This window comes from Schistocerca cancellata, chromosome 5 (assembly GCF_023864275.1).
Source record: "Schistocerca cancellata isolate TAMUIC-IGC-003103 chromosome 5, iqSchCanc2.1, whole genome shotgun sequence".
Lineage (NCBI taxonomy): Eukaryota > Metazoa > Arthropoda > Insecta > Orthoptera > Acrididae > Schistocerca > Schistocerca cancellata.
The window spans coordinates 672,436,484-672,580,662 of NC_064630.1; positions in this window are offsets into that span (position 1 = coordinate 672,436,484).

Here is a 144,179-nt window from a genome sequence, read left to right on the forward strand (position 1 = left end):
CTACCAACTGAGCTGCCCAAGAACTACTCCCGACGCGTCTTCACAGCTTTAATTCTGCCAGTAATTCGTCTTCTACCTTCCAAACTTCACAGAAGCTCTCCTGCAAGTTCCGCAGAAAGTTTCGCAGGAAGGAGACGAATTACTGGCGGAATTAAAGCTGTGATGACGGGTAGGGGTTCGTGCTTGGGTAGCGCAGTTGGTAGAGCACTTGCCTGCCAAAAGTAAAGGTCCCGAGTTCTAGTGTCGGTCCGACACACAGTTTTAATCTGGCCGGTAGTTTCATAGTTTACAGTTTCACGTTTCTCTTCGACACCTGGACGAATATCAATTTGTAACAAATCTTCGTAACTCCTTCGTGGTGCGTCGCTTTTCTGACTTAGAGTGTAATTTGCATAATTCGAAATACTTGGGATTAGCGCAAGAAAACGGAAGATTAGTAAACAGGCTAAAAAGCAGTTACAAAACGCAGATCTAATTATCACTCTGGAGTGTGCGCAGATTTGAAAATTTCTGGTGGGTTAAAACTGCTTCACTGGAACTCGAAACTGGGAATTTTCGTGTGTCCTGGGAATGTGCATTACCGACTCAGATATCCAAGCACAACTGACGATCCGCCTTCATGGTTTCCAATATCTCATCTCCTACCTCCAAACTTAACAGAAATTCTCTTTTCACAACTTGTGGGACAAGCACTCTGGGAAGAAAGACTGATATTAAACTGCCAGGAAGTTTGAAATCAGCCACACTCTGGAAGTGAAAATTAATTCTACTAATCCCTCAGCCTATGCCTAAGGTGTGTCTCCACAATATCGTTTCTTCCAGGAACGCTAATTGCACGAAGTATGGAGGAGAATTTCTGTGAAGTTTGGGTGGCAGGAGATGAGGTACTGACGGAAATAGAGTTAAGAGTTCGGGTCGTGAGTCGTGGTTGGACAGCGCAGTCGTCAGAGTATATCCCCGCAAAAGGTAAAGCTTTCATCTTCGAGTCTCGGTCCTACACACTCTACTATCTATCTATCGCTTGCGCCTTGTCCCGCGGTTACGCAGGGTCGGCCATGGTTAAACGAATTTGGCATGGTAATGGGTGGCCGGATGCCCTTCCTGCCGCCACACTGTACCCCCCAATAAGGAATTAGTGTACCCCAACTGTCTGTCTCTAGTGCAAATCGTGAAATAGTGCGAACGTGGTTTCAAATGTCTGCAACGCGTGTAACTGAGGCGGAATGTGGGGACCAGCATGGTATTCACCTAGTGGGATGTGGAAAACCGCCTAAAAAGCACATCCAGGCTGGCCAGCACACCGGCCCTCGTCGTCAATCCGCCGGGCGGATTCGATCCGGGGCCGGCGCGCCTACCCGAGTCCAGAAAGCAGCGCGTTAGCGCGCTCGGCTACCCTGGCGGGGCAGTGTGCACTCTACTGCAGAGAGCAAATTCATTCAGGGAGCAATCCCCCAGGCTGTGACTATCCCATGCCTCCGCAAAATACTCTCTTCCAGCACTGCTATTCCCGCAAGATATACAGCAGAACGTCTATGAAGTTTGGAAGGCAGGAAATGAGGCACTGGGTGAGGTAAAGTTGGATGTCGCGTCGTGAGTCGTGCTTGCATTGCTAAGAAAATGCACGCGAAAGGAAAAGTTCGAGATGCAATACGGAACAAAATTTTTATCTGGCATGAAGTTTCAACAGGCAAAATGTTGCTCTGTGGGTCTCTATGCGGCAACAAAGGCGAAGAGCCACTATGTTAATGTAAGTAGCTGAAAAGTGTCGTATAATTGTAAAAAATCCATCCTCAAGGAATTTAAACATCACTAATGTCTGATGGACTCTTTCGGAATCTAGGCTCTTCGGTTTATTGATATAAAAAAATATAAAAGATGGATGGACAAGTATAGACTACGAAGAAGAGAAAGTTATGCATGGACAATGAACTTCAGTAGTGGAGATATGCTGGTACCACGAGAAAGACCCCATTATCATCTTTGTGAACACAAGCTGCTCAAGTCTATAGCGCCCTTATGTGAAGAAACCATTGACTTGGATAATTACTAGTTGTCCATTAGGTATGTCCTACATAAACAAGGCATAGGCTCAAGTGAGCGGTTTACTTGCATTTGGACACTAGGAAAACTAAGAGTTTCTGTACACAAATTGCAATAAATTAATGATCTACAACTGTAATTATAATTACCATAATTTAAAAGGATGATGTCCACCAAGTAGGACACTTGTAACCAGATCCACCCAGGTATTAGTTGGTGGTCATATGCTTTTAACCTGAAGTGATAAGTCATCATAAAGACAATTTATGACACAAAGACGTCGTCCCACTTTGGTGTAGAGTGTACATATTGTTCGAACGCCCACCAACTCCCACTTTAGCGTAGCCACCTTCGTGAGAGGGAACTTGGCATTTGTTGTCTGTACCTCCGTCGACTAATAGGAGCAGCACCAAACTCAGGTGATACTAGTAAATTTCAAGAATGGTGTAGCATCCAACGGTTTTAGCTTCGTTTTCACAAATTTCCGGCAGATTACCACATCCAATTCTATTTTCTGCAACGTATGGAGCTATTTACGATTTTGGAGTAATTTTACCGATTTTTCCAGAATATTCACATAAATGGTGGACTGTGAATGTTTGAAAATTTACGCAGTGCATTAGTTAGCGACAAATAAACTACAGCTATTTACCTTATATACGCACGCTACTGCTGTTTATGGTTTACCGATATTTTTCCAGTAATCTACAGATAGCCTCTTTTTCAGGAAAATACATGTAAAAATATCTGTGAAACAATCACCACAACACGGTAATTCAACAAATTACTGATCTTCAGCGTTGTTCAATTTTCATTGAACAACAAATTTGCACCAGGTTTACGGTTCGCTTTAAGGCACTAACCCTCGCAATATCAGTGTTTGACGTCACTATCACGTCCTTAAGTGCATAAGATTACATAGTGTAAACGCTGCTACAGGAAAAGGTCTATACATCGATAATATCCAGCACCAATGGCGATAGCCTGCATCAGCCTCAGGTGGTTGAGAGCTCTACCGTATTGAAAGCTAGTCTTAATAATGTACTATTCTCGCATAGCAAAGCATTTGTTACCCAATGATATGGAAACGTGAAGCAGAGCTCTTAACAACAGTACTTTGTTAGATTTAAAATGACATTTTCTAACCCCGTGGAATATTAAATGCGCTGACAAACAATGATAGTGTCTCGGCAGTTTTATGTTCCGAGATGAAAATCACGGCTGTTTAATCCAGACCAGTGCTATCTCTTTCAGAGAAAGTGTTAAAATGATGGTGCAAGCACACCTATCACACCAAGAGTAGGCCTAAATGCAGCTGATGCAGGAAAAAGAAAGGAGATGAATATATTTTAACAATAGTAGTTTTCCACAATGAGTGTTAGTAATGTGTAAAAATATATGATAAAATAATAGTACAGAATCGTTGTTTCCATCAAATATGCTCTTACGTAAGGTGAAACAGGTCTCTGACACATCACACGAGGGAAGGGAAGCAAAATATCTGCATGGAAGTTATAGCACTCACCGTGGAAGCGGATTTTAGACAGGCGAGATTTGTCGGAAGCTCTCAGTCACACAGGGGTCTGATGCTGCTTGCAGAAAATTTGATGGCGGTTTAAGATTTGGCGCATCCTTTGTAGTAATTGTCGCACCGATTTCCAGACAATTATTACCCACAAAATATTTGTTGTGGATTGGCAAGAGAGCCAACCCACTATGAGAGGAAGCCAAAAGGCACGCGTTTTAGCTCACGCAGGCTGGCGTGAGGTCTGGAACAGGTCAAGGAAATTAGACTAGCAAAAAAGGACGTACCTGTGGAATATTTAACTTTAATCCACAAATGGTGAACATCGCTCTTGACGGTACATGTTTTACAGCATCAATAGTAACTGGTAATGGCGCCTTGCTAGGTCGTAGCAAATGACGTAGCTGAAGGCTATGCTAACTATCGTCTCGGCAAATGAGAGCGTAATTTGTCAGTGAACCATCGCTAGCAAAGTCGGCTGTACAACAGGGGCGAGTGCTAGGAAGACTCTCTAGACCTGCCGTGTGGCGGCGCTCGGTCTGCAATCACTGATAGTGGCGACACTCGGGTCCGACGTATACTAACGGTCCGCGGCCGATTTAAAGGCTACCACCTAGCAAGTGTGGTGTCTGGCGGTGACACCACAATATTTATGCTTTGTAAGAGTCACAAACTCAAAGAAGTTGTTTCAGTACACAAAGGAAAGTAAGAGGGGTTATCAAAGTGAAAACCTATTCATAAAAGAAAAAATCAAAATATGCTAACGCAGCTGGAAGGTATCCTAGAAAGATGGAAAGAGTATTTCTCAGAAACGTTAAATTGCACTGATCCGCACATAACCTTCAATTACGCAATGTCTGAGAGTGACAGCATTAATAATGACGAATGTAGAAACACAGAACAGGAAGTGATCCACTCCATTCAAAAGCTCAGAAACAACAAGGCAGCAGGCGAGGAGCACATATCAGCAGAGATGTTAAAAGAGGGCGGAAGCAAGCTACACAAAGAAATTTATAACCTTATCACAATGATCTGGAAAACTGAAACGCTGCCTGAAGATTGGAAAACTTCAATAATTTGTCCCATGCACAAGAAAGGAAACAGAATGGAATGTAGAAATTACAGAGGAATCAGTTTTCTGAACATAACATACAAAATCCTGTCAATGACCTTTGTGGAAAAACTTAAATCTTACGCGGAAAACATTATTCAAGATTACCAGGCTGGATTTCGAACAAACCGCTCCACAACTGATAATTTGTTTACAATACGACAGATCTTTGAGAAATACTGGGAATTTAACAAAAACGTCCACTGTCTCTTCATTCACTTCCAGCGAGCCTACGACAGCATCCACAGAAGTAGCCTCTACAACACCTTAACAGAATTTAGTATACCCAGTAAAATCATTAGGATGATACAACTGTGCATGGATGGCTCCTAGGCAGCAGTGAAGTTCAGAGGATCCGTGTCCTCCATCTTTCCAATTAATACAGGCTTACGACAGGGAGACGCTCTTCCATGTGTCCTCTTCAACCTTGCATTAGAGAAAGTGCTTCAGGAGAGTAATTTACATTTATACAATGGTCTCCGATTCGAACACAGTGAAGTAAGACTCCTGGCTTATGCAGATGGTATAGTGTTGCTGAGTGAAACTGAAGAAGAACTGAAAGACATGTACAGATATCTCAGGTACAGTGCCGGCAAAATCGGGCTTTCCATTAACCAAGAGAAAACCGAATATAGGGAAATAGGTCGAGTCGTAAACCCAAATCCTTACTTTGAAATTTACCAACATTCTAAATTCAGAAAAGTTCTCCAGTTTAAGTACCTTGGATCACGTTTCAACAGTAAAAATATCATAACAATGGATATAAATGAAACAATAGCCTCAGGGTCAAGATGTCTGTACTCACTAATCAGTCCACTCAAAAGTAAAGCTTTGTCAATCACCACAAAGATGAAGATATACAACACTATTATCTGCCCAATAGTACTGAACGGTTTAGAAACATGGACGCTTACAAAGAATGAAAGAGAGAAACTGAATGTTTTTGAAAGAAAAGTAATGAGAAAAATCTGGGGACCTGTATTGGAGAATGGCGTATGGAGAATTCGAAAGAACAATGAAATTTATCAGTTAATGAAGCAACCCAGTTACATCCAGAAATTAAAAAATGGGCTGGACATGTGGCCAGAACGGAAAACAACAGAATCACCAAGAAAGCATTTGAAGGAACTCTCCAGGCAACAAGAACATTGGGCCGACCTCGTACAAGGTGGAAAGGTGACATAGAAAAGGACATCGCAGCATTAGGAATTTCTGCAGGGTGGAGAGAGGCTGCGAGAGATAGAAGGCGGTGGAAGCAGATCGTTGATGCAGCGCGTGGTCTACAGGGCCTGTGATCGCTGAGCAGAGAGAGAGAGAGAGAGAGAGAGAGAGAGAAGAGTCACAAACACACATTTCGGAAACAACACAGCCACAAGGTTTGATCTGTTATCAGTATAAGAGCATCCAGCTTCACTGAGTTTGTGACGATGTTGTTTAATAGTTTATGATAAACCATCGAAAGATGCCAGCCTCGTATCACACGTTGTATATTGAGGATAAGAAGACCCACTGTTCCATATATGACACACTGAACTGCAAATCTTTAACATACTGCAGCGTGTCAGCAACTGTGAGGCGTATAGAAGATAAACAATTGTTTCAGCCTTCAGTTGCAAGGTAATTTTTACTCGTTTACCTAGGTTTCGATTCCAGTAATGGAATCTTCTTCAGAACCTATAAATTAAACCACATTCGGACATATATTACTCACTAAGAAGCATTATCAGTCGAATGAATGAATAATAAAGAAATCGTGATACTTACAACAAATTAAATTATTTTGAGAGCCAAACACTGGCCATGTCACAGAAATTAAAACAATAAAGACGCATAATCATAAGATTATGTCAGTCAAAATTAAAACCATTAAGGCGAACGTAGACGGCCAGAAATAAGGACCACACATGAGCGGCTCGAAAACTAGGCGTTGTGAGCAGTTGCGCGGCGAGGCTCGGCCGCGGCCAAGCGCATGCGCGAGCGCAAGCGCAAGCGCAGGCGCGAGAAGCAAACTGTCTCAAAATTACTTAGAGCAAATATACATATAAACAAAATGTGACTGAAAGCCGTCCTACAATTGGACAAACCTATCTATTCGTATAGCAACATTGAACAATTTACCCGAGAACAAAAATTAATATTGGAGAAGAACTCCGATTTATTTAGAATGATCCGAGAAGGACGCATCAATTCTTTCATTACGCCAGATCAAACTATTTTTTTACACAATGTATCCTACCCACCACAGCGTTTGATGGAGGAAGGCGGAATGGTATTAAAATCTCGTTAGGGAACTCTTCACAATTGTATTACTCATCCGACTGTGGCGCTACGGTGGCCAAACTATGATTTATGGCTCAGTATAAAGGTAGCTACAATGCGATCAGACGTCACTTCACTTTCAGATTGTGAACCGTAAACATCAACTGACGAAAGTAAATTATTCTTTAGCGAAACATGGCTCACTATCCTACAGAGACTGTTGATCCGATATTAATTTTAGGTGAATGCCATAACAATTACGCTGCAGCTGCGCAACTGTATGCGGATCGTTTCCCAAACACACGACATCCAAGCGAAAACATTATTCGAAATTGCACTCAACGAGCTCGAAATGGATAGATGCACCGTGCACCTCGTCATCTCGAATACAATGAAAATGACGCTCGTATCCTTACCGTTCTCGCTTGTGTTAAACTGGATCCCGAAGTTAGTAGTCGTGCGATTCAGAGACAAACTGGGATACCGAAATCAACTCTTTTGAGGGTTTTGAAGGCACAAAAATATCATGTGTATCATATTACAGTGACACAGGCATTAACGCCGAAAGATATGCAAATACACGTTCATTTCTGCCAATGGGCCTTGGAAATGGCAAGAGCTGACAATGATTTTTTAGATACGTTATGTTCACCGATGAAGCCACATTAAAAAACAATGCGAATTAAATCGTCATGATTGTCATTATTGGTCCCTTGTCAATCCTCACTGGCACAGACCCGCTGACAATCAACACAAATGGTCGTTAACAGTCTGGTGTAGAATTTTGAACGATCACTTGACAGGACCGTATTTTTTTGACCGAAATGTTACTGGGAAATACTATTTACAACTTCCCGCTATGATTTGTTGGAGCTAATGGAAGATGTTGATTTAGAAACTAGGCAACGAATGTGGTTCCAACAGGACGGAGCAGCTTCCCATTATGCTAAAAATGTGCAGAACGTTTTATATTTTCGGTACCCTGGTCAGTGGATAGGACGCGGAGGACCAATTCAGTAGCCTCCACGTTCACCAGACCTAACATCTCCTGATTTTTCCTTGTGGGGTTATTTAAAAAATATTGTTTATGAAAGACAGCCCACAACCAGAAACGATATGGAGCAACGCGTTCGAAGAGAGTGTGCAGCCATACCACGGGATGTGCTGCTCAAAACTGTGGACAACTTTCGCAGACGATTGACTTTATGCATTAAAGCAAATGGGGGTAATTTTGAACGATTTCTTCGTGGCTAATTTCATTAATTAAGCACCCAAAATTGTGAGAGGCAAGGGGACTCACACTAATGAAGCATCACCAACATGTGAGAGGCAAGGAGACTCACACTAATGAAGCACCCCATGCGAACATCATTGTACTACGTCTATGTCGTTGTTCCTGGGTAACGCTAAAAGTACGATACAGTACATTTTGTACAAAAATAGTTTCATTTGGCGTAACGAACGAAATGGTGCACATTTTTTTATCGATTTGATGTGTCTTTCTCGGATAGTTCTTCCTCAATTTTATTTTTTTTCGATTTCAGCGCCATCTGTCAAGGGTTTAAAAAAATGTTTCAGAGAAAACTTGATTACTTTTTTATGGAGAATCCGAATCTGCAATAAAATGGGTGTTTCCATTTAAGATTTAAAAGTTGCCCCCCCCCCCCCCCCGCCACACCCAAGTGGGCGGGGTCTGGAGGTCACGTGTAGCAAGTATCATTTGATGTCCCCCATTGAGCTTACGAACTTGACTTACCCACTATTTTTACCGGATGAACAGTTAAAAGTTGTCAGAAACATTATACATTTTTGTCCTGATGCATAGATGTGGATTAGGGTGTGTACGGATGTATCAAATCAATCGCTTTATCCGAACAGTGCGATAATGTGGTCAGTAGTAGTGGTTATCAGTAATCGTATGGTGTGCCTTCTACTATGCGCCATACTGTATCTTGCGTGACATTTTGTTTCTAGATGTAGGATGTTTGCGGGTAATGGAGTTGTCTACAAAAGTGCAGTAGTACATTACTGAAAGACCTGTGTGGCAATCAGCGATTTGTGGTATAGTTGACGTGAACGTATTGAAATGTAAGGATTGCATGTAAACAGAACCAGAAATCATCTACATCATCACTAGAAACACTACCTCCCGTACAAAAATCTAGGAGTTAGCTAAATAAGAGGAATATGTCAGGCTCAGACAAATTTGCAAGACTTAAGGTGCTTAGCAGGCGAATGGCCACAAATGCCATCGGTATGTCACAAGGACACTACAGTACAGACAGAAGTGTAGTAGGCACTAAGACGGCTGCAATTGCTGGAGGAACTTCGACACTGATTAGGTCAGTCTTGTACTTACTGTTTAAGTGACTCTCGATATACGATGGTCGGTTCATCATGCAAGTATTGCATTTTTAGATAGAGTATGATATCACAGTCGCACGGTCTAGGGCGCCTTGTCATGATCCGCGCGGCTTCCCCCGTCGGAGTTTAGAGTCCTTCCTCGGGCATGGGTGTGTGTTTTGTCCTTAGCGTAAGTTAGTTTAAGGTAGATTAAGTAGTGCGTAAGCTTAGGGACCGGTGACCTCAGCAGTTAGGTCCCATAAGATCTTACCACAAATTTCCAAAATTTGGAACCTGCGACCGTAGCGGTCGCGCGGTTCCAGACTATAGCGCCTAGAACCGCTCGGCCACCCCGGCTGGCCAGGACAATATTATGTAGGTATATCCCATCTGAAAAAAGAACAATGCAGTTTTCGCAAAACGTTATACACTCGACTATATATATATATATATATATATATATATATATATATATATATATATATATATATATATATATATATATATATATATATATATATATAATCATTTTATAGCCACGAACTATGGGTGTTATGCATTGAATTTTCTTGTTGCAGTTCTTGTACATTAAAGGTGTAGAAGTAAGGATTCTTTGGTCATTACACTGGGTAACTATTTGCTATATTCTCGCCATTAAGCAACCTTTTTCTGGCGTAGGGATCGTAAAGGATATTTGGATTCGTACAGAAGCAGAGTCACAACCATTTTTAGTCTACCAGTATGTGTGTTTGGAATAAGTGTGTGTGTGGCAATCATTAAAGTAAAGGATCATCTCATAAAAGTTCAATTTCCAAATTCCTCCTCAGAGTGTGAAAATATTTCGTTGATGTCCACCTGCCTGGGGAGGAATGATCATCATAATAAAATAAGAGCACGTGTTCTGGAAACAGTACCAATCGTAAAGTTACTGGAGTGACATACGATGTAACTCCCAGCCTGCAGTTTAGTGTGGCTTGTAGAGTATGTGTTTATATACAGGCAAACGGTAACTGCGGTTGGGTGTAGCGATTTGCAGAGGTTTTAGTGGTTTATTTTCCTCTCGACGTGATCAAAGTCTTACATTGACAGTGACAGGTTGGGCGTCGAGGCGGCTTTGTATCCAGTGGGATGTCGGTGTTGCTCGTGATAGGAATGGCTGGAAATGTTACAAAGCACTGAAAAAGAAAAATGCATTATGTGATGATAATGCGAGTGGTGGTGCTGGGTTCGAGAGGTGTGCATGGCAACACTCCGGAATAATATTTTTCACTATTTACCAGCATAAAACTAATCCCCAGTCATGAGATGGACACCCAATTACAGCTGTATTACCCCAGTCCTTCAAAAAGTAAAATTATTTAAAACGGCACATAAGACATCAGTTAGATGGCTGGTCAAAAACACTTCAGAATTTTTAAACAATGTCAAATCAAGAACGAAACAGCCGAGTACCCACATTCAAGTACTCCCAGATATTTTGAATTTCAAGGGAGCAGTTACTGCAGATAAACAACAAGTGGGTCCAACAAGTAGCGTTATAGAACAGATTCCATTCATCTTCATATATTCCGTACCGTTTACGCACACTAATTTCAGTCTCCTTCCCATCTCATAGCACAGACATCCCTAGAATCTACCCCTTCGTCCAGTTACAACCTACCGTTTTGTTCTAGTCGTCAGTATTCTGACTGGTTGGATGCAGTCGTCCACAATTCCTCCCCTGTGCCCAAATTAATCGTCTGAGAATAATTCTTGCGGTCTAGGCCCTCAGTTATTTGTTGAACGCATTTCAATTTCTATCTTGCCCCATCGTTTACGCTCTTCCAGTACCCTGGAAGTGAGCCTCTGATGTCTTAACACTTGTCCTATCAACTTGCCTTTATTCTTGTAAGTGTTTTCAATCAAAGAACCTCCTCATTCCTTAAGTGACGCGTTCATCAAATTTCAGACGCTTCTGTTATCTTCTTTACGTTTGTTCCCACAGTTCATGATTTACCATCACGCAATGTTCTCCACCGAGACGCCCATCCTCAAATTCCTCAAGTTAGTACCTATATTTGATTCTAGCAGATTTCTTCCAATCAGGAATGCCTTTTTTCCTGTGAGAGTCTCCTTTTTATGTCCTCCATGCTTCGTCTGTCATCAATTATATTGCTTTAGCAGAATTCCCTGACTGCGTCTACTTCGTGGTCACCAGTTTTAATGTTAAATTTCTCGCTGTTCTCATTTCTGCTACATCTCATTGGTTTCGTCTTTCTTCTATTTACTGTTTGTCCGTATACTGAACTCATTAGACTGTTTATTCCATTCAATAGATTCTGTAAATCTTCTTCTCATTCACTGAGGATAGGTGTGTCGTCAGCGTATCTTATCATTGATATCCTTTCTTTTAGTTTCGTCATTGATTTTATAGTGTGTAGACTGCACAATAGGGGCGAAAGACTACATCCATGTCTTACATCTTTTTTTCGATTCGAGCATCCTTTTTGAACCCTGTCCTGGTTTTTTTCTCCACTCTTATTGTATCCTCTTGGTTCTTGCACAAATTATTTATTACCCGTCCTTAACTGTAGCTTACTACTCTTTTTCTGATAATTTAGAATGTCTTGCACCATTTCCCTTTGAGTTTATAGGTCGACAAAATGCTGAAACTTGTCGTGATAACTGTTAAGTGTTGCATCCAATATTAAACAAAACTTCAGGACAGCCTCTCTGGCGACTTTTCCTTTCCGAAAGACATACTGATCGTCATCTAATAGATCTTAAATGTTTTTCCAAAAATTATTATTTTTACCAACTTGAATACACGAATAGGAGCTGTTGTGCTGATTCCGCCATAAGTCTCCGATATTAAATCTTCAGTCTCATACATTCCATACACCACCCTGAGTAGTCGTTTGTTTACCACTACCCTCCAACCCCCACCCCCCGTGATTTTAGAAATTCATTAAAAATATTCCAAGTCACTGTTAAACTCTGATTCTTAGTAGTGGACCGTGGTTCAAATGGTTCAAATCGCTCTAAGCACTATGGGACTTAACATCTGAGGTCATCAGTCCCCTAGACTTATAACTACTTGAACCTAACTAACCTAAGGAGATCACACACATCCATACCCGGGGCAGGATTCGAACCTGCGACCGTAGCAGCAGCGCAGTTTCGAACTAGTGGACCGTGGATATCTTCCATATCGTCTCCCGTATCTTCTATAAGATGCCTTATAACTAGTAGAGGCCTTCAATTTATCTCTTTCAACTTAACCGCCCTCGCCTTTGCCTTTATCAGTGAATTCCCAATGTACTGTTAATGTTGACGCTCTAGCGTTTAATTTCATTGAAGTTTGTTTCGTGTTTCCTATACGCTGAATAGGTCTTTCCGGCGATCATTTATCAATTTCCCCACATTTGTAGCGTAGTCGCTTAGCCGTGGCTTCCCTGCACTTCCTATATATTTCAGTACTAAGAGTTTTGTAGTGCTATGTTCCTATCTTACTTTGAATATTTATGTTCATTCTTCTTTCGTCGATCAACTGCACTGCCTCATCTCCCCCCAAAGATTTCTTCGCAATAACCAACATCGTATTTATGTGTCATGTTGCTTAATCGGGTTTCTGCCGGTTATCCGCGTCCTTCCTCCACGATATTTCAACTGCTTGATTAGGTGTCTTCTCCAGGTGCTGCCGATACTGATTCCAGTGTGGAACGAGTGTCATTTTCTTTCTGCCCAACTCCTGTGGTAGCCCTCTTTGGAGATACAGATTACTTTTCAAACGAACTGTATGTTGTGGTATTCATTATCGCAAGATCTATCGCCTGAGAACTTTATGATGCATATGATAATTTCTCAGTACTTAAGTATTTGATTTATTTCCACACTGATTCTTGCGGGTGATGCTCTTAACTTCTGTCTACTCTTCATCACTATTAAATAGTAACTCGGATTTATATATGATGCGCCTTAAAATTCACTATCTTATTTTGGAATCTCTGATTTTCGAACAGTATTTGCGCTAATACTTGAACTGAAATGTTAACAGTGGCTCACACTCTGCCCTACCTTCTTGTTGTGGTCTTCAGTCCTGAGACTGGTTTGATGCAGCCCTCCATGCTACTCTATCCTGTGCAAGCTTTTTCATCTCCCAGTACGTACTGTAGCGTACATCCTTCTGAATCTGCTTAGTGTATTCATCTCTTGGTCTCCCTCTACAATTTTTACCCTCCATGCTGCCCTCCAATACTAAATTGGTGACCCCTTCATGCCTCAGAACATGTCCTACCAACCCATCTCTTCTTCTAGTCAAGTTGTGCCACAAACTCCTCTTCTTCTCAATCCTATTCAATACCTCCTCATTAGTTATATGATCTACCCATCTAATCTTCAGCATTCTTCTGTAGCACCACATTTCGAAAGCTTCTATTCTCTTCTTGTCCAAACTATTTATCGTCCATGTTTCACTTCCATACAAGGCTACACTCCATACAAATACTTTCAGAAACGACTTCCTGACGCATAAATCTATACTCGATGTTAACAAATTTCTCTTCTTCAGAAAAGCTTTCCTTGCCATTTCCAGTCTACATTTTATATCCTCTCTACTTCGACCATCATCAGTTATTTTGCTCCCCAAATAGCAAAACTCCTTTACTACTTTAAGTGATCATTTCCTTATCTAATTCCCTCAGCATCACCCGACTTAATTCGACTACTTATCCTCTTGTCCTCTTATCTTCTTATTATCTTCTTCCATTATCTTCTTATTCAAAATGAATCTCACTTCCGCTATGCAGTTTTCTGCTACTGTTTATATTGCAATATGTTTTCTATCCATTTCACTTCACTGATCCCGCACCAAATCTGGATTGAGCCTTTCCGCATCTTATATGTTTCCTACGACTTTGAAACTCCTGACTCACTTTTAGACTTTTGTTGGTTATTCAATCTTTTTCTCGGGGTTACCGCCCACTTAAGTCTTCTCACAGAGATCTGCGTGGCGGAATAATCCGGAAGCTTTCGCTAATGGGGAGATGAACATGCTGCAGGTCACACACCTCCCACACGAACCCAAATTTAGTCTCTATCCTCCCTTCCCTTGACAGCTGTCATGATACTCTATTTTTAGCTTCCTTCCACCCAACAGTCTTTTCCGTGTATCATACTTCCCAAAGTACACGGATCTAGCAAGAGCTACCAGGAATCGCAATCATATCGTGCTAATAATGAACAGAATGTACATAACATCGCCGACATCTCGTCATAAATATCGTTATCTACTTTGCATTCAAATGTTTTTAATGAACACTGGAAATTGTATAATGTATTGGGCGAAGAGCGGCATTTTGTCTGTTGCCAGTCCGCTGTCAGTAGGGGTAATAGAAACATCTGCCGAAAAAAAAAATCACTAATATGTAAGACTGCACGAAATTTTCTGTTTCTTTTCAGGCCAATCATTTTCCATATGCTAAGTGCCTTTGTGATTTAAGTCTTCGCATCTGGATTCCTTTTAGAAATTTTGACTAACGTTGCTAATGTGTAATGAGTGTGTTAACTATCTTTCGTTCAGGGTGAGATAATACGTTTTTTGGAGGACAGCTTCCGTGGGGTAATACCAGTTAATCTGATATGAAACCATCTGACTAGATTTTCACTGACAGCTTACTGTTGCAATTGAGCAATCTGCATGAAAGGAGGTAGTCAAATTACCTCTATTTAGATAGGTAGACGTACATAAGACAATTTCTTTACTGATATTAATTAATTGTACTATTTAGTGCACAAACACGATACTTTCACAAAATCTCGTTCGAGATTAATATTCCCTATACACAGGTTATGGTAACGTACCGTTCAATTTATATTTTGGTAATATTATTATATTTTCTACTTTTACTACGGTGGCGAAAGAAACAGCGGGAGTTGAAAGTGGATGGGTGTGTATGGGTGTAAATCCTTAATAAGCTTTAATATGTTCATCAAGTAAAGAATCAGTGCACATGAATAAGGTCAAAATTTAATATCTATTACAACATAGCAAACAGTACTATTGTCAGCCCCTCAGAATAGGTTTAGCTTTAGAATAATAAGGAGAGCACAAAATATACATGCACTCCATCAACAATTATGCAAGATGCAAAAAATTTGCACAAAGGAAAACCATCAAATACTAGCTCGGAACACAACTTGCGAAAGATACACTAGCAGAAGACGACACACCAAATCCTGGAACTGGTATTAATACAACCAAGTAATAAGAGGAAATGTATGTAGATAAAGACTGAATGACGCGGGCTACCATCTACTGTCCACATCCACGTATAATTCAACCGACACCAGCAGTAACACACAAATCAGAAAAATCGTTGAGCACACATAATAAATAATAGTAATGATACAGACAATTTAGAGTAGAACACCTAGGCCCTGCACCGAGCTCACCGTTAAGGCGGTATAATAACTTGTACTACTCAGGGACCCAGCCGGACACAGACGTCTACCCGTTCTAAATTTTGCACAGACCGCAAGTGGCACAACCTCTTCCAACAGTGTCTTGGCCTGTCATACATCGCAGTTAATATGAGCCAGTTTTTTGTCAGCGCCGCGTCCGTACATCGAAGACACCAAGGATTTTCCGTTTTACCAGACAGGAAAGGATGCCAAGTGTAGACAGCCAGCCACTGCAAACACAGCCCTCATATTCCATCATGCTTCATCCACTCATTTTCTGTGTGAACTCACTGATACGCCTCGTCCAGCTGCCTGCCTTATCAGTCCTCGCCTGCTCTGGTGCCTTCATCATGGCCGCCTTCATACTGCAAAGTCTCCTCTGGGGCTCTACTCCCCATGATGGCAGCGGGCGCTCCGTCCTTCCTATGCATGGGACTCATATCATCGGATGCGTGTAAACAAGCGCTACTCATCCTCTCAGGTGCCTCTGTCCACTGGCAGAGACAACCACGCCGGGACGTGTTCAAGAGGAAGGCATACCAAAACACGGTCCGTTGCTACACGCAGACACTTGTGCCGCTGCTGTCCACACCCCTGGCGCTGGCTCTAAGTTGATGCCTCTTCCTTCTTCCACGACAGATTCCCTTCTTCTGTTATCCCATGCCGCTCCTACACAGAGGCGAGAAAAGTCTGGGATAGCGATATGCACATATACGGATGGCGGCAGTATCGCGTGCACAAGGCATAAAGGAGCAGTGCACTGGCGAAGCTACTATTTGCACTCAGCTGATTCATGTGAAAGGGTTTCCATCTTCATTATGGCCACACGATGAGAGTTAACAGACTTTGTACGCGGAATAGTAGTAGGAGCTAGCGGAGAGGGATTACTCTATTTCGGAATTCGTCAAAAGTCTGCCGAGAAACTCAAATTTTAGCCATTACCTCTCACCATGGACAACGAAGTGGCCTACGGCCACTTCAGTTAACGACCAAGAGCAGCACTGTACGAGTAGAGTTTTCAATGCTAACAGACAAGCAACTCTGCGTGAAATAACCGCAGAAAACAGTGTCGGGCGTACGACGAACGTATCCGTTAAGGCAGTGTGGCGGAAATTGGCGTTAATGGGCTATAGAGGCAGACGAGCGACGCAAGTGCCTTTGATGACAGCACGACATCGCTTGCGTCGTCTCTCCTGAGCTCGTTACCACATCGGTTGCATTAAAGTCGACTGGAAAACCGTGGCCCAATAGAGTGATTCCCGATTTTAATTGGCAACAGTTAAGGGAAAAGTTCGAGTGTGGCTCAGACCTCACGAAGCCATGGATCCAAGTTGTCAACAAGGGACTGTGCAAGCCGGTGGTGGTTCCGTGACTGGGAATGGTTATATTCGGCTAATTGGAGACCATTTTCAGTCATTCATGAACTTCATGTCCCCAAACAACGAAGGAATTTTTATGGATAACAATACGGCGTGTCAGAATATTGTAGACTGTTCGAGAGAATGATTCTGCCACTCAGATTGCCCGACACGAAGCCCGTCGAACGCTTATAGGGGTAATAGAGAAGCCAGTTCATGCACAAAATCCTGTACCGGCGACACTTTCGTTATTATGGACGGCTGTAGACGCAGCATGGCTCAATATTTCTGCAGGGGGCTCCCAATGTCTTGCTGGGTTCGTTCCCTATCGAGGTGCCGCCATAGACCAGGCAAAAGGATGTCCGACAAGATACTAGGAGCAATCCCACGATTTTTCTCACCTCAGTGTAGTCTCGGCGTGGCTCTATGTTTGGCAGTTTTGCAGATGCGGACACACTTTGCTGTGGTGGGAATGCAACAGAAGCATTTGCACAAACTGCCAGACGGGGCAGGGCTTCAGGTCTGCCTGAATCGCTAATTCATTTGATTTGTTCGTAGGACTCATGAGAAAGAAATAAACTCCAGTGCCTGAAGAAGCGCTATGGATCTGTATCTGAAAATTTTGCAACGAGGCAGAAGAATATAAGATAAGGTGGTATTCCTGTCATTAAAGGGGTTCACTATCTACGTATTTATTTGCATGAGCGCTCCAGGAAAATAATAATAAACAACAAATAAAGCTACGTTGTTGACATACTCAAGAAAAACGGAAAGTTGAAGAAAAAGGAGAGCGACCAAGGCAAATGCCTATCAAGGTTGTAAGAGGTCCATGACTAAGGAATTTATTACTAGCGCACTCGAGCAGATGTAACTTCGATGGATTGCTCACGCGCTGCCTGCGATATGTAAGCTACAACAGAATCGCAGACCAGAGAGCAGTGTCGGCAGTAGTAGTTCAAATGGTTCAAATTGCTCTGAGCACTATGGGACTTAACATCTGAGGTCATCAGTCCCCTAGAACGTAGAACTACTCAAACCAACCTAACGTAAGGACATCACACACAATCATGCCCGAGGCAGGATTCGAACCTGCGATCGTAGCAGTCGTGCGGTTCCGAACTGAAGCGCCTAGAACCGCTCGGCCACACAGACCGGCCCAGTATTAGTAGTAGTAGTGTAGTAGTAGTAGCTTGCAGTCGGGCGGTTGGGTCAGGTCGCTCTTAGGGAGTAGTTGTCGAGTTGTACAGCTTACAGCTAGCAGTAGAGTTATGGAATTACCAAGGCTGGTCGTGGAGAACGATGGCGCTGCCTGAGCGATGTAGTATAAGGTAAAAGCAAAATATTTTTATTGTTTATTGCCGTGCGAATATGTTAATTGTTACAACTGATTTTTGTACTATTGTTATATCAAAATCCTATGCAAATGTTTAAAAAAATCCTTGAATAATTATCTTTCTTAAAAAGATAACTTTTGACAGTCATTCATCTGAATTTAAAGCTTTTACTACCTTTACCCATCCAAAGTTATGCCAATTTTCATACATAACAAAATCTAGTGGCCAGCATTGCACTGGGCTGTGCCAGAAAACTTTCTTGTAGGAGCAGATATATACGCGTTATCCGGCGACAACATTAAGGTAAAAATTTTCAGTTTATTCAGAATGAGTTTTCAGGGCCATGACGCAGCACCGCTCACGTCCAGATTTCACAGTCAGTTAATTATTGAAAGGTTGTATGTGAGTCACATTTTAATTGGGAGGTTAGTCACATTTTTATTGGGAGGTTACGAATATATTTATCTGTTGGGAGGTTACAAGATCTCCCGACGAAAATTAGTAGTAATGACGTATATATCGCAAATTTTAGTGGGTGGGGCAACTAAAAGTAGCCTGGACGACTGGATACGACTGGACTTTAATGTAGGCATATAACCACATCCCGTGACGCGCACACCACATGTACGCCCGCCACGTGACTCAAACTAGTTCAGAGGGTAGTGCAGGCTGTGACAGTGTGAGTGGGGCAGTACAAAGGGGACGATGATATTCACAGTGGAGCAGTGGGTGATTGTTGTGGAAAGTATCGTGACAATAAAGTTATGGGAACAGTGTGGTCAGTTGTTTGCTGAGAAGTATAAAGATTCAAAGCGTCAACAAAGAGCGCCATGCAACGCTTAGTCCGAAAATAGCGTAAGGTAGGATCTGTTTTGATCGAATCAAAAAAACATTCCGAAACGTGCCTTCACACCAGAAAATGTATCGGCAGTTAATTAGAAAATACTTCAGAGTTCTACCAAGTCGCGCGACCGCTGCGGTCGCAGGTTCAAATTCTGCCTCGGGCATGGATGTGTGTGATGTCCTTAGGTTAGTTAGGTTTAAGTAGTTCTAAGTTCTAGGGGACTGATGACCTCAGAAGTTAAGTCCCATAGTGCTCAGAGCCATTTGAACCAATCTACCAAGTCAACCCAACGCCTGTCGCTACAGACCGGCATAACGTGTCGATCATGCGGCCGAATACTCCACCTGAACTTGTTCTCCGCACCACTGTTATTTGCTACACCCTGTGTAAGTGTTGACACAAGTCAACGACAACGAAATGCAATCCGTTAATTCCATAATGGATCAGTCGCGTATATACTTTGTGTCAGAAGAGAATAGTCTCTTCATAATTTACAGTGTCATCCCGCAAAGACCTTGCCTTGAAGCACTGAATGTGCCAAAAAGTATCATTTGAAAACTAAAGGCTTTCGGAACGATGCAGAAATACGGAAAATGATCTCTGTGGACGTCTACAGAATCATAGCAATGCATTTCCAATGGGTATAAGTTCTGAGGAGCTTACATGTGCCGAAGTAGTAATAGTAGTAGTAGTAGTAGTTTCCAATTGTCGGAAGAACGGAGAAATTAATTACCGATCATGACGTGGTCATATTGTACTACTGTAAAGTGAAATTTATTAGTTATTGATACAGGAAAGTTTGTCACTCGTTTTCCTGAGATATGCATGGTGTAACTATTGAGAAGATCAATGAAGGCTGAAAAACTATTAACTGTAGCTGACCACAGATCTATGCTCCAGTAAAGTCCAACAAAGTGCTCATCAAATCCACTTTAAGTGTACCGGACCATATGTCTATAATACAGTAAACTCAAACAAAATCTTCATCAAATCCACTTCATCAAGCCCTGCCACATCACATCATGACTTTAAAACCTTCAGTTAACGTTCAGCCACAAAATGAAATGATAAAATCCCTTTAATTATGTCAAAGAAGATTCTCAGCTTCAATTTAAGCACAAGAATAGCAGAGAAGTCTTTCACTATACTCCAGTCATTGCAAAAACGTCATCCACCAACTTGACTTCATTAAACACTTCCACATATGAACAATATATTCTCGCCAGTAGGAAAAGCAAATAGTACACGTCCAGAAATAGGTTGCATGAAAAGTGTACAGCACAGCACCCGAAATACACTCTAAGCTTAATAAGAATAAGGAAGCAGAATAAACATACGTAACTAATGCAATCACTGTTCATTAATGTATGAGCTTAATGTGCAACAGTTCTCTTAAACCAGTCCGTAATCATTCACGAAATGTACTTTCAACATCATAATAGCAACACAGACATTCAGCATGATTATAGACACAAGAATTTCTACATATTCAACTACGTGCCTAAGGTTACCCACTCTTATTTGCAAACGAATGGAACAGTATCTTATTTTTTTTTTTGGGTAACATACAGAGAAAAAGCTTGCAAACAGTAAAGTAACACAAACAAATAAAGGAAATTTCAGTACACAGTAGGCAAAGGTATAAAACTACATCTAAGGCCATAAGAGCTTTATCTGCATAAAAGGTGTGTATCCATATAGTTTATTACGCTGTCCTGACAGCATAGAAGACTGTAAGCTGTAGCGCTTACTGAATAGTGGATCTCCCAGAAGATACGCCAACAGGGAATTGATCAAGGTAATTACGGCCTTTTGACAATACCAACTTAGTAATCATAAGCACCGTAATTTCTAATCACACTAACGGGGAAAGATATGAATAAAGAGATTCACATGCTATAAATCAGATGTAAGACAAGATTTCAGAAAGCTAATGAAACAATCAGAAAACTGCTGGTAAGAGATCATGACAGGATAAGCCAGATATAAGATTACCTATTTACAGTAAATTCAAGTAGGCCCTAATTTAAGAAACAGGTCCTCCTGTATTCAACATTTCGACCAGAAATCCAGTTTAGTAACGGGAAATGACTAAGTCGAAACTAGGCCCCGGGAGTAGACAACATTTCATTAGAACTACTGATAGCCTTGGGAGGACCAGCCCTGACAAAACTCTACCATCCGGTGAGGAAGGTGTATGAGACAGGCGAAATACCCTCAGATTCAAGAAGAATATAATAATCTTAATTCCAAAGAAAGCAAGTGCTGACAGGTGTGAAAATGACCGAAATAACAGTTTAATAAGACACGATTGCAAAACACTAAAACGAATTCTTTACAGACGAATTGAAACATTGGTAGGAGCCGACGTCGGGGAAGATCGGTTTGGATTCCGTAGAAATCTTGGAACACGTGAGGCAATACTGACCGTACGATCTACCATACTCTCCTTCAAATTATGAAGGTGGCAGGTGTCAAATACAGGGAGCGAAAGGCTATTTACAATTTGTACAGAAACCAGATGGTAGTTATGAGTCGAGGGCTATGAGAGGGAAGCAGTGGTTGGGAAGGGAGTGAGACAGGGTTGTAGCCTATCCCGATGTTTTCTGTATATCGAGCAAGCAGTAAAGGAAACAAAAGGAAATTTGGAGTAGGAATTAAAATCCATAGAGAAGGAATAAAAACTTTGTTGTGTGCCGACGACACAGCAATTGTGTCAGAGACAGCAAAGGACCTGGAAGAGCAGTAGAACGGAATGGACAGTGTCTCGAAAGGGGGATATGAGATGAACATCAACAAAGAAAAACGAGGATAATGCAGTGTAGTCGAACTAATCAGGTGATGCTGAGGAGATTCCATTAGGAAATGAGACACTTAAAGTAGTAGACGAGTTTTTCTATTAGGGGAGCAAAATAACTGATTATGGTCGAAGTAGAGAGGATAAAAAGTAGACTGGCAATGGCAAGGAAAGCCTTTCTGAAGAAGAGAAATTTGTTAACATTGTGCATAGAGTTAAGTCTCAGAAAGTCTTTTCTGAAAGTGTGTGTATGGGGTATAGTCATGTATGAAAGTGAAACATAGTTTCGACAAGAAGAGAATAGAAGCTTTCGAAATGTGGTGCTACAGAAGAATGCTGAAGATTGGATGGGTAGATCGCGTAACTAACGAGGAGGTACTGAATTTAATTGGGGAGAAGAGGAATTTGTGGCATAACTTGACTAGACGGAGGGATCGTTTGGTAGGACCCGTTCTGAGGCGTCAGTGGGTCAACAACGTAGAACTGGGGGGAAGCGTGGAGGGTAAAAGCCGTAGAGGGAGGCCATGAGATGAATACACCAAGCAGATTCAGAAAGATGTAGGTTGTAGGATGTACTGGGAGATGAAGAAGGTTGAACAGGATAGAGTAGCATTGAGAACTGCATGAAGCCAGTCTCTGGAGTGAAGACAACAACAACGCGAAATGGCTGCAAAGCGTTTGTAGAACATTATCTGGACATTGGAGACTCACATTGTTAGCGCAACGATTTATAATGGGCACAGAAACGGAAAACTGAATTTAAGCAGGTATCATCCATTATTCCTCATATCTCACTAAGCATAAAAGTGTTCAGGCAGTGTGGCTTATAGCCACATGCGGAGCAGTTGGGCATGCGGACCCAATCTATTGTAATGATATACAAATGTAAGTCATCGAATAAACACACTTCCTGTAGAACGTAGTATTGCGATTCTGCCGCCTGCGTCAGCACCAAAACTTAACTTTCGTGTTGAAAAGCATGCAAATAAATGTGTAGTATTTGCAATGATTACTATTGTTGTTGATGTAAATTGCAGTAAGAAAATCATGTTTCACCAACTGCGGTAGGCAAGACAAGCAAATTGCACTTTTGTATCAAGTTTTTGTATATCAGCTGCAAGTTGGCTAATCCGTTTCAATAGGAAAATTAGTATCAAAGAAAACTGACTGAAAAGAACATATTAATGTTAATTCATTTAACTGACATAGTAAAGAATAAATCACAATGACACATGTGTAACTAGTATCCAGGATACACATGGCACACATTGTTCCAACTGTAAGAAAATCAAGTGCACTGTATAAACACTTACAAAGTTAGATTGACACGGACTGTGACAAAACTGACTTTACTGCTGTTCTGATCAATGGACAGCAAACAGTTGCTCTACCGAGTGTCGAAGCATACTTGCCTCAAAAATACCCAAACACTCCATATCCACATGTAAGACGCATGTAAAAGTGGTCGATGGTGCTGAGTCACTGTCACACAGTATTTATTGAAAGAATACACCGACATTTGACTGTATATTACTCTGTTATTCTTCTGTACAAGGTAGATTTCCACTTTTACGCCACTATCGAAAACAATGTTCTGAGATCATTAATACCTCATATCTGGTAAAGGCAGACCAAAGCAGGTAAACATGAGAGGCCTTTTTTTGGTACGTTTCTCACAGTTCATGCCTGGTTGTACCTTAACATTGGCACACTACACCGATGGCTACGAAATCGCTATTCCAGAATGGCCACAGAGGAAGATTATTTGGTGGAAACGTAACCTGCAAGACTGTCCTATTGGATGTCACCAGAGATTGACTTTCAACCTTCACTTATTGCTATTCACCATGTACACGTTTAACTATTTTGTTCTTCAGTATCATTTACTACATCTTTATTATTGCGTTATCTGTCCTATTTTACTACAAACTTTTTATTAATGCTATATTGAATACAGGAGTTTCAAAGTAGAATAGAACACACAACCATAACTATCTCTGTTTTCAACCCTTGGATGTGTTGTAGGATGATCGGAGCAGGTGACATGGCTGGGGTTGTAGGGCGTGGCTGCGTAGAAGAAGGTGGCTGTTTTTAGCAATCTTCCACTTTATTGTTGGTTCTTCCAATACATTTTCCAGCAGCTCAGCCCCACTGCTCGTGTCGTGGTGGAGACGTGCTGATGCACGCATTCTGGGGAACGTGACGCCGTGCTCGGTCAGCAGCTGCGAAGGCGGTAGGAGGTTAGCAGTGCGAGGCCCAGCCCAGCGCGCCTCCTGCAGACGCTGCAGCTCGTAACGACGCCGGGAGTCGCCGGTGCAGCAGCGGGCAATGCCCTCCGCCGGCCAGTCCTCGGGGAGAGCGTCACTAATGACGACGACGTGACGGCGACCAAACGCCCAATCGGCCAAACCGAATACTGACGCCCACCTCTGTTGCCCTTAAATAGTGCAGACCGCTGCTGAATCCGCTGGTTACGCGGCGGCGTGTTTATTAGAAGGTTTTCATTGAGTGGGCTAACGCAACCGCGACACACGCGGCCCGCGCCTGCGTAATTCTGCGAATGCTGCATTCTGATGGCTGCCGAGCACGTACACACATACCGACGCTCGTTGCAAAACTGTGTCACCTGCATAACGCGCTGGCCAGCCTTCGTCGAGCGTCTGCTGTGAGGCTGGCGCATTGCGCACTGAAACACACTAAATCACAATTTCCTAAAAATAGCCCCTTGTCCTCTACAGATGCATGAGTAGCCGGACTATTAGACCCGTATCTTAAGTCTGCTTCAAAATGTATCTCCAAATGACAACATGTAAACTTAAGTAGAACCAGTGAACAACATATAAGGCCGGCCAGTGTGGCCGAGCGGTTCTAGGCGCTTCAGTCCGGAACCACGTGACTGCTATGGTCGCAGGATCGAATCCTGCCTTGGGCATGGATGTGTGTGATGTCCTTAGGTTAGTTAGGTTTAAGTAGTTCGAAGTTCTAGGGGACTGATGACCTCAGATGTTAAGTTCCATAGTGCTCAGAGCCATTTTGAACAACATATAAAAATGACAATCAATAATAAACTCATAGCAACCGGAATACCGAAATGTAAAACAAAAAAGCTAAGTACTTACGCATCAACCTAATAAGTAAGGCTGGTAGCTATAGTGAGGTAACTGATTGCCACATCCTAGTTTCCTCTAACACCACCTACACTCAGGAATCCAAAAATGCATTCATTTCCTGAGAGGTAATACCGAAGATTTTTTTTTCTTTGTCCTATCAACGCACTGACTTGCTACATTGTTACAATACACGGTATCTACGTGATATCTTTAGTGAGAGATGAAGTGACCCTATTGCAGTACTTCTTACTGGATTATCCGGAATTCAAATAACCAGTTGACTGGAAATCTGCTGAATGATGGTCGTTCCATCACGACCGATAAAGAGCTCAGGAGTTGTAGTCTGTCTCACCTGATTCTCCACCACATTCTACACGTCAAATCGCAGAAGATGACGATTTTTTATCCCAGGGACCATCAATGTCTGCCTCGCTGTCATCTTCCGGATCTAAGAGAGATTCAAGCCATTTAGAAATTGTTTCAAAATTTTGATAACTTGTGAAGACTTCATATAATGTTCCCTTTTTTTCAGGAAGTATCGTAGTTATGATGTAAATAAAGGATAAATGTGTCTTACATGGGTATTCTGCTCATGGAACTAGCTTTTACTTGCCTTGATCTGTTTTTTTCAACAAAGAAATACAGTTACCTTTCAAAATATATTCGGTTTATAACACTACCATCTGCTACAGCTATACCATAACAGCGATTCTAGAGGCAGGTTATGAAATAAAACTAGCTTATTAAAGCAATTATGGTATAACGCAACAGAACAGTGTTACCCTCTGAGAGGAATTTTGCTAGGTTGACCGTGTTGTACCTAACGGAAATGGCTTATCGGAAATGAAAGTGACAGTTACGTAAATATTCGAAAAGTAACAACCAATATTTTTGTCTAGCTATACTGTTTAAAGAAAAAGGAAAATTGTCACCAGCCTAATTAGGCAAGAGAAAGATTAACTTTCTCGTTCAAGAAAGTAGGTACGAGTAACCTTAACGGACAAACACAACCTATACTTTGTCACACGCGAGTACAATGAACTCTGACACATACATATGTTTACGGTAAGATTGAAGCTAACAGCTAGAGCAGCGCAAACTACTGGCAAAAATATAACATATACCGAAACACACTATTACTTTCAGGGCTTGTTGAAACTGAATGGTCTTCATAACACTACTATTAACATTCACTGCAGGATCATAAACTGGACATAGGTCAAGTCTCTCTCACTTAAATACTTTACTATTTAAAATGAGAATTAATTGGAATCCACTAACAGGTTGCTTCTCACTATTTTTTGAATAAAGAAATTATGGTTTTCATAAATAGTGGTCTTCCGATTACTTGTTACCTAGCATTAGCATAATAGACAAGCTGTGGAGCCTGTTATACTATTAAAATGCACTTCCAATACACAATAGAGACAAACATTTAGCAATCATGAACATATAATTATCTACTATTGCAGTTTTCCACTTTTACTACAGTGAAACACAATGTTGGCAAAATTGCAAGAAACTGACTCACCTTTTAGAATTTACTACTGGCAGCAATGTGATCATTTACCAAGCAAAACTTTATAAGCCTCAGTTTAAAGAGCTTTTAATCTTTAAAAGAAACTGCAAATTGTCTTTATTACCACAGCCATCTACTTTCAAGTAAATGATTAAATAGGTGACTTTGAAACTTCACAAAACTACATTTACTGCCTCCCACAATTTCACTAAATCCACAGTAAATCTGAATATTCCCTTCTCATCAAAGGTCAAACAACATTATGTAATTAACTGTCCAACTTTGAGGCTTTCATTTTTTTCCACAAAATAGGACACTCGGTAATCATAATTCAAATGGAGAGGAACCTGAAAGGTGTTGTGATAGGGAAAAATCAAGGTAGGTACATGAATTCAATTAGAAGTTACCTTATATTTGTGCACACTAAAACATCCAATAAGCTGATCCTTCACTGTACATTATTATAGCATTCGGATATAGTGATTGCGCAATGTGGTGGCAACTGCATGTTGGTAGGTGGATTTGCAGGCACAATTGCTAGACTCTGTCCCTTCGTGGTGGCTATGATGGATACCAATTCGAGAATCGTTTCAGCTATTTATCCATCCATCCGAGGCATTGGAAAGTGGCAGAAAACGCCTCTCTCGGAACAAGCACAATATACAATTTTAACATGGCAGTGCACAGTTTGGTAGCTCGTCCCCGACTGACTGTTGTTCCACCTTTTCCACCTAGGCCAACCACAATTTGCGCGCGCTACACAGTTCCGTTCCCGAGGGGAACCTCTTATACACACAATAACTAAGAACCCTAAGCGAGGATCAGCAGTTTACATAACAGTAACCAAATACATTAAATAAAACAGAACATTTACACATATTGACATTTCTACAAAAAATTATTCGCACAGAAATTACAATTATATACAGTAAGTTTTGTTCCCTCCAAATGGGACAAAGAATTTAAATGACAGATATACTACATTGCATAGAATCAAGCCACGACATCAAATTTTTAAACAAAGAAAAGAGTATACAATTTTGTGTTACCTATTCAATCAAACAATATTTACAGAAGCTCAACGATGTAACATTAAATAAAACAAAAGCAAAATAAATCCATACAGCATAAGAGCTATGGTGTTACAGGTTGTACCTTTGACTGTATACTGACGAACATAGAACAATGAGCGAATTTTTTCCCATCTGGTAATTATTCACAGAGGTTTAGCAGATGTAATGTGGTATTTAAGTTAATGGTTAGGAATCTATTCGCTAGCCCGCTAATAATGTTTCTCCTGTAGATCACCAATTGAGCTTCCTACTAGTACTCAGAACATAAAATAAATAAACGTATCTTAGTCAGTATTAGCACTGGTACTATTCAAGTTGACAAAGACCATCTTTCCGTCCGGTACACTGCGCTGTCTGTGACGTATTCGTGACGCACGGCTGTGCGCTGCCGCTCTTCTGTGTCGGAATTCCGTGTTCCGAGTGGCGGCCTGCTTCTGATTGGCCCTCACGTCGCTGCCGAGACGTCGACGCTCGGCCCCGGTGGCCAAACCGCAGGCCGTGCGATATATTTAATGGGCGCGCCCATTCGCCACCAAATCAGGGTTAGGGTGCATTAGCGGCCCAAATGGCCGCTCAAACATTAAGCGAGGGCTAATCACTGTCAATATCCTGCAGCTTAGGCCTCACTCTCAGCCACTGGCAGCCGCGCTGCACTGGCCCCAGCAGGAAGACTAACTGTACCTCCACCCTTCTATCCGGCACTGTGCTGATATCCTCTAGTGACCACTTGTTTCAGATGAAGAGCACAGAGACAAAGGAGGTAAATGCTCTTTTCTTTTCTGTCTGTCTCTTCGGTACAAATTTTGTAGTCGTATGTAAACAAACTTTCTGATGAGCTGGGGATTTGTAAGCTTAAAGGTAGCCCAGAGTTGGATGGCAATGCAACATTAACGCACTTTGTAATCTGGTGCGTGGCAGAAGTTACTTTGTTTACCACTGCCATTTCCCGATGAGCTAGAGGCTTGAGACTTTCAGCATAGCTCAGAACTGAATGACAATATACTACACTGAAGCGTCAGAGAAGCTGGTATAGGCATGTGTATTCGAATATAGATATATGTAATGCGGCTCTGCGGTCGGCAACTCCTTTATAAGACAGAAATTGTCTGGCGCAGTTGTTAGATCGGTTGCTTCTGCTACAATGGAAAGTTATCAAGATTTAAGGGAGTTTGAACGCGGTTTTACAGTCGGCGCACAAGCGATGGGACAGAGCATCTACGAAATAGCGATAAAGTGGGGATTTTCCCGTACGACCATTTCACGAGCGTACCGTGAATCCGGTAGAACATTAAATCTCCGACATTGCTGAAAACTGAAACAACGACGACTGAAGAGAATCGTTCAATGTGACAGGAGTTCAACCCTTCCGCAAACTGCTGCAGATTTCAAAGCTGGTCCATCAACAAGTGTCAGCGTGCGAACCATTCAACGAAACATCATCGATATGGGCTTTCGAAGCCGAAGGTCTACTCGTGTGCCCTTGACGACAGCACGAAACAAACCTTTACGCCTCGCCTGTGTCCGTCAACACCGTCATTGGGCTGTTTGGAAACATGTTGCGTGGTCGGACGAGTCTCCTTTCAAATTGTATCGAGTGGATGGACGTGTAAGGGTATGGAGAGAATCTGATTCATCCAAGGACCCTGCATGTCAGCAGAAGACCGGTCAAGCTGGTGGAGGCTCTGTGATGGTGTGGAGCGTGTGCAGTTGGAGTAGTATGGGACCCCTGATGCGTCTAGATACGACTGAGACAGGTGACACCCGTCTGTGCGTTCTGACGGACTTGGCAATTCCAGCATGACAATGTTCACGCTCCACATGTCCAGAATTGTTGCAGAGTGTCTCCAGGAACACTCTTCTCAGTTTAGACACTTCCGCTGGCTACCAAACTTCCCTGACATGGGCCGCGTGTGGTAGCCGCGTCGTCTGAGGCGTCCTGCCACGGTTCGTGTGGCTCCTCCCGTCGGAGGTTCGTGTCCTCCCTCGGGCATGGGTGTGTGTGTTGTCCTTAGCGTAAATTAGTTTAAGTTAGATTAAGTCGTGTGTAAGTTTGGGGACCGATGGACTCAGCTGTTTGGTCCCGTAAGATCTTACCACAAATTTCCAATTTATTCCTCCTGACATGAATAATATCGATCATATCTGGGATGCCTTGCAAAGTGCTATTCAGAAGAGATCTCCATCCACTCGTACTCTTACGGATTTATGTACAGCCCTGTAGGATTCATGATGTCAGTTCCCTCACTACTTCAGATATTAGGCGAGTCCAAGCTGTTCGTTTTGCGGCACTACTGCGTGTCGGCAGGGGCCCTGCACGATATTACGCAGGTGTATCAGTTTCTTTGGCTCTTCAGCGTATTAACACGCTTTCTTGTCATGTGTATGACGGAGGGTACTTTGCGTGTCACTGTTTTTTACCGCTTTTTCTGTTCCAGTTGTAGCTGTTAGTGGTCTGCTACAGACGATAGCACGATAATTAACGAACTTTAATTAAGGTGATTACTGGAGTCGATCAGTTCTCCGTTCCCCGCAAGCGGTGAGATCTGTCATGCATCTACCTGTCGGCTGCAGTCCAGATCGCGGCTGACACCGAACTTCGAATTGTACACCCTGATATACACTACATGTATACTCTTATTATGCAGCGGCCTGAAGATACCATGGTGGAATGCTGAAACAGGTAATCAATAAAATAACATCTCAGTTACACCGCTGTTGGTGAATTTCGTTGATATTGACAATTACTTAACCAGATGATGTCCCCTGTCAATGATGGATCAACAGAGATTGAACTTCTTTTCTTCTAGGAGTTCAATTGATTATTAATTGAAGTAATGAACGGGACAAAAGGGGAAGCTACAGATCAGAGAAATTGGATCTGTTCTGGTAAAATCAAATTCTATTGTATTTCCAATATGACACGGAAGGAAGGTGAGGTAGCCTGTCTCTTCTTGCTGCAGGTCAAGAATACTTCACACAAAATGTTCAATCGATAGTAAAGCCTTGAATTAGCTTGATCCAGCTCCTGAACTATGACAGAATGCGAGGAGAGAAATCACGAAGGCCGTTGATTATCGGAAAGGAAGGTAATAGAAGCGCGGGCAGGGCATGTTATATAGTTATTCAATAATCATCTTACATACTAGGCGTGCCCCATGATTATCAGTATAACTGCGAACGCCGCTGAATGTAGGACCTGACAGAACTTACTATGATCTTGCGAATGGAAAGACCAGGGCGGAAAATGGTGTACTAAAATTACTTAGTGTGACGGGAATTCGGCGGAAACGACGTATGTCATTCCGCGGCGAGTAGCCGTGGTCTGAATTTGCAGTTAACGACTGGCTAGACTCTGCCGATAATCGCCACCTTGCGGTATTGTGGAATTAATTGAATCTGCACTCCGAAAATTCGTCCGCCCCTACAAGCCCCTAGTCCGCTGGTTAGGCAAGCCGGCGGTGGTCTCCTGTGGTCGATGGAAATTAATTTGAGATCGTATAATCAAACATTAATTACACCGGTTTTACAGGTAACTGTTTTATCAGCTGGAGCAGCATATCAAATGGAAGGTGATTTAACGAAGAATCCGAATCTTGAGTCAAAATTGTTGATATAATTTAGTGTGCACTCTCCTGTTGTCACTGAGCTGTACCACTTGGCGGTATAGGCTGGTGAAAGGCACTGCGGCCAGTCCACGGAAAGTCTGCACTCTACACAATAGTAAATGGCTCACGAGAAGGACGGTTGTTGTTAAGCCTCTGTATGCTCTCGAATCTAATTTTTACCTTCATCATCTTTCCATGAGATATACATAGAGAAAGCAACATATTGGTCCGTCCAAGTGAAGACAATCTGAAATAAATCTGAATTTTTTCACATGACTACTGTAATCTTATCAAAAAGTTCGAAATCGATTAAAAAATTCCGCACACACAAGATATGAAGCGCGAAAATAATTATTTAAATAAAATGTATTTTAATATACCATGTTTCGAAACCAGATTTCAAAGTAAAATGTTATTTCTCTAAGCCCCTTAAGGACTCATGATCCTACATAAATATTTCTGAAATTTATGATTGGAATTTTTAATAGCTATTAAAATACTTGTATGATTCAGAACGAAAGGTCTGGGGACGTACAATACATAACTTAAGCACGAATAGTTCACCTCCTTATTACCACACTAATGCATGGCCTCCAGACTTATCTACTGCATGTGGTTCACTTTTCGTTTCAAGTCTCAGAAGTACTTTTATTATTATTGCAAATTCACAATCACAAATTTTCTGGGCTATTTATATGGGTTTACAAATATATTTTCGAATACGAGAAATTATATTATACGCTAGAGTCTGATTTAAAACACAGAGGTATGTCAAAATTTATTTTTATTTAAATAATTATTTTTTTGTCAAACTGATTTTGTACCCGATTGTGTAGCTTGAGCTCTGTACATGAATTGCACAAATGCTTTATGGAAGGAAGAGGTTAATAAAATGTTTTCTGTTTTAATATATACACATGTACAAGGCAAAAGGAATTCTAGCACTTTTTTGAGAAATTTCCCACTGGAGCATACTACCAACGGAAAATTTAAAATTTGTAGCAGACAGCATAATGATTCTTATGTCGACAGTGTACATTTCCTGTTAGGGCCGCGAAGATAAGATAAGAGAAATTAGGGCTCGCATGAAGCCATGTGGGCTGTCGTTTTACCCTCGCTCTATTTGCGAATGAACAGGGCAGGAAATGACCGGTAGTGGTACAAGATACCGTCCACCATGGACCATACAATGTCGTGGATGGGATGTATGTAGATGTAGATTTTATTTGGAGCAAGCCAACCTGTACTTAGTTAAAAATTCAGTTTTTTATTATGTAGATTATTGTCACGTTAGATCCCTTTGATACAACTGAATAAAGCGAATTTTATGGCATACCCTTTCTTCTTTTGTTTTTTAGAATGCATCGTCATTATCACGTTTTGAACATAACGTAAAGAAAGCAAGTGTACATGGCCTTAGTATCCCAGCAATGAAAATTCGAATGACACAAAGTGAAGAACAGCTCTAGAACTGAAGCAAGGACTCACACATAGTACCATTGCAAAGATTGCCACTGACAATCGTAAAGGTGAAAAGTGTATGGGATGATCCATTCAGTTGTATACAGACACAATTAAACTGAAAATTATTTATATAATATTGCTCCCACCTCAGGGTGACGATGTAACAAAAGTTAAAGATGTAACTATTGAATTCTTCATTTCTGTTCTAACCTTATACTATATGCCCATTTGCATTATGTTTGTTGTTGTTTATGGAGCAATTTGTTTGTTGCAGCAAGCGGAATATTTTCCTTCTACTCCTATTTCCCTACACGATGTTGGAGGAGAACAGATTTTCTCTAACCAATGAACATGTTGACATACCTACTGCTACAAATCGCATGACAAGGCGAAAGTAATATGGAAGGTTAAGAGATGCAAACAGTGGTCTCTGGGCGCAGTCACATAAGAGAAGTAATCCTTGCAGTTGTAAGCTGAATTTTTTGAGAATATTCGGGCAACAGGAAGGTAGCAGATAATTAAAGATCACAATACGTTTGCTCTGCGAAACCCAAAGACTGTTATGTTAGTGACATATATTTTCAAAGTAGTGAATAGTTTATTACTTTTTACAGTACATTTCTGCTGTTGTCCTTAGTAACATTTAAAACGAGAGAATTACCAAATTACTTTTTGTTCATGTAATTTGGCACTACTTCTTCGTCTCCTGACCAGACTTACGTCACACTAGCATAGATTGTGTTTCCTGTTATTACAAAAAAATTAGTACACCCACTAAAATATGTGTGACACATATTACATTTTTTACATGTGATTTGGTATTATTTCTTTGTCTCGTGACCAGGTTGATGTCAAACTAGTATCTATTACAAAAATGTTAGTACACCGACTAAAACACGTGCGATTTCTCCAACGTGTATGTACTAATAAAGATAAATGAAAGCTTATGGAACAGGATGTTGTATTATGAATCATTTTGTTCCATCTATGAGCTATTTGCAATTCTCAGAATAATCGATAATGTGAGTTGTAATCACTAACAAGAGACTTACGAGTTCACGATAAAATGCTTTGTACGGCAGATTTTGCTGTATTTTCTTCTAAAATACTGTTGAGAATTGTTAAAATTTACTTGACAGAAAAAAGAAAAAAATTAAGAAAGCGGATTTTAGTCACTCAATTTTTGTTCCTTATTTGTATCAAATGCGTTGGCTCACACACCTACGAGCAACTAGCTGTTGATTCCACCTGCCTCTGTTCGGTCCCAGTTGCAACAATATTTTATAGCCCTATGAACACATATGTCTACTTTAATAGTTATCGTACCATTTCTTGATTCCCCCAGCGTTTGTATGAGTGGGTACAGGGAAACAACATCACTGAAACATGCGTTGGATATAAAGATGCGGTACTCGAAGGAATGCAGTAAAAGAAACAAACAATGTGGTTTTATTTCTTGAAGATAAAACTAATAATTGGAAACCCAGAAACTGAGGAAAAGGAAAGTCATGAAGGAGAATAATGCTATTACAAAATCAATTTAACCCATCGCCTTCACTGGCGAAGGGAATTAATTAGGTCTTGCATATACCAAAATATTTTCTGAAGGAGGACGTAATTGTGCAGAGGACTGTGCTGATCAAATCATCAAATCAGACAAATATGAGGTGTCCTGAAAGGAACTAGTGTTTAGGCTTCATTAAGTAAGAAATTACTTTATGGCATGTCACATTATAAAATAATATTATAATGTATAATTTCTTACTTGTAAACTAAGGTTTTGCAAATTTTATAATTTACAACTTTTGGTAATGCTGACTGTCTTAATAAATCATGTGTACAGTATAGTATGAAAAGAGGTTTGTATTATGCTTGTAAAGTTAAATAATTTAATATTTATTTCTCCCAGTATGCGACTTTGCCTAGTTGGCAACTTGGTGTGAGACTTTTGTTACATAATCCGTAAAAACGTGTAATATACAGAAAAACATTGATTAACACAGAACCCTTAGCTGTGCCATACAACTCGTTATAGGTTGCTAGCATAGTTTAATGTATACAATTTGCTTCGAGTCTCTAGAAATCGAGAATCAATGTCTTGATATGATATTGTTTGGCTAGGATAAAACTTTTTATTTCCACACATGCGGCCTCTAATCAAACTGCTTGTCTATGGAGTATCCTCTCAGTAGTGCTACTGAATTTGCGGTTTCCTGTCAGAAAAGTCACAGTTCGTAGTAACTGACAGGAAATCATTTAGTGACGTTTGTAATTGCACCAAGGAAGTGTTATAGGTGATTTGTTGTTTTAATCTATAGAAACGCCGTAGGAGGAAATCTGAGGAGCTCTCTTAGAATGTCTGCAAATGGTGCTGTCGTACATCGCCTAATAAAGTCATCTGAAGAGCAAAAAGAATTTCAAAATGATTTAGACAAGATATCTGCATGGTACGAGAAATATAAGTGGAGATGTACCCTTAACAATAAAAAAGGGATCATCCACAAGAACAGGGAAAAATTACAGATACACGTTAAATAACACAAATTTATAGATTGTAGCTTCAGCTAAATGCCTACGGATAGCAATTACAAAGACCTTGAATTGCAACCATCACACAGGAAGTGTTGTGGGGAAGACTAACTGAAGACTGCGTACCATATGGAGTCCTTACGAGTTCGGAGTCACGCAGCACATCGACAAAATTCAAAGAAGAGCAGCTCTTTTTGTGATATCACAAAACAGGGGACAGAGTGACACGGATGTTAGAAGCAAACTGGAGGTAGAAACCGTTAAAACAAAGGCGTCGTTCGTTGTGGCGACATCTTTCCACGAAATTTCAACCAGTAACTTACTCTTCCGAATACAAAAACATTTTTTGACTTCTTTCTATATGTGGTGGAATGACTACCGTAATAAAATGAAATCAGAACCCTCACAGAAAGACAGAGGTGTTCGTTTCTCCACATGCTATTCAGCACGGAAACGATCGAGAAACAGTAGGAAAGTGGTCCTATGAACAATCTACCAAGAACACTATGCCAAGTGTATCAGAGTAGTTATGTAGATGCAGAGATAATCAGCGTACAGCCTCGTGAGAATAAAAAATAAAACTAAAAGGAATGCAGAACTCATCGCCATCATTCACATTAGATTGAAGGAAAAACTCTCAGAGGGCATAAAATGTTAACTGATTGGTTGAGACTTAAAATTTAGATAATCTGTCGACAAAATTGGCCAGTTTTATATATTACAAACACTTCCTTTTTTGTTTCCTGCTATTGTATACCCCCACTCCGCAAATGGGAAGGGGATGGGCTCTCAGTGGTATAGCCAACGCGCTCTTCAGCCGATTGATAATATAAAATTAAACGAGACGAAAAATAAGAAACACATAGTCGAGATATTTACGTTGAATTTAAAACTGTTTAAAGGTGAAAAATAAAACGGATGTTTATAGATATAAGATAGGTGACTTCTTGCACCGGTAGTTAACAACAATAATAATAAAAGGTAATATGAAACACAGTAAGCGCAGATTTAAAAGTTTAAAACATGTTGCCGAAGGAGTGACACTTAAAAAAAAAGCACTTTCCGGCTTCCAGAAACTGGAAGGACCTGCCATGGGATAGGGAGTGATATGGGAAGAGGAAAAGGTTGGCCAGTGAGGAGGGTAGGAATGTGGTAGTGTAAGGATGGAGAACTGGTGCATAGCAGCGGATGGGTTAGAATTGGCTGTTGGGACAGAAGAGGGTGGAGTTGTGGGGTAATAGCTGGCACTAAAATTTGTTGAGAAGAGGCAGGTGAGGTAAAAAGGGCAGATAGGGAAAAAAGGAGTTAAGAGAATGTGAGGAGTGAAGTACAAGAAGCCTTCAGAAGGTGAAATGGGTAGGGTAGACCCATGACTGGTAGGACGGGTAAACGTCAGGGCGGAGTTCATGATCTGGGAGGGGTGAGATTGTTCAAGTTTTCGTAGGGTGTGTAAGACGAGGGTTGGAGGGATGCTTTGGTAAGCATTGCAGCATATGAGGACTGGAAAGAACACAGGAAACGATAGGAACACTGAAGTCGATTTTTCAAATGAAGATTGTTTGGAGGTGTTCAGTGTGAGTGAGGAGAGACGTGTTGAGTAGCTGGTAAAGAACCCTTGAGCGGGAGGTAAATGGATATGGAAAGCGAGGCGGAGTGTACGGTATTCCAGAATCAGGAGGGACTGTTAGATCTTGAGTAGGGTGGAATCCATGCGACATTTTCAGCGCAAAAAGATGGGACCGAACAAGGATTTATAGGTGTGGAAGAGGGTGGATGGTGCGATTCCCAAATTGGACAGTTAGTAGATTTATTAGTTTCTGTTGGATGGTTAATAGGTGAGGTTTCCACGTTAGCTGCCGGTCGACTGATAGTCCAGGACACTTTAGTGTATTAGTTTGCTGCATAGGACGGTCATAAATCATGGAGACGGAAGGTGCAAGTTGTGCATCATATAATAATATGGCCCGAAGAAGGTGCTTCACACTGACCTAATCGTTATTTCTTTTATGTCAATACAGACACTCTAAAGTCATTTATTTATCGGGAAATTGAATACAGAAAGCCTTACCAATATCAAAGATAAAATTATCTGTCCGTGGAATTAAGTTTTAGCGTAGCCTCCTATGATCTTATGATGTGTTCTTAACAACACAAGTGTACTTACACCTGATGTTCAATGACGCGTACACACACACTACACACACGCACGTAAAATCCAACACAATTACGCTACAACAAATCTACCTTACAACAACCTTACAAAGGGTAATGGAATGTAGTCACATTAAATCAGCTGGCGCTGGAAAAATTAAATTATGGAATGAGATACTAACAGATGAGATATAGACTACTGTTAGTTTTGCTATTTCGGCTGCAAAATAGTTGACGATGGCCGAAGTAGAGAGGTATAACATGCAGACTGGGTATAGCACGAAAAACTTTCCGAAAAGAGGACTTTAACATCTAGTGTAACAAAGATTTTTCTGAAGCTATTTGTCTGGAGGGTAGCCTTGAATGGGTGTGAAACATGGACGATAAGGTTCACCAAGAAGAGAATAGAAGCTTCAGACATGTAGTCCTCCAGAACAATGCTGAATAATAGTTGGGTGGCATGAAAGGATAATTAAATTGATAGAGAAGGGAAGGGTGACGTAGGGCTTGAGGGATAAATCTTTCACAGTACTCGTCCGGAACGCAGAATGGTATGGGACTGAATCATGGAGTAAGGCAATAGTTAAAATTAAGAAATGATAGCTTTTGATAGGTCGTGGTTGCTGTAGGAGAATCCTGAAATTTGTTGGACAACACATTCTGAGCTTCTGCACAGAACTGACGAGTAAAGTACCTGGAAAATGCACTGAGGTGACAAACGTCATGGGGCACCTCCTAATATCCTGTCGGACCTCCTTTTTCCCGACGTAGTGTAGCATCTCGATGTGGCATGGTCTTAACAAGTCGTTGCAAGCCTCCTGCAGAAATATCGAGCAATGCTGCCTGTAATAATTGAGAAACTGCTGCCGCTGCAGGATTTTGTGCACAAACTGAAATCTCAATTACATCTCATAACTGACTGATGGGATTCATGTCGGATGATCTGGGTGGCCAAATTATTATCATTCGCTCGAAGTGTTCATATGTTCTTCAAACCAAACACAAACAATTGTGGCCCAGTGACATGGTGCATTGTCATCGTAAAAATTTCATTGTTGTTTGGGGACACGAAGTCCATGAACGATTACAAAAGGTCTCCAAGTAGTTTAGTTGGACCAGAGTGCCCAGTTCATTCCATGTAAACACAGCCGACACCATTATGGAACCAACGCCAGCTTACACAGTACCTTATTCACTACTTGCGTCCATCGGTTCGTGGAGTCTGTGCCACACTCGAACCCTGCCATCAGCTCTTACAAACTGAATTCGGAACTCCTCTGATCAGACCACGATTTTCCAGTCGTCTAGGGTCCAACCGATACAGTCATGAGTCCAGGAGAGTCGCTGCAGGCGATGTTGTGCTGTAAGCAGAGGCACTCCAGTCGATCGTTTGATACTTGACCCATTAACGCCAAACTTCGCCACACTCTCCTAACTGACACGTTCATCGTACGTCCCGCATTGATTTCTGATTTAACGCAGTGTTGCTTCTCTTTTAGTACTGACAACGCTATGCAAATGCCGCTGCTCTCGCTCGTTAAGTGAAGGCCGTCGGCCACTGCGTTGTCCGTGCTGAGAGGTAATACCTGAAATTTAGTATTCTCGGCACTCCCTTGACACTCTGGAACCCAGAATAGCGAATTCCCTAATGATTTCCGAAATATAATGTCCGGTGCGTCTAGCTCCTACTAACACTCTGAGTTCAAAGTCTGTTAGTTCCCGTTGGGCCGGTCGCTGTGGCCGAGCGGTTCTAGGCCCTTCAGTCCGGAACCACGCGGCTGCTACGGTCGCAGGCTCGAATCCCGCCTAGGGCATTGATGTGTCTCATGTTCTTAGGTTAGTTAGGTTTACGCAGTTTTCAGTCGAGGGGACTGATGACCTAAGATGTTAAGTCCCATAGTGCTTAGAGCCATTTGATCCTTGCTTTTTTTTTTTAAATTCCCGTTGGGGGACCATAACCAGGTCGGCAACCTTTCCACATCACTCACCTGAATACAAATGACAGCTCCCCAATGCATTGCCGTTTTATACCTTGTTTACGCGATACAGCGTAATACAGATGCCCGACGGGATCGTCGTATTGCAAGGGCAGCAGTGACAGATCGTTCAGCTACTACAGCACAGAAAATACAGCACAGGAAAGAGGGCTTCTCACCCAAATGTATCAACACGAACTGTTAGGAACCGGTTATTAGGTACGGACATGCACACCTCTAGCTTGTCTTCAACTCACGTCCCAGCATCGACGTGCACGGCTAGACCTGTCCGTCGAAGAATCACTTTGGAAGACGGAATGGCGCGCCAGCGATGAAAGCATTTTCTGCCTGCACTCAAGTGAAGGTGGTGGGAGCTGTCTCGTAGAGTGCATTCGTCCATGGTCTGGGGTGCGGTAACCTACCACCCTCGTTTCCTTTTGGTGTTTCTGGACGAGACGATAACCTGCATTCGATACGTGCAGAATGTTGTTAGACCAGTTTTTTGCCGTTCTTGCAACGGCAAGGTGATGTGCTGTTCCAACAGGATAATGCTCAGACACACATTATTCTCGTACGTGAATCCTAACATGGCCTAGTTCAATAACTTCCCTGGCCACCATGACTTGCCTCTAATCGAGCACGTGTGGGTTATGATGGGACGAGAAGTGACTCGTCCGACTTATCAAAATCCCCAAGATTGGCAAAGCTTGAAGAAGTTCGAAATATAGCGGGTACTTCAATGCCAGATGCTTTTCATAATTTCCACAACGAAACTCTGTCTCGGAATCTGGCAGAAAACCCAAAGGGATTCTGGTCATACATGGAACACACCAGTGGCAAGACGCAATCAATACCTTCACTACGCGATAATAACGTTGAAGTTCTGATGACAGTGCCACTAAAGCAGAGTTATTAAACACGGTATTCCGAAAATTCTTCGCTAAAGAAGACGAAGTAAATATTCCTGAATTTCAATCAAGAATAACTGCCAAGACGAGAAAAATGGAAGTAGATATCCTCACTTAATAAAAGCAAGGCTTCCAGCCCAGATTGTATACCAGTTAGGTTCCTTTCAGAGTATGCTAATACAATAGCTCCATATTCAGCAATTATATACGAACGCTCGCTCACTGAAAGATCCGTACCTAAAGACTAGAAAATTGCTCAAGTCACACCAGTACCCAAAAAGGGAAGTAGGAGTAGTCCGCTGAATTACAGGTCCATATCACTAACGTCGATTTGCAGTCGGGTTTTCGAACGTATACTATGTTCGAACATTAAAACGAGTTGTTGACATAGTCAGCACGGATGCAGAAAATAGTGTTCTTGTGAAACACAATTAGCTTTCTATGCTCATCAAGTAATGAGTGCTATCGGCAGGGGACGTCTATCTGATTCCATATTTTTGGATTTTCAGAAGGCTTTAGACACCGTTCATCAACCAAGCGTCTTCTAATCAGAATGCATACCTATGGAATATCGCCACAGTAGTGCGACTGGATTCATGGTTTCCTGTCAGAAAGGTCACAGTTCATAGTAATAGAAGAAAAGTCACCAAGTAAAACAGAAGTAATATCCGCCGTTCCCCAAGGAAGTGTTATAGGGCCTCCATTGTTTCTGATCTATATTAACGATAGAGAAGACAATCTGAGTAGACCTCTTCAATTGTTTGCAGAAGAATCTGTCATTTACCTCTTGTAAAGTCATCAGATGACCAAAACGAACTGAAAAATGATTCAGATAAGATATCTGTATGGCGCGAAAAGTGGCAATTGACCCTGAATAAAGAAAGGTATGAAGTTATTCACATGAGTACTAAAAGAAATCCGCTAAATTTCGATTACGCGATAAGTCGCAGAAATCTGAAGACTGTAAATTATCTAAATACTTACGGACTAGAATTACGAATAACCTAAACTGAAACGATCACATAGATAAAGTTGTGGGTAAAGCAAACCAAAGACTGAGATTCACTGATAGTACACTTAGAAGGTGCTACAGGTCTACTGAAGAGACTGCTTACACCACGATTGTCCGCCTTATTCTGGAGTATTGCTGTGCTTTGTGGGATCCGCATCTGGTGCGACTGACGGATGACATCGAAAATGTTCAAAGAAGGACAGTTCGCTCTGTATTATCGCGAAAAAGGGGAGATAGTGCCACAGACATGATAGGTGAATTGGAGGGGCAATCATTAAAACTAAGGCGTTTTTCGTTGCGAACGGATCTTCTCATGAAATTTCAATCACCAGTTTTCTCCTCCGATTGCGAGAACATCTGTTGGCACCCACCTACATAGGGAGAAATAATCATCACGATGAAATAAGAGAAATCAGGGCTCGCACCTAAAAATTTAAGTGATCGTTTTTCCCGCGCACCGTTCGAGAGTGGAACGGTAGAGAGACAGATTGGAGGTGGTTCATTCAGCCATCTGCCAGGAACTTTATTGTGAGTAACAGAGTAATCATATAGAAGTACGAGTAGATGTAGATGTACATCATTTCTGTGATCTTTCTGTCATCACCGAATCTGTGTATAACGTTATCGACATAGTCACATCTTGACATTTTAAACAGCTACTGTGTGCGAGGTAGAGTAACAGTTCATCTTTAAATGCAATGTGAATGTTTCATGTATCGTTTTTCTTATAACCTTGTTCGCTATCAGCCTAACTGTTTTGATCGGAATGACAGTTTGGAAACCCATGCCCTTTTACATAGTCTTGGGGGAATTTCCGTTATCCTGGAGTTGATTCCAACTGCTATGGCGTTATCCTCGTATCTTTCCATCATTTGTATTTGCCGTAACTCGAGAAATATCAGTCCTCTGAGAGGCATTCAAGATCAGATATCCAAATTCTAGCTTGTTGGAAGGACCGTTATTGGAGATGTTTACAAAGAACGCGCCAGAGATTCGTTTAAGAAAATATGGTTGAATCTATCGGCTTCGACTCATTCTCAGGCTGAGTCTACAAGGTTGAATACTCTAACTAAAAACTCTTGGTGATGAGAAATAATTATTCCATTTTTGATCATAATATTTCTTTTCTTAGGTAAACAGCCACATGATGTAGTGTGAAAATGCCAGTTGTCTTCAATTTTAAATAAAAGGTATCATAGATTCTTTGACAATATTCGATGATTCTTTCATGTAATGTGTATAGTACTACAGTGGTTGTGTATTTATTTTCTTTGAGAATTTGCGTACTGAATTTTACCATCAAAATTTTAATGTGGTGGTGTTCTATATTTGAAACCCTCCACTATTTGTGCGTTTCTTCACTGAAATTATTTGTATTTACATGGGCACTGATTAGTGGATGTTGAATTAGTCTAATGGGTTTGGTATTTGCATCAGTTTGCCGGTCCTAAGAAGCGTATTGTTTTTTCGAAGTGCCAATAGTATATTTGTATTTTGGGTGACGGTATTTGGGAGACTCCCATACATTCGTGCATTATTGTGTCGCCACCGCAGAATCCGATGAGAGACAAAACCTAGTGCATTTATTAAGAAAGTAGAAGATAGTGAGGAATGAATCCGAGTCGACCCCATCATTTTTGTACTCCAGCTATTCCCCTCTAAGTGGGCTTTGTACTGGTAATAGAAACTACTGAGATTCGCAGTACCACCAATAATTACTGCAGTATGCTCAGTAACTCCAGTATTTGACGAGCGTGTATTTTCTTTATTTTCAAGACACAGTTCTGCTGAATTTACAACTCTTTTTTTAAGATCATTTCATCTGTTTTCAACACCAGTAACTCGTTGGAGCGTTATTATTCAGCTACATGTTATAGCTCAGCAGTCAGAGCCTTCCCTTCAATTTGCCTATTTTCCAATATGTTTTTTCCAATTTTCTTTATTACAAATGGCATTTCATTTAAAAGCATGTTATGGTCACAGTCAGGATTAGTATCTTTACAAGTTTTTCACTCTTTAATATGATTCAAGAATGTTTGTTTTACTAACGTAGCCATACTAGTATTAATACTTTTCTTACGAAATCTTTCAGGTCTACTTTCCTCGGTAAGGAGTCTCGGAAATAACATTCGCATCGAGCAACTCGTATATAGCGCCTGAGTTTCGCATGATGGAATTCACCTATTACTTATCACACTCATTATGATTACATCAGTAAAATTTCAAACAATATACAAACATGTTGACGTAAGTGATTTCAGTGGAAGTTGACGTAGCTTACCGGAAGATTAAATGAGAACATGGAGAAGTAAAATGAGGTTCTTCTATTTATGATGTAAAATTAGAAGAATCAAAACAGTGGCTGAAGAAGTGAAACAACTCCTTTCTTTATGAAGCAAAACTACAAGAATTAGTAGTTGAAGAAGTGAAACAATTCTTCTATTTACGTGGGTTTCCCAAAAAGTAATGCACTGCATTTTTATTCTTCAACAGTTCTTTATTGAATATAAGGAGAATTACATACACAAAAGGATGGTGTTTTATCTACACACCCTATTTTCCCACGTAATATACATCCCGTTCTACGGCCTTTCTCCAACGTGAAGATAGGACGTATATGCCCTGTCGGTAACAATCCTTGTCGATGGCGGAGCCAGTGCTTCATTGTGTGAATCACCTGCTCATCGTCCTCAAAATGTCTTCCAGTAATGGCATCCTTTAATGGCCTAAACAAGTGGAACTCCAAGGGGGCTAAGTCAGGTGTGACAGCCGTGGGTGGTCTCCCCAAACGCTGCAAATGGTGGAGCTCCGCCGTACCACCTTCTGATGACCTCACCCTGCGTGCCCAGCGAGTAACTGTACTTCTGTCGACAGCAGGTGCTCCTTAGACTTTGTACAAGCGTTTGTGAATAATCCGCACAGTTTCCCTCTCTGTAGTGAGAAATTCAATGACGGCACATTGCTTGTAACGTACATCAACTACAACGCCATTTTGAAAGCGTCCTGCAGCTACGCTATCTGTCGGAAGTGACGGAAACTTGGCACGCTCATTCAGGAGATTTCAAATAGTACATACGTAACGTTTCGCATTCGTAGCATTGCTTTCGGCTGAGAAAAAAATGCGGTACCTTACTTTCTGGGCAACCCTCGTAGAAAATAAAATTAGAGACAATTACAGGTTCATGGAATGTATCAAAAGTAGACTGGTACAGGGCAAGGAAGCATCTAAAATTAAATTTCTGCTGGTATCATGTAATGATATTGAAGACGTCCTTTAAAGTGTGCGTTGGATCACACCACTGGAAGACCAATAGACTATGTGAAACAGGTTGTGGAGTCTGCTGGTCATAGAAATTAAATAATTAGCGCAAAATACGAAATGGTGGAAGGCAGCACCAAAAGACTAATGTCTTAACAGGAATCACAAGTCTCAATAATTAAGAACTGCATTTGTTATGTTGTAATGAGGCCTAACTTGTCCTGGTTGCCAAAGTTCCATTCCTGAACATGGATTAACGGACAGAATGCATTAATGGTTTTTGTTCATTATATGGGTACGACTATAGTATTGAATGTTGTTTTGATTGACATTTATGTACCTTTCCTCAGTCTGTGGCATATTTGTCAAATCAGCGATGAGTCTGACATTTTCAATGATGATAGGAAGACCTGCTGCTATATAGCTGAACGAATATCACCGATAAATACTTAATGTTGGGTCGTAATTATATTATCAAACATACATATTCAAAGAATGTTACATTACCGATGAATTCTTCAATTACAAACCTGGAAGTATGAATCTCCACGTATATTGTAAATAATGAAACATAAATCAGGTGATCGAAAATCTAGTACAAAGTCGGAAAGGAACCAAAGTGGTATCTCAGTTGGTGACAATATTAAACGAAGGTTGGCAGCAAAATAGGGACAATTACATTCTCGATTCCATCGCTCTGAGTCACAGTTAATTGAAACACATTGGTCACCTCAGTGCTAATATTATTGAGTAGCAGCTGTGGCCGATTATTCCGGAATGCCTGCTACTTCTTAATATTATTCGTATAAGTTTATTATTTGAAGGCTGATATTTGACTCTTTGCGGTACGTGGTATCACCCAGAAATCAGCATATTATGCTTCCATAAGGTATTTGTTTAATGACATATTAATGAAAACTTTCGTAGCATTCTGCTTTATTAGAGAAAAGGCTAGCAACTGCTGCTTCGCTTATGTAGATTATATGATCTGTATACATTGTTTTTGTTTTCTTTAAATCCTAGAATATTTGATTTACCGTGGCTCTTCCAGTCTGGTTTGTGAATACCAGCCAGCAGAAAAATAATAATAGATAATGATAATAGTATGTGATCAGTTTAAAATACAAACTTTGGTCGCTTGACAATGGTTTTTTGGGTAAGGTCGGTTCATGGTAAGTTTGACTGTGAGTGATTTTTCTGAAAATATTTATTTATCGGACTTCGTAGATTCAATAACTCCAAATATTTGACTTGTGCTGGACGAATTGTAACACGGAACCTTTAGCCTTGACCAGACGCCGTTTAACTGGAACAACACCTTCAACATAAAAGATACGCAGGATTAAATAATATCACTGTATTTACAAAATATTATACGAAATTAAATTACATAGACACATTAATTCTGTTGCTTTGTGCAACTGTGAGTACGAATAGTGAGATTGCCTCTCAATAATATAGAATTATGGCTGTTTGCCAAATAATTATCTGCAGCGATGGCAGATATGCGTCCGATCTGGACTGATTCATAAACAAAAAAGGTGCTGTCTTCTCGGCAAGACAACTGAACTGCGTAATTATTCTAATGTTTCAGTGGTTTTGCGCCACAATCGATACAACCCCTTATACTTATTAATATCTTAAGTAATTCTTTATTGATATTGTGATCTTATGCATCCTTTTTATGTTGTTCGCGAACTGCATCATCATCTAAACTTTCCACGGTAAGTACTCGAAAGGCCACACAAGCATGGCCTTTGCAACTGTACTTCTGACCAAAAAGCAATCCTGGTAGCTGGAGTCTGAGGCCCTTGTTAATTCTGAATTTTGAGTTTCTGTGGTGATATTTCCATAGAAGATTTGATCCACTAATACATATTTCTTTATAAGTCAAATACCAATTTTCATATACCTTTTTAACAAAATGAAATATTTTCATAAAAATGTTCATCCCGTTTTTCTCCCCTTGGGGACTAAATTTCCAAAGACGCTGAAACATTTCAAATTTTCATAGATTTAGCTTTAAAATTGCTTTTAAAATGAAATACTTTCATAAAACACTTCATACCCCTATTTCAGCCACTTAGAAGTTCAATTTCCAAAAACACTGAAACACATATGAATTTACTTTTTTATCCGGGGAACCAAATAACAATTTTCGTAGTTCTCCCTTCAAAATTACCTTTTAGCGACATATTTTCAAAAAGCTTTTCGTTCCCTTAGGAGTGGATTTTCTAAAATCTCTTCTTAAATAATGTCTACAGCATAAGATCACCATCCTTTCCGAATTTCAAGTTTCTATTCTTAGTGGTTTGTCAATCATAAAATTACCTTTTATGCACGAATTTAGAGGTGCACAAAGATTCGCGAGGCTAAGTATGGAACACTCTGCTAGGTCTAACAAATTATGCGTAAACGATGGATCAAGAAGAACAGTTTCATTACGAAATTTCTGCTGCACCCCGATGAAGGACGTAATTTATCAAGCGATCTAGTCGAATTAGGTATAAGCCAATTAGCTGACACTGAGTGAAGCCTAGTTAATTAGTTGCTCCGTAGATTATAAGAAATAAACGCTTCATTCAGCGGACGATCGAGCGAACCACCAAATAAAGAGTTCGTTGCAGATCGATCTGAGGACGTTTAAAGCAACAGTAAAATTCTTTTGTTTTCTTTCTGCAGCGTCAGGTCATGCATATTGCATCATCAACAGTTCAGACTTCTTAGGTCACCTTTTGATTATCTGTTTGAAGAGTAACTAAAAGAATGAAAGTAATTAAATTATTGATAAACTAAATTACTAGCTAACCTCAGATTCCATAGAGACCTATATGGTCGTTTAAAGCAACAGTAAAATTCTTTTATTTTCTTTCTGCAGTGTCAGGTCATGCAAATTGCATCATTAACTGCTCCGACTTCTTAGAAGGTCATCTTCTGATGATCTGTTTGAAGAAAAAGTAAAAAAAAAGTAGTTAAAATACTGATAAATTAAATTACTAGGTGATCTCAGATTCCATAGAGACCTACATGCACTTGAATGTGTTAATCATTAACTCGTCGAAATACTACTGAAAAGCCAAGTTGCAGTAAGAGGCGGGTCACTAAATTTGATGCGTATTTCATTTAAAATGTGATTCAAAAGACGTTTTGTTCCAGACACGTACAGCGTCGTTAAGTGGTGCCTTGTGAATGTCACTTTCATAATGCTTCAGGTCACTGACATCTGCTTTTGTAAGATAGTGTGTTGGACTAAGGGCAGGGTCACAAATTCCATCAGCTGGGAATATTATTCAGTTGTTCGATTTCTACAAGCAACGGTACGTTGTGCTCACGAAACGCATTGTCTATAGTGTGAAACAGAGTATAAAGCGGCTGCAGTGAATGAAAAGAAAGTGAGGCGCTGTTGTCTTGGATCTAAGGACGTGTAAGCATTCACAACTAGCAGAAAGGCTCTGCCGCCTTGGGTCTGAGCACATGCAAGCACTCACAGTTAGCATAGAGGTGGGGGTCTCTGGCCAGGCCGATTATCTTGTAGCGTGTTTGATTGCAGACGTGATAGAAAATCTTTGAATAATGACAGAAAATTTCTCTAGCATTTCCAAAATATTCTGAAACACGGCTGCTAAGAATCATGACTCAAAAATTTGTGATCCTCATGCATGATGGGTGACGCTTGTCCAAAAGAAATATTCGCAATTTCAGTACACAATTCATTAAAATTCTAAACAGCGAACTTTATGTAGCATGTGTGAAGAAATTTTCTCCAAAATATCAAGAACGGTGATTGTGTACAAAAAGGACACAAGTATGCACTTTTTTAAACCATTAACAAAACCAAAATTTTTCTAATTTCTCTCATTTCTTTAAAGGTGGAGTCCTAAATCTGAACCCCTCGTCCATATAGGGATTCTTGTTTAATTTGTGTTTAATAGTCAACGTCCAGCTGGTTGCTAGATATGGTCGTGTTTGCACCCAGTTCCATCCCAGGTCCTTAAATGGCAAAGTTTACATTCGGTTACATGTCTCATTTCCTGAAAAGTACACTGTGGAACGGTACAATAGCTAAATAATTGTTGTTACCCTGATGTGGGCACGTGACATTCTGAGCTGAAAGGAAAGTCGTGGTAATACTGAGTCAAGTCGACATTCAAACGTCTGTTCTCCAGTTTCCATGCCTTCAGTTCTTTCATTATGTGAATGTTCAACTAACATACATTCTTTACAAATATGCATTTATAAATAATAAGTTTTGTCGAGTAATGAAAATAATCGTACCCAGTCATGACTTTTTCCAACTTCTCCTTTGACAGGATTGTAACAGACAAATTACACAAGGTGCTAGCTGCGAAAAAGTAATATCTCGTATAGAGAGCGCCGTTTTCCTTCCCCATGCTGCTCCGATAGGAGGCTATGTTCCTACCATTTGGCCCTTGTCGTCGATAATCTTTTATAGACCAAAGGATTTGTGTGAACTGGAAGGAAATCCCATAAGACGCATCCATAGTTCTCTGCACACACCAGTTAGCAGTATCGTAAGTAAAAGTATTCACCTCGACCTCCCAACAGGAGTCGACACGTTCGGTGGCCAGTCTGGTAAGGGGGAGACTTACCATCGAGACATCCGTAGTGCACCAGTGAATTGCCTATCAACAACTGCAGAGGCTGTCATCCTGTCTGTGCAAGCTCTCATCAATATACTGGGAGCAGAAAAAGCCCCAGAGAGGATAAGGGAGCAGTCCACACGGTTGCGTCAACACCTCAGAAGCATTCAGAGACACCCGTCTATGGCCGCACTAGTAGCCAGAAAGTCTTGATAACAACAGGTACGGTGGAGGGAACTTTACCGATAGCGGCAAGGAGATCACTGGTTCATAATGTGAACTAAACAACAGCAAAATATATGGATCTACAGAAATAATTGGTACAAAATGGTACAAATGGCTCTGAACACTATGGGACTTAACTGCTGTGGTCATCAGTCCCCTAGAATTTAGAACAAACCTAACTAACCTAAGGACATCACACACATCCATGCCCCAGGCAGGATTCGAACCTGCGACCGTAGCGGTCGCGCGGTTCCAGACGGTAGCGCCTAGAACCGTTCGGCCACTCTGGCCGGCCCAGAAATAATTCCTGTCAGCAGTAATGTGCTGCTCATTACTTGGAATTGCGTAAAAATAGGAAAGTACTGGGATACCATGCCCGATATCCATAGTTCACCTGCTGCATATATTTGGTCCACCGATCACTAACAATACTACGGAAAAAACGTCAGCTCCTCGGTACCCTGTTAAAATAGATGTAAAGTTAGCAGCAGCCGCTAATTACCTCGTTTAAAACTCTCTTTTAACGCATGTATTACCTTGAATATACGTACCATTTCCCTTTAACGGCACCATCGAATAATAAAAAAGGTCGTTTGTTACGTCTGGTAAAAAAGCAACAAAAATGTTTTTCCTAAACAATTCACCTTACTTCTCCACATAGTCTCCAGTGTGGGATATACACTTGAGACAGTGATCATGCATCTTTTTCATCCCATCTGAAAAATTCTGCAAAATATTTGTTGACTGTAACTACCACTTCCTCATTTGATGAAATTTTCTTCCCAGCAAGCCAAGTTTTCAAGTTACGGATCAGGACAAATTCTGGTGAATAGGGTGGTTGGGGAACCAATTCAAAGCAGAAATTCATGCACTCTCGCCATTGTTTTTGCTGATCTGTGGGATGGTACACTACAAAAATTGTTCAAATGGCTCTAAGCACTATGGGACTTAACATCTGAGGTCATCAGTCCCTTAGACTTAGAACTACTTAAACCTATTTAATCTAAGGACACCACACATCCAAGCCCGAGCAGGAATCGAACCTGCGACAGTAGCAGCAGCGCGGTTTCAGACTGAAACGTTTAGAACCGCTCGGCCACAGCGGCCGGCGGGACACTACACTGGTGGAACTTTTTTCCATACCAAACTTGGCCTTTTTCAGTCAACGCGAGTTTCCAAGGATCCAATAATGAAGCATAATATGGTCCACCTAAGGTTCCGGCGTTTTTGAAGTAACCTATGAGAACTATTTTTTGGCTACTCCAAAAACAGTGGTCATCACCTTACCAGGTGAGAAAATGGTCTTTGCCTTCTTCGGTGTACTTTCACAAGCCTCATACATTATTTGGGCTGTCGTTTTCACTCTGGTGTACAATAATGGACCAGACTTCATCAGCAGGCACCCATCTCATATATAGCTTCTTCATAGCCAATTCTCCGTGCAGGCTATCATCCAATCCGTCAGTTGAGATGCGTACAGGCTCAGAAACGTCAGAAATTTTTATTTGGCGGTCTTGGATTAACATTGGAGTGTCCCAAAAGCCGTCAAGTGCCGACGCCACACGGCAACACAACGCCGTCGGATTGGTTGGCAGCTCAGCACCAGCGACTCCACGACGTTCCGACTCCGTCATTTGCAGCGTGACCTGCAGAGGGCCTTCGCGTACATCGAACGACAGTACAGAGGGCGTGTAAATCAGCAAGAGCGGTCACTCACACCACGAACCTTTTTCTGCTTCAGCCTATGTTAGGGGTACCAATGAGAAAAACATGTACCTCTCCCGCGCGTGTGCTAAGGACCACATCTACGACTTTACGGCAGTTAGACTTAGCCAGCCACAAGAGTAAGCCTTCTCCGGATCCAGCCGCCGTCGCCTCCACAAAGGGACCTCGTAACCGGCCCGCGGGCCTGTTGATATTCTGTTGGACTCACTTGGCGAGACAGTAGAAACTGTGACCTCGTACAGACCGTAACTTAAGAGTTAATATGTTCCTATGTGCTCCACTCAAGGAGAGCGAGGACTAGTTGATAGTCAGCTAGTAGTGAACGAACTCTGACTGTGAAAGCCTTCCTTTTGTTCTTCCAAGTACTTGGGTTTAGCTGTGAAATTATTTACCAGTGAAGAAAGAGTTACATATTTGGTTACTTTTTTACTCTGGCGGTCAACCAAGACAATATGTGTTGAATTTATTGTGTTCTTAAACATAGAGAATGAACTATATACTCGTGTGTTTCTTGTAGAAATGTTCAAAGTTCAGGATACTTCAGCTGGGGACGAGGATTTAATCCAACTGTCTATGCAACAGTTGCAGGTAATGCCGAATTCGGACAGCTTTGATCACGGCAACTGCCGTGGAACCTGTGGACCTGACCCACCCAGTAATCTTTCTGCTGCAGAAGATGGAACACACCAACGAACTACTGGTGGAGAGACACGCCACTCTCGCCCTGTCGATGGCTGAGGTTTCCGGACAGCAGTGCAACTTTAAGGTTCCATCAACAATGTCCGGCCACCGCCACTGCCTTTCTGGAAATTCGATTCTGCTACATTGCACGGATGGAACATATTCTGATCCATAACATTACGTGGGGCAACGGCCTTGCCGCAGTGGACACACCGGTTCCCGTGAGATCACCGAAGTTAAGGGCTGTCGGGTGTGGTCGGCTATTGGATGGGTGACCATCCGGGCCGCCATGCGCTGTTGCCATTTTTCGGGGCGCACTCAATCTCGTGATGCCAATTGAGGAGCTACTCGACCGAATAGCAGCGGCTACGGTCAAGAATACCGCCTTAAAGACCGGGAGAGCGGTGTGCTGACCCCACGCCCCTCCTATCCGCATCCTCCGCTGAGGATGACACGGCGGTCGGATGGTCCCGGTAGGCCACTCGTGGCCTCAAGACGAAGTGCTATAACATCACGTGGGAGGCACGACAACGTGTTTTCCTACTGGCCAACGCCGGTCCATCACTTTATCAACTGATACTGCAACTTCATCCCAAGGTAAAACCACATGCCCTCCCTTAGGCGACGTGTCATATTCACCTTGAGCACTTCAAGTCCCACATACACGTAGCGGTGGCGCGCCACAACGTTTTTAGTTGCCATTGACTGTCTTCTGAGTCATACAGGGAGTGTATAGTCCCCCCCTCAATAGCTCTCCAGCGACTGCCCTTTGCATTGTATCGACCCACAATGTAAGGGCTCCTATACCTCTTAATTCATACGTATCATATAACTGTACATTCCCCAGACAAGATGTTACCTCACGAACTCAAAGGCTCCGCTCTGGAGGCGCGTCTGCCTCTCATTCGAGCTTTGAGTAATCTTTGCGTACTCCACGACATTGCTAGATCCGCCTTCGGTACTTGCCTTCTGTCTCGCTCATGGCACTCCGTCTACTCGTCACTCCGCCCAGAAGCCGAATGAGGTCCCGCCGGGTAGCCTCGGCACAGATAGCTTCCTTCCTGCAGCCAATGTTTTGTCAGCCGCCATCGCCAATGATGCTGCTATAGACGGGCAAAATGCACCACCTGTGGAAAGTCGGGTGACAAAGCGGTAGTCTGCCAGTCTTAAAGGGCGATGCAGGTTTAATCATCCGATTCGGGATAGACATACGACGCTGCCGACCCCATTCTGGTCTCTTGCATTGTGCAATCCATTATTACGACCTCGAAGAAGATGATATCTTATTTCTTTCATTAATGAAGCACTGGTGGACCTGCAATTTGACACCCGTTCCTCCATTGCAGTTATCGACTAGTCTACGTTTCAGAAGCTGGGAGCACCCCCCCCCCCCCCCCCCTTGTTAAATTTTGACACCCATCTCCATAGTTTCAGTAACGACCTCATCTCCGTCACGGGAGCGTTTTCTGCCCAGATTCGGTATGCATCAAAGACACTCAGGGCTCGTATACTGGTAGTAGCCCACCCTGGCGCTTGCAAACTCCTAGGCCTGAATATCTTTCATGCTTTGGCTTTCGGATCTACAGTCGAGATCCCACTGTTAACGTCGTGAACGGTGGCCCTTACACAGAGGAGCTTTTTTAACATCGGTTTTCCTCAGGACCTTCCTCCGAGATAAATAAATCACCAGCTCCGGATGGAATCACAGTTCGATTACCTAGCTTGCATTTATCGTGAATCTCTTGCCCAGCACAAAGTCCCAAGTGACTGGAAAGAAGCGCAGGTGACTCCAGTATATAAGACAGGTGAAAGAAGGGACCCGCAAAATTACAGACCAATAACACTAACTTCTGTTTGCTGCAGAATCCTTGACCACATTCTCAGTTCAAATATAATAAACTTTCTTGAGGGTCAGCTGCTTATGTCCACAAATCAGTGTGGTTCTAGAAAGCATCACTCAGCTTGCTCTTTTCTCACGTGATATACTGAAAACTATGGATGAAGGGAATCAAGCAGATTCCATATTTCTAGAATTTGGTTCGGTGCCCTATTGCAGGCTGTTAACGAAGATACGAGCATATCGAATAAATTCGCAGATAAATGAGTAGCTCGAAGACTTCTTAAATAATAGAACCTGGTATTGTGTCTTCGACGACGAGTGTTCATCAGAGACAAGGGTATCGTCAGGAGTGCACCAGGAAGTGTGATAGGACCGCTGTTGTTCGTATATATACTTCATATATATACTTCAAAAGAAGGGTATAAAAATCCTAATTGCAACAAACAAGCTGACGCTAATAGGTTTGAATGTTATCGAATTGTGTGTCTAATAAGTGGTAGATGCGAAATACTGACACGTATTATTTGCAGTAGAAAGGAAAAACTGGTAGAGACCGACCTTTCGGATGATCAGTTTGGGTTCTAGAAAAATATAGGAACACCGAAGTTCATAATGACGCTGTAATATACTTTAGACTGTAAGGTAAGAAATGAGACAATGAAAGAATTAAATAAATTTTGCAGTCTGAGTAGCAAAATAAATTATGACGGCCGAGGCAATGCATAAAATGCTGACGCAAGTACAAAAAAAGGATAAAAAAAATGAACAATTCGTTTAAACTCAGTATTACTTTAAGTATTAGGAGGGCTTTCCTGAAATTATTTTAGTGTAGCGTTGTGCGAAATGAAGCGAGAACATTATAAAAGTCAGACAAGAAGAGAATAGAAAGTATTGAAATGCGTCGCTACACAAGAATGGTGCAGAATGGAAAATGATTTTCGAATAACTAACGGAAAGATACTGAACGAATGTGGCAAAAATGTTTGATTCAGTCTGATTAAAGGAAAGGATTGGATGATAGGACACAACACAAAGAGTAAGGGAAATAGTATTTTATACATCTTCAGCAGCTGCAGTTGTAAACATCGGAATGATCAGCAGCCAGCTGCATAAAAGAAAGTTAATTTCTTAACCGGTTTCAGGCACTTAGTGTGCTTCTTCAGATGGTTGTAAGTATCGCATTATTTGCGGCTGCCAACATTAAGATACAGCAGCTGTCGTCATGTAGTTTATAGTGCCTGTAAAAAGGTGGTATAAAGAAGTATATGTTGCATGCATCTTGTCGGTGACAACCTTCTGAAGAAGCTCACTAAATGCCTGAAACCGCTGGAGAAATTAGATTTCTTTTACGTAGCTGGCTGCTGATTATTTCGATGCGTATAGGAAATACTAATTTCATAATGGAAGGAAGTGGGGGGAGAGGGGGGGGGGGTAAAAGTTTCGAACGAAGAGGGAGACTCGAATAAAGTAGGCATGTTCAAATGTACAGGGGCTGGAGCGAAATACAGAAACATCAAACACGCAACACATTACTACGCATAATGCGGTGTAATGCACCCTTTGGTATTCCAAATAGCATCCAGTCAACTCGAAATGGATAAATACAGGTCTCGAAATGGATATATACACATCCTGTATGGGTTCAAGGGAATGATGTAACATTCTTCCTGGAAAATAGTGGCAAGTCTACCTAAGGATGGTGGAGATGAAGGGCGATAACGCATATTTCACTCGAAAGTAGACCACAAAGTCCCAGTAATGTTTAAATACGTTGGCTGTGGTGGCCGGGAGAAGTCCAACAATTTATCCTCTTGCTCACAGATCCGATCCAGGACTATGCGATCTGTTGAACAGAGGCACTGCGGTCTTGGAACACAGCGTCACCATTTCGGGTGCACCAACAATTAGCCCACGTTCGATTTCACTTAGCTCCTTTATAATGCACTCACAACTATACAGAACTCTGTTATGACTGCCATTGACACTTGCAACGTATTGAGAACATTGCTTGGGTGCCCTCCGTGGCCACATACAACAGCGCGACCTGAGGGCTTGGGTAGCATCTGCACTTACGTTCAAGCATGAATTTCTGGCTGTATTTCCACATTTTTGACTAAAGCCTTAAGTAGCGTGCAGTAGTTTTGCACTGGTGCGGAAACTTGCACAGCACAAACTGGCGTGTAGAGCTGCTACAAGACAATCATTCGGGTGAAGACCTCAGTAATAACAGAATGAAATGCTAGACCGGCATTCGAACCCAGATATTTGCCTTTTACAAGCATATTTCTTAGACCGCGGGTTCAGACTTTGTGACCGGTTTTCGCTGAACTGACATCCTGCTCGTAAATTCCATATTCATCCTCCGCTCAATTCATTTTAGCGAATCTGAATCAATTAACATTATGTAAATGTTGATAGTAAGATCTCGCTCCTTAGTTGATCCCATATTCTCTTTCAAACTTCTTCAGTGACCGACTTTTAAATCCATCTGTAATGATACCGTTTGTTACTACAATCCAGTCAGTTGGCAGTTGATGGTTGGAGTACTGACGTCACGCTTATAGGTCGCCTGCACAAATCAGTTATGTTGACCACTGATGCAGCATGTATACGGATCGTGATAACCCCTTCAGCATCAACTAAGGCCTGAAGATGACGCACTGAAGCGGCGAAACTGATAGCTACACAATAAATAAGACCACAAGGACCGATGTAGGCGTTTTATTTTCTTACACAGGATGAATCCTTTGGAAGACTGGTATAGGGGCTACATTTTTCAAGCAGTACAATATAAGAGACTTCTACCAACGTACAACGAATGTGTCTGACCGCTACCACACTGCTGGAGAATATGAAGTTCAAATGGTTCAAATGGCTCTAAGCACTATGGGACTTAACATCTGAGGTCATCAGTCCCCTAGAATTAGAACTTCTTAAACCTAACTAATCTAAGGACATCACACACATCCATGCCCGAGGCAGGATTTTAAGCTGCGACCGTAGCAGCAGCGTGGTTCCGGACTGAAGCACCTAGAACCACTCGGTCAAAAATGGCTCTGAGCACTATGGGACTCAACATCTTAGGTCATAAGTCCCCTAGAACTTAGAACTACTTAAACCTAACTAACCTAAGGACATCACACACACCCATGCCCGAGGCAGGATTCGAACCTGCGACCGTAGCAGTCCCGCGGTTCCGGACTGCAGCGCCAGAACCGCTAGACCACCGCGGCCGGCACCACTCGACCAACATGGCGAATATGAAGTGACATGTGGTTGTGGCAAAGTATATATTAGCAAAACTGAATGGACGTAAAAGAACGTCAAAAGCACGAAAGCCACATGCGTTTAAGGCAAAATGTAAAATCAGCAGTAGCGAAACACCAATATCAATGTGGTCAGGTTACGGACTTAAAGAACATGTGAGTGACAGCGAGAGAAAGAAGTGTTTATAGAAGGAAAGTCATTCAGACGGTTGAAATATCGAAGAATGGCTTGAATTTCAATATAGAAGATCGCCACAGGCTTTCGTGTTTGTGGCTACACACAATCGCGGAAGTAAACATCCAACCACGGCGAGCGGTAACAAAAACAAGTGTCACGAAGCAAGAGGGACGATAAAACAACAATAATAGAGTAGAACCTCACTAATCCGACCGCGGATGGTCCGACTCCCTGTTTAGTCCACCCATTCCATTTGTGGTGTTTGTTTGGACTAGACAATGACTCATCGTCTGTGATACAGATCAGACGGTATTTGTCGATGATGGCTGCGGTAGTTAGATCAGTTTTAGTATGAAATAATTTGTACCTAACTGAATCAATAAGTCTTATTTTCCACACATATGTTTTGTACATTAGTGACATTGTTCTTCTTACATATTCATTTATTTAAAACTAGATTGTGGCATCAACTAAACGTAAACATTTGACGTTGCCATTAGCGGAGAAACCGAAAGTTCTTCTAAGTTTAGGCAAAGGTGTCTGATGTAAGGAAATATTATTATTATTATTATTATTATTATTATTATTATTATTAAGCATCAGATTGAGAACGGGAAGCAACATATACTTGCGTGGCTCCCTTTCCCGTTTAGAAAGTGACGCGTACCATTGTGGAACAGTGAGGCTTTGTGAGAGCGATGTGCGATTAGAGAAGTAAAGTTTGCTAAGAAATTCCCGGACGTCATTCTCCTTGAAAATGTACCTAAGGGCCAGTTTAAAACTATTTTTGAAGATTATTACAAGGGGTGAATATAAGTAGTATGTTAACGTCGGCCTCGACTGTTCTGTCCGCACAATGACACGTTGGACACGGTCGGCTCTGTAAAAAAACTTGGCACATGGAAAGTAAATGATTAAGGTTGTCCAACTACCAAAGCAACACAAATTTAGAGTAATTAACACTATAATTACGAACTTGGACTTAACGTACATATAACATGTTAACACTTCGTCAACAACAATGACGGAGGTTGAGTGGTTTGAAAAGTTTAGAAATCACGTAGAAATGTCCATTCATTAAGTACTCTGCGTTTTTCACACATAATAGTCCCACATGAAACAAAATGACTATTTATCTGTAGGGTTTAACGAATTACAATGACGCCTATGTAATGGGGCGTCCGTATTATACAGGAGATAAAAAGCGAGTGATATCGTCCGGCAGTGGACGATGGGTTGACCGCTTGTTTTCCTTCTTTTTTTTTTAATATTCAAATGTCTTCAGAGTCTTTATTTAATATCGATGCTTTTACATGTGTGCTGAATTAGTCTATAGTTTCTTAGGCGCGTCAGTGGCTCTGGATTCATTTCTCCTTGTAAATCGTCAAAATACATGCGTAGTTAAATATTACACATTGGCAAATAAATGGCTCTTGGCCTCTTTCATTACTCAAATCAGTGTTTTATGTGACAGAATGTGGCGGTGTGAAAATACAACATCTCCGATGATTGTCTTGAAATCATTGCAGGTGAGACAGGAGTTGGCGTAACAACTGTTAAGGACTGGAGAAAAATTGAGAGAACACTTGAAATTCGTACTATGACAACTGATGATATAAAAAAAGTGAAAATATTCAAGAAGAACGAAAAGAGAAATTCAAGGCAATACTTTTATGGTGTGGTTTGAGCATGACAGAAGAAAAAGAACTTCATCTGGACCAATCATAAAAGAAGAAGCACTGATTTTAGATGAAAAATTAGATGGAGACAATGAAAATTAAAAGTTTACAGGGAGTGGTGGCTGGCTATATCGGAGGCACTCGAAATGTTATTAATTCCAATGAGAAGCTGTCTGGTGGAGAAACAGCTGCCAATGAATTTGTTTCGAAATTCGAAAACTTAGTTCAAGAGCTTAAGCTTTTCGCTGATCAAGTCTATAACATTCATCAGTCTGAATTAAACTACAAAATGCTCTCTACAAGAACTTCTGCTGCACGAAGTGAGTCAGTTGTGTGTCAATGCAGTACTATAATGGAGTGTGTATAGTTGTTAAAATTTCACACACAAGAACAATATCGTACTGTACAACACAGACGTATTTTACAGTACAGGCACTACTGTACATTACACTTTTGTGTAAGTTTTTTTTAGTGTGTCGACAAAATCTTTTCGTTTTGCTGCTGTTTTAACATGTAAATATATTTCAAACGGTATTTCCAGTGGATTAGCGAGGTTATGCTATATTTTGGACTACTTTTCTCTTCAGGTATGTACCGTCAGCATTTATCAAACGCCGGCGGCTCTCCAGTAGTAGCCTGAAGATTCCTCCGGAAATGGGTGAAATAAATAGCCTTTCATAAGTGAACCAAACGCTGTCTTTCGACAGCGTCTAGCCATCCAGATGCACCAATGGAATTCTGATGAAGATCACAGCGGAGGGATCGAAACATGGAGCAGTGAAGGAATTAGAAAGAGAACAATACGCGGCCTAACGACCCAGAACATTTTATGATCAATGACAACGGTGACAAACTTTATTTAAATGTGTTTTACGCCGTAACTTCAAGTTCAATCTAAAGTCTGCACTGTGCCATCTTTACAGCGGGATTGGGGTCGCCACAAGATACAGGTGTTGCAGACGCCGTGCACTCGGTAGAAATCTGCTTACATTACGGAGTTACTGTGTCTGTGAGCTTTTAAGCACCTCGTGCCAATTACCACCTGCGCCGACGCAGAAAGGCAGCCTCGCTATCACTCACCCACCCCCAGCTGCGGCGGAGAAAGCGCTTCACTCTGCGCATTGTCCGCGCCACCCTGTCTGTCTCCGCCATTTGCAATTCTTGCACCTGCCGCAGGGCGAGCAATGGGCCAAAGTGGCTTGTTGGGCCGGCGCGCTTTAATCAAAGGAGGGAAACTTGTGAATGGCACGGCGCGGCTTTGAAAGTCTCAGACTCGGCATGATGAGGTCTTTGGTTTACTTCTGTCTTCATTTGTCCCTAAAGAGTCTTTGAAACCGCCGCCCGCGCTAATGCCTCCTGATCCCCCCCCCCCCCCCCCCAGGGCCAACTAATTAGCGAAGTTACGGCACGTCTCTTCGGCTGCGCTGTTTTTGCTGCCAACCTCTAAAGGTTCCTACTCAGTTTCCCTTCCAGCGATCCGATACCGAGTACAAACGAGGAAATCTCTCGGTCGCCGATAACGTTCTCTGCGTTTCCGCAACTCCCGAGGTACAAAACAAGAACAGTGTATTGGGGGATCCAGAACGCTTCAATGTCATCCTATCGTTGGAATAGTCGTGTTCATTTATTTGTAAGAGCTCGATATACAGGTATTAAACACTTCTAAGTTCACGGACTATAAAGTCGTCACCTTCACTTAGAAGAATGCTACCTTACACGATGGAGAAAAACAACATTATATCAAACTTTATAAATGGACACAAACTGTTCAAATGGTTCAAATGGCTCTGAGCACTATGGGACTTAACATCTGTGGTGATCAGTCCCCTAGAACTTAGAACTACTTAAACCTAACTAACCTAAGGATATTACACACAAACATGCCCGAGGCAGTATTCGAACCTGCGACCGTAGCGGTCACGCGATTCCACACTGAAACGCCTAGAAGCGCACGGCCGGGGGGCACTAACTGTCTTGACATTTATTTCGACGATTACCAATCGATTCTCAGATCCACATAACATTATGGTAGGTGGTGGCCGTGAATGTAGCGGGTGTTGTAACTCCATGAAAGTAAACTTTGACTATCGTGAAGTTACAACAACCGCCCCATTCACCGCCACCGCCTTCCATCATGGTTTCGACGTTCGTGGAATTAAAACACCCCTCCATTCGCCGCAATTGCCTATCATAATGGTATGGAAATGGGAATGAGCATTTGGCGTCATTGGCCGGGAGGCCTCCTAATGGGGCAGGTCCGGCCGCCTTGGTGCACGTCTTATTACATTCGACGCCACACTGGGCGACCTGCGCGCCGGATGGGGTTGAAATCAGGATGAAGACAACACCTAGTCCCTGAACGGAGAAAATCCCCGACCCATCCGGGAATCGAACCCCGGCCCGTAGGACGGCAATGAGTCACGCTGACCACTCAGCTATCGGAGCGGACATCATAATGGTATGAGGGTATGAGAATGGTCAAGAACTGACATATTAAGATAATATGCTACGTTACAGAAACAGCTTTGCTGTAAGATAGTCATATGGAACTCTAAAGTTCAATGTTAGTGCAAAGTGACCTACACTGGATCCCGCTCCCCCCCCCCTTTAAAGGGTACCGCCTAGTCTCCCGGTTTCGCATTTTCCTTAACACCAGTGGGATCAAGTGTCTAGTCTGAAGAGGGGTGCACAAGTCGACCGCTTCACTGCTTAACTTTTTGATCACCATTTCGCCATTACATGTTTTGCTAATGGTGAAAGTTACACATTGAGCTATATGTTTCGTTATTTCTACAACAAATTGCCAAGTGATCCTCAAAACCTTAAGTGTTTTTGAACAGTGAGGCCTAAGCATAAAGCTTATGATTAAACTGCTTTGTTTAAATGTTTGGTTGAAATGTATTCCGTTAACAAATTGTAGAAACTAGACTCTAGTCGCGTGTACTGGACTCTCTTCGGCGCTTAAACCATGTAACGTAACACATCGTTTTACGAACCCTCCCAAGAACGCCATGTGCAGTGACGAGCGTGTGTGCGGCCGCGCAGTGTCGGAAATAAAGGATGAGTCAAGAGTAATTATTGAATTTGAAAGTAAGTTGCAAATTCAGGACCTTTTGACGAAGAACAAATCGTTGCTCTATCCGTAATTTGCATATCAATTTTATTTGGAACTATCTAATGATTCAATCTCAAATGAAGCACCTAAATAATTACAGAAACGAAACAAACCTTGTAATAATTATTTCCTGCACACAGAGGAATCTAAATTTGTAAACAGATCCATCCTGCCGTTGTTTTGTGATGAATTAATAAACTGTTCAAAATGGTGGCGGCCGTTAAACGATTCAGGGTCAAACCGAGCTTCTTCATTGTCTTGAGACCCGCGCGAACACAGAACATCCCGCCTCCCAATGCCAGAGGCTGGCGCAGGTTAGGAAACTTCTTGGGTAAATGGAAGCGGCCAGGTCTGTGGACCGACAGGAGACAGCTAAACGCTCGAGCACCTAGCTAGTTGGAACCGGAACTACACTCCTGGAAATGGAAAAAAGAACACATTGACACCGGTGTGTCAGACCCACCATACTTGCTCCGGACATTGCGAGAGGGCTGTACAAGCAATGATCACACGCACGGCACAGCGGACACACCAGGAACCGCGGTGTCGGCCGTCGAATGGCGCTAGCTGCGCAGCATTTGTGCACCGCCGCCGTCAGTGTCAGCCAGTTTGCCGTGGCATACGGAGCTCCACGCAGTCTTTAACACTGGTAGCATGCCGCGACAGCGAGGACGTGAACCGTATGTGCAGTTGACGGACTTTGAGCGAGGGCGTATAGTGGGCATGCGGGAGGCCGGGTGGACGTACCGCCGAATTGCTCAACACGTGGGGCGTGAGGTCTCCACAGTACATCGATGTTGTCGCCAGTGGTCGGCGGAAGGTGCACGTGCCCGTCGACCTGGGACCGGACCGCAGCGACGCACGGATGCACGCCAAGACCGTAGGATCCTACGCAGTGCCGTAGGGGACCGCACCGCCACTTCCCAGCAAATTAGGGACACTGTTGCTCCTGGGGTATCGGCGAGGACCATTCGCAACCGTCTCCATGAAGCTGGGCTACGGTCCCGCACACCGTTAGGCCGTCTTCCGCTCACGCCCCAACATCGTGCAGCCCGCCTCCAGTGGTGTCGCGACAGGCGTGAATGGAGGGACGAATGGAGACGTGTCGTCTTCAGCGATGAGAGTCGCTTCTGCCTTGGTGCCAATGATGGTCGTATGCGTGTTTGGCGCCGTGCAGGTGAGCGCCACAATCAGGACTGCATACGACCGAGGCACACAGGGCCAACACCCGGCATCATGGTGTGGGGAGCGATCTCCTACACTGGCCGTACACCACTGGTGATCGTCGAGGGGACACTGAATAGTGCACGGTACATCCAAACCGTCATCGAACCCATCGTTCTACCATTCCTAGACCGGCAAGGGAACTTGCTGTTCCAACAGGACAATGCACGTCCGCATGTATCCCGTGCCACCCAACGTGCTCTAGAAGGTGTAAGTCAACTACCCTGGCCAGCAAGATCTCCGGATCTGTCCCCCATTGAGCATGTTTGGGACTGGATGAAGCGTCGTCTCACGCGGTCTGCACGTCCAGCACGAACGCTGGTCCAACTGAGGCGCCAGGTGGAAATGGCATGGCAAGCCGTTCCACAGGACTACATCCAGCATCTCTACGATCGTCTCCATGAGAGAATAGCAGCCTGCATTGCTGCGAAAGGTGGATATACACTGTACTAGTGCCGACATTGTGCATGCTCTGTTGCCTGTGTCTATGCGCCTGTGGTTCTGTCAGTGTGATCATGTGATGTATCTGACCCCAGGAATGTGTCAATAAAGTTTCCCCTTCCTGGGACAATGAATTCACGGTGTTCTTATTTCAATTTCCAGGAGTGTAGTATTTTAAGCCATAGACAACCTAGCGTGAGGTGCCGACCAGTTAACAAACGACCTGAACTTTGCCGCTCCAGCCACATTCCGGTACGTGGTCTTGGAAGGTATCGCCTGCGACCGCGTATTGCCCGAACATACGCTGCGCCATGCGATGGGAAAGCTTAACGACGGTTCTTGACTTCGGGCTAAGTCTAACAATGATGCTCGGATTCAGCAGCTGTATTTCACGATACTATGGGAGAGCAGCAGTGCCAGCCATGCGGTAAGGTTCACCGAATTGTGCCCTCCTAGGTCTCATGGTTCAGGATCCTCATTCCGAAGTGTTCTCAGTCCAACTTACATATCTGTAGGTGAATGCTATCTCTATATGTCATTCTGTGAACGTGTCTATGTCAGTGGAGGCTGCCATCAGTCGATAGTACGTTGTTCCATGCTAATTTCGGAATATATCTCTTTCAGCAAATTTCTAAATCTTTTATTTGCGAAGCGATTTCTATCACCTTCCCCCAGTATTTATTCAAATCAGTGACTCCGTGTAAGTATGGTCGATGTCCATGCCTTCCCATAGTCTATCCCGATGGCCCATCAGTATTTATTTCACCCGCTAACTGCGGCAAGCTCTTTTGATTCAGGCCGCCTGGGATCCGGAAACAGCGGCATTCAGTTTAAGCATGGTAGCGCAACTGTCCCCTTAATTTTTCCGTGTTTTAAGTCTGTTTGTATTAGTACACGTTCTTATTGTCCTGCAGATACCAAGAGCATAATGGGAAAATGTGATCAAAGTCTGTCTAAAATGCCTAGTTGCCTGATGTAGTTCACAAAAAGAAGATGGCTTGGCAGATCGCCGGTAAACAGTTTAATGTTCCAAAAGCAACACTTATGCGGTAATTCAACATGAAGTACACCTGAAGAAGCAGGAAAAACAAAAATAGGCAGACCTACAATTTTAGCCACAGATATTGAGTACGAAATGGTTTACTATTGTCTTGCTTTGAAAGCTGCTTTCTTTGGGCGTGTGAAGGAGTGCTGTACAGCTCACAGAGAGAAATAACACTGAGCACTCTCTTAAAGACGTAGTCTTTTTTGAATTCGTGAGGCATCTTCAGGTTATATTAAAATTTTCCTTTTACAACATTTTAAAAACGTTGAAATGGCTTCCTGCTAGACTGAAGCACGCGTCGAGTCAGATGAGCCTGCAGAGACCTTAATGAAGTTTTACCAGGAGACCATTCTGGTCTGCATAAGGTGGTCTGAAGATGCCATACAAAGGCCAAACATATTGTTAGGAAAGGAACGAATTACAATACGGTTGCTATACAGGACGGCCAAAAGAAGTGGAAGATAATTTATCTTTTTTTAAACGCTACAAAAGAAAACCGTCAGAAATAGAGTCTACAGGAACATGTTATAACATGACTCTTGGGTTCAGCAAAGAAAACACTTAAAAATTCCATAACGTCAAGTGTTGATGCATTATGCTGTGGGTAGCGGCCACGCTAATACCCAGTAACCGATGGATCTCGTCCACGGTGATTCTGCGGTTGTCCAAGACTAAAACATTCACTTCCGCAATAATTTCCGGTGTGATGACACAATGAGCCTCTCCAGAATGAGCATCGTCTTCCAGTGACTCGCGCCCCTCAAGGAATCGTTTGCGCCATTCCACAACACTTGAACGACTCAGACTGTACTCACTGTACACAGCCTTCATCTGTCGATACATTTCACGGTCTGCAACTCTCTCCGCTGCCAAAAATCGAATCATTCCTCGTTGTTCCTGCTTACTTGCCTGCATGTTCGGTAGTGGACGATAACCTGTGTGACCACCTTCTCTTCGGAGTAAAACCATACTGATACTATACATCAGAAGGTTCGCACGCGTTAGTCTCTCTACCAATAGATGGTGCCACCAAGCCCGTAGTTACGTGGTGCCGCCTTATATGTAAGGCAAAGGTAGACGCACTGACCAGGTTTCATTTGAATGAACCTCATAGAATATCGCTCCTCACACCGTCACACCAGCCGGTGGGATGTGTGCTGGGGAGTCCACATACGTCTCTTCGGAGGGTGGGTGGCCTGTTGGGTTGCGACATGCGAGCCAGGCGCGGCGCTGCGGAGGTGTGAATGGAAAGTGTCGTAACAGTCGTTGTGCAGTGAAAATGGTTCAAATGGTTCTGAGCACTATGGGACTTAACTGCTGTGGTCATCAGTCCCCTAGAACTGAGAACTACTTAAACCTAACTAACCTAAGGACATCACACACATCCATGCCCGAGGCAGGATTCGAACCTGTGACCGTAGCGGTCACGCGGTTCCAGACTGTAGCGCCTAGAACCGCACGGCCACTCCGGCCGGCCGTTGTTCCGTGAGTCCTACCAGTAGCTGAAACAAGGGACTTAAGGAAGGCAGGAAAAAGTGTGGACGGGGCCTAATCAGTGACCATTGGTTGCACAGTAAACACATACACTTTAATTAAGGAAATAATTTTGTAAAAACAATCATTTTAAAGAAATTGACTGTAGCACAAGCTAGACTGATGGCTGAAGGCCTTATTAAGAAGAATTCAAATTATTTGTTGGCTGAAGGCCACGATCAGTACTTCAGAACAATTAAAGACTGAAGGCCTAAATTACAAATGAGGGAGACAATTACACATTAAAAATAGCAAAATAATTTTTAAAACAAAAAAAATTAACTGTAACACAAGCTACACTGACGGATGAAGGCCTTATTACGAAAGAATTCAAAATTGTTTGTCAGCTGAAGGCCATAAGCAATAGGAATAATATAAAGAAAATATTATTTATAAACAATTGACACAATCGGACCAAATAAAAAAGGGAGTGATCCATAGACAGTGCTCCAAGGATCGATCTGAGAAAAGTAGCTACAGCTGCGTAAGCGGTGAGACAGGCAGCCAAGAGCTATGCTCACCTATCAGGATGGCAACTCAAACTAGGGACAGTTTAAACGCCGATCAATCCTCTTACTGAATCCACCTAACGTGTGCTAACCAGTACAATGATAGAATAATTCAAGCGAGGGCGAAGTGACAGACAGCACTGCATCTTCAGAATCCAGTGTTTAAAACATTAAAGGCAGAAGGAACCACTACAAACAAGGTAGACAAAAGAAACCATAATTCATACCCCAATCAAAGAGGCTGTCGAACTACACATCATGCCAGACAGCATCGGCAAGACGAGGAGAAGAACACTGCCGCAAAAATACGCTAACCTCCAGGGCAGGTAACTCGGGCGTTAGCGGCCACTAGGCAGTAAAATTACGCTGGTTGCACTTCACCAAATAATAAAACAAAATTCCAAAACTAATAACAAGCAGTAGAAGGTGGCTAATAGATTCCACCAACTCGACACGCTCCACTTGTTGCTGTTCGTCTCACAGCGACCCTGCGAGCAGCAACGCACGAACAAACAGCGTGATCACCAAATAGTTGAGGTTTCACTACTGGATTAATGTTCACTCAACTCAACGTACTGGTCCCGGTGCACGACGAGGTTGTGGCCCTTGCAACTACAGCCCCTCGATCCGGCAATGCCTGTGTGCTGCCAGCGGTCCCAACATGTCCTCGCACTGTCGGACCTCTCTGCTGCTTCATCCAAACCGTACTACCGACACACCACAACCCGGAAAACACTTCACGTCCTTCCAAAAATAGTACCAGTACTAGATATTGATAAACACTGCTGCTGCCACTCCCAGACAGATAATGCTAGCAAACGTAGTGGCGCCAATAAACAGAAGAAGAAAACGAGACGCTACTATCTCTATTACATGCTGTGAACCTACCAACAGCACCAACGCGAGCCACACACTGCTGAGCAGCACAATGCTGCTACAGTAGTAGTACTCATAGGAGGCTGCATATAAGGCAGGGCAGCCAGCAGAATGTCCCCTCTCTTTGTGCATGCCGGACAATCCGTCGGTCTTCCCTCTTTGTGGTGTGTGCCGGATGTCCAGAACCCACATATCAAGGGTAGTTGTCAAGGACGCTTTTTTTGGACGAGACAACAATCTTATCGCATCCGGTGTCATGCTACGCATCCGGTGTCGGGTTACACACCTGGGTTCTTTGCCTCCCCGTCTCTCAGACCCCCAAGGAACCATCGGGAGTTGATCAGTCACGCAGAGAAATCACCCAGGCAATAGTGCTACTTATATTAAAAGTCATGATACATAAAAAAGACGGGAATCCCCTGCCCTATGGACATCTTTTATAACTGTGACATTTGTCTTGGAGAGGTTATCCTGAAGCTGGACAGCATAGGGAGAGGATTGGGCTCTGTCTATTTCTTAATATCACATTAATCCACTTTTCTATTTGTAATAACAATATTACGTTGCACCAGAAAACACCTCACCCTTAGTTTCACGTATTTTTCGAATTCTCCTCAATTCTACATAATTTTACTACCGGTTCTCGCACAATTTTATGTATTATGTCCAATTACGCAATACTGTTCCCGACGTCGCGTCGACATCGTGACGCTCCGAGGTAATCACAGTGCAGAATTAGACATCACTGACACTTAGGCATACCTCCTCAACTTCATGAGTTCTGAAAGAAATCAGCTAAATTTGGATTACGCGAAGAGTCACGTAATTCTGAGGGCTGTGAATTCAACTAAATACTTAGGGATTACAATTACAAATAACCTAAACTGGAACGATCACAGAGATAATATTGTGGGTAGAGCAAACCAAAGACTGCGATTCATTGAACGTGCAACAGGTCTACCAAAGAGACTGCTTACACTACGCTTGTCCGCCCTATTCTGGAGTATTGCTGTACGGTGGCAATCATTAAAAGAAAGGCGTTTTTCGTTGCTACGGGATTTTCTCATGAAATTTCAATCACCAGTTTTCTCCTCCGACTGCGAAAACATTCTGTTGGCACCCACTTACATAAAGAGAAATGATCATCAGCTAAAATAAGAGAAATCAGGGCTCGCACAGAAAAATTTAAGTGCTCGTTTTTCCCGTGTGCCGTTCGAGAGTGGAACGGTAGAGAGACAGCGTGAAGGTGGTTCATTGAACCCTCTGCCAGACACTTTATTTTAAATAGCAGAGTCAGTATGTAGACGTAGATGCAGATGTAGATGTGTTGACACTACAGTACCGCTGCTCCCACTAGTAAACAACGGTCCGCTAGCGAAGTACTGCTGTTTACTCGTGCGAATAGTGGTATTGCAGTGTCAACGAATCATTTCGACGGACAATGGCGCTTTCGTACAGAAACGCCACGATAAAATCAACGTTCCATTCCCTGTATGCGCGACCTGAGGTGTACGAAGCGCCGCTCAGAGCCCCGCGCTAGTCCGTTCCGCAGCACGGCTGATAGCCGAGGCCGCTCGGCTGCAGACTGGGTTAGTACTAACAACTGCACGAGGTACGTGTATGAGGATGCCTAAAATTTTCAAACTCGATTTTCCAGAAAACGGTTGAGAGCTGCGTCTTGCTGTTTTGCATATGCTAAAGTCTTAATCGTTCCCTAAGCACCGTGACAAAATGAATCATGGCGATGGACGGACGTTCGCACGGTCCCCTTATTAACATTAGTACATAATTTTCAAATCACGAACAGTAAGTTTACTTCGAGAGTTGCAGCGCAACTGCTATTTCGTCGCCTCGTTATTATGTTCTGTGATAACGTTAGGGTACTATGTCGCTATCAATAGTAGGTCATTTCAGATGCCAAAAGAATTTCCGTTTCGTTAAGTACGCGTGTGTATGACGAATCATTCCTGATGACAGTCAGATCATGTAATAACATTATTTTCTTAGCGAAGTCACATCCAATGTAAGAGACACCATACACGCTGACAGAGCTTCGTCGTCTTGAGCACAGCCGGCAGCTCGGTTTTGCGGCTCCCTTGACGCACCGATAGTGGTGCACCCAAGGACACTACTCAACTTACGAGTGGCACCAAGTGGTTTTTCCACATGAGTCCTGGTTCAGAATTACAATGGACGTGTTCTTTTTGGTTCCGTGGAGAATTCACGTTGACGTATTGCACTCGCCATTATCACATTGTCCCAGAACCTGGCCTGAGGGTACGGACTGCCACTGGGCACACAGAACGATCACTTCTAGGTCGCACAGTCAGTAATTTAGATAGCTGGTGTGGCTTTTCTAGCGTCTTAAGGTCTGTGACTGTGCCCTATCTTTGAAGTCTCTATGGCGTTAACTTTCAACCACACGTTGTTCCAGTTTTTTTCCAGAGCTCTCGCCCACTGAAAACTTCTGGTCATGGGTCGTCTAGACATGTGCGCTCCAACACCCACCAGCCACTACGGTTAACGAACTTTGGTAGAAGCAGCAGAGAATTAAGTACCCGCATGTGTCTGCCAAGCTCGGATAGACTCGATGCTTAGCTGGATCAGCGTCATTGTTGGTGGAAGAAAAAAATGGCTCTGAGCACTATGGGACTTAACTACTGAGGTCATCAGTCCCCTAGAACTAGTTAAACCTAACTAACCTAAGGGCAACACACACGTCCATGCCCTAGGCAGGATTAGAACCTGCGACCGTAGCGGTCGCTCAATTCTAGACTGCAGTGCCTAGAACCGCTCGGCCACCCCGGCCGGCCGTTGGTGGCAGACGTGGGAATTCTATGTACTACATTTCTCCCCCTATCTGCCCCAGATCACCTACATTCCGGGTAGTTTTAATGAAAGTGCAGCTACAGGACGGAGATCCTTTGTGGGCTGTAACTGTCATTTGACAGGAAACTTAGTACATATGCTCATGCGTTAACACGGAACCGATTTACACTGGAAAACAGAGGTTGAAAATACCGCTTCTGTTGTACATTTCTTTTATTATCACGACCGGTTTCGGGCTCTCATGAGCCCATCCTCAGGTGTCGCACTGGAAATAGCAAGAGGCGGGAGATAATTTTCACATGCCGCCACACATATAAAAACAAACAAAAAATTCATAAAACAGAGTTTTAAGAAACTTAAAAAAAAAAATTCGCAACCGCCGGTCTGGCTAGGTGCTGTGTGTGCTATCGATAGCTACGATGCCACGGCGCAGGTGCAAGTTCTTAGGTTGGCACTAAAACAGACACCGACGTCAGCGCCCTCTAGCCGGCGCTGTGCAGCTCTACGAGCGCCACTCCAGATTCAGCCCATTTGATGCCGAGCAGACGACCAAGCAACATTGTTTCTATTTCATAGTAGGCGAGCCACTACAGATTTTGCCTGTGTAACGTCTGTGAGCTTGAGACATCCGGCTTCACACCTACGTGCTCCTCAGTGCAAAGTTATGTATTCATCTTATTGCTAAAGTAAAGGTGATTTAAATTCACACTGCAGTACCGACTGTTCTACCTCACCTGCTCCTCCTACCTTCCTACATTCGGCGTACCCTTCAGTTTACAGGAGCAGACCCACGCGCCGCCTTCCAGGCGGGATACAAAATTGTGAAACCTATGTCAATGCGAAAATTCAGTTGTGGCCACCAGGTGGAAATCTGCCGCTGTACACAGTTTGTATAACGATACGACATTCGCCACTGTCAGTTGACAAGCCATAACTTGAGCGATCGGTATGGCTGTCGGGAAGAGAGACTGTAAATGAAACAGTTTTACATAAAAAGCGGGAACCGTGATGCTAAATTCAGAGAGTACTGCCTACTTAAATTTCTGAGGAGAGGCCTGAGTCTTTAAACAATTTAAAGAAGATGATAATGAAATTCGAAAACACGATTGACTTTGGTGTGGCACCTGGAAGAAGGGAAGATCATATCCCGGTGGGAGTTATTGACGAGTGGCTAGCACACTGGACTCGCATTCGGGAGGATCACGGTTCAATCCCGCGTCAGTCCATCCTGATTTAGGTTTCCCGTGATTTCCCTAAATCGCTCCAGGAAAATGCCGGGATGGTTCCGTTGAAAGGGCACGGCCGACTTCCTTCTTGGTCCTTTCCTAATCCGATGAGACCGATGACCTCGCTGTCTGGTCTCCTCCCCCAAACAACCCAACCCTGTTACTGACGAGCTTGCTGTTGCTGTAGCTGACCATGCAGCGTACGTCTCGGGTAGTGCCAGTGTTATTGCTCGTGCAGTGTCACGAGAACTGTCCATCCCATGGTCAGCAGTACGGGAAGCTATTCGGTCAGTTTGACACTGGAACCGTACAAAATTCAGACGGCGCAGCATCTGAAATCTCATGATCCGCAACAACGTTCTGGTACGGATCGAAGTCGATGACATGCAACCGGACAATATTCCACGGAGTGACGAAGCGTATTTTACACTACAGGATGCAAAGAATACACAGAACTGCCGAATTTCCGGTTCTGTTAAGCCGTCTTTGGTGTACGAAGAGCCATTGCACTTGCCGTATGTGACTGTGTGTGGTGTAGGTTCACAAGAACTCTTATTGTCGGCCTATTCTTCTTTGAAGAGAATACTTACAGGGGGTCTGTCAGGTGTAACATTACGTATGCACGTAATCCAGCATGTGATTCCTGCTTTGGAAGAGCGCAGCTCGGTAAAAACCTCAGTTTTTATGCAAGGTGGGGTGACACCTCATGTCGCTTCCACAGTGAAGGATATACTTAACGTAAACTCCCACGAACGTTTTATCTCCAAAGATTTTCCAGATGCATGGCCTGCAAGATCACCTAATCTGAAACCCTGCTACTGTGAGGATAGCTAAAAGATCGCGTTAACCAGGGACGCTTTTGGTTTGTACCTGATCTTAAGGCCTTTATACAGAACACGATGCTCGGATTCCGTCGGAACTGCTGCTAGTAACTGTTGATCACGTCGTTTTACAGACGCAGCATTTAGTCGAGTCTCCGGTGCTTATATCGAATAAACTGTGTAAGCCTCGGTTAATAATATTCCCAGAATTATCTTTCTCAATTGTTTTCCCTTCCCTACGAATGTCCCGTTCCTAACCCATTGCGTATGGACACATCTCTATACGTCTTTCTTCCATTCACAGGCCCAGATTTCTCCTTGGTGTCCAAAAAGTAGAACAAATTTCTTTTCCAGTGTAAATTGGTTGCGCATTAACACATTAGAACATCTACGAAGTTCCACTGCCATACGATTATTATGGCCCACACTGGACCTCCGGAGTTACTGCACATTATTTATAACCACTCGTTAATTAATCATCTATTCTTAACGCTGTACCATATACCCACAATAACTATAATTTCCATTTTTTAACCGGTTATTCACGTTGCAGTTTTAATTATCAGCGGTATATGAGGAATCAACCAGCATTACCTAGTGATGCGAATCCTAAAACCTCTAGTTTGTTGTAATGGAAACAAAAACTTAAAGGCAACAGTAAAAGAACTGAGCGTGGGATCACCGAACTCTGATGATGAATCCTAGGCGACAGCTTACTTCTCAGTATTTTGAAAAATAAGTAACATTGCAATAGTTCACCATATTGAAATCATGGAAGTCTTTCTGACGACCTGGCTAACAACTCTATACTAAATCACACGCCTTTAAACTACACTCCTGGAAATTGAAATAAGAACACCGTGAATTCAGTCCCAGGAAGGGGAAACTTTATTGACACATTCCTGGGGTCAGATACATCACATGATCACACTGACAGAACCACAGGCACATAGAAACAGGCAACAGAGCATGCACAATGTCGGCACTAGTACAGTGTATATCTACCTTTCGCAGCAATGCAGGCTGCTATTCTCCCATGGAGACGATCGTAGAGATGCTGGATGTAGTCCTGTGGAACGGCTTGCCATGCCATTTCCACCTGGCGCCTCAGTTGGACCAGCGTTCGTGCTGGACGTGCAGACCGCGTGAGACGACGCCTCATCCAGTCCCAAACATGCTCAATGGGGGACAGATCCGGAGATCTTGCTGGCCAGGGTAGTTGACTTACACCTTCTAGAGCACGTTGGGTGGCACGGGACACATGCGGACGTGCATTGTCCTGTTGGGACAGCAAGTTCCCTTGCCGGTCTAGGAATGGTAGAACGATGGGTTCGATGACGGTTTGGATGTACCGTGCACTATTCAGTGTCCCCTCGACGATCACCAGTGGTGTACGGCCAGTGTAGGAGATCGCTCCCCACACCATGATGCCGGGTGTTGGCCCTGTGTGCCTCGGTCGTATGCAGTCCTGATTGTGGCGCTCACCTGCACGGCGCCAAATACGCATACGACCATCATTGGCACCAAGGCAGAAGCGACTCTCATCGCTGAAGACGACACGTCTCCATTCGTCCCTCCATTCACGCCTGTCGTGACACCACTGGAGGCGGGCTGCACGATGTTGGGGCGTGAGCGGAAGACGGCCTAACGGTGTGCGGGACCGTAGCCCAGCTTCATGGAGACGGTTGCGAATGGTCCTCGCCGATACCCCAGGAGCAACAGTGTCCCTAATTTGCTGGGAAGTGGCGGTGCGGTCCCCTACGGCACTGCGTAGGATCCTACGGTCTTGGCGTGCATCCGTGCGTCGCTGCGGTCCGGTCCCAGGTCGACGGGCACGTGCACCTTCCGCCGACCACTGGCGACAACATCGATGTACTGTGGAGACCTCACGCCCCACGTGTTGAGCAATTCGGCGGTACGTCCACCCGGCCTCCCGCATGCCCACTATACGCCCTCGCTCAAAGTCCGTCAACTGCACATACGGTTCACGTCCACGCTGTCGCGGCATGCTACCAGTGTTAAAGACTGCGATGGAGCTCCGTATGCCACGGCAAACTGGCTGACACTGACGGCGGCGGTGCACAAATGCTGCGCAGCTAGCGCCATTCGACGGCCAACACCGCGGTTCCTGGTGTGTCCGCTGTGCCGTGCGTGTGATCATTGCTTGTACAGCCCTCTCGCAGTGTCCGGAGCAAGTATGGTGGGTCTGACACACCGGTGTCAATGTGTTCTTTTTTCCATTTCCAGGAGTGTATTTCGCGTTCCGTATGCCAACACATACGCCATGTAATGCAACTCAGAAAATGTCAAGAGAAACGTGCCTGTAGAATAAGCCAAGTGAAAAAACATTTGAAGCAATAATTTCTGCATACATGTATGAGAGGTAACCCCTATAGTATTATTAAACCAAACAGTAATTGTAACCCGAGTGTGCGCCTCGTCAACGGAATGAAAGCTGTCGCATACAGCTCCTGCGTTCATTACATGTAGCAGCGTTTGCCCGAGGCGCCTTGGCTCGTGAGTGTATGCACGCAAGTAATAACTGCTCGTGCGGGACAAACAAAGGAGCATTTCAAATTAAAAAGTCACTTCACTAAGCTTTTAGACACTGTGCCAGAATTAGTTATTGTTCTTGTAGCAAGTGCTTCTATCTCCACTGGCAGCTGAATAAGAGAAGCCGTTAAATAGGTCTCTGTTTTTCCTTTCCAAGCTATCATTAGTTAACTGGAATCAGAGGACGTATTAAAATAGTCCGCAGCTCGTGCTCGTGTGGTATCGTTCTCGCTTGCCGCGCCCGGGTTCCCGGGTTCGATTCCCGGCGGGGTCAGGGATTTTCTCTGCCTCGTGATGACTGGGGGTTAGGTCCCATAGTGCTCAGAGCCATCTGAACGTATTAAAATATCATGAGCACTTAATCAGTACTTTCTTAACATTCACTGGAGAAACTGAGCAAAACAGCGTAGTGGTGAAAATACTAGAACGCATTCGGGAACAGTATGATTGAAATCTCAGTGGCGCCCTCCTGATGTAAGTTATTCACGAATCCCTTAAAACACTTCAATCAAATTCTGATATGGTTCCCTTGTTAAGCCAGTTTACTGCCACTATTCACTTCCCATTCCATTTTTGTTAAAGGACTAGACGGATTGGGATAGTCTGTGAACAACGGCATCCCCACGGAGGGTCTTTGGCATAGTTCTGTATCACCATTTAATGAACAAAAGAAGCATTTGCGGACTGATGGACCAGCCTCGCCGCTATATTGAAGGCTTTGAGGTATGCACTGCGGTGACAAAAGACTTGGGATAACGATGTGTCACATACATATGAGCAGGCCGGTGCGGCAGAGCGGTTCTAGGCGCTACTACAGTCTGGAACCACGCGACCGCTACGGTCGCAGGTTCGAATCCTGCCTCGGGCATGGATGTGTGTGCTGTCCTTAGGTTAGTTAGGTTTAAGTAGTCCTAAGTTCTAGGGAACTGATGACCTCAGAAGTTAAGTCCCATAGTGCTCAGAGCCATTTTTGAACATACACATGGCGGCAGCATCGCTTACACAAGGTATAGAAGGGCAGTGCGGTGACAGAGTGTCATTTGCACTCAGGTGATTATATAGAAAGGTTTCCAAGGTGATTACGGCCGCACGACGGGAATTAATGGACTTTGAACACGGAATGGTAGGTGAAGTTAGACGTGTGGAAAAACCAGTTTTGGAAATCGTTAGAAAATTCAGTATTCCGAGATCCATTGTGTCAAGAGTGTGCCGAAAATATCAAATTTTAGACATTACCTCTGACCACAGACAACGCAATGGCCGACATCCTTCACTTAACGACCGACAGCAACGGCGTTTGCGTAGAGTTGGTTTGATTTGAGGGAAGAGACCAAACAGCGAGGTCATCGGTCTCAGGGAAGGATGGGGAAGGAAGTCGGCCGTGCCCTGTAGAAGGAGCCATCTCAGCATTTGCAAGAAGCGACTTAGGGAAATCGCGGAAAACCTAAATCAGGATGGCAGGACGCGGGATTGAACCGTCGTCCTCCCGAATGCGAGTCCAGTGTGCAACCACTGCACCCCATTTGCGTAAAGTTTCAGTTCCAACAGACAGCAGTACGTGCAATAACCGCAGAAATCAATACGAGACGTACGACGAACGTATCCTTCAGGGCAGTACGGTGAAATCTGACGTTAATGGGCTATGGCAGCAGACGACCGAAATGAGTTCCTTAATTAACAAAACGACATCGCCTGCAAACCCTCTCCTGGATTCGTAAGCATATCACTTGGACCCTTACGACTGGAAAACAGTGTCCTGGTCAGTTGAGTCCTGAGTTTAGTTTGTAAGACCTGATGGGAGGGTTCGAGTGTGGCACAGACCGCACGAAGCCGTGAAGCTGGTCGTAGGTTGTGTTTCATAAATGAGCAGCATAGAGACAGAAGTGATGACACTTTCTGTAGGACCCGACCATCATTTTACAGGACAATGCTCAAGCACGCACAGTGCAAGCCTTTACTAATTTGTTTGACTGGTGAGGCTGTTAAGTGCTGTAACACCTACTGCAATCCCTTGATTTAAGCCCTCGTAAGTTCAACTCGACTTCTAAGCTGAAGGGAACGCTTCACGGCATTCGCTCCAGAACTGGTACAAATTCGTCGAGCAAAGGACAGCGCCGCTCGAATTGTCAACACAACTGGCACTGCTAAGAGTATCCTACGACTTTCACATCGCTGGCAACATGTTATAGACAATGCAGGTGACTACTTTGAAGGTCAGTAAAACTTTGAAACGCGTATCTATTTTGTACGAGCTGTAAATAAATAGTTGCCACTGCTAAAGTTCCAACATTCGTATATTCTTGGAATTAAATAGTTGACATGAAATTTTCAACCCCCCACCCCTTTCCCTTTAGATGGGATTTGGTGAGATTTTATCGAACGCCCGCCCCCCTCTCATCCCCCCCCCCCATTTTGGGAGTCACTTAATTGATAGTAAAAGTGATCAGTGCTGTTTTAAATGACACCACCGACAGTTAAAAACATATGCCGTACGAAATGGTACAGCACTGCTGAGGCCATTATGCATCTGTCGCAATGTGACCGTGGCCTGTCAGAAGATGTCGTAGAGATTACGTGCGGTGTGCAAGTCTTGCCCTCACCTGGGCTGTACGGTAGTATTTCGCTGTCGTCCTGGAACGTCAGTTGTAATACACATTGGTACCATCCATGATTTGGAAGGATTTTACGTAGCGAGATAGCCATGAAGTACAACGTTCCGTTAAGAGTTTAGAAACCCGAGCAGGCACAACCAACTTGCGACATCATACAAGGAGAAAACATCCACTGTGCTTATAGGAGCAGAAGCTAAATTTGATTGATATTTGTATAATTTTAGTTACGTGCAATACACTTGGGATAATAAGTGAACCCTCAATACCGTGGTTGCTGCAGGGTGAAAAATTGATACCATCGAAGAGTGACGATGCAGGGAAGTCTTCAGTTTGTGACTTTCGTTCTCGCCGTCACCGTGGCCGTCTTCCTCACCTTCACAATGTTTGCTGGAGACGATGTGGCCAATTCCTGCCGCAGGTTCAATCCCATATATATCGCGATTTCCTACTCTTTCACGTTCATTAGAATTTTTAAATCTGTGTTCGAAGTCTAGGATTATTACTTGAAGTAATAGCAATAAAAAACCTAAAATCTATTATTTCAGAAACAAGGTATTTTTGAGGGGTTTTAACAGTCAGGTTAACCGGAGTAACAGAAAGTTGGTTGTTTCAACGGTAACCTCCATCCCTAGGGGAACAGGGTATCTCGTCCTGGGGACCTCCAAATCTCGAGAGCCGCAAGATTTGGAGGCCTCTCAGTGCCAGATCGTTTTTAGTAAAATCCCAAATAAGGCCAAAATATCTCCAATGAGTAAGTTGCAGTTTCTAATTTGAGGATCCATACATACGCAAAATACACTACTGGCCATTAAAATTGCTGTACCAAAAAGAAATGCAGATGATAAACGGGTATTCATTGGACAGATATATTATACTAGAACTGACATGTGATTACATTTTCACGCAATTTTGGGTGCATAGATCCTGAGAAATCAGTACCCGTAACAACCACCTCTGGCCGTAATAACGGCCGTGATACGCCTGGGTATTGAGTCAAACAGAGCTTGGATGGCGCGTACAGGTACAGCTGCCTATGCAGCTTCAACACGATACCACAGTTCATCAATAGTAGTGACTGGCGTATTGTGACGAGCCAGTTGTTTGGCCACCATTGAACAGACGTTTTCAAATGGCGAGAGACCTGGAGAATGTGCTGGCCATGGCAGCAGTCGAACATTTTCTGTATCCAGAAAGACCCGTACAGGACCTGCAACATGCGGTCGTGCATTACCCTGCTGAAATGTAGGGTTTCGCAGGGATCGAATGAAGGGTAGAGCCACGGGTCGTAACACATCTGAAATGTAACGTCCACTGTTCAAAGTGCCGTCAATGCAAAGAAGAGGTGAGGGAGACGTGTAACCCATACCATCACGCCGGGTGATACGCCAGTATGGCGATGACGAATACACGCTTCCAATGTGCGTTCACCGCGATGTCGTCAAACACGGATTCGACCACCGTGATGCTGTCAACAGAACCTGGATTTATCCGAAAAAGTGACGTTTTGCCATTCGTGCACCCACGTTCGTCGTGGACACCATCGCAGGCGCTCCTGTCTGTGATGCAGCGTCAAGGGTAACCGCAGCCATGATCTCCGAGCTGATAGTCCATGCTGCTGCAAACGTCGTCGAACTGTTCGTGGAGATGTTGTTGTCTTGCAAACGTCCCCATCTGTTGACTCAGGGATCGAGACGGGCTGCACGATCCGTTGCAGCCATGCGGATGAGATCCCTGTCGTTTCGACTGCTAGTGAAACGAGGCCGTTGGGATCCAGCACGGTGTTCCGTATTACCCTCCTGAACCCACCGATTCCATAATCTGCTAATAGTCATTCGATATCGACCAACGCGAGCAGCAATGTCGCGATATGATAAACCGCAATCGGGATAGGCTACAATCCGACCTTTATCAAAGTCGGAAACGTGATGGTGTGCATTTCTCCTCCTTACACGAGGCACCTCAACAACGTTTCACCAGGCAGCGCTGGTCAAATCGGTTGGAAACTTTCCTCATGTCAGCACGTTGTAGGTGTCGCCAGCGGCGCCAGCCTTGTGTGAATGCTCTGGAAAGCTTATCATTTGCATATCACAGCATCTTCTTCCTGTCGGTTAAATTTCGCGTCTGTAGTACGTCATCTTCGTGGTGTAGCGATTTTAATGGCCAGTAATGTATAAACGTAAGTACCTACTTACCTACAATCAAACCCTGTCATTTGTCAGTGGGTGTGTTAAATTTTTTCAGAGTTTTTGTAAAACGTTTCGTGAAGCTCAAAAACTGTAGAACTATAACCAGTCGTCTGCTAGACACAGACCTGTGACATATAAACAGGCGTAATGTAACTACTGGTTAAAAATACACGTGTAAGGGCAGAGAAGATATTACCAGTGATTCATTTATTTTTTAACTCAAGGAATACATTTCAAAAGTCACTTTTCGAAAGGTTGCACATAATTAACATATAGTTTATTTTATGAATATGAAAACCGTACTAGATGAACTAGCCATTTGATTTAAGCAAATATTTTTACCCAATGTAGACATCAAAATCAACTCTTGAGTCGTCTAGACTTTATATGCCGAAAGTGACTGTAGAAAAATGTTTTGTAATGTTTTTCTGCTGCACACAACCTATAACCCATAAATATTTACCTAGCTACAGTCAGTGCCATGAGGGAACGCACCCCGCTCGCTCTATGGCGACTTCCGCGCGAAAAATACATGAGGAATAGATCTGAACAACAGGGAAATTATCAGAGGATAGGTTTATAAGAGGTGCAACATTCGTATTAGGTAGTAGCGAGGAGGGTAATCAAATTACGTTGTAACTTGTAACCTGTTACGAGACCAATGAAGGTGGTAGCCGCTGCGGGACTTCCATTTGAAACTCTCGGGGAATACCCATCATAACGGGCAAAACGGAAACGGTCCGCTAGCACATGTACTCTAGAATACTTTGAATTTCGCGTTCATTTCATTTTATTCCTCATAAAACTCTATTAGTAGTACAAATAATTAACGCAATTTTAATTTTTGTTGTGGCGTCTTAATTCACACAATGACTGTATTATCGTGTGTCTAAATAGAGACAAAAAATGTAGTACCTACGTTTCCAACTAGTTTATTGTTACCTTGAAATATTTTGGTACGTACTGTTAGGATCAAATACGCATGGACATTTCAAGTTCTGGTTCCTTTCGAAACATTATTCTTTCTTTACACTTTTTACAGCAAATAACACCATTATGTGAAATCGAAATGAGTAACAATTAGTTGAATCATCATGTTTAACAAACCGTGAATGGTTTATCAAATAAAAGAATAAAAATAATCTTTTCATCCACTGAAAAAAAGCTTTATTGTCTGCCGTAGTGTAAAAGATACATACAACATTTATTTGAAAAAGACCACTCGTTAATGGTCATGAAGGTACCTGTCTACTCTCTATTACGAGCCTGCGAACTTTTCGTTTCTTTTTACGAAAGAATTCACGCATCTGGTTCTATGAAAAGAAAGATAAGAAAAGGAAAGACTGAAGAGGCTAAATCACATGCTGGATATTTATCTCAATACCTTTCCGCTCGTCGAGCAAATAAAGATGGTGAAGGAAAGTATAATCAAAGTCTTTAACATGGCTTCGAATCAGCAACTATACAAATATGAAGAGGTTGGAAAAACCAGCCAACCAGCTGCAGTACAAAGGTTTACCAGCCCTTGACCTAGGTTTCTATATTTCTAAAAATATCTTCTTCAGAAGGTGTGGGCCTTTTACATCACATGGTGCTACATTACATTAGCTGCAGCCGAGCGGCTCTTGCCATACATAAAATTGACTGGAAATCAAGAATTATCACATGTTCATAGGCTTAGACATCAGCCAGATTGTATTCAGCGTACTACAGAATGAATGCCACTGGTAATGCCCACTGTTAAAGGCTCCTGTCAACATAAAATTATAACAGGGGTCAAAAGATAAAATATTCGCATGAGTGAAGTACTCACCATGCCAGAGATAAAGGCCGGCATTTATTCTATAGTGCGCTGAAAGTAATCTGGTTGCTGTCTAAAGTCATGGAATGAGAATGTTCTTGTTTTATGTTAATTTTATATGTGACAAGAGCCGCTCGATTTCAACTAATGTAATGTACCACCACGTGATATAACAAAACCCACTCCTTCTGAAGAAGCTATTTTTAGAAACATCGAGACCTAGGTCAAGGGCAAATAAACTTTTTTTTTTTTTTTTTTTTTTTTTTTTTTTGCAAATAGTTGGATGATTTCTTCAACGTCTTTATAATCAAAGTGTTGAATCAAGATTCGACGTACTGATAATTATGGATGACACTACAAAGACATGTTAAAAGCCTTCTATATGTAATTTTAATTAAGACTTTGACGTAAATGGCACTGAAAAAAAGGGAAAAATGGTAATGATGAGACACTGTATAAGTTCAAGAATGCTTAGCTTTTTTTATGTCGAGAAAGGCTGCAGAAGATATGTCGAAAGATATTGAACAGCAGCTCGAAGAACGTTGACTGGATACTGCATTGTGCAGGGCTCAAAGTTATGACAATGCCGCATGAGTGTCAGGAGTAAACGGATAAGTACAACGCAACATTCGACCAGTTAGTTCAAAAGGTCTGTTCAGTCCCTGTGCTAATCATTCGTTAAATCTTTGTGGAATTCGTGCACTCTCATGTGTTCCCTCTAGTGTCACCATTTTGGTAATCTAGAGAAGTTATAATTAATTAATCTTCTCGTGTGCTACATATAGATGGGAATTACTTCCAGGAAAAAAAAGGACAGGGAAAAGTTTGAAACTGTTGTCTGGTACGCACTGGAGTGCTCATTGCAATTCAGTTAAAGTCATAAAAGAAAACTTCGAAACAATTCTGAGCACTTTGGGAAGGTGTGGAAGATTCATCCAAGACAAACATTAATACAAGTGCAGCAAGCTTGCTTCTTAGAGCTATACGTGATTTTGTCTTTCTGACCTACGTATATCAGGTTTTCGCACGCTATAATGGAGGATTTAAATTTAGTGTAACAATATCTACAGTCTCCAAAAATACCTTTGGTAAAGGATTAGGAAAAGGCCGTGCGGTTCCAGGCGCTGCAGTCTGGAACCGCGAGACCGCTATGGTCGCAGGTTTGAATCCTGCCTCGGGCATTGATGTGTGTGATGTCCTTAGGTTAGTTAGGTTTAACTAGTTCTAAGTTCTAGGGGACTAATGACCTTAGAAGTTGAGTCCCATAGTTCTCAGAGCCATTATTGACTAGCAAAATTAACATTCCTAAATGAATTTTTAGTGACGCGAGAAAATACAGTTATGGGCACTACGAAATGCAATGATATGGACATTGATATTGAGCGACGAGAAATAAGGCCAGTAAGCAGAACAATGCCGGGTTAACTAGCTCATGATGCCGGTTTATCTATTGAAGAAGAAGCTCGTCGATCAAAGTCTGGATGCACAGACGAATTTATACAAGAACTGTGCCAATGATACAAGGCCATGGAGGAAATAACCAAAATTTTCCAAATTGTTGAAACAAAATTTATGCTTGAAGCTTCCGACGACGCTGTGGCTGTAGCGTTGGGGAGTCTGGTAGAAATTTACAATGAAATTTCAGTAAAATAAAGACTCGCAGTCATATACTACGATAATACCAGTAATAACTACTACCTCGTACTAAGTATGATACCAAATAATATCGTAACTGTACCAACTTTATTTCCAGACACATAAAATAAAGAATGGTTTTATTTTGTATTCTTTATTACTTCTTTGCATTCTACGCGTTTATTGCTGTATTATATGATGATTCGTAATACAATTGACACATAAAATAAAGAATGATTTTCTTTTGTATTCTTTATTACTTCTTTGCATTCTATGCGTTTATTGCTGTATTATATGATGATTCGTAATACAATTACTAGAGCGTAGAATGCAGACTTTAAAAATACTTGTTTTTTTGTCAGCCGTTACATCTTTATTAGTTATATTTTACATATTGTTTTACGAACAAATACATCAGTTTGTAAGCAGACCGTGGGCCTCATTTAGTTTCGCCTCTCCGGGCCTTCGACGGGAGTAGTCCGCCACCGGTCACGCCTTGCACCAACGCTTGAACAACTAGCTGCATTTTCGGGGCCGGCCGGAGTGACCGAGCGATTCTAGGCGCTTCAGTCTGGAACCGCCCCTCCGCTACGGTCGCAGGTACCAATCCTGCCTCGGACATGGATATGTGTGATGTCCTTAGGTTAGTTAGGTTTAATTAGTTCTAAGTTCTAGGGGACTGATGAGCTCAGATGTTCAGTCACATAGTGCTCAGAGCCATTTGAACCATTTTCTTTTTTGGGAAAATAGAAAAAGTCTCATCTGGCAAATCAGCTTAAAATAAATGAAAAGACAATTAGCAGAACAATGATTTATTTCAGGTACACGCAGTTCAATATATTATGCAGTTAAGCAAACAGGGCAGAGCTGGGTCATCTGCAGCAGGTGGGAAACAGCTCTTGGGCCTAAACAAAGAACGTAAGAAGAAGTTCCGACCTGTATTCATTTGTAAAATTTTCATATAATTCAGTAGGTGCAATTTCAACAGGGCACAGTTTCAATGGGCGCAATTAGCAGTTGTGGTGTGATTATTTGACGAGATATTGTACTGTTGATAGCGATTCTTTGTGTTCAGTTTCATTTGCAGATAGTCAGATTCAATTTGGATGGACTGGCACCACACACATCAAAAGTAATGTACGTAATTGAAGTTCATGTTCAGAAGTAGCGCAGCAAAGGCTTTTCTCCAGCGGAGTTTTCAGGTAATTAGTTTCAAAATAAAGTTTTAACCCAAACGAAAAAAGAAATCACGTTGAAAATAATGCTTCAGAATTCCAACTGAAACGAACCTGTAACTTCCAGAGTGATCGAAGTTTCGTACCGGACCAAGACCCGGACCTGTGGCCTGTTCTTTCGTGGGCAAATGCTGTACGGACTGAGATACTTAATCACGATTCACGAACCGCCTTCACAGCTTAATACTGCTAGAATGACATCTCCCTGTCCGGTACACAGTTTTAATCAGCGGAGACTCTGCTGCAGAGTGAAAATTCCCAAGGCTGTGGCTAGACCAAGGCTCCGCAATATCATTTCTTCCAGCCGTAAGGTATGCAAGAGAACTTCTGTGAAGTTTGGAAGCCAGGAGGGGAGGTACTGGTGGATGAGAGTTGTGAAGACGGATTGTGAGTCGTGCTTAACTAGGTCAGACCGTAGAGCACTTGTGCGTGGAAGGCAGAGGTCCAAGATTCGAGAACTGGTCGGCACACACTTTTAATTTTCGAAAGAGTTTAAAATCGCTCCACAGTGAAAACTCATTTGAAAGTGAACCAATTGAAATGCAGGATGCAAAGCGCCCGTTGTTGCTGCCTTTTTATCACATCAACTCGACGCTCATTGGTTAATGACGGAGCCAGCGATCTTGAAGATCCCTACAAAAAACCACATTGACCGTAAATTGCAACTGGCACTTTGGTAAAATTTCGTTTCGATGCGCAACTGAAAATTCACTCCAAGTATCTATATTAGTTCATCTGCAAGACAGAGTCTTGTGAAAACCGATGAATCGCATTCAAGGGCTCTGAGTAAATAGAAACTGATGATATACAAATAGAAACAGGCGACTCCATCTCGTAACGTAAGAGGATCACCACACCACTGCCAGTAGGGGAAGTACGGGAAACGTGTGCTGTAGAGCCATGAGGAGTACGACAACTTGCGAAATGCACCTCCTGAAGCAGGGCAACATCAACGTCCACAGCTTGTAGAGTTTCATGGAGTAATGCCAGTTCTTGCACACGCAAATGTTATTGACATTCACCGCAGATATACGATAAGTTTGAAAAGCTGCCATCGGCAGTTGAGTGGACAATGAAAAGATGGAGGAAGCACGAAGAGCTCCCGCTAGGTCCCCATGGAAGGGAACATCACCGTGACAGGGAGGGAATCGACTCCACCAAGGGGCTTCCATCGCACTGTAAACACCCACAACGTCCATCCTCAGCATCGACGTCATCCGCCCAGGAGACTGGAGCCTGAGAGGGCCGTTCAATGGAAAACTTTTAGAGGCACTCACATGCAGCGCGTCCGACACAGAAAGGGGACCATCCGTACCAGATGCAGGCAGCAGACGGTCGGAGTCCACATGTGGATGCCGAAAAGAGGCAGTGGTGGGCACAGACGTCGTGTCGTCCAGCGTCAGAGCACCGCAGACAGCACATCATCAGAAAGAGGGTCGTCCCGTGCTCATATCCGATGGAGGTAGTCATCAAACAGGGCACGGCACTGTCTTTTCTGTTGCCTCATAGATTGTTGCTTCCTAACTTTCTGTTCTGTGTTGGATGACAGACTACTGTCTTCTGATTTGTGGAGGTCGGTACAGCTCCGTAATCAACAGCTATGAGATCGGGACAGATGACTTATTGCTGCTGTCGGCGGCACTGTAGGAGAAAGAGATACGAGGTGCATTCAAGTTCTGAGGCCTCCGATTTTTTTTCTAATTAACTACTCACCCGAAGCCCATGAAACTGGCGTTACTTCTCGACGTAATCGCCCTGCAGACGTACACATTTTTCACAACGCTGACGCCATGATTCCATGGCAGCGGCGAAGGCTTCTTTAGGAGTCTCTTTTGACCACTGGAAAATCGCTGAGGCAATAGCAGCACGGCTGGTGAATGTGCGGCCACGAATAGTGTCTTTCATTGTTGGAAAAAGCCAAAAGTCACTAGGAGCCAGGTCAGGTGAGTAGGGAGCGTGAGGAATCACTTCCAAGTTGTTATCACGGAGAAACTGTTGCGTAACGTTAGCTCGATGTGCGAGTGCGTTGTCTTGGTGAAACAGCACACGCGCAGCCCTTCCCGGACATTTTTGTTGCAGTGCAGGAAGGAATTTGTTCCTCAAACCATTTTCGTAGGATGCACCTGTTACCGTAGTGCTCTTTGGAACGTAAGCATTACGCCCGCGCTGTCCCAGAACTAGGACACCATCATTTTTTCAGCACTGGCGGTTACCCGAAATTTTTTTGGTGGCGATGAATATGTGTGCTTCCATTGAGCTGACTGCCGCTTTGTTTCTGGATTGAAAAATGGCATCCACGTCTCATCCATTGTCACAGCCGACGAAAAGAAAGTCCCATTCATGCTGTCGTTGCGCGTCAACATTGCTTGGGAACATGCCACATGGGCAGCCATGTGGTCGTTCGTCAGCATTCGTGGCACCCACCTGGATGACACTTTTCGCATTTTCAGGTCGTCATGCAGGATTGTGTGCACAGAACCCACAGAAATGCCAACTCTGGAGGCGATCTGTTCAACAGTCATTCGGCGATCCTCCAAAACAGTTATCTCCACTTTCTCGATCATGTCGTCAGACCGGCTTGTGCGAGCCCGAGGTTGTTTCGGTTTGTTGTCACACGATGTTCTGCCTTCATTAAACTGTCGCACCCACGAACGCACTTTCGACACATCCATAACGCCATCACCACATGTCTCCTTCAACTGTCGATGAATTTCAATTGGTTTCACACCACGCAAATTCAGAAAACGAATGATTGCACGCTGTTCAAGTAAGGAAAACGTCGCCATTTCAAGTATTTAAAACATTTCTCATTCTCGCCGCTGGTGGTAAAATTCCATCTGCCATACGGTGCTGCCATCTCTGGGACGTATTGACAATGAATGCGGCCTCATTTTAAAACAATACGCATGTTTCTATCTCTTTCCAGTCCGGAGAAAAAAAAATCGGAGGCCTTAGAACTTGAATGCACCTCGTAGAACGTCCATCACGTCGTCGAGAGAAGTTGACGCCAGTGATGGCTCTTCAGAGTAGGCGCAGCAGGCAGCCCAACCGCGGACGGATACAACACAAGGGCGCCGCAGGGAGAGCGACGTCTCCGATCGACATCTGAGTAAGTTTGCATTGGAGACATTCAGAATGGACACGTCATTCCTCAGCATAGTCTGAACAAGTGCGCACGTGGCCATCGTACATGATGACAGCCGCCAATAACCAAGTTGAGCCGTGCGTGGCTCATGTTCCCGCCATCGTGTATTTTACACCCTGATTTTAACATACTTCCACCTCACTACGTTAATTTAAATTACTGGTGTCACTGAGTTGCAGGTTTGCCCGACCGTGAGCAGCGCTAGCAGCGCGTATCAATATATCCCCTCTCGTAGTATCTTTGCTCGACTGCTAGTACTTCCCAGTCGTTGTCTGTCGTAAGCCAGTTCCGGTAGCGAGTTGGGGCTGCCAGTCAGTTGCAACGCCTCTGGAGCACAGTCCAGACCTGCCACTTGGGGAGTTGCAATGCAGAACTCGTGCAGTCAGGTTGGAGCAGTGAGGTCTGTGTCGACATATCTCGCCCGACCACTGCCGCCACGCATCACTTGAGCCGGGCCACTGTCTCGGTGGATCGTCGGTCAGTCGGCCTACCGGACGACACTTTTTGGCTCGCCGATCGTTCAAGAGTCGGCTGTGTGTGTGCGCGCATCGACTTCCGATTTGTCTTCATGCGTGCTTATTTACTTTTTGGTATCGTTCAGGTCTTCGTGCAAGTGTTTGTCAGGTTGTGTGTGTAGTTGGCGTTATTTTCACTGACCACTATTTCAGATGTCGGTATTCTGAGGGCAGTCGGTCGGTTGGTGCGGACCAGGGAAGACATTTCCGTGCGGTGCAGTCGGCTGGGTCCACTGGCGGTCCCTGCACAGTGCTGGAGCGTGTGTGGAGCTGTCTGATCGCTACAAGCTTCGTGGCTCACCGACCCAGGACGTCAAAGTTGAGTGGTGTGTTAAGTACCCAAGCTACGTCCATTCATATTGTGTCGTTCGTTTCAGTGGTTCGCTGTTGGGGAGCTTTTCCTGTGAGCAACACCGTGTGTTTGTAGTGGTGGAAAATGGTTCAAATGGCTCTGAGCACTATGGGACTTAACATCTGATATCATCAGTCCCCTAGAACTTAGAACTACTTAAACCTAACTAACCTAAGGACATCACACACAGCCATGCCCGAGGCAGGATTCGAACCTGCGACCGTAGCGGTCGCGCGGTTCCAGACTGAAGCGCCTAGAACCGCTGTTGTGGTGGAATTAAATATATTGGTTCACTAAAATTAAAGTGCGCCAGCGGAATTTTCTGCCTTGTGGCCGTTAGTGTTTTGGTTACCTGCCCTGGCCACTAACGTAATTTCAGGCAGCGTCCCTTCCTCACTTGTTGTCGCTGTCCAACATGGTGTGCAGTTTTGACAGCTTAATACATATTTCATTGTGGATAATCACATCCGTAACAGTTTGGTCTTTGAGTTTCTATGTACCGATTGGTGGCAAGCAAGTCCTTTGATTGGTTGGTCTTGACTGTCTCTTGGCTGGGTTACCGACGGATCAAGTGTAGTTGAGCCCACCACCTGTCTCACCTAAGTGAACGTAAATTTTTCCAGGGCAGCCCCCCCTCCCCCCCCCCCCCCCTGGAGGCGTCTGAGTGCCGTTGTCTATACTGTCCTTTTCATGGGTGTTTAATGGTCTGTTGGTAATCTATTATAGCCAATGCTTTAAAAGAAAAAAAATTGTTGTGTTTTATGTAAATCAATTTATGTAAATCAATTGTGGGCCTTCAGCCGCTTAAATCCTTTTTCTTAAATTTAGTTATTGTCGTTGCGTTGCTTTCTCATTTAGTGTGCGTTCGGCCATTGAAAACTTAAAGATTAAGGTATTTTTGCATTTTTGGAAAATCAGCTATGGGCCTTCAGCCGCTTAAAGCCTTAGTCTCAAATTTCCCCTTAAACGAAAACACTGCGGCCTTCTGCCTTAAAGGATTATGGTAATATATTTTAAAATTTTGAAATTTAATTGTGGCCTTCAGCCGTTTGTAGTTTTCCTTGTTTATGTTTGTTCTACCCTCTTTTGCCTTGAGGCATGTCTTCGGTCACTTGAAATTTATCTTCTATTTATCTTGTTACATCTTAAGATTACTTGTTTGGAGAGCTTCAGCCGTGAAAGAATTGGATTTTGAAACTCGTAGTTGTAAAAGTTCGGCTATGTACCGTTTTGGTTTAAAGGTGCTATTAAATCACAATAAATTACAGTTTTGAAGTGAAACTGCCCGCATCTCGTGGTCGTGCGGTAGCGTTCTCGCTTCCTACGCCCGGGTTCCCGGGTTCGATTCCCGGCGGGGTCAGGGATTTTCTCTGCCTCGTGATGGCTGGGTGTTGTGTGCTGTCCTTAGGTTAGTTAGGTTTAAGTAGTTCTAAGTTCTAGGGGACTGATGACCGTAGCAGTTAAGTCCCATACTGCTCAGAGCCATTTGAACCGTTTTTTTTTAAGTGAAACTGACCCTTTCCATAATCCCAATCACCTGTTCTGCCCAGCGGGTTTAGCGGGCGTCTCACAAGTAAGAGGGCTCGTATTTCCTCATTTCAATTTTAGTCTGACGGACACGGTAGGCTTCGAACGACTTCCACGTTTCTGAAACGTGATTGACAACATTTTCGTATAGTTGAAAGGCATCCGCCGCACCGCCCAACGGCAAAACAAACGAGGGTTCGAAAATCCTCAACGTCTGGAGGCCAAAACCAGCATGTTCAACAACGATAGCCTTCTTATGGAAGTGGAACTTGACATCCTGAGCTCTTCATTCTCCATCTTGATATAAGCAATGCAACTAATGATCGAAAAATGAATCCCGATACCATCTAGCGGTGAGATATGCATTTCGTCTCGTATAAACCGTCCGACTTCATCGACTTCTGGTTTTGCATGACCCAGAGGAAAATCTAGCTTAATCGTCGCTTGATCGATGAATAGGGATCGAAGACAAGCTGTTACGTGGAAGTAAACAAACGTGTTCTCGCTCGCAAACAGCAAAACAGGCGAGATGCAAACAAGACGCGTTCGCCTAAACACTACCGAAGGCAGACTGCACCATTAGGCTATCGGTGCATGACTCTCTGCCAGAACCAAATTTTCATATTTCGTCTACCATATGTGTGCAACCTGCACTCATACAATCATTATATATATTCCCGTACGATGGAAACATTTTAATAGAAAGTCGCTTGGCAGGTGTCAGCTGACATATACAGTATTGCAGTGCCCATGTTGTTCAGAAGTGCGATGCAAAGTTCTTTCAACAGTGTGGTGACTGCTGCCGTTCCTGGTTGACCACATGGGGAAATTTGGATGTGGCCATGATTCGTGCTCAGATAGCCTAATTGTTTCGGTCAGAGGGTTATCTACCCTCTGTAATTAAAAAAAAAAACTTTCATAGAACGACGAACTTGAATAAGCGTCCGCTCCGAACAAGTAGAACGAACAATCACGAACAAAATGCGATCACGAAAAAAAAAAAAATTGAAGAAGGGGGAAGACGACCTCTTGAGATAGGAGAAAGTCTGGGTTCGAGTCCCGGTTCGGCAGAACTTTTCTTTGCTGCCATTCCATTATACAGCCGATCTTCTACTTCCATATTAGCAAACGCGAATACCTTCCATGTATTTCATAACGTCTGTACTCGACGCAGTGGCTGTTCCTTCGGACACACATGCAGGTCCGAAGGAACTTTGCATCGTCCTTCGGAACAATACAGCACTGTAGTACTGTAGCAGCTTAGTAGTTCGTGCATCCAAGCCGCTGACAAGAATAATATACAGAAAAATGGTGAGAAAAATAGAGGATCAGTTAGATGACGATCAGTTTGGCTATAGGAAAGTAAAGGCACCAGAGAGGAAGTCCTCACTACCGCTTGGTAACGGAGGCAGTGTTGAAGAAAACCCAAGACGCACTCATTGCAATCGTCGGACTAGAAAAAGTGGTCGATAATGTAAAATGAACCAAGAAGGAATAATAAGAATTGAAGACAAATTATGAAGTGGCCAGTTTAAAAACGGCGTAAGACAGGGATGTAGCTTTCGCCACTACTGTGCAATCTATACATCGAAGAAGCAACGACCGAAAGAAAAGGAAGGTTCAAGAGTGGGATTAAAATTCTGGGTTACTGGATAGCAGCGATAACATTCGCTGATGATATTGCTGTCCTCAGTGAATGTGAGGAAATTTTACAGGATCTGTTGGATGGAGTGAACACTCTAATGACTACAGAACATCACATCTACATCTACATCTACGTGAATAGTGTGCTATTCACAATAAACTGCCTGGCAGAGGGTTCACTGAACCTCCTTCATGCTGTCTCTCTACCGTTCCACTCTCGAACGGCACGCGGGAAAAACGAGCACTTAAATTTTTCTGTGCGAGCCCTGATTTCGCTTATTTTATCTTGAGGATCATTTCTCCCTATGTAGGTGGGTGCCAACACAATGTTTTCGCAATCGGAGAAGAAAACTGGTGATTGAAATTTCATGACAAGATACCGTCGCAACGAAAAACGCCTGTGTTTTAATGATTGCCACTCCAATTCACGTATCATGGCTGTGACACTATCTCCTCTATTTCGCGATAATACAAAACGAGCTGCCCTTCTTCGTACTTTTTCGATGTCATCCATCAGTCCCACCTGATGCGGATCCCACACCGCACAGCAATACTCCAGAGTAGGGCGGACAAGCGTGGTGTAAGCAGTCTTTTCAGTAGACCTGTTGAACCTTCTACGTGTACTGCCAATGAATCGCAGTCGTTGGTTTGCTCTACCCACAATATTATCTATGTCATCGTTCCCATTTAGGCTATTTGTAATTGTCATCCCTAAGTATTTAGTTGAATTTACAGCCTTCAGATGTCTGCTACTTATCACGTCATCAAAATTTAGCGGATTTCTTTTAGTACTCATGTGAATGACTTCACACTTTCCTTTATTCAGGGTCAATTGCCACTTTTCACACCATACAGATATCTTATCTAAATCATTTTGCAAATGGTTTTGATCATCTGCTGACTTTACAAGACGGTAAATGACAGCATCATCTGCAAACAATCTACGACGGCTATTCAGATTGTCTCCTATGTCTTTAATATATCTCAGGCACAACGTGTTATACAACAACAACAACAACAAACCTAACGTCAAAAGTGGGGATCAAGAAGTAGACGAAGTTAAAAAATTCTGCTACCTAGGAAGCAAAATGGTCCATGACTGACGGAACTAGGAGGACATGTAAATTGAGCTGAACAGGCAAATTGGCCATTCCTGGCCACGAGAACAGCAACAGCTGCAGGGGTAGACAGAGATTTGACTACATCCAACAAACAATTGAGGAAATAGGGTGCAGTTGCTATTATGAGATGAAGACGTTAGCCACAGCAGACAAATTCGTGGCGGGCCGCATCAGACCAGTCCGAAGAGTAATGAGAAAATAAAAAAAATAAAAAATAAAAAAAATACTGCTGTCTATTGGGGAAAGTAGTCTGAGTAAACACCATTCGCTCGGGGAGCTACGTTATTTCAGTAGCAATGGAACAAATGGCGATAGAGCTTCATATGTTCGAGTACATCTTTGTCCTAAATGGTGGATCTGTCGTAGCAACACAGTCGCCAATTTGGTAGCACTGTCATAACACGATCTTACGAAGGGCAGGACATCAAGGCATATCCTTACGAAGAACTGTAAGAAGTGCGAATACCTAAAAACATCGCCATCGTGTGAGAGACAATCATCAGGGGTACGAGACGATAAGCAGGTCAACACGCATACTACTTACTGATGCGCCGTGACTCAGTGATCAAAATGATACATTCGGATTTGCAATTCGAGCTGTATAAAATTCTGGAGGTGCAGTAGATCGACGATAAAAGCTTCTGACTACGGGAAAAATTCGGTGTTGGCTATACAATTAATCTTTGAAGACGATCTAACTGTAGTAGCGTTTATGATCGAGTTTGGGCCCCTGAAAAGACTTGCTTGGTTCATGAAACAGCTCTTCGCTCCGCACACGTGACTGGATGGTGTGACATAACTACGGCAGGTGAAAATGTACGTTTTTTTTGTGCAGCCGGCCGCTGAGGCCGAGCGGTTCTAGGCGCTTCAGTCCGGAACCACGCGGCTGCTATGGTAGCAGGTTCGAATCCTGCCTCGGGCATGGATGTGTGTGATGTCCTTAGGTTATTTAGTTTTAAGTAGTTCTAAGACTGAAGACCTCAGATGTTAAGTCCCATAGTGCTTAGAGCCATTTGAACGTTTCTTTCTTTTTTTGTGCCGGCTGGCCGAGCACTGACAATGGCAATCCAGTTTATATGAGATCAAGGATAAATACGGGGAGTGTTTATTTTAAAAGGAACGGTGCGGCAGAGTACAATATAAATGCATCCACGGCATTTGTGAAGAGCATATTTCTTTGACTCGCCATGCCTCGTGTCAATGACGTGTCCACCAAGGCCAGCAGACTTATGCTCTTGCGGCTTAACATTTAGGGAGGCCGTCGACGTTGACCAGAGAGGACAATGTTCAGGCAATCGAGCAACTGATTTGCAGCAGTCACAGATTTTCCATCGATGATTACGTTCATTTCTCGAATGGCCGCATGACCAAAGATCTATAGTCGAGGAACTGAACAAGTGGTAGAACGTTCTGATTTCTGTTTACAGAGAATTTGCGACTGTGATGACACACAGTGTCATGTATCTATGTGATTTCGAAGTACAGTACAGCAGGGAAGAAAAGTTACTTTACCTGTCGTAATAATGCGTAACATACTTTTGAAGTCACCTCGTACACGACGCCAGGTCGCTATAAACAACTAGCGGAACGTTTTTCGTTCAGTTCCTTGACTACAGAAATCGTCTCCTTGGTCACCGAGTCATTCGGAAGGAAGGAAAGAAGATTGGGTTTAAGTCCCGTCGACATCGAGGTCATTAGAGACGGAGCACAAGCTCGGGTTGTGTCAAGGATGTGCAATAAAGTGGCCGTGCCGTTTGAAAGGAACCATCCCAGGATTTGCCTGGAGCTACTTTGGAACATCACGGAAAAAATAAATCTGGATGGCCGGAGGCGGGTGTGAGAGTCATGCGGGAACCACTGTGCGAACATGGGAAAGCTCTCCCCCCCCCCCCCCCCCCTCCCAGACGTTCTTTCAGACTGCATGGAAATGGCATGAAGCAAGATCTGTACACACGTCTGTGCAGCCCTGGTCGAATTGTTGACACTATTTCACTGCAGCAGGAAGCGACTTTGCGTTTGATGCATATATCGTCAGAATTCCACGGTGAATCTCTACGCAATTTAAATACTTTGTCGACAGGAATCGCATTATCCCACATACTTCAACTCTGGAGTACGTTTCCAGTCACTGCGTCATTTCACTTGCAAACTGTGTTGCCTGTGTTGTCCTTGCAGCTACGGAACTCTTGTCGGCGGGAAAAAAGGACTGAGAATGCGCGACTATTATTGTGCCGTGGTCTCGGCGTGGGACGTCGTGTACATTCGTTTCTGCAGTCCCTATTATAAAAAGTGTTGCCAACGAATATGAGTGAAAACTGGCGGTAATGGAAAGCTGAAAATATCAATCCCACCTGGAGATTCCTTCATATACTGCTCAGAGTTTATTCATACTTTTTAGGAAAAAACTTCACGATTCAGTTTGTCGTCCAAGTGGATATGTAATCATTTTAGTGTGTATTGGCGTAAAATCAACGAACTCGCACATCGTCATGGCAAAATCAGCGAATACAGAGATGGCAGCAGCAGTCGCCTTCTTCTCACAGAGATTCCCTAGTAAATAACTTTGGGCAATGGGAGACACTGTGTAGTGATACAGGGCTATTACAAATGATTGAAGCGATTTCATAAATTCACTGTAGCTCCATTCATTGACATATGGTCACGACACACTACAGATACGTAGAAAAACTCATAAAGTTTTGTTCGGCTGAAGTCGCACTTCAGGTTTCTGCCGCCAGAGCTCTCGAGAGCGCAATGAGACAAAATGGCGACAGGAGCCGAGAAAGCGTATGTCGTGCTTGTAATACACTCACATCAGTCAGTCATAACAGTGCAACGACACTTCAGGACGAAGTTCAACAAAGATCCACCAACTGCTAACTCCATTCGGCGATGGTATGCGCAGTTTAAAACTTCTGGATGCCTCTGTAAGGGGAAATCAACGAGTCGGCTTGCAGTGAGCGAAGAAACGGTTGAACGCGTGCGGGCAAGTTTCACGCGTAGCCCGCGGAAGTCGACGAATAAAGCAAGCAGGGGGCTAAACGTACCACAGCCGACGGTTTGGAAAATCTTACGGAAAAGGCTAAAGCAGAAGCCTTACCGTTTACAATTGCTACAAGCCCTGACACCCGATGACAAAGTCAAACGCTTTGACTTTTCGGTGCGGTTGGAAGCGGATGCGTTCAGTGCGAAACTTGTTTCAGTGATGAAGCAACATGTTTTCTTAATGGTGAAGTGAACAGACACAATGTGCGAATCTGGGCGGTAGAGAATCCTCACGCATTCGTGCAGCAAATTCGCAATTCACCAAAAGTTAACGTGTTTTGTGCAATCTCACGGTTTAAAGTTTACGGCCCCTTTTTCTTCTGCGAAAAAAACGTTACAGGACACGTGTATCTGGACTTGCTGGAAAATTGGCTCATGCCACAACTGAGGACCGACAGCGCCGACTTCATCTTTCAACAGGATGGTGCTCCACCGCACATCCATCATGATGTTCGGCATTTCTTAAACAGGAGATTGGAAAACCGATTGATCGGTCGTGGTGGAGATCATGATCAGCAATTCATGTCATGGCCTCCACGCTCTCCCGACTTAACCCCATGCGATTTCTCTCTGTGGGGTTATGTGAAAGATTCAGTGTTTAAACCTCGTCTACCAAGAAACGTGCCAGAACTGCGAGCTCGCATCAACGATGCTTTCGAACTCATTGATGGGGACATGCTGCGCCGAGTGTCGGAGGAACTTGATTATCGGCTTGATGTCTCCCGAATCACTAAAGGGGCACATATCGAACATTTGTGAATGCCAAAAAAAACTTTTTGAGTTTTTGTATGTGTGTGCAAAGCATTGTGAAAATATCTCAAATAATAAAGTTATTGTAGAGCTGTGAAATCGCTTCAATCATTTGTAATAACATTGTACAAAGTTTGTACTGTGCCGTCAAGAACTTTCCCGCCTAGACCATGACTAGTAGAGTACGATATATGGTATGTTATATAAGAAATTGGATTACTTTCTTATTGTAAAATTTGTTTTTGAAAAACGACTAACCAAACGTTTTTCTTTTATTGCACTTACGTCGCGGAAATCTGATCAGCGCTAAAGACTGTTCTTCGCGCGACTCAGGATTTTTCACGTCATCGGATAAAATATTCATTTGGTCGATGGCCGGCCACTGAAAAATGAAGCTTGAAGCCTTCACAACTCCCGCGGCGATTGTGATTTTTTTTACTTGGCTTTCAGAGCGTATGTTACGATGACTTCCGGTAAAGATTACGACTAAAAATATTTTTCCGAACCTGCATACCATCACAGAATTAATGATATACGGTCAAAAATAATTAAATATAAAAAAGAATTTTCGGTGAATGCCTGACAACACACGGCGAATGTATAATTTAAACTGCTTCAAGAAGCCCACGCAGCGTCACATTACTCACCTTATACAGGGTGTTCGAAATTCGCGTTACGGATTTCTAGGACGTGTAAAGGGGACTGAGAACATAATAGTTTGAAGAGGAGTCAATGTCTAGAAACGTCTTCCAACGCCGCTACAGAGCGTCACATTATAGGTGCCGGCGCCTGTAAATGTATATACAGGGTGGTCGGAAATTCCCGTTACAAACTTCTAGGAATGTAGAGGGTAGTGACTATAGAACATTTTGAATAGGATACCATGTCCGGAATCGTATCGTTTCCCTTCTACGACAGTTTCAATTCAGATGTGTACCTGGTCAACATCTGCTTAGAAGCCTTAGGGCAAGAGAAACGTCTCAGAGTTCCCTGTCCTGGTATGCAACAAGGTAGACACGATGACGTGTACTACTTCGAACGATCCCCAGATGTCACTTATTGTCCGTTTTGCTGTGAGACCGAGTCAATACCTGTGCATCATCCATAGAGGAAACATGGTGCAGTACACGTTTGCGGAATACACCGACATGCTCCTTGTGCATGGCGAAGCCGGAGGTAACGGAAGAGCTGCTAGTCGGCTGTATCACGAACACTTTCCACTCCGTCACACTCCATCGCACAAACTGTTTGCCCAAGTTACACAACGGCTACGAGAAACGGGTACCTCCACCGTGAGGAGGCAGGACTGTGGTGCTCCACGGCGATGCCGCACTCACGAATTTGAAGAAGGTGTACTGCGTAGCATTTAAGATAGCCCGTCGACGAGTTCGCTAACAATTGCGCGTGCCATGGCTGCTAGTCACAGTACCGTCTTGGACGTCCTGCATGGGCAACAATTACATCCTTACCACTTATAAATGGTACACGCTATGGGTCCAGCAGACTTTCCACAACGCGACGCTTTCTTCACATGGTTCCTGCACCGTTGCATCGACGCGGCCCTGTTTCCACGTCGAGTTCTCTTCACAGATGAATGTAGGTTCACAAGGGATTGTGTTCTGAATGCTCGAAATAGCCATATCTGGGCGGACGAAAACCCTCATGCCACGCATGTTCAGGTGTTTCAAGGCACGTTCGGAATTAACGTGTGGCCAGGTATTCTGGACAGTCATGTGACTGGACCATACCTCCTTCTGTCCAAGCTCACTGGTCCCGTATATTTAGTCTTCCTACGACACGTGCAGGACCCGTTCTTGGAAGCTGTGCCATTGAATGTCCGTCAGAAAATGTGGTTTCAGCATGATGGAGCACCACCTCACTTTTCATTGGCTGTCCGGAGTCATCTCAACAGACGGTATGGTGAAAGATGGATAGGCTGTGGTGGTCCAACCACGTGGCCGCCACGATCACCGGATTTAACCCCTATAGACTACTTCCTGTGGGTTCGCATGAAGAGCCTAATTTGTGATACACTTGTAGAGACAGAGGAAGATCTGCTGGCACGAGTTCTGGCCGCTGCACAAGACACTGAAGAGACACCAGGTGGGACGGAGAGAGTGTACCAGAACATGCGTCGAAAGTACAATGTGTGTAACAACGTTGGTGGTCGCCACATCGAGCCGATGTTGTAATGTTTCGGTAGTTAGCGGATGGTGCCGTAGATGCTGGGTTCTTCTTGTTGTCGACTAATGTAAACCATAAGGTGTAAGTTGTAACGCAAATGCGTAAGTAATAACAGAACGAGTCAGTATTCTTTTCAAATGGATTGTAACAATTGTACTGGGTCACGCCTAAGTACATTCTTCACGTGGGTGTGGATGAGATAATCATTTGCATTGAAACTGTCGTAGAACGAAAACGATACGTTTCCGGATGTGTGTTCCCATTCAATAAATACGAAACATTTATTTTTTATTAAGTGATTTGTTTATAATTGGTTAAATCAATGCATGTGCCATGTTTTTATTTTCAGTGACAAAATCATAGTTTTATTATCCGACGTCACTGAATTTACATTCGCCTCGTACGATGCTGTACACGCGTTTAAGAGAGAGTTCGACATTTCATTACGTGTGTACTGTCGTTTGCATTTGCACCAGTTAACATATTTGTAATAGTTTAATCTTGTAAGGCTACTTATATATTATTTCAAGTTGGTATACAGAAATCCGCTCATGGTCTGTCGACCGAAACTGGTTATTAAATAAAGAATTTCCTCTGCAGCTCGAAGAATTACTCCTGATATTTTTCAAATACTTACGAACTGTAGGTCTACCTCCAAAAAATGCACTCTAAAAATTATAAAAATAAGACGGCCGGACTACGAAGGGATCATCCGAATGGTCGGAAATCGATAGATGTGATGTACGTGTACAGAAAAAATAAATGATTACAGTTTCAGAGTAAGAGAAAGAGTTTCACAAACTGAGCAAGTCAATAATACGTAGATCCACCGCCAGCTCTAATGCAAGCAGTTATTAGGCCTGCCATTGATTGACAGAGTTGTTTGATGTCGTCCTTACGGATAACATCAAATTCTGTCCAATAGACGCACTGAATCATCAAAATTCCGATCTTGTTGGAGGTCCTTGACCGTAATCCTCCAAACGTTCTCAATTGGGGAGAAGTCCGGTGAAGTTGCTGGTCAACGTAACGTTCGGCAAGCACGAAGACAACCAGTAGAACCTCTCGCCGTGTGCGAGTAGGCATTATGTTGCTGCGAACGAAGTCAAGGATGGCTTGTCATGAAGGACAACAAAACGGAGAGTAGAACATCGTCGACGTACCACTGTGCTGTAAGGGTGCCGCGGATGACAAATCAAGGGGTCGTCCTGTGAAGTGAATCAGCACCGCAAACCATCAGTGGCTGTCGGGCCATATGGCAGGTGACAATGAGGTTCGTATCCCACCGCTATCTGGGGCGTCTCCAGACACATCGTCGCCCTGGAATCTCATCAGCCGAAGTAGAATTGTCTTCAGTGATGAGTGCTCTTGCGAACTGAGCCCAGCGAAGCCACGTCTGCAGGGGCCCCATACAGCAGTGGGATACCAATGTGTCTGCCGGCCACCATTCACCTCGGCAACCAGGAGTGATGATCTTCTCATGTAAGCTCAGGATGCCCTGTCATTAACGGTAAGAAAATAACGTGAAGAATATCGTCGATGTATTGCTGTGCTGTAAGAGTGGCGTGGATGACAGTAAAAAAGTCGTGCTATGAAAAGAAATGGCACCCCAGAGCATCACGCTTCGTTGTAAACCATGGCACTACCAGAGCACAGCGGCACGTCGACGATTTTCTGTGCCCCTGTTTCTTCATTTCTTGTCTTACATTTCAGGAAGAACGCCTGCCCGCACACAATACTGTCTCTATTACTTCTCTTCGTGATGCCAAACCACACCTTTGCCAGCAAAGTCGCAGGTCCTCTCTGCAACTGATAATGTTTGGGGCATTGTGGGCAGGGCCCTACAATCATCTCTGGATTTTTACGATCTAAGGGTCATTTGGACAGACTTTGGCACGACATCCTTCAGGAAGACATCTAACAACTCTTATCAATCAATGCCGAGCCAAATAATTGCTTTTCTACCTCAATTTGTGAAGGTCTTTCTCTTGAATAAATCATCCAGCTGCAATCATTCGTTTTTCTGTGCATTTATATCATATACACCGATTTCCGTCCCATTCGGATAATTCCTTCGTGGTGCATTGTGTTTCTCTCTCTCTCTCCCTCTCTCTCTCTCTCTCTCTCTCTCTCTCTCTCTCTATATATATATATATATATATATATATATATATATATATATATATATATATATATATATATGGTGTTACAAAAAGGTACGGCCAAACTTTCAGGAAACATTCCTCACACACAAATAAAGAAAAGATGTTATGTGGACATGTGTCCGGAAACGCTTAATTTCCATGTTAGAGCTCATTTTAGATTCGTCCACCTACGCTCAATGGAGCACGTTATCATGATTTCATACGGGACGCTCTACCTGTGCTGCTAGAACATGTGCCTTTACAAGTACGACACAGCATGTGGTTCATGCACGATGGAGCTCCTGCACATTTCAGTCGAAGTGTTCGTACGCTTCTCAACAACAGATTCGGTTACCGATGGATTGGTAGAGGCGGACCAATTCCATGGCCTCCACGCTCTCCTGACCTCAAGCCTCTTGACTTTCATTTATGGGGGCATTTGAAAGCTCTTGTCTACGCAACCCTGGTACCAAATGTAGAGGCTCTCCGTGCTCGAATTGTGGACGGCTGTGATACAATACGCCATTCTCCAGGGCTGCATCAGCGCATCAGGGATTCCATGCGACGGAGGGTGGATGCATGTATCCTCGCTAACGGAGGACATTTTGAAAATTTCCTGTAACAAAGTGTTTGAAGTCACGCTGGTACGTTCTGTTGCTGTGTGTTTCCATTCCATAATTAATGGGATTTGAAGAGAAGTAATAAAATGAGGTCTAACATTGAAAGTAAGCGTTTCCAGACACATGTCCACATAACATTACCGCTGGATATATTTCGTAAACCACATCAAATACTGACGAATCGATTCCACAGACCGAACGTGAGGAGAGGGGCTAGTGTAATTGGTTAATACAAACCATAAAAAATGCACGGAAGTATGTTTTTTAACACAAACCTACGTTTTTTTAAATGGAACCCCGTTAGTTTTGTTAGCACATCTGAACATATAAACAAATACGTAATCAGTGCCGTTTGTTGCATTGTAAAATGTTAATTACATCCGGAGATATTGTAACCTAAAGTTGACGCTTGAATACCACTCCTCCACTGTTCGATCGCGTGTATCGGAGAGCACCGAATTACGTAGGGATCCAAAGAGACTCGAACAGCACATTACGTCCACATGCTAACACCTTTTTATAGGTCTTTTTCACTGACGCACATGTACATTGTCCGCCGCTCGTGGTCTCGCGGTAGCGTTCGCGCTTCCCGAGCACAGGGTCCCGGGTTCGATTCCCGGCGGGGTCAGGGATTTTTCCTGCCTCGAGATGACTGGGTGTTGTTGTGTCGTCTTCATCATCATCATTCATCCCCATTACGGTCGGAGGAAGGCAATGGCAAACCACCTCCACTAGGACCTTGCCTAGTAAGGCGGCGCGGGTCTCCCGCGTCGCTCCCCTACGCTCTGTAAAGAAGTATGGGACTCATCATCATCATCATCACATGTACATTACCAATGAGGGGTGAGGTACACGTACACACGTGGTTTCCGTTTTCAATTACGGAGCGGAATAGAGTGTGTCCCGACATGTCAGGCCAATAGATGTTCAATGTGGTGGCAATCATTTGCTGCACACAATTGCAATCTCTGGCGTAATGAATGTCGTATACGCCGTAGTACATCTGGTGTAATGCTGCCGCAGGCTGCCATAATACGTTGTTTCATATCCTCTGGGATTGTAGGCACATCACGGTACACATTCTCCTTTAACGTACCCCACAGAAAGAAGTCCAGAGGTGTAAGATCAGGAGAACGGGCTGGCCAATTTATGCGTCCTCCACGTCCTATGAAACGCCCGTCGGAGGTTTCAAGCGTCAACTTTAGGTTACAATATCTCCGGATGTAATTAACATTTTACAATGCAACAAACGGCACTGATTACGTATTTGTTTATATGTTCAGATGTGCTAACAAAACTAACGGGGTTTCATTTAAAAAAACGTAGGTTTGTGTTAAAAAACATACTTCCGTGCATTTTTTTATGGTTTGTATTCACCAATTACTACTAGCCCCTCTCCTCACGTTCGGTCTGTGGAATCGATTCGTCAGTATTTGATGTGGTTTACGAAATATATCCAGCGGTAACGTTAGGTGACTCACCCTGCATATAAGACGTTTGAAATGTCCAGGCAAAAACGAAAACTACTTACGTGTTTGGCATAGACCTTTTTTATTTTTCTCCTTTCAGGCTGATACACTTATACACTTCGTACAACGTTGTTCTATAGTTGCTGCAGCCACCTGCTCGTTTGAATAAAATCTTTGTCCCACCAGCCATTTCTTCAAATTGGGGAACAAATAGTAGTCCGAGGGAGCCACGTCTCCGCGTCTGGAGAATAGGGGGGGGGGGGGGGGGGATGTGAAACGAGTTGGAATCCTATTTCCATTAATTTTGTGACCAGAACTGCTGAGGTGTGTACTGGTGCATTGTCGGGATGGAAAAGGACTTTTTTGCGGTCCAATCGCCGGCGTTTTCCTTCCAGCTCGGTTTTCAAACGGTCCAATAACGATGAATAATATGCACCTGTAATAGTTTTACCCTTTTCCAGATAGTCGATGAGGATTATCCCTTGCGAATCCCAAAAGACAGTCGCCATAAACTTTCCGGCCGAAGAAATGGTCTTCGCCTCATTTGGTGCAGATTCTCCCTTGGTAATCCATTGTTTAGATTGTTGTTTGGTCTCAGAAGTATAGTAATGTATCCATGTTTCATCCGCAGTGACGAAACGACTCTTAAAGTCCTGCGAATTCTTCCTGAACAGCTACAAACGATCCTTGCAACAGTTCACACGATACCGTTTTTGGTCTAGCGTGAGAAATCGCGGAACCCATCTTGGGGATAGCTTTCTTACGTCCAAATGTTTATGCAAAATATTATGTACCCGTTCATTCCAGATGCCCACAGCCCTAACAATCTCACACACCTTAACTCCTCTGTCATCCTTCACCGTATCATGGGTTTTATCAATGATTTCTGGAGTCGTAACCTCCACAGGGCGTCCAGAACGTTCTGCATCACTTGTGCCCATATGGCCACTCCAAAAATTTTGAAACCACTTATAAACTGTTCTAATCGAAGGTGCAGTCACCGTAATGTTTATCAAGCTTCTCTTTAGTCTCCTGAAGCGTTTTGCCTTTGATAAAGTAATGTTTAATCGCCACACGAAATTCTTTGTCGTCCATTTTTTGACAATCACTCGATATCCTTGATTCACACGAATGCTAAACACAAAGAAACAGACCAATATATCTGAAACTTGGTGTGCGTTCTTTCCAAAGATGCTGCTAACTAAACATGACCTTGATACGTGTCGATGGTGCCATCCCTCGGACTGTGCACGGACTTTTCAAACGCCCCATATTACAGTTGTTGAACAGAGTTGGGGCGTAAATGCGCTTTAGTGACGATCATCCCTAGGTTTACTGTAGCAGAACGTGTGGAGAATCCTGCATTGCGTCCCTCAGTGTGCTGCGTCGGCCCTCGTTGTGTGCTGTGGTACTGTGCGAGGCGGCTCCATCAGCCAGCAGCAGCGCCAGCATACGGAGGCGGCGGCGGCGGCGGCGGCGGTGGCAATCTGCGCCTTGCCGCGCTCGCAATTACCGCCGGCGAATAAAACCGCCGGCCTCGCCCCGCCGCTAATGAAATGCGCCTTATGGAGCCGTCGAGCCATCAGGCGCCTGCTGCGTCTGGAAGGCGCGGCTCCCCCGCACACAGTGGCCATTACACCGCTGTGCTGCCGAGCGGGAGAGCGCACAGTGGCCGCAGAAGTGCTGCTTTATCACCGCTATCCGGGGGCCACAAGTGTTGAAACGAATTCTCATATACATCAAACATCGCATTATCACTTGGCATGTCATCTGTGGTGGACCAAGTAGACCGCTTTGCAAAAGTTAGGGACGAGAGAGATAACGTAACGTAACACACAGATACACACACACACACACACACACACACACACACACACACAAAATTACTACACCCCTTCATTTCCGTTTATGAGGGTGAGTCAAATGAAAACCTTAAATATTTTCTGTTTTACATATTACTTATTGTGCAGAAGTGGTACAAAGCTGTACCACTTTTCAACATAATCTCCCTCAGGTTCAATGCAAGTCCTCCAGCGCTTACAAAGTGCATAAATTCATTTAGAAAAAAAATGCTTTTGGTAGTCCGAGCAACCACTCATGCACCGCGTGGCGTACCTCTTCATTGGAACGGAACTTCTTTCCTCCCATTGCGTCTTTGAGTGGCCCAAACATATGGAGCAAGGTCTGGTGAATATGGTGCATGAGGAAGACACTCAAAATGTAAGTCTGTGATTGTTGCAACTGTTGTACGGCCAGTGTGGGGCCTTGCATTGTCATGTTGCAAAAGGACATCTGCTGACAGCAATCCACGTCGCTTTGATTTGATTGCAGGCCGCAGATGATTTTTTAGGAGCTCTGTGTATGATGCACTGGTGACAGAGGTCCCTCTGGGCATGTAATGCTCCAAAATGACGCCTTTTTCGTCCCAAAAGAGAGTCAGCATAACCTTCCCTGCTGACGGTTCTGTTCTAAAATTCTTTGGTTTTGGTGATGAGGAACGGCGCCACTTCTTGCTCGCTCTCTTCGTTTCCGGTTGGTGGAAGTGAACCCACTTTTCGTCCCCAGAAACGATTCTTGCAAGGAAGCCATCTCCTTCTCGTTCAAAGCGCCGAAGAAATTCTTCACAAGTATCAATACGTCGTTCTCTCATTTCAGGAGTCAGGTGCCGTGGCACCCATCTTGCAGACACTTCGTGAAACAGGAGCACATGATGCACAATGTGGTGTGTTGGCCCATGACTAACCTGTAAACTTCCTGCAATGTCATTCAGTGTCACTCGGCGGTTTTCCTTCAATATGGCGTCAACTGCTGCAATGTCCTGTGGAGTCACAACTCGTTGTGCCTGACCTGGACGAGGAGCATCTTCCGCTGAAGTCAGACCATTTGCGAACTTTCTACTCCATTCATAGACTTGCTGCTGTGAAAAACATTCATCACCGTACTGAACCTTCATTCGTCGATGAATTTCAATAGGTTTCACACCTTCACTACGCAAAAACCGAATAACACAACGCTGCTCTTCCCTAGCGCAAGTCGCAAATGGGGCGGCCATCTTTATACTGATACTGCGACGGTATGTGTGCATCCGCGCTATGCTGCCACCTACAGGCCATTCTGCAGGCTGTTTGTAGCACGCTTACCAACTTACAGGATAACGGCGCGACATTTTGATTTGTTATTACAAATTTAAGGTTTTCATTTGACTCATCCTCGTAACTCAAGATCAAGATTTATTGTTGCAACAGTGTGCAACAGTGCATCTGGAGTACATGAAATGATTATATTTACACATCAACAGCACAAGCTGTTCTGAGGTTCTAATATTGACCCATGCTACGTCACCCATAACAGTACGTGGCGTAGTCTCCACGTGCGGCAGTGCAGCTGTTGATCCTGACGTCCAGTAGATCGTGCAGATGACGGATACTGTTATGCCACTCCTGCTCGAGCTATACACTTAGTTCTGTAAGACTTGTTGGTTGACGACTTTCTCAAGTCACTTCTTGGCCCGTCATACCCAACACGAGCTCGATTGGAGCCAAGCGCAGAGATCAAGCAGGCCGGGGGGGGGGTTACTGTACGCCTTGCACAACACGTTGGGTTTCACTTTCAGTGTGTGGGTGAGCATTATCCTGCTGAAAATCTCATCACCGTCGTTTTGTAAGAATGGCAAAAGAATGGGTCTACAATCATTTTGAAAGTAATGAGCTCCTGTCAGCGTCTCCTCCAGAAACACCAAAGGTGAACGAGGGTTGTAGCTTGTCGCAGCCCAGACCACAAGGCCTGGACTGGGGCCCTCGTCTCTTGGACGAATGCGCTCAGCAGATGTATGTCGTGAGCGCAAACGACCATCACTTGCATGCAGGTAGAAGCTGCTTTCATGGTTGAAGACCACGGCGCGCCATTCCAAGTGATCTTTTGACTGTACCAATCGAGTCATCCACGTCGATGTCCTTGCTGAGTGGAAGACGGGCTAGATGTGTGCACGCCCGTAGTCCCACTGCAAATAATAGGTTCGCAACAATTCGTGTTGACACGTCTAGGCTCATAAGGCCTATTTTCTGCGGTGATAGCTGCTGCACTTACAATAGGACGATCCTGCAGGACGTCTGTGCTGCACTGACGTCCAGAACCTCATCTAGGGTGCCTTCAGTATAATTACTGAGATGCATCAATACGCCTCTACTAGGAATAACAAGGAAGCTCTGGGCAAATGGGGGCTCAACATCATTCGTTAATGCATATTTGAATTACAATTTTTTAAGATTACAGTATTCCACATCCATGAGCAAACTTAAACGAATGCTCACCCCCTCCAGCTCCACCAAAAAAAAAAAAAAAAAAACAATCTAAATTGAGAGCACTACAAGGTAAAGATCTAGGTATGACTTCTAATCAAGCTGCGGGCCTATGGGGTATCGTCTCAGTTGTGCGACTGGATTCGTGATTTCCTATCAGGAAGGTCGCAGTTCGAAGTAATAGACGGCAAATCATCGAGTAAAACTGAAGTGATATCAGGTGTTCCCCAGGGAATCGTCCTGGGACCTCTGGTGTTCCTGATCTATATAAATGACCTGGGTGACAATCTGAGCAGTTCTCTTATGTTGTTCGCAGATGATGCTGTAATTTACCGTCTAGTAAGGTCATCCGAAGACCAGTATCAGTTGCAAAGCGATTTAGAAAAGATTGCTGTGTGGTGTGGCAGGTGGCAGTTGACGCTAAATAACGAAAAGTGTGAGGTGATCCACATGAGCTCCAAAAGATATCTGTTGGAATTCGATTACTCGATAAATGGTACAGTTCTCAAGGCTGTCAATTCAACTAAGTACCTGGGTGTAAAAATTAAGAACAACTTCAGTTGGAAAGACCTCATAGATAATATTGTGGGGAAGGCGAGCCAAAGTTTGAGTTTCATTGGCAGGACACTTAGAAGATGCAACAAGTCCACTAAAGAGACGGCTTACACTACACTCGTTCGTCCTCTGTTAGGATATTGCTGCGCGGTGTGGGATCCTTACCAGGTGGGATTGACCGAGGACATCGAAAGGGTGCAAAAAAGGGCAGCTCGTTTTGTATCATCGCGTAATAGGGGAGAGAGTGTGGCAGATATGATTCGAGAGTTGGGATGGAAGTCATTAAAGCAAAGAGGTTTTTCGTCGCGGCGAGATCTATTTACGAAATTTCAGTCACCAACTTTCTCTTCCGAATGCGAAAATATTTTGTTGAGCCCAACCTACATAGGTAGGAATGATCATCAAAATAAAATAAGAGAAATCAGAGCTCGAACAGAAAGGTTTAGGTGTTCGTTTTTCCCGCGCGCTGTTCGGGAGTGGAATGGTAGGGAGATAGTATGATTGTGGTTCGATGAACCCTCTGCCAAGCACTTAAATGTGAATTGCAGAGTAATCATGTAGATGTAGATGTAGATGTAGATGTACCGCAGGTGGCGACTACTGGGAGGCGTGGCAGATGGATGGTGTGTCAGGAGGCACTCTCCCAGTTTTCTTCTCAGGGAAGAGAAGGTGGCTGTAGCCTGCTTACGCAGGCGGGCGCAGTACAAGAAGAATTACTTTTAACCATTTTCTGAAAATACACGTCTCCTTTAGCGATGCTACGGCGGTCCTCTGTCGCTGCTTGCCCGCGGCAGCTACTCACGAAGTGGGTGATGCGTATCCACCCTCCGCACTCGAAGAAGGTGACGCGTGTATATGTGGCCTACACACGCCGGCCTAAGAGATCCTCGATCCCCTCCTGTAACTGTGGCTCATCTCTGCTCTCTGAACCACGATGACGGTTGCCGTGTGGCCGAGAAGTGCTCCGACCCCGGCTTACAGTGCAGGTAGACCCCGTGGCTCCGCTGAAGTGTCAGGAACGCTGGTGTCCTGGCCCAAGTCGACACGGAAGACCCACAGGCCTTCCATCTGCATTGGAAGCTGTCAGCCGCGCTGATCTCGTGACTGGTGCTTACGGAGAGGAAGACATCTCCCTGGCAGCTGTTGGCGGTGTTGAGTACGAGCAGGAAATTTACAACAGACTTACACCCAGAGTTAATACCGTGTCAGGAAATCGAGTACGCGTGTCCTGTAGATCACCGATCGTCTGACCTACTCTCCTCTGAACTCAAATGCTAGAGTATTTATAGTGTGATATATTGGCTGGTGTTGACCCTAAGTCACTCTTAATGACCGCATAGGCTTTCCTAATACGAATGTATCAGCAGTTAATATCGCGCCTTCTTTGCTTAACACATTTGTTATACAACTGACTGGTCTTTAACAATATTCAGTGCGCCTTCTTGCGTTAGCAACGCTGCTTCTTACTTCAGTAACAATGTGATGTGATACTTCTTAGTTGTATTTCTTTACTAAGCTCTAGCTGATGCAGCTGTCAGTTCACCCAAAGCGCTGATGCCCTGCTCTCCGCCTCACCTGCTACCCTAATGAAACGCAGTCGTTTCGTGTCGCGCTTGTTAATACTCCAGCAAAGAGCACAAAGGCAATGAGGGCTCGCAATTATAACAGAATGATACAGGATTGGTACGTAAAGTATGATAAAATTTATCAAATGAACATTTGAACATCTGGGAGTAAAACTACATAATATTAACGTTAATTGGCTTTAAATAAAATCAAACAATTTTTAAAGACTTTTAGCAGTGCCTGAAGTAATGTACAGCAACTTAAAGTTACACCAAACTGAACCTAATTCGAGTACATCCAGTGACATTTAAATCAGTTCACAGACAGTTTTAAGAAAAGACGTATACAACAACTTTTCCAAATTATTTGAGCAACCTTCTGGTATTGCAAGCGGTTCGCACTGAGAGGTACAGCCTGTGACACGCCACAAGAACACGGCCAAGTATCCCAAATTGACTGGTTCTAAAACATACACAACACTGTTGTTACAAACACAATAAAAGTAAGTAGAGAATAACCAGGAAATTTGTGGTAAGCTCCCATGGGACCAAAGTGCAAACTGGTGAGGTCATCAGTCAAGGTGTTGGCTGTTTGCTGTTGTTTGTTTATTGAGTTTCCGTGAAGTACTACTTTTTGTTAGTGGTAAGTGTGGAAACTAAACCATAGAAGTAGCCTAGCAGTAACACATCTGTAAAAAGAAAAGCCCAGAATCTAGTCGAAATATGTCTGGGCGTGAAAACAAAATACTCATACAATTGTAAAGGATGAGCCAGACAATAAGGGATTTTACTTTATTACATGAGCCTCAAACTGGTAACTTCGTTTTCCCATTACGGCCAAGCCACGGCCGGCAGCGTTAGCTGCCTGTAAATTCTTTCGTCCCACGGTCTAGTAACAGGAAGTCAGCACCGATGAAGGGCACCTTGTTCACGCGCCTCTCTCGTGTGCTGACGAGGTAACGCCGCCCCAGGCGTCGCTTAGCAGGCAACGCTCTGGAAAGTTCCATGCCGCCCGCACGGTTTGCTCGGTCCTGACCAATCAGGGCGGAGGAAGCCGCGTGGTGCGTCGAACATACCCGGCCGCCCGTCGCCGGGCCCGCTCTCTTGTATTCTTGCTCACCCGCGAGTCGGATGCGCGCCCTGTAGCATTGTACATCTCTCGCTTCTCCCGGTGCTGCGGCACTGTGGACTTAGTTTTGACAGACAACCACTTTCGGTAGCTTCGAGAACAATGTTCGCCAAATTGTAAGCTCTGGCTCACCCTCACCTCCCTAGGCCTATGTAGCCCCTTTTCATCATGCTTTAGCCAATAAATGGCCTTTCTCTAAAAATTACACTATTATTCCATAACGCCCACCGCCTGCCCATACCCGCCATCCTGTACAATTGGTGTCAGAAGTGGGATTGCGTTCCCGTAGTGACTTTGTCGCTACACTAAATTTCTCCCGGCAAGACGCCGTACACTTCGCGCATGGAATGCGCCAACCGGCCGCCACGTTTGCTCCACGTGGGCCGTGGCTGCTCCACTAAACACGCACATGGCGCGCGCTGCAGCGAGGCAGCCCACGCTAGTCAGCCACGTGTGCCGGACGCCGCCGCGCTGCCCGCTGCCTGAGTTCGAGGGGCCTGCGCTGTGCTGCGCGACCGGCCGGGCCGTCGTCATCCGCCGCCGCCGCCGCGCAGCCCACCGCCGCCCGCCGCTGTCACCGACGCGCCAGGGGCCTGCCGCCATCGCCGACCGGCCAAGCCAGCGCCGTCCGCCGCCAACACATTTGCCGCCGCCCGAGGGTCCGGACGCCGCCGCCGCCGCCCGCTGCCGCCCGTTGCCGCCCGCCGACCACCGCCCGCCGCAGCCACTGCACCACGCCGTCGCCGCCACCACTGCGTCGCACCGCCTCCATCGCCATGTAAGTCGCCGCGATGCTTACAACTATAGCTTCGACGATCTTCCGCCGCTGGATTGAGAATTTTTGTGGCCGTCCTTTTCTTGTAACGATCATTACTTTTTTTCTGGTCACTAGCGTCCCATAAAATTGTAAACATGCCGATGGGAACACGAGCGATGGAACGGGATACCCCCGTAGAGGCACCTGTCTCACAAGACCCGCTCGAGGCCATTAATGCGCAAATGCGCCAGTTATTCGCACAAAATCAGGAGCTACTTGAGCAAAACCGCGTCTTGAAACAGGCGCTGGAAGCTAGTGCGCGAACTTCCATACCTGTGGCTAACTCCGCACCTGTAACAAATGTCAAACAGAGGCAACTAACACTAGTTCTGTCTCTAATACAAACGCAACAATTTCAGCTAACATGGCGACTGTAAGCAATTTTCCTGCGGCTGATTTCATTCCCACCTTTTCTGGGAAGTCCCACGAAAATGTGGCTATGTTCTTACAAAATATTCGTGATGTGGGTCGCACGTGTGCCTGGCCGGATGATCTACTGGTCAATGTAGCCAGACTGAAGTTGACAGGGGAAGCTCGAATGTTTATAGAAACGGTGGACGAATTGCGTGACACGCACGATTTTGAAGTATTGGCTCGCGGATTGACTACGCGTTATTCCGATACCAGAGGTACCGCATATTACAGAGATCAATTATCAACCCTTAGGCAGAAGCCTAATGAGGATTTTGATGCCTTTGCAGATCGCATACGAGCAGTATCTTGTCGTACATATAAGCTAGGCGAAAATGCCAGTGAAAACAGAATTTTGCGCTCAGAAGCGGAAGCGCGTGCAATTGATGCATTTGTTCGCGGTATTGACCCCCGCATCGGAGGAGAAGTCAAAGCAGCCTCCCCCACTTCTCTGTTTGAAGCTGTTCGTTTGGCAATGTTACGCGTAGAGGTATTGCGTTTTTGCGCTGCCGCACCGCGCCCATCGGACCCAGTACCGGTCCCAGCAAAAGCAGTATTCTGTCAGCGTTGTGGGAAGCCCAACCATACGGCAATGCGTTGTCGCGCGCCGTATTGCACTATTTGCCAGACAGTAGGCCATGCTAATAATGTTTGCCCCACAAAGTCACCATTTTCTAATCAGATGCGCGGCCACCGCCGCAACGCGGGGTCGAATCAGGGAAACGCTTGGGGGGCAGGTTCCGCCACCCACCCGCGCCCCCGACAAAAATAATACACCCTGTTAGGACCGAAAAATGTAAAGAGGTGGAACATGTTAGTCTAGTTGGCGTACTCGGGAACAAATTAGTTAGAATTTTAGTTGATACTGGTGCTCAAGTTAGTGTACTCTTTGTGGAGAAAAATGATCGAAGGGTGTTACAGCCACCCCGGTACCATATCAGTGGCCTTGGAGAGGAAGTAATTGTCCCTGCAGGTTCGTGTGTAGTGAATCTACAAATAGACGACGGTAAATACAGTCAGAGGATGGAAGTAGTAAGGCTAAAGAAGGGTGAATTTGACATCATACTAGGGAATGACTTCCTGCACCGTTATCAGGGGATAGTGGATTATCGAACGCGAACTGTGCAGTTCGGCGAAGCAATTCACCGATTTGGCAGTGCGCACCTCCGTCAGACGCGAGGGAGCTGCGAAAGGCACCGTTCACAGTCTCCCACAAAACCGCAGATGTGGGCGATAAAAACCACTGACCCTGTGAGGATAAAAGGCGGAAGTGGAAAGATTCTCTGGATAGATGTCAAAAATCATTAACAGCCTAAGACAGACGTTCTGGTTGACCCGCTCACCCAGAATGATGTTTTAGATCGTCAGTCAGTACATATAAAGAGAAGTATCTGCCGACCGGAGAGGAGACAGAAGGGTTTTGCGATACCAGTAAGTATAGATAATTTTGGTGTAGAAGATGTTGTGATACCGAAGGGTACTATTGTTGCCAGTGGACAGGAAATTTTTGAGGAAATAAGAGGAGCTGAGAAGCAGCGAGATAAAGATGAGAAAGGAAGGAGAGGAAAGAAATGTTCAGTTAGGGAAGTGCGATATGTCGCGTCGACGTTAAGGAGTCAGTTAGCAGAGAAGTTAGGTCATTTAAACACTGGGGAGAAAAGGATGTTGCAGCCAGTATTAGAGGAATTTTCGTGGTTGTTTGAAGAGAGGCATTTTCTACCGGCTTCGGATTTGGTTCAGCACGGAATTCCGACCGGAGAAGCTCGGCCTATTACGCCAGTAGTTCCACCCAAAAAAGCAAGAAAGAAGGTAACACAACCGCCTAGACAGCAACGTAGATATGCTCTAAGGTCAAACCCCTATGAATTGCGTTCCAGAAAGTAGGTCTGAAATGGTATGTAAACAGTTGGAAAAGTCCTGCATGCAGCAAGAGACTCAATTGACGGAAAACACCGTCGTTACTATATCTTTAATTAAGTTGTGCATGTTAATTATAAGTAGACATAAGAATTGGCAACTGTTGGTAACTGGTAATAGAATTTATGATTTCACATGTTAATGGAAGTGACTGAAGTTATGTAATCATTTTGTCTTGTCATTTAACGTCTCCAGTAATGTTATCGTAGCAGTCGAGAATTCAAAACACAAACACTCTTTAATCATGGAATTAAGGGGAAAGTTGTCCTTGTCAAAAGAACACGTAGAGAATGAATCAGTTACTCTTCTATATGTTAATTTAGTGGATAGTGCACGAACACAGGTATTAAAGCTTGACCATAAAAACAAGATAGTAACACGCCCTCGTAACTACCAGTAGATCAATGACTACATGCTGCCGTCTACCTGTCCTTTGAAATACGCCCTATTACATGTATGTTTTGCTAAATGATCACACAACGATAATAACAAGAGTAAATACGTCCAAGTTAAACAACAAATAGGCTACTCTAAAGTAAAAGGAGTCTTCCTCAAGTGCTATTTTATTGTTTCATGATGCGAAGTTGAACAGACAACAAGGTAAGTTTTTTGATTCCACATATTTCTGTATATAAAATACCACGGAAGGAGTCGCGTAAATACCGCCACTGTTGTTTACAGCTATTCACATGCGCCGAGCCCCGCCCCTCTCTTGTCAGCTGGCGATGCGGTCCCCTTCTCTTCCCTTTCCTTCCCTCTCCATCCTACAGCCTGCAGAGAGAGAGCGGCCATTGCAGTTCCCCCTTCCCCACCCACCGCCTCTGCCTTTGGTGCGTGCAGCATCTGCACCTCTCCCCTCGCCCCTCCTCAGCATCCAACCATCGCCCTGCAGACCACGTGCCTCAGCCACGCTACACATTCACACATTCGCACGTTGCAGTTTAAACAGCAAACCTAAAGGGATGGTTATAGAAATAAAATCACCAGCTTAATATTGCCCTACAGATTTTATTAGCCCTATCTAAGGACGGGAATCTATTTGTGTTGTCTATCCAAGTTTTCAGTAAGGAACAAAATCGTGAGAGAGAACTTTTCCTGGTACGCATTGTCTAAACCATCAGGATTAGTAAACGTTGGAATTTCAGATCGATCTCCGGCTATGTTGTATCACCACCACGGTTAATAAACGGATCTATATGGCGTCAAGAAAGCCGGCACTTGTCGCTATATTTGTCCTGTAAACGACCGCTGTGTGGGAAACGCGTTAGCCAAGGAGTTGGGTTTGGAATGCCATCGCACAATGCAGTTTATCTAGAAGCCTGACACCTGCCAGTTACCTAAATTTTAGAAGAACAGAGTGTTTAAGTAAAATATTTGCAACCCGATAGTTTTGTGATCTCCAGCGATTTATGTTATTAGAGTCCCTTAGAAAAGAACATCCTCCATGCATAACTGTCGTGAACAACATAAGATAACTCTGGAAGGAAATTTTGTAACTGTACCGAGAGATTAACTCCACGCGTAGCAAGAGGACGGACCCAGCGTGAATGCCAGTTATGCTGCCGAGCCAGTGAAACCGGACGCAGCCGTACTGTCAGCTGTGCTGTCAGCAACTTACAATCTCACGAGCGCGACGCGTGTCGCACCTTAGCACCTCAAGCTGCACTGAATCTCAACACAGAAAATTCTTAACCATTGTATAACGAACCATTTGAATAACTTTATGCACATTTTCAATACTAAGGAATTTACTTTGCTCCCCACACACTTTATATACTATATGACAAATGAACTCTAATTTTATTAAAAACCAAAGCACCGACAGGTAAGTCATATCGACGTCTTCCGAGATGCAACTAGCTTCGTCGAGCCGCCAATATTGATTATATGGAAACAGGTAGGTGAGAAAATTAACAAAAGGGACAACAATCATATCCTTGAACGATTGACTGGGTGACATAATCACAAATATTTGCAAAAACAAATCAACACAGCAAACAACATATCACATGTTTAATAATTATTGGTCTGTTCATTGAAGGCGACACAAAATCACTTTTCATCAGAATCTTGTTAAAGGAAGTATTAACGTGACGTCACACTATTCCACAGCATTACACACAACATTGCCATTACTTAATGACAGTTTTCTTGTGGGTAGAAGTACCAAAGATCAGTTGGTATGGAAATGCAAACGAGAGCTTAAAGGAATACCAGGGGATACTTACATTCATTTTGCTACGAAATGTAACTGGAGGATAAGGAAGCTTTGTTTGAAAGAAATATTATTTTGAACTTTTGCTTTTGTTGCGGTTTTGCCATGTCTTGTATCACTATGACGAGTTGCCAATTACTTATGTCCAATTACTTATGTCTAATTACTTATGTCTAATTACTTACGTCCAATTACTTAAGTCCATGTATTATCTTATTGTTGTTCATTTTGACTGTTTTATTACTACCTATTTAGAGAATTTTGCTAAAGTTTTGCCAGCACCAGTAATTTAGTGTTTGTATCAAAGTAGTGTTTCCATGTGTCACTCTGTTACTAGATTGATGAGGATAATCATTTTGTATGGTTTTCATGTATGCTAGGATAGGTTCCCGAGTACTGCCAATTTGTTTATTAATAATGATGTCTTAGGTAAGAAATTGTTTTGGAAGGATAATTTAGGATGTAACAATGCTTTATTTTCATTTGTATTTGAATGTTCATCTGGAGGGACATACCACATGCCTACCCCCGTGATAGATAACCTAAACAGAGTGAATCACACCCACAGAATGAGTAAGCTTTGGCCATGTACCTAGCCTGTTGGATGAACAAGAGAACCACCCGCAAGGACACGTACCTTACGTGACGCGGCTGGCACCCGCGCGGTCCCTTAGCTGTCTGTGTCGTTTCTTCACTTTTCAGTTTCGCGACATAGTCCATCCTACCCACTTTCATCTTTCCTCTCTCTACAGAACAACCCTTGAAGAGTCATGCACCACCCGCAAGGGCACGTACCTTACGTGACGCGGCTGGCACCCGCGCGGTCCCTTAGCTGTCTGTGTCGTTTCTTCACTTTTCAGTTTCGCGACATAGTCCATCCTACCCACTTTCATCTTTCCTCTCTCTACAGAACAACCCTTGAAGAGTCATGCACCACCCGCAAGGGCACGTACCTTACGTGACGCGGCTGGCACCCGCGCGGACCCTTAGCTGTCTGTGTCGTTTCTTCACTTTTCCATTTCGCGACATAGTCCGTTCTATCCACTTTCATCTGACAACTCTCAACCGAACAACGCCTTTTGCAGTCTATTATCCGGGCGTATCCTAACACAAAACTATTCAGCCAACACTTTGCTCTTCCATCTCGAAGAAGAGTTCACGAGAACAGTGTTCCGTGCTCTCTGACGACAGCTGATCAGGCAACGTCAGACGCGAACCGCGTCTAGCCCGCAGCTAAACGCCAGTAAGCGGAAATCTCTGTTCAAAACCTTGAGCCTTCTTTGTTTTCCCATTGTATTTTCCGAAGGAATACCGACTATTGAAGTAGTAGCATGTCCCAGGACACTGCGATATAACCAAGGATAGACAGAGTTTTAAGCAACCAGCTGGGCCCGAGGAGGCCAGCACCATGGAGTTATAGAGACGATGAATTTTGTCGCACAGTAACGTTTTTTTATGTAAGAGATGTCGAGTTTGAGGAAGAAGTATGAAGCAGCTATCTTGGAGTCGCAGAATTGTCATTTACACAGTTAAGTAGGCGATAACGTCGTGTCAACGATGCGCCATGCGCTATATCTTCATAAAGGAAAAGTCCTTCAGAAATTATGCCCAACTTAGTCTTTTCTAATCCAATTCCTTACGCTTTCTGTTTGCACTACGAAAATCTCTAGCTTCTCGTCGAGTTTTGTTTCTCTCGTCTCGTTAACAATAGCGTTGACATCCAACGACACAATCTACGCCCCACCTGCACCAAACTGGTGTCACTTTTCTTTGTCAGTCTCACTTAATGGTGTTCAGCAAATATATTGATGCATGAGAAACTTCTCATAATGTGAATTTTATTGGATTTGGATGGTCAGCCCAAAGAGGCACTTAACTTTCTTTGTTTAGTGATATGGAATATGCAGTAAATTTAATATGATATTTGTATACTTCATTTTTATATTTTAATGTTTTTGTAACAATTATGTATGGGCTAAAATGGATTTCATAGGACCTATGTTACGGGGTTGTGACGTATGTGTCACTTATGAAGTAATTTACTATGACATAATGTAATTTTAAACAGAACCTACTGTATCAACGCGTCTAGCGTGATGACACGCGTAACCCCACTTCTATTTTGTTTGTCATCGGTGAATAAACCATATCGATTCCGCGCTTCTATTTCCCTTTGGAGAGAGTGTAAAATACAGACGGCGCAGTGAACAGCGTCGGTATGCTTCATCTCTCTCTCGCTCTTAAACCTGACGCATGCTTCCTGCGCCGCGCACGTGGGCACTACGTGCGCGCACGTAGCCGCCTCGGCTTCGTTCCTCAGCTGCCGCGTGCTGCTATGACGCGGCGCTGGCCTTGGAAGTTATCTGTCGCGTGCGATTCTTACGTAGCGCGAAGATTCGGCCTTGCAGCCAGCTGCCACTCTGACGTAGCCTCCGCGCAGATCTTTAGCAAACGGTTCCTGTTGGAACACCACTTATAACCTTTCATACCACTACGGCTTACTCACTTAGTATTCGCGCCCCTTTATTTATGTTTTTTATACCCGAAAGCCCATTCATGCTTACCTTGTCAGCTAACTTGCCAGCTTTGTCTAACATATCAAATGATCACCTCCTATCGTCAATTGATGGCTTGCTAAAAAATGAAAAAAGGACAAAATTCTTACGTTCGCCTGTTGGCACATTTAAATTAATGGCAAACAGCCACGAACTAAACAAAAAATAGAAAACAAGAACCTATCAGGCATGTGCCCTCCCTTAGTTTTAAGAGTGAAACTAAGATGTCAACTAATGTGGAAAAACTAGTGTAGTGTAGTGAAGTGTTCCCTTAGTGATAACTCCCTTTTCAACTGTGTTTTGAAACATGTGGACCTCCCCTCATACCCCCCGACCCTGCGCTGAGTTCCAGTGCACGGACCTGGCCACGGCCACGCCCCCTACCCGCCGGCAGCCTGCACGCTGCCCGCTGAGGACGACACACCACGCCGCCTCGTGCCACTCGCCCTCGCCGTGACTCATCAGTGGTGATATGTTTATTTTTTCAACTTATTCCAACAAAAGAAAAAAAAGAGACATTTTTAATTCAACTTAGCAACAAGAACACTTGACATATTTATCTAACTCACACTGTCATGTTTTGTTCGAATTTTATTTTGATATTTTATGATGTTTTGATGTTTATGATTTGATGTTTTATGATGATTCTTGTACACACACAATATAGTTGACATGTGTAAGTCCCCTTGCGACCCTTAGGAGGTCTTTAGAATCTCTATACCCTCCCATAGATTAAGACCCCTGCCGTCTTCCGTGAGGGCCATTCTTAATCAAGTAATGTTTACTTTGTTTTGCAAGCTAAATTTGTTTACATTCTAATAATAATTACATTGAGCGAATTCACGTACGTTCTCCGCTCCCACGGAAGGGGGAGGAATGTAAAGGATGAGCCAAACAATAAGGGATTTTACTTTATTACATGAGCCTCAAACTGGTAACTTCGTTTTCCCATTACGGCCAAGCCACGGCCGGCAGCGTTAGCTGCCTGTAAATTCTTTCGTCCCACGGTCTAGTAACAGGAAGTCAGCACCGATGAAGGGCACCTTGTTCACGCGCCTCTCTCGTGTGCTGACGAGGTAACGCCGCCCCAGGCGTCGCTTAGCAGGCAACGCTCTGGAAAGTTCCATGCCGCCCGCACGGTTTGCTCGGTCCTGACCAATCAGGGCGGAGGAAGCCGCGTGGTGCGTCGAACATACCCGGCCGCCCGTCGCCGGGCCCGCGCTCTTGTATTCTTGCTCACCCGCGAGTCGGATGCGCGCCCTGTAGCATTGTACATCTCTCGCTTCTCCCGGTGCTGCGGCACTGTGGACTTAGTTTTGACAGACGACCACTTTCGGTAGCTTCGAGAACAATGTTCGCCAAATTGTAAGCTCTGGCTCACCCTCACCTCCCTAGGCCTATGTAGCCCCTTTTCATCATGCTTTAGCCAATAAATGGCCTTTCTCTAAAAATTACACTATTATTCCATAACGCCCACCGCCTGCCCATACCCGCCATCCTGTACACAATAATGGGTTATTTCTTGGGGAAGGAGTACTTATTAAATATGATACTCCTATACCCTCTAGTGCTGAAGTCAAACGACCTTTTTCTGTGGGCAAAGACATTTTGTCACATTAAACGAGCCTCGCTCTTGGTGGAAAACTTAAGTATGTACATCAAGGAAAATATCAACCTTATATCAGATACTATCTGATCTTCCTGTATTTTGGTTCCTCCGTGATTTGACATTGAGAACCAAATGATTGAAAAACTAAATGAGTATATATTTAAAGTTCTTGTATGTCCATCCTTGTGCCTGGACGTCTGGCGGAATACAGTCTTTCACTATTGTAAAAAAAAAAAAAAAAAATAAATGAAACATCTGCAGCCGTACTTATGTCATATTTTGTGTAGCTACCAGTCTCGGCGCTTCAGTGCGCCATCTTCAGGCCTTACATGATGCTAAGGGGTTACCACGATACATATGGATGATGCAGCAGTGGCCAACAACTGGTTTACACAGTCTACCTGTAACTGTGATATCGTCTCTCCAAGAGATACGTCGTCTCTCTTGGAGAGAAGATATCACAGTTACAGGTAGTCTGCGTAAACCAGTTGTTGGCCACTAATGCATCGCATATATGGACCATGATAACCCCTTCAGCATCATATAAGGTCTGAAGATAGTGCACTGAAGCGCCAAAACTGGTAGCTACAAAATAAATTACATCATAAGGACGACTGTAGGTGTTTCATTTTGTTATAAATAATTAATTCTTTTATCTGTCATCGGTGTCCTATCTAAACTTATTGAAACAAAATTTTTGTCTAAGCGTTAGTAGTACGTTTGATTCACTTGCTCATTTCACTACAGCCACAACAGAAAATTTACTCTTACGAGTTAACGATTAACTTCTGATAAATCTCCTGCGAAGTAACGCTTTAATGTTTAACGAAGTCAACTATCTTAGTAACGGATTAAAATAAGCAAAGTTAACTTTGTAATTAACGTTGTGCAGCTATGGTAACACTCCATTCAGCTTTGTAGACTGGAAGGAAAGTTTACACCTCATATGAGTCAGGCTTTGATGAAAATTAGAGCCATCAACACAAAAAAACGAAATGCCCTGAAAGTAGTAGAATATGGCAATCACTATACCACAATTTTTTTTTACGTTGTCTTGGACATCAAGTTTTAATGAAAGATATCGTCGGCAGTGCCCCAGGGAAGTGTAACAGAGTAGTCATTCTCCATTATGTAAACAATTAAACAGTCTCACAGGTAAGGTGTGCAGCAGTCTGTTTAATGATAACACTGTGGTGGTGTCATCTTTGAGTGCCTGCACAACGACACGGGGTGAACTGGATAAAATTTGTAATGGGACTTATGAATAGCAGCCTGCGCTAAAAGTGAGCAAATGTAAGTTACTGAAGACGAGTAGGAAAATTAGTCATTTAATGTTGGAATGCAGTTTTAGTGGTGTGCTGCCTGACACAGTCCTGTTGATTAAATATGCAGGCGTAACGTTGCAAGGCGACATTAAATGGAACGAGGATATAAGTCGGCTGTCGGGAAGGCGAGTGGTTGGCTTTGGTTTATTGAGAAAGTGTAGCCCACCTATAAAGAAGACTGCTCGACTGTTTGGGAACCCCACCAGGTCGGATTAAAGGAAGACATTGAAGTGATTCAGATCGTGCCCTATTAGATTTGTTCTTTGTACATACATATTTATACTGAATGAAGGCGAGACACAGCTGGTATAATTTTTATTAAAAATGAAATTCCTCCAGCTGTAATTTGTTGTTGCTGTGTTGCCTTGAGTCCTGAGACTGGTTTGGTGCAGCTCTCCATGCTACTCTATCCTATGCAATCTGGTTCATCTCCCAGTACTTACTGCAACCTACATCCTTCTGAATCTGCTTAGTGCATTCATCTCTTGGTCTCCCTCTACGACTTTTACCTTCCACGCTGCCCTCCAATGCTAAATTGGTGATCCCTTGATGCCTCAGAACATGTCCTACCAACCGATCCCTCCTTCTTGTAAAGTTGTGCCACAAACTCCTCTTCTCCCCAATTCTTTTCAATACCTCCTCATTAGTTATGTGATCTACCCATCTAATCTTCAGCATTCTTCTGTAGCACCACATTTCGAAAGCTTCTATTCTCTTCTTGTCCAAACTATTTATCGTCCACGTTTCACTTCCATACATGGCTACACTCCACACAAATACTTTCAGAAACGGCTTCCTGACACTTAAATCTATACTCGATGTTAACAAATTTCTCTCCTTCGGAAACGCTTTCCTTGCCATTGCCAGTCTACATTTTATATCTTCTCTACTTCGACCATCATCAGTTATTTTGCTCCCCAAATAGGAAAACTCCTTTACTACTGTAAGTGTCTCATTTCCTAATCTAATTCCCTCAGCATCACCCGACTTAATTTGACAACGTTCCATTATCCTCGTTTTGCTTTTGTTGATGTTCATCTTATATCCTCCTTTCAAGACACTGTCAATTCCGTTCAACTGCTCTTCCAAGCCCTTTGTTGTCTCTGACAGAATTACAATGTCATCGTCAAACCTCAAAGTTTTTATTTCTTCTCCATGGATTTCAATACCTACTCCAAATTCTTCTTTTGTTTCCTTTACTGCTTGTTCAATATACAGATTGAATAACCCTGTCTCACTCCCTTCCCAACCACTGCTTCCCTTTCATGTCCCTCGACTCTTATATGTGCCATCTGGTTTCTGTAATTAAGATTTTATATTTACTTCGCTACTGGTTTCGACGTTGCGTCAACGCCATCTACAGACCTGTACACTTTGATGAAATCAGTTGTGTGTGGCTCAGTCTAGCAGTCCGCGGTGAGACCAACACGTGCTCCACATGGATAGCGGGCAGTAACCCAATTGAGTTGTTGGCTGAAGTTTCGATCACAGTACGAGCATTACCGAAGTGCTACGTGAACTCTAATGGGTATTCCAGGAGAGAAGAAGAAATTATTTTCGTGAAATACAACTGAGACTGTTTAAAGAAATGTTTCTTGCGACAGCCTGCAGAACGATACTACTACCACGAACATAGATCTGTGTAACCATAGCCCAGAGTAAATATTTGCTAGGAAAGCGTGTAGATAGTTGTTTTCCCCTCGTTATCTTTGCGAATGGAACAGGAAAAGGAATGAATAACAGCGGTAAAATGAGGTGGGATAGCGATATGCACAAATACAGATGGCAGTAGAACGGCGCACGCAAGATATAAAAGGCCAGCGCATTGGCGGAGATGTCATTTGTACTCAGGTGATTCACGTGAAAAAAGTGTCTGACGTGCCGCGCTACGGGAAGTAACAGACTTGGTGGAATGCTAGTTGGAGCTAGACATGTGGGACATTCCATTTCGGAAAGTGTTGGGGAATTCATTATTCCGAGATATATAGTATCAAGAGTGTCCTGAGAATGCCAAATTTCAAGCATTGCCTCTCACGACGAACAACGCAGTGGTCGACAGGAATTCACTTAACGATCTAGAGCAACGATGCTTCAGTAGTGTTGTCAGTGAAATAACCACATAAATCAATGTGGGACGTACGTCGAACATATCCGTTAGGACAGTGCTGCGAAATTTGGCGTTAATGGGTAATGGCAGCAGACGACCGATGCGAGTATCTTGGCTAACAGCACGTCATCGACTTTAGCGCCTCTCTGTGGTCGTGATCATATCGGTTGAACCCTAGCCAACTGCAAAACCGTGGTCTGGTCAGATGAGTACCGATTTCAGTCGGTAAGAGCTGATATTAGGCTTCGAGTGTGGCTCAGATCCCACGGAGCCGAGGACTCAATTTCTCAAACAAGCACTACACAAGCTGTTGGTGGCTCCATAATGTTGCGGGCTGTGTTTACATGGAATGGGCTGGATGCTCTGGTCCACTGAGTCGGACTGGAAATTGTTATTTTCGGCTATTTGGAGACCCTTTGAAGTCATGCATCGGATTCATGTTCCCAAACAAAGATGGAACGTTTATGGATGACAGTTTTTCATGTCACCGGGCCCTGATTGTTCGCGATTGGATTTGAGCCGTGTGCGGCTCGCGTTGATGCCGTTCATAGCTTGGTATCTTGTAATAGCGATGGTGGCGTCTCGTTTTCTTAGTGTGTTCACTGGCGCCAGTACGTTTGCTCGCCTTGTCTGTCTGTCAGTGGTGGTACTAGTGCTTATCCAAAGCGCATGCTGTGGTCCCATCTTGCCCGCATCTCGTGGTCGTGCGGTAGCGTTCTCGCTTCCCACGCCCGGGTTCCCGGGTTCGATTCCCGGCGGGATCAGGGATTTTCTCTGCCTCGTGATGGCTGGGTGTTGTGTGCTGTCCTTAGGTTAGTTAGGTTTAAGTAGTTCTAAGTTCTAGGGGACTTATGACCACAGCAGTTGACTCCCATAGTGCTCAGAGCCATTTGAACCATTTTTTTTTGGTCCCATCTTTGGAGCGGCCGCTAGCATTTCCGGGTCGTCGTGTGTCGAGTGAATTGAGTTGGGACGAAGCAGCAATTAGGTCGGACAGCCAGTACTCGCCCGACCGCTGGCGACACGTATGCACTGTCCGACGGAAGGATGTGGTCGCGAGAGCGCACGACCACGTCAAGGACCGGATTCAGCGAGTTTTAGTTGAATGGACTGTGATATTCAAGTTGTGCAACTTATACTGTGATCTTTCCGGTGCCTCACTTTAGTAGACACGACAGTTGGTTGGTCGTTCGGTCGGTTGTCGCAGCGGACGACGTGCATTGGTCTTCCGTCCGCTTCTGGCTTCTCTGTGTTTATGCCGACTAATAATTCGTCCGTGTTGTTTCACAGTGACTTGGTTTAGTATTGTGAATTGTTGGTGGAATTGTTTCCCGGATCCGTGTGTATCTTGTGGTTCGGAATAAGCAGTTCTTTTTGTTGTGACTTGGCAAGACAGCCAAGCCACTGTGAGGAAGCCGAAAGGCACGCGTTTAAGCTCACGCAGGCTGGCGTGAGGTCTGTAGCATTTAAGGAAGTTAGACTTTAGCAAAAAAGGTCGTAGCTGTTGGAATACTTAACTTTAATCCATAATTGGTGAACATCGGTCTGACGGTACATGCATCACAAGATAAATAGCAAATGATAATGGCGCCTTGCTAGGTCGTAGCAAATGACGTAGCTGAAGGCTATGCTAACTATCGTCTCGGCAAATGAGAGCGTAATTTGTCAGTGAACCATCGCTAGCAATGTCGGCTGTACAACTAGGGCGAGTGCTAGGACGTCTCTCTAGACCTGCCGTGTGGCGGCGCTCGGTCTGCAATCACTGATAGTGGCGACACGCGGGTCCGACGTATACTAGCGGACCGCGGCCGATTTAAAGGCTACCACCTAGCAAGTGTGGTGTCTGGCGGTGACACCACACTTTTAATGCTGTCTGCGTACTGGATTTGGTGAGGAGTTGCGAACGGAGATCAGGTGGGTTGGGGTTCAGCAGGGAGCAGGTCCGTGTAGCGCAAGGTCAAGCCGGAGCCGACGGCGGCGTGGTGCCACTGCCAGATCGACGAGGGGTAGCTGCGAGAGTGACGACTTCGTTGCGCGCCGAACGCTGGACGTTTAAGTTAAGTGAAGAGTTAGCTGCTAATGCAACCTCGACTATTCTGAGATCTCGCCTTTGGTAGGCGGGTTGTTGCTGCCAGGGCCGCTGAGCTTGTCGGTAACGAGTGCAGTGTTTCGAGGCGGTTAAATATTGCAGCGATCTTTCTCTATTTGTTGTACATCATTGAATTTAGTATTACTCTTATTAGTGAAGTGCAACCAGCGGTATTTTCTGTCTTGTGGCCGCTAACGCCCCAGTTACCTGCCCTGGAGTGTAGCGTACTTTTTCGGCAGTGTGCCTTTCCTCGTCATGTTGATGCTGTCTGACACGACCTCTTGTATTGCACGCTGCATATTTTTTTTTCGGAGGTATATCTTGGTTCTAGTGTTTCCTTTAGCCTTGGGTGTTTTGTAAAGACGTAGTGCTGTCTGTCTCTTCGCCCTTGCCCAAAAATATTCCATCGCTGTACCGGTGATCAGACGTTAGGCAGGTTAGTCAGTCGGTCGGCGTTTAAGCTGCCCCTAGTTTGAGTTGCCATCCTGTTACGTGAGTACAGCTCTTGGCTGCTTGTCTCACCTTGCCCTATGTTTGAGTTACCTTCCAAGGCCGACCCTTGGAACACTTGCTGAGAATCGCTTGTCCTGATTCCTTAGACTGTGATGTTTGTTTTAAGGCTATTTGTAATTTTCTGATTATTGTTGTGTGTGGCCTTCAGTCAAGCAATAACTTCACTTGTTTTGCGATAAGGCCTTCAGCCGTGTTACAGTAAGTTTTTTAAGCAAACTTCTTTTAAGAGAAAGGTATTTATTTTAAAGATGCTATTTCTGATTTCTAATTCATGCCTTCAGCCGTTTGTAATTTGAAATTATTTGTGGCCTTCAGCAAAGTAATACTTTCACTTCTTTTATAATAAGGTCTTCAGCAGTGTTACAGTTGTTTTAAAACTAAGCATTTATCTTCATATGTGTTATTTGGAGTTGTTCTTCTGACTTCTAATTCAGGCCTTCAGCCCTTATACAATCAATTGTGTGATTTTTATAGAGATTGTTTTAAAATTTTAATTTCTCTAAATAAAGTTTACGTATTTGTTGCGCAACCGAGAGTAACTGATTACGGCCCCGTCCATAATCGTAACCTTATGCTGCCCCATTTTTTTGAGAAACCAGCTTTCAGGTTTGAAGAACGTTCTAAACAGTCTGAGTGAATGGCTTGACCGACCGAATCGCGAGATATAAACCCTGTCGAACATTTATGGGACGTAATTGAGAGGTCAGTTAGTGCAAGAAACCCTGCGCCGACAACACTTTCTCAGTTATGGACGGCTATACAGGCAACACTGCTCAATACTTCTGCAGGGGATCTCCACCGACATGTTGAGTCCACCCCACGGCGAGTTGTTGCACTACACCCGGCAATGGGAGGTGCGACTCGATGTTGGGAGGTATCCCGTGGCTTTTGTCAACTCAGTGTTTAAGGTTCTCTCTGCCATACGCCGTATGTAGATAGTAGATGCTAGTGTTGACTGATGTAATGGAAGAGTTGGAGCAGAGATAAAAATGCGTATGTTCAAAGACGCGAGTTAAGAAAACCGCAAAGTGGTCCTACGTCTGTGTTGAAGGGTGATTCGACAAGTAGGAAGAAGTCTCTGGAGAACCCACGGACTGGTAGCCCTGTCTGGTGGCTGGCAGTGTGTGGCTTCGGCGTCGCCGACAGGTCGGCAGGTGCTCGACCCGTGGGTGCCGTAATCAGCGCTAATTTGATTAGCCAGATTTAATTAGAACTAGTAGCGGCGCACAAAGGCGGGTTGTTACGCCCCGACGAGAGGTCGTTAGGAGCGTACGCCGAGACGACGCGCTCGAGCAGAAATCTCGGCACGCAGCCAAGTTCGGGTAACAGTTTTCTTTCAGGTAAGAGGACGCCAAGGGCACAGAGGCCCCGTCTCGATTCTTAGACTTGAGAGACGGTTCGGCAGAAACGAACGCGCAGGACCAGCAGGTGCTCTGGCGGCCAGGTCACAATTTGGTAAAGTACTTGTATGCAATAGATAAACAAGTAGAGGCAAGTATTACCCGACCACGATATTGCTGCTCTTGGCGTCACAAGGCCTTTATAGGAGACTCACGGTGATGTTACAGTAAGCCAGCCGGTGTGGCCGTGCGGTTCTAGGCGCTTCAGTCTGGAACCGTGTGACCGCTACAGTCGTAGGTTTGAATCCTGCCTGGGGCATGGATGTGTGTGATGTCCTTAGGTTAGTTAGGTTTAAGTAGTTCTACGTTTTAGGGCACTGATGACCTCAGATGTTAAGTCCCATAGTGCTCAGAGCCATTTGAACCATTTTGTTACAGTAAACAACTACAGTGATGACTAAGGAAAACGCACAGCTTTTTGAATGATTTCAAGACAGTTGTGCTTATAGTATCAAGTAGTTCAGCTCGTCTTCGTGGAATAGTACGATAAAAACTAACGAGAAGCCGACCGAAGCGCCCTGACTCCGAAGAGAAATAATATTGTGATCGACTGTAGTTATATCGACTATGCTACTATTTACCTGCACAAGTGTGAGCGTGTCATTATAGCTCAAACCAATCATAGTGTGTGAACCTTACGTCCCAAAATTGTTAAAAACTGTGGGAAGAGATCATATCTGTGGAGACAAAGCCTGTCAAGTGTCACAGAAGTCACCGCAAATCTGAAACGGGAAGTTTGTTACCCCATATTACTGTTTTTCGAGGCGCAGTGGCTACCACGGTAGGACGAATGTTCATGTCATCCATCAGCATTCCTAACTTCAGCTTCCCATGATTCCACTAAGGTTTTTATGAAAAATTTCAGGAATGTTCATTAGAAATGACGCGGCAGATTTCCCACCACATCCTTTCCATATTGACCTCCGCGGCAGTTGCGTTAATTGCTTGAAAAATACAAGAAGCAGAATCGTTTTACACTGCTGCATTTATACCAAAACACGATTGGGTCTTACAACCATCTTCAGATGGCATAATGAATTTTTAAATTCATCTTTATGAAGTTACTTATGAGTATATTTAGCCAAATGAAGGTAGACGAAAGGTTTAAACGCGTCATGGCATACATAGAACTATACAGTCAAGTCATATTAAAATGACCATCTGCCAAAACCCTGAGTAACGACCTTTTGCAGCGTGCACCGCAGCGATACGTGCAAGAAGAGAGGAACTGGGGCTCTGGAAGTTACTAACAGGGATGTGGAACAATGTCGACTCCATTGACGAGGCCAGGTGCTGTACGTTTCTCGTTTGACGAATCATGATTCGAACAGCCTGGTCGAGGTTTTCCCTCACATTCTCGATTGGAGTTAAAGCCGGGTAGTGTGTGACAAATTGCATTGTCCTGCTAGAAGATGCCATCATGCCAGTGAAAAACTGCATGCATAGGTGGACAGGGTCCCCAAGGACAGGTGCGTACTGGTGTTGATCCGCCGTGCCCTTCTGGATGACGAGATCTCCCACGAAATGCCACAAAAACATTCCCCAGACCATAATGCTCCCTCCTCCAGCTTGGATGCTTTTCTATCAGGCCCATCACGCAGCACATGCCAACGGACATCTGCCAGATGGAGGATAAAACGTGATGCATCTGAAAAGACTATCTATCGCCACTCTGTGGATGTCCAGCTGCGGTATTCGAGTATAAATTCCAGCCTCCGTCGCCAATGAACAGCAGTCAGCACGGGTGCAAGAAGCCGGCGCCTGGTGTAGAGGACCAAACGCTGCAATGTTCGCTGAACGATAGTTCAGGAGACACTTTTGGTAGCTCCTAGGTTCATGTGGGCTGCCAGTTGTTCAGTTACGCCTGTGTTCACCCGTACATATCTCAGCCGCTGTCGCTCTTAAATACACTCCATTGCTAGCGCTGCCACCTGCAGTCTATCAGTGGTTTTGCACATTGACGTCGAACGTATGCGGTGATCACTTTAATTGGATTCACTCATAATAAGCAGTTATTGGCAGTAGTCCTTTACAGGCGATTATAATGACTGGAACAAGAATAATCATTATAATCGATCGATCTTAATGCAAAAATTCTTCTTCTTTTCCTTCTCCTCAGATCGATCACAGTGTAAGTAGGCTGTTTAGGTTTTTATATTGGTAACGCCACGTAGCACTCTGTATAAAAATCACTGGCTGTGCTGTGTGCAGTTTGTGGCTAGTTTGCATTGTTTTCTTCCATTGTAGTGTTGGGCTGTTGGCTGTTAACAGCGCGTAGCTTTGCGCAGTTGGAGGTGAGCCGCCAGCAGTGGTGGATGTGGGGAGTGAGATGGCGGAGTTTTGAGAACGGATGATCTGTACAGAGACAGTAAATTTGCAATATTGGATATCATGGACTGATATAGATATTATGATTTTTGAACACTATTAAGGTAAATACATTGTCTGTTCTCTATCAAAACCTTTAATTTGCTAACTATGCCTATCAGTAGTTAGTGCCTTCAGTAGTTTGAATCTTTTATTTAGCTGGCAGTATTGGCGCTCGCTGTATTGCAGTAGTTCTAGTAACGAAGATTTTTGTGAGGTAAGTGATTTGTGAAAGGTATAGGTTAATGTTAGTCAGGGCCATTCTTTTATAGGGATTATTAAAGGTCAGATTGCGTTGCGCTAAAAAAAATATTTTGTGTCAGTTTAAGCACAGTCATGTATAATTTTTCAAAGGGGACGTTTCAATAGTCCATGCAGACCACGCGCTGCATCAACTATCTGCTTCCACCGCCTTCTGTGTCTCGCAGTCTCTCTTCACCCTGCTGAAATTCCTAATGTTGCGATATCTTTCTCTATGTCATCTTTCCACCTTGTACGAGGTCGGTCCAATAGTCTTGTTGCCTGGAGAGTTTCTTCAAATGTTTTTTGGTGTTTCTGTTGTTTTCTATTCGAGCCACATGTTTAGCCCTTTGCAATCTCCTACCTTTTAATTTCTGGATGAGAGTGGGTTGTTTCATTAGCTGATAAATTTCATTGTTCTTTCGAATTCTCCATACGTCATTCTTCAACGGAAGTCCACAGATTTTTCTCATTACTTTTCTTTCTAAAACATTCAGTTTTTCTCTTTCATACTTTGTTAGCGTCCAGCTTTCTGAACCGTACAGTACTATGGGGCAGATGATAGTGTTGTATATCTTCATCTTTGTGGTGACTGAAAAAGCTTTACTTTTGAGTGGTTGCATAGTGAGTACAGACATCTTGACCCTGAGGCTATTCTTTCGTTTATATCCATTGTTATGATATTTTTACTGTTGAAATGTGATACAAGACATTTAAACTGAAGAACTTTTCTGAATATAGAATGTTGGTCAATTTCAAAGCAAGGATTTGGGTTTATGACTCGACCTATTTCCATATATTCTGTTTTCTCTTGGTTAATCAAAAGCCCATTAATGCAAAGACGTAAATTGTAAAACCGACGCTGTTCTTTAACTTTTAGTAGAAACTTAATCATTGTTACGAATATTCTCAGATTGTTATTGTTATGGTTTCCCGTCCACAGGTAGACTTGATGCATTTCCGACGCAAGACTAACCTGTGCATTCCTTTTCATGTCTACTAACTACAGCAACCCACATCCACGTGCACCTGATTACTGTAATCAGGGCTTGATCTCCAGCTGTAATTTTCAGCCCACTCTCTTGCCTCTGTTACTAACTAGACCATTTCTTGATGCATGAGGATACATCCGGTTAACCATTCCCTTATTTTAGCCAAGTTGTCTGAGCAATTCCAGAATTTTATTACGTATCTCCTTAGTTTTCGATCTACCTATTTACACTTCAGCATCCTTGTGCAGAAACAAATTCCGAAAGTTTCTGTAGCCTCCTTACGTGAACTGTTTATCGTAGACGGTATTGTCACACTGCGTCTTCTCAGGCATTTTTATGGATGACAACGCACTACAATACCGAACCGCCCAGATGGCGACGTTCTTGGAACGAGGAGATGAGTGGCAAAATGGCTGGCCCGCCCGTTTCTCCAACTCAAATCCCATAGAGCAAGTGTGGGATGCGTTGTGGAGAAGTACTGCAGCACGTCCTATGCACTAACGGCCACCCAGCAGTTGTCAACACCACTGGTGATGGAAAGGACCCCCTACCTGTGTCTTCCCGCGCCAGCCCTGATTTCTCGTCTTTTATTACGATGATCCTTCCTTCCTGTCTACGTCGCCGTCAACAAAATATACACTTCAAAAAATGGTTTACATCACCTCAATTCCGAGAGTTCCGAAACCTGTACAGAAAATTGGAATAGAGATCGGCGTAAACATCATTTCCGCCCTTTTTATTGCTCAAGAAAACCACACATTGCATGTTGTACCACCATAGAGCGAGCTCATCAGAGGTGGTGGTCCAGATTGCTGAACACATCGATACATACCCAGTAACACGTCATTTTGCATTGATGCATGCCTGTATTCGTTGTGGCATACTATCCACAAGTTCATCAAGTCACTGTTGGTCCAGACTGGACCACTCCTCAACGGCGATTCGGTGTAGAGCCCTCAGAGTCAACAGCCCTTCTCAGTCTATGCCAGCAATGTTCGATAGGGTTCAAGTTTGGAGAATATGCTCAATACTCTAGTCGAGCGATGGCATTATCCTGGAGGAAGTCATTCACAAGATGTTCTTGATGGGGGTGCGAATTGTCGTCAATGAAGACGAATGCCTCGCCAATATGCTGCCGATATAGTTGCACTATCGGTCGAAGGATGGCATTCACGTATTGTACAGCCATTAAGGAGCCTTCCATGACCAGTAGCGACGTACGTCCGCCCCACATAATGCAACCCCAAAACAGCAGGGAGCCTCCACTTTGGTGCACTCGCTGGACAGTGTGTCTAAAGCTTTCAGCCCGACCGGGTTGCCTCCAAACACGTCTCCGACGATTGTCTGGCTAAAGGCATATGCGACACTCATCGGTGAAGAGAATGTGATGCCAATCCTGAGCGGTCTATTCGAGATGTTGTTGAATCCATCCGTACCGCGCTGCATGGTGTCGTGGTTGCTTGGATGGACCTCGCCATGGACGTCGGGAGTGAAGTTGCTCATCATGCAAGCAATTGCGCACGACCTCTTGTGGCCGCACGAAAATCATTATTCATCGTGATGGCGTTGCTGTCAAAGTTCCTCAGAGCCTCAGAGCCATAATCCGTAGATAGCGGTCATCCACTGCAGTAGTAGCCCTTGGGCTGCTTGAGCGAGGCATGTCATCGACACTTCCTGTCTCTTTGTATCTCCTCCATGTCCGAACGACATCGCTTTGGTTCACTCCGAGACGCCTGGACACTTCCCTTGTTAAGAGTCTTTCCTGGCGCAAAGTAACAATGCGGACGTGACCGAACCGCAGTATTGACCGTGTAGGCATGGTTGAACTACAGACAACACGAATCGTGTATCTACTTCCTGGTGTAATGACAGGAACTGATCGGCTATCTAATAGGCGCTGCTCATGCACGGTTGTTTACACCTTTGGGCGGGTTTAGTGACATCTCTGTACAGTCAAAGGGACTGTGTCTGTGATACTGTATCCACAGTCAACGTCTATCTTCAGGAGTTCTGGGAACTTGGTAGATGTAGAAACTTTTTCGAAGTGTGTATTTTCTCATTCGGAGGAGAAAACTGGTGATTGAATTTTCGTGAAAAGATTCCGCCGCAACGAGTAACGCCTTTGTTATAACGATGCGCGATAATACAAAAAGTGCTGCCCTTCTGTGAACTTCCGTGATGTACTGCGTCAGTTGTATATGGTAAGGATCCCACACTGTGCAGCATAACTCCGAAAGAGGACGGACAAGCATTGTATAGGCAGTCTCTTTAGTAAATCTATTACATTTTCTAAGTATTCTCTCAATAAAATGCAGTCTTTGTTTGCCTTCCCCACAACATTTTCTATATGTTCTTCCCAAATTAAGTTGTTTGTAGTTGTTATTCCAAGGTTTTTATTTGAATTTACGTCCTTTAGATTTGACTGATTTAACGTGCAGCCGAAGTTTGAACGATTCCTTTCAGCATTCATGTGGATGACCTGATATGTTTCGTTGTTTAGGGTCAATTACCAATTTTTACAATATGCAGATATCTTTTCTAAATAGTTTTCCAATTTTTTTTGATCTTCTGATGACTTCACTAGACGATACATGGCAGCATCACCTCCAAACAACCTAAGACGGTTGCTCCGATGGTCTCCCAAACCATTTATACAGATAAGGAACAGCAGAGGGCCTGTAACACTAACTTGGGGAACGCCAGAAACCACTTCGTTTTACTCGATGACTTTCCGTCAGTTACTACGAACTGTGACCTCTCTGACAGGGAACCACGAATCCAGTCACATAACTGAGACGATATTCCATTAGCACGCAATTTCACTACAAGCCGCTACAGTGTCAGAAGCCTTCCAGAAATCTAGAAATACCAACTTTATGGTTAGCAGGAGAACATGTTGCAGAGCAGGCATTCCCGTCCGTGGTGATCACACATGGCATTAAGAATCATGACCCGTTTTTTGTAGCGTCCAGCAAACAATAAAAAATCGCGGCGACTTCATTGAAATTATTACACTTGAATAAATGTGTCATTTCTTTTCGTATCATTGAGTATTTCTTTGTTATCTTCAGTATTGTACTGTAGCAGTTCTTGATACGTATGGTCTAAGTTTTCCGAGTCATGTTACTTGGCAGTGCCACGTCATGAGAAAGTTACCTTCGTCTTTAAGTTTTACGCACCAGTATAATTCAGCTACTGTCTATTACACTTGTTTTGTTATTGTTATGTGCATGTGCTATCTTCTTTCAAAGACATTATGTATTCCATGCAACTACCTTCTACGTGTGTGAATTCCTATGGGACCAAACTGCATTGGTCATCGGTACCTAGATTTCCATACTACTTAAACTAACTTACGCTAAGAACAACACACACACCCATGCCCGAGGGAGGACTCGAACCTCTGGCGGGAAAGGCCGCGCAGTCCATGACGTGACGCCTCAAACCGCGCGGCAACTCCTCGTGGCCAACTACCTGCTGTTACATTATGACTTTCAAAGAGTTTACTCCGGTCAACATTGTCAAGGCTTTACATTTGCAAATGCTATAAATGTAGGTTTACCTCCTTTCAACGTATTTTCTGAGACAAGTTGTAGGGATAGTTTTGACTGGTGTGTTCCCACATTACGCCGAAAGCTAAATAGATATTCCCCTAGGTCGGCCTCAATCCAGTTTTGCATTCTTTTTTAAATAATTCGTGTCAATATCTTGCGCTCTTGTATATTTAAACTAACACTTCGGTTTTTTTGGGTCAGGAAATCAATCTTCTTGTTTATGTGTAATTGCCTGTCTCGTATATCTTGCACACATTGCGATATAGCTTTGTCATGTCTCGTTATCCCAAGGGTTCTGAAGGAATGTCTTCTTCTCCAATGAGGTCTCGTTTCCGCGGATATCCTCATCGGTGTGCACTTTTATCCTCAACCCTTATATTATTGCGAATTTCAGCAAATATCCTCATCTACGCATAGCTACAGTAGGTGGTGTATTGGAAATGTTACAGGTGTCATAAAAGATGAGAAATTCAGACAGTATGAGGGCTATTCGAGAAGTAAGGAACAATAGGTCGCGAATTGGAAACCACAGTGAAAATCACTACTGTTTTATTTGCCACAGTTAGCTACAACTTCCAGCTGCTTGTCTCCATAGCCGCCTATCAGACTTAGACGTTTGTCGTAGCGTTGTATCAACTTTCCAATACCGTTATGGAAGGCAGCCACCAGTGCTATCCGCCAATTCTCTACGCTGGCCTGTGCCAAAATGTTGTCTTCATAGCCAGCGGTTCATGTGAGCAGAGATGAAACTCAGAGGAACACAATTACGGGCTGTATTGTGAGTAATCGAACATTTCCAATTGAAAACGATGCAGGATCATCTTCATTGCCCCTGCAGAATGCGGCTGAGAATTGTCTTGAAGAAGACAACACGCGACAGTTATGTTATGTTGTCTGCATAGCTTCAGGCGAAATTTCTCACTAGACCCTCCTATTTGGCGGGAGACACTATTGTCCTAGGTATCTTTATGTGCTCCCTGTGTGCTCAGAACTAAAATGAACGACGTAACGCGATCGACGGGAATACTAGGGACACTGCCCAACACACCTGTGCAAAACTTCATCTTAGTTTCACTGTGGTTTCCATTTCGCGACTGATCGTTCCTTACTTTCCGAATAACCCTCGTATCTCACTGTACGGACTTTAGCTTGTAAGGCACTCGATGTTACGCTCTTGTTGCCGTCGGGAGGAGGACCTCCGGGGCATGCAACCAAAATGCTGCTGCTGTGTGCTACGAGAGTAAAGTTCTTGACGCCTGCCGTGTGGGTTATCGCTGTTGAGAAATATAAAAGGGACGCGGACTCACATTGTGAACCGCTGAAAAAGAGATGTTATCAGTTGGAGGGGCGGAGCTGATAATTGGATGTCTCCACAGGACGTAGGAATCCAATGTTAATTGGACGACATGTACGATGGGGGTTCAATACTTATTACAACAATTTTTTCTGAAAATAGGTTGGTTTTATTCAGGAGTTCAGTACACCATCTTGTTCCCCACTCCTTTATCCTACAAAATCCTATTTCTCAACGTATATTTCAGTTCAATGCGACGGCCTTACGCCACGGTACTATGACGACCTATATGCCCGTCCATGCGACGTCGGAGTCAACATCTTGCTGCATCGATAATGTACCCATCATTCACTTACCTGTTCCCGCGGAGTGCAGCCTTCATTGGAGCAAATAGATGAAAGTCGGAAGGTGCGAGGTTCGGCCTGTGGAGTGGAAGAGGGAGAACAGTTCAGTGAAGTTTTGTGAGCTCCTCTCACATACGCAGACTTGTGTGAGGCCTGGTCATGGAGAAGGAGACGTTCGTTACATTTTAGTGGCGACGAACACGTTGAAGTCGTTTCTTCAATTTCGTGACGGTAATACAGTTATGTTCGGCCGGATGGCACGCGGGAGATCGGACGGGTTTGCCTGACCTCGTTGCCGTAGTGACAGCAGCCACGCCCCACGACTCACCATGCTTTTATTCACTCCCCGGTCTCCGTAAATATTTTTCAAGCGCCAGTGAACATATGCAATGCTCCGCCTTGCACCAAAAAAAGAAACTCAATGGCAGCTCTTTGCTCAGAATGCACCTTCGTTACAGACCCCATTTTGAAGTCTACGAACAGCGCCGCCACCTATCGAGACTTCACCAAACGATATGGGATTGTTCCAAAACATATTCTGCATTTTTTCATTCGAAATTCACCGGTAAAAATGTGTTGCATTACTTATTCAAAACCTCTCGTATTTTGTCTGCTGAGGGGGTGCTTGTTAGAAATAGCCATGTAAACTCTAATGCGGCGTCCGTTTGAAAGATTTGTGGGAGCGGTTACGCATTAAAGATGTTTTTAAGATGGAGTGGAATGAGAAGTTAACGGGTGCAGGGGCCGAATGACGGATCTGTCATCGGGACACAGGAAATCCATCCTTAATTAGCAATATTCAGTTCAGCATGTGAAACAATTCCACATGGGGTCTTCCTTTCCTATCGTGGGTAATGTGGGTGGTACAAGGTACTTCCAAAGGATGGTAGACACTAATTTGCTTGGTATAACACACCAAATATAGAGTCCCTAATGACATCCCTTTTGACAGCAAAAGCTATAAAAATTACACTACTGGCCATTAAAATTGCTACTCCAAGAAGAAATGCAGATGATATACGGGTATCCATTGGACAAATAAATAATAACAGAACTGACATGTGATTACATTTTCACGCAATTTGGGTGCATGGATCCTGAGAAATCAGTACCCAGACCAACCACCTCTGGCCGATATAACGGCCTTGATACGCCTGGGTATTGAGTCAAACCGAGCTTGGATGACGTGTACAGGTACAGTTGCCCATGCAGCTTCAACACGATACCACAGTTCATCAAGAGTAGTGACTGGCGTATTGTGACGAGACAGTTGCTCGGCCACCATTGACCAGACGTTTCCATTCTCTCTCGAGATGGAGAATATGCTGGCCAGGGCAGGAGTCGAACATTTTCTGTATCCAGATAGACCCGTACTGGACCTGAAACACGGGGTCGTGCATTATCCTGCTGAAATGTAGGGTTTCGCAGGGATCGAATGAAAGGTAGAGCCACAGGTCGCAACACATATGAAATGTAACGTCCACTGTTCAAAGTGCCGTCAATGCAAAGAAGAGGTGACCAAGACGTGTAACCAATGGCACCCCATACCATCACGCCGGGTTATACGCCAGAATAGCGATGACGAATGCACGCTTCCAATGTGCGTTCACCACGATGTCGCCAAACACGGATGCGACCATCATGATGCTGTCAAGAGAACCCGGATTCATCCCAAAACAAAATGACGTTTTGCCATTCGTGCACCCAGGTTCGTCGTTGCGTACACCATCGCAGGCGCTCCTGTCTGTGATGCAGCGTCAAGGGTAACCGCAGCCATGGTCTCCGAGTTGATAGTCCATACTGCTGCAAACGTCATCGAGCTGTTCGTGCAGATGGTTGTTGACTTGCAAACGTCCCCATCTGTTGACTCGGGGATCGAGAAGTGGCTGCAAGATCTGTTACAGCCATACAGATAAGATGCCTGTCATCTCGATTGCTAGTGATACGAGGCCGTTGGGATCTAGCACGGCGTTACGTTTTACCTTCCTGAACCCACCGATTCCATATTCTGCTAACAGTCATTGGATCTGGACCAACGCGGGCAGCAATGTCGCTATACGATAAACCGCAATCGCGATAGACTACACCCCGACCCTTATCAAAGTCGGAAACGGGATGGTACGCATTTCTCCTCCTCACACGAGGCATCACAACAACGTCTCACCAGGCAACGCCGGTCAACCGCTGTTTGTGTATGAGAAATCGGTTGGAAACGTTCCTCATGTCAGCACGTTGTAGGTGTCGCCACCGGCGCCAACCTTGTGTGAATGCTCTGAAAAGCTAATCATTTGCTTATCACAGCATCTTCTTCCTGCCCGTTAAATTTCGCGTCTGTAGCACGTCATCTTCGTGGGTTAGCAATTTTAATGGCCAGTAGTGTAGTTACCCTGACCTTGACGGTAGCTACTGGAAACAATATATCAACACTATTGAAAGTCTGACCAACAGAAATACTAGGGAACTAACAACATCTATTCCATGGAAAGAACTAAATGATAGACTATCGGATGATCATTTAATCTACGAAGCCTGAAACACTAAATAAGGAATTCAAAATATCTGCTTTACGAAGGTTAAAACCAAGAGGAGATAAAGTGATCAGAGATAACATTTATACAAGAAAAGAGTTGTAGCCGCATCGAGCCGTAAGTTCGCTAAGACTACAATGAAAAACTTCAATAGAAATGTTAATTCACTCTCTTGTAGACGTCGCGATGGAAGCACGCTTATAGACGGATACTAGATTCTTTCAGACCGATCTGGAATTTTAAAGTTTTTCTAGTATCTTCTTGACGTATTAGTCAAAGTTGGAAGAAAAGTGATAGAATATTTACCGTTTAGCCAGACAACGGAACAGATATTATACGCCAGGGAAAAGTAACTCGTGGTACACTTAATCAATTCTGTGTTCGTCACGACACAGCAATATACCAAATGCCGACATATACTCTACAGATACACTTGAGTAGGAAACGTATACACGCACTCATGAAGAATTCACAGGTACGCCGTGTTGTCAGAAGCTGCAGTCAACTCAGAATTGCTGATGTAAATAGTAGCTTCAATTCCTTGAAGCCGCGAGGAGTGACCACGAGGTTTGAGGCGCCCTGTCACGGACTGCGCGTCCATTCTCGCCGGAGGTTCAAGTACTCCCTCGGGCATGGGTGGGTATGTTGTTCTTAGCACTTAGGTTAGTTTAAGTAGTGTGTAAGTCTAGGGACCGATGACCTCAGCAGTTTGGTCCTTTAGGAATTCACACACAATCGAAAATTTGAATTCCTTGAATGACAGATCGGAGTGCTTTCTAGTGCACTGATTAGATAATTCAAAAATTCACTAAACTCAGTTATAACTTTAATACTTCGTGTCGCCTACATCATTTAATTGAACTTTATTGTGAAACTGTGAAATAATTATTTTCTTGATGGAAGGCCGTAGCTAAAGATGATTGAGTGACATTATTAACTGTGAACAGTAATTGAACGTTTTATTACGACGCTTTCTGTGCGTTATTTAGAGAATACATTATCTCTGGATTTACGACGTAGGATTTGTTGAATTAGCACCGTAGCGACGCATTAACGACGCTACAATACTTGAGTTTGAACATTCATTTGCAAACCGGGCATACAAAGTACTGTTATCAAGTTTCGCGTAAGCTTATAAGCTCATCGCGAACACGCGAAGGATATTTGGTTTATTGTTTCAGATAAAGGGAGTTGTTGCGGTACTGAATGGTGCAGTTTCTGAGTGTAGCAGCAAAGAAGACAGACATCCTTGGAACACCATTCCTTCAATTATAAGCGAGAGCTGCGTACACATTTCGGCATGCTGCTCCATCGATACGCGGATATCTGTTAAAGGGATATAGTATCTGAAACTAACGAAACAAAGCGAGGAGTTCGTTTTAACAGTTACAGTTCGGAGTTGTCGCGACCGACGGACGCCGACCTATTTCCATGGATCTGACACACACACACACACACTCGCCACATTGGCCAGATGAGGAACTTAAGCCAGCCAGTCGGACGTGTGGCCACTCTTGGGGATATAGTTCAGGAGAACGCCAAGAGATTGTCCGCAAAGCATATTTCTCGTCGAGATGTACACTAAAGAGCTAAAGAAACTGGTACACCTGTCCAATATCTTGTAGGGTCCCCGCGAGCACGCAGAAGTGCTGAAACACAGGTGGTATGGACTCGGCCAATATCTGAAGTAGTACTGGAGGGAACATGCCATGAATGCTGCAGGGCTGTCCATAAATCCGTAGGAGTACAAAGGGCTGTAAACCTTTTCTGAACAGCACTTTGCAAGGCACCACAGATAAGCTCAATAATGTTCATGTCTGGGGAATTTGGTGACCAGCCGAACTGTTTAAACTCGGAAGAGTGTTCCTGGAGCCACTCTGTAGCAATTCTGGACGTGTGGAGTGTCGCATTGTCCTGCTAGAATTGCCCAAGTCCGTCGGAATACACAACCTCCCCCCTCCCCCCTTCCCGACATGAATGGATGCGCGTGATCAGACAGGATGCTTACGTACGTGTCACCTGTCAGAGTCGTTTCTAGACGTATCATGGGTACAATATCACTTGAGCTGCACACGCTCCACACCATTAGAGCCTCCACCAGCTGAAACAGTTCCTTGCTGACATGATGCAGGGACCATGGAATGATGAGGTTGTCTCCATACCCGCACAAGTCCGTCCACAATACGAAACGTGACTCTTCCGACCAGGCAGCATGATTCCAGTCATCAACATTCCAATGTCGAAGCCGTCGGGGCGAGGCGTGGAGTGAAGCTTTGAAGCTTCGTGTCGTGCAGTCATCAAGGGTACACGAGTGGGCCGTCGGTTTCTAAAGCCTGTATCGATGATGTTTCCTAGAATGGCTGGCACGCTGACAATTGATGGCCCAGCTTTAAAAATCTGCAGCAACTTTCGGAAGTGTTACATTTCTGTCACGTTCAACGATTCTCTTCAGTCGTGTCGGTCAGGGTGGCCGAGCGGTTCTACGTGCTACAGTCTGGAACCGCGCGATCGCTACGGGCGGAGGTTCGAATCCTGCCTCGGGCATGGATGTGTGTGATGCCCTTAGGTTACTTAGGTTTAAGTAGTTCTACGTTCCAGTGGACTGATGACCTCAGAAGTTAAGTCCCATAGTGCTCAGAACCATTTGAACCATTTTTTCTTCAGTCGTCGGTGGTCCCGTCCTTACAGGATCTTTTTCCGGCCACAGCGATGTCGGTGATCTGATGGTTTACCGGATTACTGATATTCACGGTACACTCTTGAAATGATCGTACGGGAAAATCCCCACTCCATCGCCACCTCGTAGATGCTGTGTCCCATCACTCATGCGCCCACTGTAACACCGTGTTCAAACTCCATTAAGTCTTGATAACCTGCCATTGTAGCAGCAGTAATCGATCTCATAACTGCGGCAGACACTTGTCGTCTCATATGGACATTGCTGACCGCTGTGCCGTATTCTTCCTGTTTACACATCTCTGTATTTGCCTATGCTCGTTTCTTTGGCGTTTCAGTGTAAAAGAAGACATTTTTCGTGGAGCCGACTAAGGTCACATGTGCTGCCTAGAGTCCAGGCAACACACTTCGCTTCTGAGGGTCGTCCGCCTACCCGCCAGCATCTGACATTACGCTCCGGCCGCTGCCAATTACACGCAACGTACCGCACCGACTCCAGAGCCGCCCCCAGCAGATGTGATCAGACGCGCTGCACCACGTCTTCTTCCATGACACCATCAGAACAATCATTTACCACTAAAATGATCTATAGTTCTGTCGTCAAATTTTTCCTGCCATTTCCGTCTGTGTCACAGCAGCCAAGATTTAAAACTCTGGTAACGATCCTGAGAATCTTGCTGTTGATAATGAGTTAATTACTATTTCCTTTTCACCAGTAAAAGTAATTTGTAAGTTGGATTCGTGAAGCCGAAGTTCAAAGTCTCTTTTGTGCATGAAATACGTGTTTGTAACAAGCCTGCTTTACGTTCTCACGGCTGGCGTTCCTGGTCCTTCTGTATAACATGCAAATGCCCCAGGTATTGAAGTTCCTCTCCTGTACTATGAAAAGATATTGTGATTCCTCTCTATTACGAGGTCTCGCCCAGAGATCGCAGCATTACTAGCGCGATATTTACCCTTACTTTCGCACATGTGGTACTAGACGCCAGGCAAAATTACAAGACAATGCAGACAGCAGGTGACTGTTGGCCATCGTTTGAAGCAGTTGTCATTCACTTAGTGTCGAAAACAAAAAAAAAAACGAGTATGGTGCAATGATGAAGTTATTCGAAACATTTGCGTATTATAAATGTGTGTGGCGGCTCTTCACCTTCAATTGCCACAATGAAGAAATGTTCTGGTTCTGGTTTGATGCGGCCCACCACGAATTAGTCTCCTGTCTCTCCAGTGCCGACCTCTTCATCTCAGAGTAGCACTTACAACCTACGTCCTCAGTTATTTGCTAGATGTATTCCAATCTCTGTCTTCCTCTACAGTTTTTGCCCTCTACAGCTTCCATGCAAGTAACTCCATGATGTCTTAACAGGTGCCTTCTACTTGACAGTGTTTTCGACTTATTTCTTTCCGTTTCTGAGCAGAACCTCCTCATTCCTTACGCTATAGGGCTACCTAATTTTCAACATTCACCTGTAGCACATCTCAAATGCTTCGATTCTCTTCAGTTCCCTCAGCCCATGTATCGCTATCATATAATGCTGTGTTCCAGAAGTACACTCTGAGGTTCCTCAAATTAAGGCATATGTTTGATATTAGCCGACTTATCTTGCCCAGGAGTGTTCTTTTTTGCAATTTCTGACCCCTACTACATCTAGATTGAACCTTTGCATTTCCTTTTCAGATGTTATACCTTCCCTACCGCATTGAAGCTTCTGACATTCCACGCCCCAACTCGTAGAGCGTTATCGTTTCGTTGATTATTCAGTCTTTTTCTCTTGGTCACCTCCCCCTTGGCATTCCCCTCCCGGAGATCCGAATGGGGGACTATTCCGGAATCTTTTGCCAATGGAGAGATCATCGTGTCACTTTTTCAGTTACAGGCCACACCTCCTATAGATACATGTTACGTGTCTGTAATGCTGTGGTTTCCATTGCCTTCCGCATCCTCATGCCGTTGATCATTGCTTATTCTTCCACCTTTTAGGGGAAATTTCCCACCCCTAGGACAAGAGAGAGCCCTGGAAATTTGTCCGCTCCTCCGCGCTCTGACAAGGCCGTTGGCTTAATGAGTGTGACTTCTTACCCCGGAAGTCTTTATCCTGCAATGCTGATTATTAATAAAAATTCAAGCGGTGGCGGGTTTCGAGCCGGGGCCGAAGATGTTTTGATTTCTAATTAAAGTCACTACCTGTAGAGCATGGGTGCACTGCACTGCAACTCATTCGTAGCCGAGTTTAAACATGGCAATGAAAGCGTCATGGCAATACTCGCGAATGACATCCAAAATGTGCAAGGACACCGAAAACCATCAACAGAGTGCATGATATGGTTTTGGAAAGTCGGCGTCTTGCACGAGGAAATGAACATGAGATAGCTTTGCTCAAAATGAGTGCCACTGGTGCTTACAGACGCTTTCGCAAGACACTTTACGAGAAGCGCCTGGTGGGTTTTAAGAATAGCAAAAGTGACTTTTGCGCCGATACGTTACAGTGGCTGAAACATGGTTTCCCCACTGCACACACGAATCCAAAGAGCAGTCTAAGTCTGTTGAATCGATGCAGCCGGTTGTTCAGCTCCAAAGAAGGGCAAGGACGGTACCATCAGTGGGAAACATCATGGTGCCGGTATTATGTTATGCGAAAGAAATTTGTTGATTGTCTTGAAAGAGGTAA